The 140,790-nt window shown below is 45.2% G+C and overlaps 7 protein-coding genes across 17 annotated transcripts in view; 5 read left to right on the plus strand and 2 right to left on the minus strand.

The window, feature by feature from the left end:
- The first annotated feature begins 57,196 nt into the window (after positions 1 to 57,196).
- ATOSB (atos homolog B) lies at positions 57,197 to 70,499 on the plus strand. 6 transcript variants are annotated; one of them, XM_080940107.1, is made up of 9 exons: positions 57,197 to 57,296; positions 66,054 to 66,197; positions 66,403 to 67,365; positions 67,936 to 67,994; positions 68,168 to 68,273; positions 68,398 to 68,556; positions 68,775 to 68,843; positions 68,945 to 69,120; positions 69,243 to 70,499. In XM_080940107.1, the coding sequence occupies exons 3-9, from the start codon at positions 66,478 to 66,480 to the stop codon at positions 69,394 to 69,396; spliced, it is 1,611 nt and encodes a 536-aa protein (XP_080796233.1). In that variant the 5' UTR covers positions 57,197 to 57,296; positions 66,054 to 66,197; positions 66,403 to 66,477; the 3' UTR covers positions 69,397 to 70,499. The 6 variants fall into 6 exon arrangements, with proteins under 6 accessions (XP_080796233.1, XP_080796235.1, XP_080796236.1 ...); XM_080940109.1 differs by lacking the exon at positions 57,197 to 57,296 and adding an exon at positions 57,644 to 57,755; XM_080940110.1 differs by lacking the exon at positions 57,197 to 57,296 and adding an exon at positions 62,527 to 62,559.
- Positions 70,500 to 71,516: 1,017 nt separating this feature from the next.
- Positions 71,517 to 74,811, plus strand: STOML2 (stomatin like 2). The gene is made up of 10 exons (XM_080940078.1): positions 71,517 to 71,585; positions 71,813 to 71,950; positions 72,406 to 72,505; positions 72,634 to 72,692; positions 72,780 to 72,881; positions 73,024 to 73,158; positions 73,287 to 73,431; positions 73,557 to 73,636; positions 73,842 to 73,970; positions 74,546 to 74,811. Exons 1-10 carry the CDS (start codon positions 71,541 to 71,543, stop codon positions 74,672 to 74,674), a joined length of 1,062 nt encoding a protein of 353 aa, XP_080796204.1. The 5' UTR covers positions 71,517 to 71,540; the 3' UTR covers positions 74,675 to 74,811.
- A 2,153-nt stretch (positions 74,812 to 76,964) lies between these two features.
- PIGO (phosphatidylinositol glycan anchor biosynthesis class O) lies at positions 76,965 to 84,150 on the plus strand. 3 transcript variants are annotated; one of them, XM_080940251.1, is made up of 11 exons: positions 76,965 to 77,498; positions 77,586 to 78,097; positions 78,960 to 79,103; positions 79,208 to 79,331; positions 79,916 to 80,075; positions 80,200 to 80,379; positions 80,597 to 82,124; positions 82,241 to 82,447; positions 82,660 to 82,877; positions 83,594 to 83,664; positions 83,781 to 84,150. In XM_080940251.1, the coding sequence occupies exons 2-11, from the start codon at positions 77,587 to 77,589 to the stop codon at positions 83,908 to 83,910; spliced, it is 3,273 nt and encodes a 1,090-aa protein (XP_080796377.1). In that variant the 5' UTR covers positions 76,965 to 77,498; position 77,586; the 3' UTR covers positions 83,911 to 84,150. The 3 variants fall into 3 exon arrangements, with proteins under 3 accessions (XP_080796377.1, XP_080796378.1, XP_080796379.1); XM_080940252.1 differs by having other exon boundaries at positions 76,965 to 78,097; XM_080940253.1 differs by lacking the exons at positions 83,594 to 83,664; positions 83,781 to 84,150 and having other exon boundaries at positions 82,656 to 82,847.
- A 7,257-nt stretch (positions 84,151 to 91,407) lies between these two features.
- On the plus strand, positions 91,408 to 98,312 carry FANCG (FA complementation group G). 3 transcript variants are annotated; one of them, XM_080940278.1, is made up of 14 exons: positions 91,408 to 91,902; positions 92,102 to 92,195; positions 92,592 to 92,723; positions 92,869 to 93,071; positions 93,819 to 93,954; positions 94,094 to 94,224; positions 94,313 to 94,459; positions 94,592 to 94,743; positions 95,856 to 95,922; positions 96,085 to 96,374; positions 96,504 to 96,550; positions 96,980 to 97,135; positions 97,556 to 97,673; positions 97,791 to 98,312. In XM_080940278.1, exons 1-14 carry the CDS (start codon positions 91,807 to 91,809, stop codon positions 97,897 to 97,899), a joined length of 1,878 nt encoding a protein of 625 aa, XP_080796404.1. In that variant the 5' UTR covers positions 91,408 to 91,806; the 3' UTR covers positions 97,900 to 98,312. The 3 variants fall into 3 exon arrangements, with proteins under 3 accessions (XP_080796404.1, XP_080796405.1, XP_080796406.1); XM_080940279.1 differs by lacking the exons at positions 91,408 to 91,902; positions 92,102 to 92,195; positions 92,592 to 92,723; ... (2 more) ...; positions 94,094 to 94,224; positions 94,313 to 94,459 and having other exon boundaries at positions 94,608 to 94,743; positions 96,110 to 96,374; XM_080940280.1 differs by lacking the exons at positions 91,408 to 91,902; positions 92,102 to 92,195; positions 92,592 to 92,723; ... (2 more) ...; positions 94,094 to 94,224; positions 94,313 to 94,459 and having other exon boundaries at positions 94,722 to 94,743; positions 95,756 to 95,922.
- Positions 98,313 to 100,206: 1,894 nt separating this feature from the next.
- Positions 100,207 to 118,792, plus strand: VCP (valosin containing protein). The gene is made up of 16 exons (XM_080940201.1): positions 100,207 to 100,490; positions 104,852 to 104,963; positions 105,147 to 105,319; positions 106,575 to 106,717; positions 107,131 to 107,261; positions 109,067 to 109,198; positions 110,824 to 110,926; positions 113,110 to 113,379; positions 114,106 to 114,218; positions 114,675 to 114,839; positions 114,941 to 115,063; positions 115,680 to 115,892; positions 116,068 to 116,376; positions 116,527 to 116,682; positions 117,855 to 118,009; positions 118,140 to 118,792. Exons 1-16 carry the CDS (start codon positions 100,474 to 100,476, stop codon positions 118,243 to 118,245), a joined length of 2,421 nt encoding a protein of 806 aa, XP_080796327.1. The 5' UTR covers positions 100,207 to 100,473; the 3' UTR covers positions 118,246 to 118,792.
- A 5,211-nt stretch (positions 118,793 to 124,003) lies between these two features.
- SPATA31G1 (SPATA31 subfamily G member 1) lies at positions 124,004 to 128,419 on the minus strand (the record flags this gene model as incomplete). Its single annotated transcript, XM_080940353.1, has 3 exons — positions 124,004 to 124,011; positions 127,304 to 127,832; positions 128,291 to 128,419. 3 exons carry the CDS (start codon positions 128,417 to 128,419, stop codon positions 124,004 to 124,006), a joined length of 666 nt encoding a protein of 221 aa, XP_080796479.1.
- Positions 128,420 to 134,704: 6,285 nt separating this feature from the next.
- DNAJB5 (DnaJ heat shock protein family (Hsp40) member B5) overlaps positions 134,705 to 140,790 on the minus strand; it is an 8,264-nt gene continuing 2,178 nt past the window's right edge. For both annotated transcript variants that reach the window (XM_080940016.1, XM_080940017.1), the window contains exons 2-4: positions 139,649 to 139,893; positions 136,250 to 136,851; positions 134,705 to 136,108 (exon numbers count right to left, since the gene is read on the minus strand). In XM_080940016.1, the coding sequence (XP_080796142.1) occupies positions 135,875 to 136,108; positions 136,250 to 136,851; positions 139,649 to 139,859 (1,047 nt within the window). In that variant the 5' untranslated portion in view covers positions 139,860 to 139,893 and the 3' untranslated portion in view covers positions 134,705 to 135,874. The remainder of the gene's footprint in view (positions 136,109 to 136,249; positions 136,852 to 139,648; positions 139,894 to 140,790) is intronic.

A 140,790-nucleotide genomic window follows, 5' to 3' on the forward strand; every position in this document is an offset into this window, starting at 1 on the left:
CAACAACAATAATAATAATAAAAACAACTTCATTATTATAGACTGGGGTGTGTCTCATTGGTAAAGCACAGGTCTAGGACATGTAATGGATTTGACTCTCTTATTCCAGATTTTAATACCTCAGACAATGAACCTTTGGCCTTCTCCCTAGACAATATATAGTGGATCAGAGATTGTCCCCATCTCTCAATATTTCAAATAAAGCAGCTCCTACCTCATTATCATCTGCCAAGGCATTGATTTGCTCCAATTTGTAGGTCCAATATCTGGCTTCCTCCTCTGGGATGTCTACCATAAAAAGAACAAGTGATATTAGCTGGCAATAAATAGTCATCAGCAAACAGCACTTCCTTTAGACAGATGAATACAGTTAGGAAGGTGGGATGACAGGGGAATGTTAGCTGTGATTCACTTGCTGCCATGAACTTTACTGACTTGGTTTTGGAAAGACAATAAACTGCTATTCCTGGTTCCGTGTTTTGAAAATGATGAACTAAAGCTCTGAGAGGATATATGTCTAACTATGGCTGAGTTTCTCCACAGATAAGCCATAATTCAAACTGATATCAATATGACTCCAAAATTATAGTTTATGTAACTACAATTCCACTCAGCAAGGACAAACACTCCAAAGAATGAGAAAAGGATTATATACCTTGGGACATAAGATGCTGAAAACTTATACTTTTGCCTTCAAAAATTTAAAAATACAGCCAAGTGTAGAGGTACATACTTGTAATTTCAATATATAGCAGACTAAGGCAACTAGACTACAAGTTCAGTAGTGAACTGGTACAAACCCAGTCTAGACATATGGAGTTCCAAGCCAACATAGTGAAGCCTTGTCTCAAACAAACAAAAAGATACACACACACACAAACACACACACACACACACACACACACACACACACACACACACTATTCATCATTGAAAAGGACAACTTCCAAGCTGGTTCTTAGCTCAGTGACAAACAAGAACAGGGAAGGGTTAGACGGTTGAGACTGGAAGAGAACAGTGAATACAAAACCATGAGACCAAATGGGTTCCATCCAGGCCAGCCTAACTACAAAGGAGGCCATCTCAAAACACAGAACAAACCTCTAAAACTGTAACTATTTGTGCTTGAAGAATATGAGGACAATATTATAGCACATATCCATAAAACTCACACTTAGAACACTTACATGGGAAAATCACAAGTCTGAGGCCAATTTGTGCTACACGGTTAAGTTCTGGGCCAGCCTGAGCTACATTAGTCAGACCTGTCTTTAAAAAATTAAAAGTAAAATAAAAGAGTTGGATCCAGATGATGGTGGCACACGCCTTTAATCCCAGCACTGAGGAGGCAGAGGGAGGAGGATCTCCAAGTTTGAGGCCAGCCTGGTCTACAGAGTGAGTTCACAAACAAGGAAGTATTAATACAACTGGCTGAAGAAATATACTTTTATGTAGCCTATAAGGAAGTAAAGTGGCTTGGGAGGGGGACTCGGTGGCCAACTTTTCAAAGCACTGTAGAGTTTTACGTGCCACATAACAAAGCAGACAAGAACGGACTACAAAGCTAGGCATGGTGGCACACCCACAATCCCAGTACTTTTGGGGACAAAGGTGGACAGATAATAGTTCTCAGCCTGAGGTACATGAGAGCTGATCTCGAAAAGAAGAAAAGCAGGCTGCATGCTTGCTGTTGGGCCCATAAGATTACCATGGAGTCCCAGAATGCACTTCACCTCGTGTAATGCAATACGGAAAGGGATATAAGTGGACCTCTGTGCTTTAACAAAGCACACCAAGCATAATTATGTACAACAGGTGATGATACAAATAACCATGTTTATATGCTAACAGAACTGCACATCTTATGAATAGAGGAGTACACACATTCAGCCCATCCCACTGTCCCAGCTCCAATGCCAGCAGACATTCCTGGGAACCTGCAGGCCCCTCCAGCCTGGGAAGCAAGAAGGCTAACAGCAAATCTTCTCCTGACCCTCCTTTCATCCAAATCAATTCCCCAGTCTTATTCCCTCCCTCTCTGCCCCCTTCTCCAGTGAGTCGCGTAGATGTCCTCCTCCATACTTCCTTCTCCCAACTCATCCATACCATTATTCCAGCCACTGTCCAGCAGCAACAGGCACTCCCTGGGAACCTGCCGGCCAAGCCAAGGTTGTTAGGCAAGCTTCAGATCTTCATGCTTCCTCCTCTCCTCATAACCAGTCCCCCAGACTACCTGCTGTGGCTTCTCCTCACTCTCTGCCCCCATTCCTAGGGGACTAAGAAGATCCTGTGGGACACTCTGCTTTCCTCCCTCCTGTGGGCCCCTCAGCCACTCCTCCCATCCATCCCCATTCCTAAGTGTTAGCTAACAATACCTAGAAACTCGTATTATCCAAAACCCCCAGTATCTATGACCATGCCAGAAGCATTCCCTACCAGGCAATATATTTTCCTAAGATCCAGAGAGGGCAACAGAAACCAAGGAACAAAACACCCACCCAACAAAGACCAGATATCAACACCTAGAAATGCAGTCATCCCAAACCCAGATGCCTAGACAGCAACGTGAAAACACAACAACAGCCAGAGCGATATGTCCCCACTAGAGCCCAGCAGCCCCGCCACAGTAGGCCCTGAGAAATGCATCATAGCTGAAGCACAAAACAAAGACCTTAGAATGGTCTTTATGAACATGATAGCAGTCCTTAAAAAGGAAATGAATAAATTCCATAAAAAAAAAATCTATAGACACAAACAATGGAAGTAAATGAATAAAACACTTTCAGACCTGCAAGTGGGAACAGAATCAATAAGGAAAACCCAAACTGATGAAAATCTGGAAATGAAAAATTTAGGAACTCACTAAATGAAGTGAGCATAGGAAATGAAAAATACAGGAGCCTCAGAGGCAAAGCCTCACCAACAGAATATAAGAGGTGGAAAAGAGAATCTCAGACATGGAGGGCAGGACAGAAGAAATGAATACCTTAACCAAAGAAATCTAAACCTAAAACACAAAAACAAAAGAAACCTAGCACAAAGACTTCCAGGAAATCTGGAACACCATGAAAAGACCAAATCTAAGAATAGAAATAGAGGAGGAAAAAAATCAAGGTCAAAGGCACAGGAAATATTTTCAACAAAATCATAGAAAAAAAAAAATCCCTAACTTAAAGAAAGAGTTGTCTTTCAAGGTACAAGAAGTATATCAAGCCAGGTATGATGTCTCATGCCTTTAACCCCAGCCCTCAGGAGATAGAAGCTGGTGGATCTTTGTGAGGCTTGGTCTACATAGTGAGTTCCAGGACAGCCAGGGCTACATTGTAAGACACTGGCTCAAAAACAAAAACATTTAAAAAAAAAAAAAAAGAAGAAGAAGAAGAAGAAGAAGAAGAAGAAGAAGGAAGAAGAAGAAAGAAGAAGAAGGAGGAGGGAGGAGGGAGGAGGGAAGAAGGAAGAGGGAGGAGGAGGAGGAGGAGGAGGAGGAGGAGAAGAAGAAGAAGCATACAGAACACCCAAATAGACTGGACCTCACCCCCCTCAAAAAAAAAAAAAAAAAAAACCTTGGCACATGATAATCAAAACACTAAACATACAGAAGAAAGAAAGAATATTAAAAGCTGCAAGGGGAAAATACCAAGGATCAGAAAAGGGCAGGGTTATTAGAATAACACCTGACTCTTAACAGAGACTCTAAAAGCCTGAAAAGTTTAGATAGATGCAGTGTGGCAGACTCCAAGAGATCACAGATGCCATGCCAGACTACTAAGCAAAATTTTCCATTACAATATATGGACAACATAAAGCATCCCATGATAAAAACCAAAGTAAGCAGTATCTACCTACAAATCATCCTCCAACATATAGAGGTTAGCCATACCCTAGAAAGCACAACAATAATTCCAGACCAGAAACCACACACCACCACCACAACACCAACACAGGAATCAGCAAACACTGCTCACTGATATATCTCAACATCAATGGTCTCAGCCCCCCCCCAATAAAAGATACAGACTAACAGAAGAATGTGAAAACAGGACCCATCCTCTGCTGCATCCAAGACACACATCTTAACACCAAGGATAGTGTAGCACAGTTAAAATTAACACCCTAGGTTCCAGAACTGAGTCACCCTTGTCCCTTTCCCTTGCCTTTCCCAAGCCTCACTGTGTCGTCCTCATTAGCCCTGTACTCCTGAGCTCAAGTGATCTCCCACTTTATCCCCCAAGTACTGAGTGGCCTTATGGGCATGACTCTTCATGCCGGGAAAGATCATGCAGAGTGAACTCCTGTTTTTACCACTTCATAGCTATGTAACCTTGGACAAAATCCCTAAATACTCTGTGTCTCACATGCCTTTATTCTGAGATTTAATAATGGCTGGGTGCACTTCAAAGGAGTATGAAGACAGCCAAATGAGCCTGCATACATCATGTTTTTATTATATTGTACATTCATAACATAAAGTAAGCACTGAAAATTTCCTAGCAGAATATTGTATATAGCATTTACAGCCTAACTATGTGAACAGTAGATGTTTTAAACAGTTGTAAACAGTTAAGAAGCAAAAGACTGTTGCATATTTACATTTAAAACACTGAACATTATCAACCTGCAAAAATGAAATATTAGTTGATCAAATTATTAGAAACTTCCCCCACATACATATATTACTTTTTGAGTCAATAAAAAGTGTTTTAAGTTGATAATAATATATAATTGGTGCAGGACTGTAAACTTGAGCTATGTTACAAGACCCTCTCTGGGATTAAAAAAAAAAAAAAGCTAAATAAGTAAACTGAAATTATGAAGAGCCGAAATAATAGAAAATGGGAACACCATTAATGCAAATGACAAGTAAAAAGAAGGTCCAGGCTGCAGCCTGTGTCCCTGAATAGCTATGAACGCAGCCCAACTCATCTGTCGATGGCAATGGTTAAGTCACGCAGAAAGCTGGACATCCCCCAACGTAAACAAATTACAAAGGTTAACAGTTGGGAAGGACAAAATATTGGTAAAGATGTGTGAAGGTGGACATTCCCAGGTGGTGAGAACATAAGCTACGCACCTCCTACCAAATAACTCTCAAAGTCCATGAAAAGTAGTGACCTGCAATCCTACCTTACCCACAAATACACAACATTGTATGAAAAAGAAATCCTACACGCCCATCAATAATAATACAGAATAAATTCACTGAAGGCGAATGTTCTAATATGCAAAACAGAGATTAAAGTTCATCATATAGACACATACCATCAGAGGCTGAGGCAGGAGGGCTGTTGTGAGTTCAAAGTTGGACTAGAATTTGGAGTGGTCTCAAAAAAAAAAATCTAAAAAATTAATTAATTATACTCCATTTTCAGTGTTCTTCTATCTTAAATCAACAAATTGTAGTTTTAATAAAACAAAACACAATAAATGTTAAAGTATTTAAAAGAATAAATCTAACAATTAGAAACTCCAAGTCATTTAGTAAATAGAAACAGAAAATATAACAAATTGCAGAGTATACTTTTTTAGTGTTTAGTGTTTGCTTGCTTGCAGGTAGAATCTCATAGATTCTACCCCTATCTAGAGCTTGCTGTGTAAACTAGACTGGCCTTGCATTTCTGGATCCTCCTGACTCGGCTTCTAACATGATAGGATTGCAGGCATAAGCTGCCACCTTTAACGAACATACTTTACTTCATCTTGGGCAGAGTGGAGGAGCACATACATCTCCAGAGAACATGCCTGAGAAGAAAAGGTAGCCATTGACAAAACACTGAGCTTACAAAGGACTAAGTCAGTCTTTAACGCTTATCAAAACAGACTCACCAAAAGGCAGCTCAAATCTTGTATCAAGCAAGATTTTGTGAGGAGTTGGGTTTTTAGTTCCACAGATCTCATCATCTTTCATTAACGTCTCTGCCTCCAGTGTAGACCACTCCCCAGGCCCTTCCTAGGAGACAAAGATCTAAGATTAAATGCCAAACGTCCTTGGCTCCCTTTGTGGTTCAGGAGCCAGGTGTTGTCCTCTGAATTCCCTTCAAGAGCTCCAGAAGCCCACACACATGCTGATAACAAAGAGGGGGGACCCACGATCACCACTCATTCTGCGGCTCTGTTTACCTCTTTGCTGAGGTAAGGACACTGTGTTCAGCTGTGCAGTCCTGGTAAGAACGACTTTCCAGAGTACCAGACGTTTAGGTAAACATGCATATGGCCCAATACTCAATCTCACCATTCTTAATGACTGTCATGGTGAACAGAACTGAGCAGAGCTACCATGAAAATGAACTGTTCCTCTGCCGAAAGTCAGAGAGACTTAGAACTCAAAATATAGACAATGAAGTCAATGCCCTCTCTTTCCCCACTTCCAGAGACAGTTTCTAGTGCACCATCAATCTGAACAGTAACTGAGTCACTTCTGTGTAAGTTCAAAGCCAATGGAGAAATAGTGATATATAAGTCAAATCTGGGAAGGTGAACTAAGAATTCAACCTGAAAATGAGTAGGCACAATATAAATAAATACCTACCAACCACACAATTGGTAATTCTGTAAATTCCAACAGTGATATACACAGAAGAAATCTAAAATGAGTTTCCTGGGGAGTAGCTTAGAAAAACAGGCCCCAAGATAGTATCCAACCAATTGGCTAAGGAAGTTCAATGGTGTTCTTCCCAGGACAGTGTCTAAGATGAGAATTAGAGACCGTGTACACATTCCTCAGACAAGACTATCTTTCTGATAGGATTAAGAAGTGCTGAGGAACCTCCAAGATCAGTCAGAGGCCACAGGGAAGAGCTTACAGTCAACCCCCTAAGCCTTTGGGGGAGGTGAGAAGTGTGAGGGCACATACCCTCTACTAGAACAGGAAGCAGTGTGCACGGATAAATGTCAGCTGAGGTGGAGCTGAGAGGAGGGAAGGCAGAGGTTGCAGGCACCCTTCCAAACAGGCAGCACACTAACCTCATCCGACTGGCGGACAGTCTTCAGTGCGATCCACACAGCACCCACCATCGTGTCCCATATTAGGCCTTTATTCCACACCTCCACACTCAGGCCCAGGTCCAGACGACTGATCTCACTAATGGGGGGGAAAAAGAGTCCTTTGAGAAGAGCCAGAGAACAGGAAAGAAAACACGGTAATTCCCTGTTTGCTAGCCTTGCTGCAAGTACTCTTTAGATTTCTAAGAACTTACAACACATCTACTTTTATAGCTGGACATGGTGGTATACGCCTGTAATTCCAGAATTTAGGAGGCTGAGACCAAAGGACTACAATTTCAAAGCCAGCTACTCCTACAAAGACTGTGGGAAATAGAGAGGAATGAAGGGAGGGAGAATGAAAGAGGGAGGGAAGGAAAAGGGGAGGGAAGGAAAGAGGAAAGGAAACGATGGTAAGAGAAAATAAGAATAATTTATTTTTATATTTTATTGCTATAGGGTTTCCAAAAATGCATTTATTATATGATTCAAGGAAAGTTCTAGACACTGGCTACACAACATAGCACCTACTGTTAACAAAACGTTACTGTAAATTTGAAATGCTGTTGGGGTTGGCTGCAGGAACAGCTCGGTGGCAGAGTATTTGTCTAGCATGCATAAGGCCCTGAGTTCAGTCCCCGGTGATAAATGAAGAGAACTTTTTAATAGAATAAACTTATCTTAAGTGTGGTTAGCACCAAGGTTGGGGAATGGCACACAAAGAAACTGTTGGTGGTAAAGGAACGTGTATTACCTTGAGTGTGGTAATCAAGTGCACATGTGTGTTCAATCACCCCTGTCTAGTTGTATACACTGGTTACACCTCCATAAAAGTGGAAAAGGAAAGGGAGAGAAAGTGGGGAAGAAGGTTCACAAGAAGAAAGGAGATGTGATCACAGTCAGACCAATGCAGTGGCACAGAAACATGATCAGGCATTATTTTCAGGCTGCCTAGATGTCTAGCCCTGTATACAATCTTATGTTTTATCGCAGCACTACCATGGCCTTGACTTAGATCTGTGGAATACATAAGGAAGAAAAGTCTTGTTTGTGAAATGTATGAGACAGCAGTCAGTAGCAGGAGCCCTGAGTACACGTGACATTAGTGGGGGGCTGGATAATAGAGTACTCGTCTAATGTGTGAGGCCCTGGGTTCCATCTCCAGCAATGAAAAAGCACACATAAAGCCGGCGTCAATGTGGCTGAGCACTGGCTAGAAAGGGCTACCACAAGTGCAACCACAATGTCAGGGTAAAACAAAAAACAACAACAACAAAATCCATATGTTAGTGCTAAGAACACACTCCAGGAAGTTTATGTTGAAACACAAGGTGATTTGAATAGAAAGGCAAGAACGTGAAAAATGGTTGCTATAAATACAAAAAAACATTTCCCAGAAAAATATGAGCTATTACTTCCTCACAGCGAGTGAAAGAAAGTTTGGCCTCTCTGTTGTCCTGTAAGAGAAATGGTCGCCAATGCATTCGGAATGTGGACTTACAGACAGAAATCACGCCAACTATGTGGTCAGTAAATAAGGCAAAGAAAAATATACTTTCCATTCATATTTTCCAAGCACTTATAATACATATATAATTGCTATTTGGGGGCAGACATGTAACATCAGACCAGTTCTCTCCAGAAATTTTCCAAGGTTTCTGGAGACGTGTCCAAAGCCACAGGTGAGGTACTTAACCCAACCAATAACTTAGGCTGTTCATAATGGGGAAACAGCTTTTCATCACATAGTTTGTTCACGTAATGAAGCAGACTTTCATAGTATCTGCAACATCTGCAAAGCTATGTGAAGTGTCTCTCACTTCAATCTAAAAAGGAATTTTTTGTGGGGATGCACATGTGACAGTCCCAATGCAACTCCTAATTTGCATCTGAAGCTACCAGATAAAAGAAGCAGTCCAAACTCTTTAACAGCTTGACATGAACAGAGAAAGCAAAATCTAGTCTTCACAGATTTCTGAGGAGCCTCTCCTCTCACGTAAGTATGCTCAAAATGTAAACCAAAAGGTCAGAACTCTATGCTTATGCGCAGAACCCAGAGGAAATTTCTTTTCCTTCTTAATTAACTCAGTCAAGGCCACATGGGAACATGTGTATACGACATCCTGAGCCAAGAACACTCTTAACAATAAGTGAAATGTCGTCTTTAAATAACACACAATCTAAGGGCTGGAACATATAGCTCAGTGGTGGAGTTCCTGCCTAGCATGCACAAGGCCCTGAGTTTGAGCCTCAAATACTAAAAATGAATAATTTTAAGAACTGGGCAATCTAATGCTGCAAGTACCAAATATAAACTAAATATTAAACATAAACAACATAAGCTTGGTATGGTGAAGTATGCCTATTATTGTAGCTCTTGGGTAACTGAGGCAGGAGGATTTCTGCAACCTAAAGGTCAGTGTCCTAGTATTGAGTTCCAGGTAAGCCTAGGCTATAATGTCTCAAGACACACACACAGCACCACCATCACTACCCCCCCCCCCCCCACCAATCATGAGGCCTTAAAGATTAGAAGTTTCAGATCGTGCCCAGCACATAGTGAACTTGATGCTAGCCCGGGTTACATCAGCCCTTGTTGTGAAAGCAAAGAATGTGGCCTGGCATGTGCCTTGGGTTCAAGACTACTGCTTGCTGTGGATTGTACTGTTTGTTATACGTGCAACCTTTTTCCCTCCTATACAATCATCACGGTTGAACTGTGTCATCCCTCTGCATGGAAACACGGAAGCTTTACCTTTTCACTGCATCCACGCTAAGATGTTTTATCTTGAGGATTGCTGTTTCTGAAGGGTTCATACAAAGTGAACGGGCACATCCACCTCATTTGTACACAGCCTGTTTTCATCCACAAGAATTGTTTAAAAGATAAGATTTTATCTTACTCTAAATTTTTTTCAGTGCTGAGAACTAAACCTAAGGTTTTATCATAAAGAATGAGCTATATCCTTAGTTCAGAAGAAAATACGTTGGGGAGATAGGGTGCTAGAGATGGAACCCAAGGCCTCTAGCATGCTAAGCAAATATTGTATCAACTGAGTTATATCCTAATCCCTAAAATGTTAAACTTATTATTGTAAATGCTTGATTTATATACCTATTTCATATACCTATATACCCAGAGTCAATTAAACATTTTTCAGGATCAAGTATGTCAAGAGTGGAAAAGGTTTTAGAAGCTGTACTCTTAGGAAGTAATTTAGGTATACAGTCTAGAATACACATGACCACATTTTCTTAGAGAAACTCTAAGGACTAAAAACAAAGTTACATTTGATATTAGGCTAAGTGTACTGGATCTGAATCTGACCTGTGAGAAAAATCTGAGCAGGCAGTATTCTTGATTCACTACATTACCTCAGGATTATTCATCTTCATCATTCATATTCAAGAATAAATTATGAATCAATGGTCATCAGGGAAATGCAAATCAAAACAACCCTGAGATTCTACCTCACACCAGTCAGAATGTCTAAGATCTAAAACTCACATGACAGTAAATACTAGCAAGGATGTGGAGAGAGAGGAACCCTCCTCCACTGTTGGTGGGGTTGTAAGCTGATACAACCACTCTGGAAATCAGTCTGGTGGTTCCTAAGAAAATTGGACATAGTACTACCTGAGGACCCAGCTATTCCACTCCTGGGCATATACCCAAAAGAAGCTCCAACATATAACTAGGACACATGCTCCACCATGTTCATAGCAGCCTTATTTATAACAGCCAGAAACTGGAAAGAACCCAGATGTCCTTCAACAGAGGAATGGATACAGAAATTGTGGTACATTTACACAATGGAGTACTACTCAGCTATTAAGAACAATGACTTTATGAAATTCCTGGCAAATGAATGAAACTATCATCCTGAGTGAGGTAACCCAGTCACAAAAGAAGACTCATGGTATGTACTCACTGATAAATGGATACTAGCCCAAAAAGCTCAGAATACCCAAGGATCAATTCACTTATGAAGCTCGAAGAGAAGAAAGGCCAGAAGGTGGATGCCTCAGTCCTTAGAAGGGAGAACAAAACACTCATGGGAGGGAATAAAGAGACAAATAGAGGAGCAGGGATTGGAGAAAAGATCATCCAGAGATGGCCTCACCTGGGGATCCACCCCACATGTAGCCACTAAAACCACACACTACTGCTGATGCCAAGTAGTGCTTCCTGGCAGGAACCTGATATGGATGCCTCCTCAAAGGCTCTGCCAGAGCCATACTGATAGAGAGGAGGATGCTTGCAGCTAACCACGGGACTGAACACGGGGACCCCAATGAAGAAGCTAGAGAAAGGACTGAAGGAGCTGAAAGGGTCTGCAACCCCACGGGAAGAACAAAATGATCAAACAACGAAAGCCACCACAGCTCCCAGGGACTAAAACACCAACCAATGAGTTCTCATGGAGAGACCCACGGCCCCAGGCGCATATGCAGCAGAGGATGACATTTTCTGACATCAGTGGAAAGAGAGGACTTTGGTCCAATGAAGGCTTGTTTTCCTAGTGTAGGGGAATGCCAAGGTGCTGGAGTGGGAGAGGGTCACTGGGAGAGGGAGCACTTTCATGGATGTAAAGGGAGAGAGAGAGGGATGAGACTGGGGGGAAGGGGATGACATATGAAATGTAAATACAGAGAATATCCAATAAAAAAAAATTTAAAAAGAAAAAAACCTGCAACGGACTTCACCTCAAGCCTCGTTAGCTCCGCTAACTTTACAGATTAAGAACACATAGCACCGTTGGCACATTAGTACATCATCGGCACACACGGACTCAGTAACTGAACTGGGTCACTGTACTGACTCGTGACCACAATGGAGAGTGGACAAACATGTCAGCAAACTTCTTACAACATGAAATCTTGCTCCCAGGAAGGCTGGTCACCACGGACTGCTACAGTTGTGCTCTTCACGTTCTGGACTTTCAGGGTCACGTATGTGTTAAATTTATCTATGAAAAAATGCAAAAAAAGAAGTGTTAACAGCATTCAGATTATTGCCCACTTTCACAAAGCCCTTAAAAGTGAGGAATATCAGAGGCTGAAGAGATAGCTCAGTACTCAAGAGCTCTTCAAGAGGAAGAGTTTCATCCAGGGGACCCGACATCCTCTTCTTGCTTCCAAGGGCACCAGGCACACATGTGGTGCTTGGACAGACATACAAGCAAAACAGCCATACACATAAATTTGAAAAAGAGAGGTGGGGGGAGGGAGAATGGTATGGGGGCTTTCGGAGGGAGACACACAGGAGCTACACGGCGAGTTCAAGGCCAGCTTGATTACATGAGATTCTCTCTCACTAAGAAAGACATTGTGTGCATGCGTGCATGAACACAGAATACAGAAAGGGGTAACAGCTGCAGAGCCCTTGATAAGGACACAAATTGAAGGGGAACTTGTCATGAAAGACCTGGATTGCAAGTCTGATCTATAGTTTACATGAAAAGAAACATCTGAACTCCACACGTTTACACGAAACAGACTGACTATGCAGTCCAGACTGTCTTCAAATTCACTGTGCTGACTTTGAACTCAAGCCTCTCCTACTTCTGCCTACTCAGCAGTACAAGTGTGCACAACCACACGTGGCCTGAGGATTTGCTTTTCACATTGAGAAAAACATTCCATAACAGAAAAAAAAGCTATTGTGTTAACTCATGAAAATACCAAATACTGCTTAAAACAATTACCTAGTGTTCGATAATGTATGGGTCCTGCCACATTTGCCCATCATTTCAAAGGTATGTGGTTTTAGCCAGATGAGGAGACTGAGACAGAAAGAGCTCACATTTCAGACCAGCCTCGGCTACAAAGCAAGGCTATCTCAAAAGCAGAAACAAAGAAGCAGGGAGATGGCTCAGTGGTAAAATGCTCACTACAGAAGTATAAGGACCTGAGCTCAGACCCCAGCATCCTCATGAAAGGAGCAGAAAATACCATGTCTATAACCAAGCTCTAGGTCCCACACACGCCAGCCAAGACCTGGAATACCCAGCTATACTTCTGAAGCCTGAAGTACATTTTGAATCATAAGATCTTAAACTTGAGCTGGGGACAGGGCTAAGTGGCAGAGCATCTTCCTAGCATGTGAGGCCCCAAGGTTAAACAAAATGTAATCTTTTTCCAGAATGTGTGATACACACTTGTAATCCTAGCAGTTGAAAGCTAGTATAGGAGGACCCCAGGAGCTCACTAACCATCCAATCTAGTTAACTGGGGAGCTACATGTTCACTGAGAGACCCTGTCTCAAAAAAAAAATGAAGTGGAAAGCAATTTGAGAAAAATATTCAAGGTCACATTTGGCCTCCATGCACACAGGTGTACACACATGGATGCTACTAATAATCCTTCTTTTCTCTGAGAAACAGGGTCTCTATGTAGTTCTGGCTGTCCTGCAACTAGATATAAAGACCATACCAATCTTGATTAGATTCTCCTGCCTCTGACTCTGAGTGGTGGAATTAAATGTATGTGCAACCACACCTGGCCAATTCCTTTTAAAGTTTGTAGAGTTTTTTTTTTTTTTTTAATCTCAGTATAATCTTGTAACATATTCCAGCTAAGGATGGTGGCTCATGTTTATAATTGCAGCATGAGGCTGGGGCAGAATTCTGAGAAAACAAAATCCATCTAGGCCGCACAGCCTCCACTACCAAGTGACACCCTGTTTTATAAATAAGTAAATGAATGAATGAATGAATGAATGAATAAATAAATAAATAAATAAATAAATGGGATTTACAAAGTACTTAACTAGGATGTATAAGCCCTAGGTTTGATGTCCCAGCACCACATACCAAGAATGGTGGTACACACTCATACACCCAGAACTATGGAGGGTAAGACAAGGTGATCTGAAATTCAAATCCAGCCTTAGCTAGAAATTTAAAACTAAAAATGTATTTAAAGATGACTTTGGTAGACAAGGGTGTGTGCCACCAAGACTAGCAACCTCAATCCTAAATTTGATTCCTAGAACCCATAAGGGCAAAGGTCAGAACTAACTTCCAAAAGTCATCCTCTAACCTCCACACACATGCTCTAGCATGAGAATGAATGAGCGCACACACATTCACACAGAAAAGATAACATAAAATTAATAAAAATTGAAAACTTTAAAGTATAGTACAGTATAATTGGGCTGGCAAGAGAGAAAGGATGAACTTTTCACTGATTAATAAAGATACAAATACAGGTCAACAAAGTTAAATGCTTTATAGCAGTGGAGTAATAATTTCATGAACTTTCTTAGCAACTTAAATCAATGCATTTAAGTAGCTAACTAAATGAAATCATTTTCTTCATCTTTCTGTGATAGGGTCTCTTTATGTAGCTCAGGCTGACCTGGACAAGCGATCCTGTTGCACCAGACTCCAAGTACTAGAATTATAAAAATGTATCACCATGCCCAGCTTATAATCAATGTTCTGTTTTAAGGTTGCTTTCAAGGGGCAGTGAGATGGCTCAGCAGGTACAGGTACCTGATAAGAAGCCCATACAACCTGGGTTTGTTCTCTGGAAACTTGTGGTAGAGGAAGAGAGCGGAACCTCCAAGCTGAATATCCTCAGGCCATCAAGCTTGCCTTACAACCACCTGTAATCCCAGTTCCAGAGGATCTGACACCCTCTCCTGGCCTGCTTGGAGTCCTGAACACACATACATTCACACACTCACTCACATACACACATACACTCTCACACACACACACACACATTCACACACACACATACACACACACACAATTTTTTAAAAGACTGTCTTAAATCACAGCAAGCATGAAAGTGGTGAAAGCAAGGAGGGCCAGACTTACCTGGTGAACCCTGGAATTTGGCTCTTTTAACTGCAAGAAAACAAAATAGGTAATATTAGGAACCTGATCTCATACCCAATGGGAAAAAAAAATCTGTCTGCCTCCTGAGAAGGAGTCAGAGAAAGCCAAACAGCAAGCAATCTGTTTTATGTCAGATGTCATTCTGAAGTTTAATCAAAGAGCACACATGGAGGGACCCATGGCTCCAGCCACATATGTAGCAGAGGATGGCACTGTCTGGCATCAATGGGAAGAGAAGCCCTTGGTCCTGTGAAAACTCATCTCCCCAGTGTAGGGGATGCCAGAGTGGTGAGGTGAGCATGGGTGGGTGGGAGTGGGAGCATCGTCATAGGAGCAGGGGAAGAAGTGGGAGGGGGAAGAAGATAACATTTGAAATGTGAATACATAAAATATCCAAAAGAAAAAAAAAAGAAAAATCCCTCCACTTCATTCTGCTAATACAAGAGTATATCAGGGGGAAAAATAGACAATAGGTTTTAAAACAAGAATGGGAAGTGATTTCTAAGACCAAGCAGATATCAAGAGGAGCTCCTGTCCATAATCACACAGAACTGCTTCTAAAGAATAAGCAGGGAGCTGCTTATGAAAGAACCCTACAACCAGAACTACACATGCAGCTTCTGGGGGCAGCCAAGAACTACACATGCACAGGAACTGGACTAGTGCCTCAAGTCTGGAATCCTAGCACTCAGAAGCCTGAGGCAGAAGAGCGGCTGCAAGTTTAAGGTCAGCCTGGGCTACAGAGTAAAAAGGAAGCAAAATTAATCCATAAAGATTAAGGACAAATCCCCCAGGTGTGTTGGTGGGGTGGGTTATACAATGCATAGAAAGCCTGCCTTTCTCCATGTTCTGCATTACAAAGGAAAGCCTCCCTTAGCTGACAGCTACCCAGCTTAACACTTCCACGAGCTAAGTCACTTAGGACTTGCCACAAGGTCATCTCCATTTCAGTCAGTACTTAATACGACTAAAATCTGTTGCTTTTTATTGACCCAAAGTATGTCTTTTGTAGTCCCACATAAAGTCAGATCCTCTTCCCAAATATTCTTTTTCATAAACACGGAGAGAATAAAGCAGGTCATGTGGAACATGCCTTTAATCCCAGCACGTGGGAAGCAGAGGCTAGCGGATAAATTTAAAGCCAACTTGATCTATATAATGAGTTCCAGAGCTACTACATACTGAAACCCTGTTTTTAAAATTAAGAGACAGAGCACATTTCAGCTGTAGTAGAGGCACAGAGAACAGTCCGTTTCAGCCTCAGCTATATAAACGCAAACATAGAGAGGCAGCTAAGTGAATAAAGGTGCTTGTTTCCATGTCTCACCACTTGAGTTGGATTCCCAGGACCCATATGGTAAAAAAAGAAAAACGACTCCCAAAAAGTGTTCCCTAGAGCTGGAAAGATGGCTCAGTGGTTAGAGCACTGACTGTTCTTCCAGAGGTCCTGAGTTCAAATCCTAGCAACCACATGGTGGCTCACAACCATCTGTAATGAGATCTGATGCCCTCTTCTGGTGTGTGTCTGAAATCAGCAACAGTGTACTCATATAAATAAAATAAATAAATAAACAAATCTTAAAAAATAAATAAAAGATTGTTTCTCAAAGAAAGGGAGAGAAGGAGGGGAAAGGAAGGGAATTATAATAATATTACATGGAATGGAAATAATCTTACTATAACTAACAAACAGGTATCATAGATTAATCATTGTGTCTAATAATCCATCCTGAAAACCACTAATATTACAGCTTTAAAGGCAGGGGATAGAGAAGAGAGGGGAAGAGACCCAACAATGTGCACGGTGTAATCCCAGAACTTGGAAGGATAAGATAGGAGGCCCACGATATAAAACCTTAAGTTACATAAGACCTTGTTTCATAAAGTTAAAAAGAAAAACTGCTGAGCACAGTGGAGGCAGAGGCAAGCAGATCTCTGGGTTCTAGGCCAGCCTGCCCTACTTAGGGAGTTCTAGGCCAGCCATGGCTACATAGTGAAGCCACAGTCACTCAGATGTGAGGCTACCACAGCTTAGTTTTGTGGGATTTTCTGAGACAGGGTCTCACTATGTAGCTCTGGCTGTCCTGAAACTTGCTCTGTAGACAAGCCTGGCCTTAAATTCACAGATCTGCCTGCCTCTGCCTCTTGAGTGCTAAAGGTGTGCGCCACTATACCCAGCTCACAGTTTTAGTTAAGTCCCTACATTAGATATGGATGGGGTAGCACATGCTTCAATTCCATCATTTGGGAGGTGGAAGCAGTAAAAACAGAGTTTAAGGACAGTCTTGAGTTAAACAGAGAGTTTTAGGCCAGCCTATGCTATAAGATCCTATTTCAAAAATAAAATCCGTATGCTGTTCATGTCTAAAACTAGGTCCATGAAACTTTCAAAATGAGATTTTTGTCATTTGTCTTGGGGTATTTTGGTTTTACTTGTCTGAATTTTTGTGGGGGGGGGCATTTAAAATAGATCTCACTATGTAGCCCTGGCTGTCCTCGAACTCACTATATAGACCAGGCTGGTCTTGGACTCACAGAGATCCGAAAGCCTACTGGGATAAAGGTATGTACTGACAGACCTGGCTTCAACATGTTTAAAACAACAAATAAACTGGTAAGGTGGTACTTGGCTCTGATCCCAGAAACAATAAGATCATTAGCTCAAGGTCATCCTCAACTATAGAGCAAATGGGAGGTCAGCCTGGGCTAAATGAGATTGTATCTCAAAAACAAACAAACAAGTCCATTAAATGTGTGTGTGTGTGTGTGTGTGTGTGTGTGTGTGTGTGTGTGTATGTGTGTGTGTGTGTGTGTGTGTGTGATATACCAATAATCCCAGAAATTGAGAAGTAGAGGCAGGCGGATCGACAGTTCAAGGGTAGCCTCAGCTACATTGCAAGTTCAAGGCTACCATAAAACCTTGCTTCAAAAATAAATACATATACATAAAAAAAAAAAAACCACTATCTCTCAACCTCAACGTTAAAAACAGCATTATTGAACAACAAACTTACTGACTATGGAGCCAATTTAAAATTAGTTTCAGAATCAAAGCTATTAAAGACTCTAGCACAAAATCCCTCGTTACGAGGTTCAATTAAATCCAGCATGACTCACACCCCAGGTCAATGCAGATGACACATAACTCACACACCAGGTCAATACACATGACAAAAACTTATTGTGATCAAGACACTAGTTGAAGTGGGAACCTAAGGGTTCTTTGGAAAGTCACTGGATTGTGTTTTGCTGAGGCAAACCGTGAAGGAACGTTGCGTTAGAGTGGACACGGGAGTGAGGCGGACTCCAGAAGAAACATTTCGATAAAGCAGACACAGGAGAGAGGACATTCTGTTAAATCAAGCACATGAAAGGACATGTGATGAAGGATTCTTTGCTAACAGCACACATGTGCCGGTCTGCCGTCCATGCTAACAGCACACATGTGCCGGTCTGCCGTCCATGCTAACAGCACACATGTGCCGGTCTGCTGTCCATGCTAACAGCACACATGTGCCGGTCTGCCGTCCATGCTAACAGCACACATGTGCCAGTCTGCCGTCCATGCTAACAGCACACATGTGCCGGTCTGCCGTCCATGCTAACAGCACACATGTGCCGGTCTGCCTTCCATGCTAACAGCACACATGTGCCGGTCTGCCGTCCATGCTAACAGCACATGTGCCGGTCTGCCGTCCATGCTAACAGCACACATGTGCTGGCCTGCCTTCCATGTGTTGTTGAGCTGCATTTCTAAGGACGCCATAGAGAGAAATGCACCAAAATCTTCTGGTGGTGGGCTGCGGTTTCTTGCCACTTCCATGAACTCCAGCTGACTGGCAGAGTGACGTGAGCTGACATGGAGGACGTGTGATGTCTGGAGGGTGTAAATATCGATGGACGGTGACCGAAGGCTGAGCTTGGCTTTGCTTGTGTCTTCGCTGATCCTCACTTCACTGAGAGAGGCACAGCTGAGTAACTTGCAGCATTCTTCCTGGTCCCTCCTGCTGACTTGTGCTGAGGCTGAGGCCTGGCTGTCTCTGCTAGGTCAGGTCACCGTTGTTGCTGTCCTGACTCTACCGAACTGGACGGCTGGTGTAGCCACGAAGTATTGGTGACTGGGTCCAGCTGCCACTGCTGTGAACTGTGAACTGAGCCGCCGATTTCTAGACAACACAGATGGGAGTTGCTCCAAAGAACCTTTCTAAACAGGTCCACGTCCCTGTGTCCTTTCTTTCCCACCACCTCTGTTGGGTGTTGGGCTAAAGGGGAGGCTAAAGCATTTAAGAACCATCATTAAAAATAAGGTTTGAAAAAAAATTAAAGTTACAACTACTGACAGATCAAGGCCATAAAACAAGACTCAGGATCTGAACTACAACAATGAGCCAAAAGCTTGGAAATACTTAACACCTGTGCTAAGTAATTATTACATTTTTCCACCAATCAAGATAGGGGTTGGTTCCTGGGCCTGGAAACATGAACTTAATTTAACCCTGACAGCAAGATGAAGAAGTTGTCCTTGAGACAGATGGATTCAGACAACTGTTTCCTTACAACAAAATCTCCCTTTGGACCTGGGACCTTGAACCTAGTTTCTCCACTATGATTAAATGAAGTCTGAAAATAAAATGGCAGTATTTAGAATGAGTTCTTTTGCTTATTCCAAACATCTTCATCTGCCCCATACGTGCGTGTGTGTGTGTGTGTGTGTGTGTGTGTGTGTGTGCGCGCGCGTGCGTGCGTGTGTGTGTGTGTGTGTGTGTGTGTGTATGTGTGTGTGTGTGTGTGTGTGTGTGTGTGTGTGTGTGTATTCAAGCAGAAAAGATGTATGGGAAAATAACAGTCATTACAGAATACTGAGGTTCCTAAAGACTATGGACAATATGAAAACCTGAAGTAAGCTAAAGAAAAAAGACACAGACAGAGCACTTTAGCCTAGACTTCCAAAAACAAAGGCAAGAATAAAAGAGTATGTGCCTATACCTCAAAAAAAATAAAATAAAACAAAAAAAAAAATGTTAACTTTAGCACCTGTGTTTCTCTAGCCTTACTATAGAAACAAATCTGCTACAGACACTCTTAAGATTATAGGAAATAATCCTATTCACACAGACTCACACGCAGCGACCTGGTTCTCTAAGCACAAGGAATGGCTAACCTGCCTGGTCACACCTGACCTATCATAAGACAATTTCCAAAGCCATATGGTATTGGTTCTCTTGCTTGCTACCCTCCTGCTTCAGAACCTAACATTAAAAAAGTCTATCACTTAAGTGTAGTAACTACCATTTCCTTTTTATTTGAAGGGTAACATCTTTAAAAGTAAGAAACAGAATAATATCAACTAACTGGACCACCCAGAGCTCCCATGGACTAAACTAAACTACCATCTAAAGAGTACACATGGAGGAAGCCAGGACTCCAGATACATATGTAGCAGAGGATGGTTTTATCTGTCATCAATGGGAGGGGAGGGAGGCTTGATGCCCCAGCACAGGAGGATGGTAGAGGGGTGAGGCTGAAGTGGGAGAATCAGTGGAGGAGCACCCTCACAGGGGCAAAGGGAAGGGGGACAAAAAGGGATGGGACTGAAGGGGTTGGTGGAGGGGTAACAAGGAATGGGGTATCATTTGAAATGTAAACATAAAATGATTAATAAACACTTTTTCAAAAATAAAAGTAGGAAATATATGTACTCCTATTTCAAACAGTTATAATTATCAATTTGCGTATTGTTTTACTGAACTTCACGTCTGTCAAATATCTGGATACCAAGATGCACTATGACACCTGCTAGCTGACTGACCACAGGAACTAACCAAACTGTGAAGACTGGTTGGCATAATGACCTTTTTCTCACGCTTCCTCTAGTTTCTTCCAAAACCGAATATTTAGGGCTGAAAGACGTTCAGTCAGGAAGCTGCTTGCCATGTAAGCATGATCATGAGAGTTTGATCCCTAACACACACACACACACACACACACACACACACACACACACACACACACAAGTCTTCTGGAAGGACAGAAAGTGCTCATGGGTACTGAGCCACCCATCTCCTTTTAACAACTGTCTTTTTTATTTTCTCTTTCATCCTTGGGTTTGTAACCAGCCCTGGCTGTCCTGGACTCACCTTGTAGAGAACCTGAATTCAATTCCCACCACCCACAGGGTAGGACACAACAATCTGTAACTCCAGCTCTAGGAGATCAAAAGAGACTCTGACCTCTGAGGGCACCAGGCATGCATCTAGTATGCATACATACATGCAGGCAAAACATTCACATATACAAAATAAAGCAAGTGAATCTAAAAAAGTGTTTAAGTTATACTAAGTCAGGCATTGTGATGTACATCTCTAATTCCGGTGCAGGAGACTCCTACGTTTGAGATCAGCCTGAGCTACACAATAACACCCTGTCTCAAATTGCAAAGGGTTTTTGCCAGGCATGGGACAAACACCTTTAATCGAAGCACTTGGAGGCAGAGGCAGGAAGATCTCTGTGAGTTCAAGACCAGCCTGGTCTCCATAGTGAATTCCAGGACAGCCAAGGCTACACTGAGAAAACCGGTTTCAAAACAAAACAAAATGCCAAGGGCTGGAAACATAGCTTAGCAGTAGAGTTCAGCACACTTGATCTTAGCCAAGAGGCCGAGAAGCGACAGTAGTATTCGAAAGAAGGTTAGGAGACAGGAATTTACCCTCTGCAGAAAATTATCCTATACAAATCTCAGTAGATTCCAACTACATGCAAAACATTAAAAGCCACAACTGATTAGATTAACAGATGGTCACTCACAATATATTTTATTATTATGCTTATTTATTTTGTGTATAGATGCACTCGAGCCACAGCAGATGTGTGGAGGTCAGAGGACAACCTAGAGGAGTTGATTCTCTCCTACCATATGGGTCCCAGGGCACCACTCACCAGCCCTCGTTTTATTAATTCCTGATTACAGTCTGGTAGAAAGTGCTGATCAGATTTTCTTCCAGAAGTATTCCTCTGGTAAGTAATGCTACTGAGTGTGCTGTGGTCTTCTGGTTCTATACATTCACACATTTCCATTTTTTCTTTTCATTTGTATTTTGATGCCTTCTCTCATCAGTTCTCATTACACAAATTTAAATCTTCTAATAAAAATTATGTGTAAAAAAATATTGCTGGCAGGACTGCAAACTGGTACAACCACTCTAGAAATCAATCTGGTGTTTCCTTAGAAAATTGGACATAGTTCTACCTGAAGACCCAGCTATACCACTCCTGGGCATATCCCCAAAAGATGCTACAACATCTAACAAAGACACATGCTCCACCATGTTCATAGCAGCCTTATTTATAATAGCCAGAAGCTGGAAACAATCCAGATGTCCTTCAACAGAAAAATGGATACAGAAAAAGTGGTTCATTTACACAATGAAATACTATTCACCTATTTTTGCAGGCAAATGGATGGAACTAGAAAATATAAAATATCATCCTGAGTGAGGTAACCCAGACTCAAAAAGACATACACGGTATGTAGTCACTGATAAGTGGATATTAGCCAAAATGTTCAGAATACCCATGATACAACACATAGGCCATAAGAAGCTTAACAAGAAAGACCCAAGTATGGATACTTTAAACCCACTTAGAAAAGAGAACAAAACAATCATGAGAGGCAGAGGGAGTGGGGGACCTGGGTGGGAAAGAGGAAGGAGAGGAGAAAAGGGGGCGGGGTCAGGTATGGAGACAAAAGAGAAGCCAGAGGTCCATGAGAATGAATAGAAATATTGAGCAGTGTGGGGCAGAGGCAGGAGAACCTCTAAAATGTTCCAGAGACATAGGATGTGAGAGGCTCCCAGGACTTCCTGTGGATGAGCTTAGCCAAAATGCCCAACAGTGGAGAGATGGAACCTGAAGAGACTACCTCCAGTAGATAGGCAGGGCCCCTAGTTGAGGCATGGAGCAACCCACCCATGTTCAAAATGTTTGACCCAGAATTGTTCCTGTCTAAAGAAAATGCATGTACAAAATGGAGCAGAGACTGAAGGAAAGGTCTTGCAGTGATCAGTCCAGCTTGGGATCCATCCCATGCACAGGCACCAAACCCTGACACTAGTTCTGATGCCATGCTGTGCTTGCAGACAGGAGTTTGGCATGGCTGTCCTCTAAGAGACTACCAACAGCTGACTGAGACAGATGCAGATACTTACAGCTAACAACTGGATTGAGGTCAGGGACCCTTATTATGAGTTAGGGGAAAGACTGAAGGGGATTGCAACCCCATAGAAAGTATCAACTAACCAGGACCCTTCAGAGCTCTGGGAGACTAAGCCACCAACCAAAGAGCATTCCGGGCTGGTTTGTTGGCCCCCAGCACATGTGTAGCAGAGGACTGCCTTGTCTGGCCTCCGTGGGAGAGGAAGCACTTAGTCCTGTAGAAAATTGATGCCCTAGGAAGAGTGATGCTGGGAGGGGGGTGGTGCTAGGTGGGGAAGCACTCTCTAAGAAGCAAAGGGGAAGTCAAATGGGGTGAAGAACTCAGGGAGCGGAGACCATAAAGGGGGGCAACATTTGGAATATAAATAAATAAAATAATTTAATAAAAAATATCACTTCTTTAAAACTGTTGGAGAAGTTCTTCTTTCCTCCACCATTGTACGCTCCATACCTGATTCAACTTCCTACCATGTCTTCTCACAAGACTTTCAGAATTAAGCAATTCCTGGCCAAGACAAAAAAGCAAAATTGTCCTATTCCTCAATGGATTCTGAAAAAACTGGAAACAAAATCAGGTATAACTCTAAAAGAAGACTCTGGGGGAGAACAAAGTTGGGTCTTTACAGATTCACACAATGTCAAGACTGAGGGCTTCTACATGTTTAAACTGAAGACCTGTTCATGTCTAAATTGAGGGTGTTTGCCCAGTAATAAAATGTAGCACCTTTCATATAATGGTGAGGAGGAGAACATAAGTCCATTGATAGAGTACTGCCTAGAATGCATGAAGCGCTGGATTTGATCCTCAGCAAGGAATAAACCAGATGTAGTGGTCCATACCTATAAACACAACACTTAGGAGGTGGACGTAAGAAAGTTAAGGTCGAGGGCTGGAGAGATGGCTCAGTGGTTAAGAGCACGGATTGCTCTTCCAGAGGACCTGAGTTCAAATCCTAACAACCACATGGTGGCTCACAACCATCTCTGATGCCCTCTTCCAGTGTGTCTGAAGACAGCTACAGTGTACTTATAAAATAAATATTTAAAAAAAGAAGAAAATTAAGGTCATCCTTGGCAATGTAGTGAGTTTGAGGACAGACTGGGCTATAAGAAAGAGACTCCATTTCAAAAAAAAAAAAAGAAAAGAAATTGGTAATATAGCCATGTGCAGTGTCACATACCTGTAATCCTAGCTCTTAGGAGACAGGCAATAGGACCTCGGGTTCAAAGTCCGCATGGGCTGCATAGTGAGTTCAAGGTTAACCTGGGCTATATGAGACCTTATCTAAGAGAGACTTCATTTGAAAGAGACAGGGACATTGATGATTCGGCCAAGTGTGGTAAACATGCCTGCAATCTAGCACTCAGACAGCCGAGGCAGGGTCTCTGGGTAAAGACCGGTCTGGACTACATAATTAAGACCCTCTCTCAAAAAAGAAAAAAAAATTTTTTTCAAGATAATGACCATTAGAAAAGTACTAAAAAGGAAACAAAGGCCTTATGAACATTGTCTTGATTGTAAGAATGAAAAAATGTGAAGAATTCCTTTAACAGCTACCAACAAGAAAGAGTTAAGGAAAGTTGGGCAGGACTGAAGAACATCTTGCTGATACAACCCTTGTTGGGTACAAATCTGAAAACAACTATCCTAGAAGGTCTAGGGCCTGTGGGACGGTGGCACAGTGTCAAGTCACATTCACATGAGCTACAGTGACTGCCCTACTCTCTGGTAAAAACAGGACGATTCTAGCACAGAGCAGCAGCAGCCACACCAGATCTGAACCACACAGAGAAGCGTCCCTGAAAATCACAGTTTGCACCTAGACTTCTTTCTCACTGTCCTGCTCAACTGTTAACTAGCAATCAAGGACCTTCACTAAAACCTAGGTGGAAATTTTAACCTGAGTCAATAGCAAACAACAGCTGAGACCCCCTAAGAAATGTTCTTCCATCCCGTGGAAGGTGAGGGAACACCTACCCGAGGCTCAGTCTAACCTCATTTTTCTCTTCTCTTCTCTTCTTGTCTGTCTGTCTGTTCTGAGTCAGGGTCTTACCATGTATGTATTCTTAGTTGGCCTGGAGCATGATACGCCACCAAGCTGGCCTTGACCTCACAGAGATGCCACCACGTCTGGCTTTACCTCATTTTTCATTAAGAAGATGTGCGCTGTTCTGAAGATGACAAAATGATCCTAAAGTGATATGAGAAGTGCATGACACTCAACATCAAAGCAGCACTTGAGTAATTGATATACGGGGCTCTGTTACGAGTCCCTGACGGGTGAGGTACTTGCTGTGTCACAGAGACCCAACCGCCTCTGCCTCCCAAGTGTTCCCCAGGTACCACCATGCCCCGACTTTTTTTTAAAAGTCAAACTGTACTGTACAGCTACTGACGTGTCTTTACACAGCTCCAGCCCAGGATCTCTTAAACCCATACACTCATGGTGGCACAGGCATGACCACTCCCCTCAAATAAAACAAAACTACAATATAACTGCTACAGCAGAAATAACCATCACGTTCCTGAGTAATAAGAACATCTTTTTTCTTTTTCTTCTGTCAGCTATGACTCCAGACAGGATTCAAAGTAAAAGTATCTTTCTGGCAGCCATCTTTGTTAGCTCTGTGGTGAGTGGGACTGGAAAATCTCTTCAATCCCACCAGCATGCTAGAGTATTTTCTTAAGAAACCAAAGGAGAGACTGAAAAGGCACACAACTCTGACGTGAGTATTCTAGCGAACCTCAGTTGTTGTCCAGGCCTTTCCAATGCTGGGATTACCCAACCTGTACGAGCCCTGGAAATAGACTCCCAAATCCTAGCATTTGTCCTTGGAAGCCTTTCTGCCTGGTATTAATGAGTCTTTCCAGGTATATTTCTGTGTGTTTTGATTGTGGACAAGAGAGGAGTAGAAATACTTTTTAATAGACTGCATCAATGTCAGAATGTCCGCTCTTTTAATTCAAGAACGGAACTGATTCTAAAATCTAGAGATGAAACTAAGCATGTAGCACATGACTCAGTAGACAGAAAGATCACAGGTTCAAAGCCAGTCTGAGCTACATAGCAAACACTGTCTCACAAGGCTAGTAAAAGGGGCAAGAGAGATGGCTCAGCAGTTAATGGCATTTGTTGCTCTTTCTGTCCCCAGCACCTATGTTAGGCAGCTTAATACCATAACTCCAGGAGATCTAATGCCTGTGGCATCCATAGGAACCTGCATTCACATATACAAACACACACCTAGATATACACACACCTACACAAAATTAAGATTAGCAAAAACATTGTTAAGAGCCAATAATAGAAGTTTGATAAATGGTGGTGCATACCTTTAATCCCTCGCGCAGGATTAAGAGAGGCAGAGGCAGGTAGATCTCTGTGAGTTGAAGACCAGCCTGGACAGCCTAAACAGCCTGTCTCCAAACAAACAAACAAAAGTCAATAACAGCAACGACAAATAAAAAGAAGAGATACTAGGAAGCCACTAGATCTGACTTGAACCTTTAGAAGACACCTCTACTTGTCTACTGCTTTGAAAATGAACTTAAGAGAGAACAAATTATTTTTTCCAAAAGCATACACTGAGACAAGAAATGATGGTAGCTTCTATCAATATGATAAAAGTAGAGATGATTTTTAAAAAGGATATAGGAAAATAAAGCATGTAAATGATTAAAAATAAATTTATGAATCCCAGCACTAGGGAAGCAAGACAAGCAAGTCTCTAAGTTTCAAGGCCAGCCTCTCTAAAGAGATGGCTCAGTGGTTAGAGCACTGGCTGCTCTTCCAGAGGTCCTGAGTTCAATTCCCAGCAACCACATGGTGGCTCTCAACCATCTGTAATGGGATCTGATGCCCTCTTCTAGTGTGTCTGAAGACAACTACAGTGGACTCATAAATAAATCAAGGCCAGCTTCATCTACATAGCAAGTTCTAGGACAACAGCTAGAGACTGTGACTCAAAAGAAAAGAAAGAGAAAAGAAAAAGAATAAACAAAACATTAGCTAATGAAGCCAAGACGGAGCTGTTGAATATTAGTCTCTAATACAAAGATGCCTCCCTGCAATCTAATTATGCTTCTTGATGTCTAAAGAAACTGAAGGAACCGTGAATTGTGAGATCTAAAAATGGGAATTCATCTCCATATTCTTATTTTTTTCATTCTTTTGTTTGCCTATGTTGTTGTTTGTTTGCCGTAGTCCTGGCTGACCTGGAACTCACAGATCCACTTGCCTTTGCTTCCTGAGTGATGGACTAAAGGCATGCACACCACAGCCAGATGTGTATGTGTGTGTATGTGTGTGTGTGTGTCACTGTCACTGCTGTGGTTTTGTTTGAAACAAGTGGTCTGTAACTGTGTAGTCTGTGCCAGCCTCAGACTCCTAAGTGTTAAAATTACAGGTGTGTGCTACCACACTTAGCTTCTCTGTATTCTTTCAATATAGAACCAATAATGATTTTTACTTAGAACCCCCTGTGATCTAATGAAAAAAGTATACACAGCTAGTTAGGCCTGGACTTAACTCTAAAGTTGAAAGATGAAACAAGGGCTTAAGCCAGGAATGATGGCAATACTGTGATCTCAGCACTTGGGGAGCACAGGCGAAAGGAGGAGAGTCATCTTCATCTGCAAAGGAAGTTTGAAGCCAGGCTGAGTTACCTGAGGCCCTGTCTTCAAAGGGGAGTAGGGTTACATATTTCTCCAGCTCTCTACTCTGATCTCTAGACAGGCAGATAAAGATCAGACCAGAGGCCTTATCTTAGAATAAGGAGTGGATATTAACCTGAATAAACTACTGAATGCATCACCACCCAAGCACAGATAAAGGTATCCAGAAGTGTTCGAGGCAACGGACTAAAAGGGAAAGGGCAAGATAGGAAAAACTTAAAATAGTCTCACGTAGGACTGGGGAGATGGCCCAGTGGTTAAGGGCACTGGCTGCTCTTCCAGAGGATTTGGGTGTGAGTCCCATCACCAGTTCAGTCCCAGGGGATCCCACACCCTCTTCTGGCCTCTGAGGACACTGCATGGATGGGGTGTATAGGCTTAGAGAGTTCCAGGACAGCCAGAGCTACACAAAGAAACCCTACCCTGTCTTGAAAAGCCAATATATAAATTAATTAATTACTCGGTCTTATTCTCAGACCCAACCTTATTACCAATGCCATCCTCACTTTGCATGGTCTTCCATATCATATCCCTTTTTGAATATATCAAAATTCAGGTTGAACTAGTCCTGTGGGTGGCTGGGTTACAGGAAGGAACTGTACCATACCTGCCTTTAAGTGTTGTCCAGTTGAACAAAACACATGTGCCAATCAGTCTTAGTTGCTGCTCTATTGCTGTAAAGAGACACCATGAGAGTAGCAACTCTTATAAAGAAAGCACACAGGAAAGTAATGTCCTGGGGCTGAGAGCTTTACATCCTGATCCACAGGCAGAAGACAGAGACAGAAGAAATGGAGAGAACAGGAGAAAGGAAGAGAAAACCCCACTTACAACATACAATTTCCTCTTTAAAGATTAATTAAAACATAGTCAATGGTCCAAGGCCTCAGACTTAATTAAACAGTATACTCTGAAATTCAAGCCCAGATTTGAAAGCCTACACTTTGGGCAGCCCACAGTTTTCTGCTCTGCAGCACTAATATCAGATCCACATCAACTGAAAGAGCTAATGCTATAATTTATGCCAACATAAACCAAGTCGAAGAAAAACAGAATTAATTTTGTAAAAATATGGTAGTGTGGCCAGCTATACCAAGTGCTAAGGAGACTGAGGCTGGATCTAGAATCCTAAGGATTTGAAAGACGGTTCAGTCAATAAGGTATTTGCTATATAAGCTTGAGGGCCTGAGTTCGTATCCCAAGCACTTATAAAAAAAAAAAAAATAAAGAACAGCCAAGTGGTGTAATGGCTTACTCCTTTAGTCCCAGAACTGGGGAGGCAGAGGTAGGTGTATCTCTGTGAGTTCGAGGCCAGCCAAGTCTACACAAAGAAACCCTGTCTCAAACGGATTTAAAAAATAAAAATAAAAAAACAGGAGTAAGTAGGTGGGGAGGGGGTTGAATGGGGGTAGGGGTTTGGAGGAGAAACCAGGAAGGGGCATAACAGTTACAATGTAAATAAACAAAATAACCAATTTAAAAAATCGCAGCAATGAGTGTGTAATTCCAGTACTGGAGAGGATAGTGATCAGACACAGGTGATCTCTGGATCCAGCTCACAGCCAGCTGGCCTACCTAAATCACTGAGCTCAAAGAAACCCTAACCCAGTAAGGCAGAGAGCAACTGAAGGCATTTGACATTGTTTGACCTCTGGCTTCTATCTGCACACAGGAAAATGCCTACATACACATACACATACACACACACACACACACACACACACACACACACACACACACACACACACACACACACACACACCATGGAAGAGAGTACTCTCCTGATCAGCCTATAACATTGTCTTAGTCAGGGTTTCTGTTCCTGCACAAAGCATCGTGACCAAGAAGCAAGTTGGGGAGGAAAGAGTTCATTCAGCTTACAGTTTCACATTGCTGATGCAGAGGCCATGTTACTTACTGGCTTGCTTCCCCTGGCTTGCTCAGCCTGCTTTCTTACAGAACCCAGGCCTACCAGCCCAGGGATGGCTCCACCCACAATGGGCTGGGCCCTCCCCCCTTGATCACTAGTTGAGAAAATGCCTTATAGCTGGATCTCATGGAGGCATTTCCTCAGCTGAGGCTCCTTTCTCTGTGATAACTCTAGCTTGTTGAGTTGACACAGAACCAGCCAGTGCAAATATATAACTTTTCTAGTCTAGTCTGTGCTAAACAATAAGACTATCTCAAAAAAGGCAAGGGGACAGTGTGAGGGCACAGTGAGTGAGTAAATAATGCACCTGCCATGCAAGCCTGGTAGCCTGAGCTCAGCCCCTGAATCCCATCGAAGAGTGGAAGGTGGCCCGGATGGTGTTAACAGAACTAGGTATCTATATGATTCCTTGCATTCCTGCAGAGTTGTTCAAGCTATTTTTCTTTTACACACTACTACAGGTTGAACTCAGGGCCACTCTCCACCGCTGAGTTACGGTGCAGCCCATCTGAGACGTCTTAAATATGCAGTCTACTACACTGCACAGATTTTTATCATAACTTGAAGAGACTATGGATGAATATAAGCAGCCCCCGGCTGCTGTATTATTTTTCATTAGCTTGTTTGTTTGCCTTGTACTTTAAAAAACACAATTTATCCAAGAGCTAGAAATTTACCAACGCCAAGGTCCTTCCTCAAACCAAAGGACAAATAAGTACTTACGTCAAACCCCAACTAACAAAGCCAATGACTAATTGTAAAGTAAACACAATCCAGTTTAAAACTGAGCACATACAAGTGTTCACATATCTGTCAAAATGTTTTTTAAATAAGCAAGCCTCCGTTGTGTTTACATTAATACACTATCAGATTTCTCTAGTTACTATTTATCAGAAACAACTCAAGTTTGGTTACATACAAGACAAGGCGACTTCAGCCATCTACTGAATTACTTTCTAAACCAGGTGATTATAACAATTACTGTGATATTTTTTTAAAATTCCTGTATTTTAAAATTCAATCTTAATAGTTTACACTTAACAGCTAACACTGTTATATTAAGAAATCTTACAAAGCTAGGTGTGGCGTGGTGGTGCACACCTGTGATCCAGCGCTCAGGAGGTAGAGGCAGGAGAACTCTGTGAACTTGAGACCAGCCTAGTCTACACAGTAAGTTCCAGGTCACTACACAATGAGACCCTATTACAAAAAAAAAAAAAAAAAAAAAAACATAAAAAACTCTTACAAGGCTTAGTAGTGCATACCTATAATTTCAGCTACTTGGGAAACTGAGACAAGAAGATTCCAAGTTCAAGGGACCAGCCTTGGTTAACTTAGTAAGGCCCTGCCTCAAAAAAAAAAAAAAAAAAAAGGCTGAGAGGTAATGAAAGAGTGGAGTGCTTAAAAGAGAGTATGTGGTATGTGCTTATCCAGCATTCACTAAAGCCCGTGCCAAAAGAGTCTCTTAGCTAGCAAATAAATTTTAACAATTGGTATTTTATTATTTTGTAGATAGATTTCACTACATTGCCAAAACTCGACCCAAACTTCTGCCTTAGTAGCTGTATACCTCTGAAGCGCACCCATTTTCTGGTATTTATTAAAATTCACTAAATAGGGCTGAGACTGTAGTTCAGTTGGTATAGCGCTGTCCTTGCATGAGTGACATACTAGACCCCCATAAATTGTGTAGGGTGGCTCAAGCATCTATCTCAGCATGCAGGAGCTGAAGGCAGGGGATCAAGTTCAAGGTCATCCTTTCCTGCATAAAGTTAGAAGCCAATCTATCCATGGCCCTATTAAAGAACCCGAGCTATTTTATCTTGGAAGTTAAACAGGGTCAAACCTGGCTAATACTTGAATGGGGGAGTCCAGTCTATGGTACATGAGACACTGAAAACACCAAATAAATAGTCAGGTGTAGTGGCACAAGAGGCAGGCAGATCCCTGTAAGTTCAAGACCAGGCTGGGCTTAGTGAGACTCTATCTGAAAAACAAATAAACAAACCACCAAATATATTATGTAATTTAGTTCATTAAATATTCTCCAGGAAAGTCAAAGCTTATTAAGTTACTAACATATACACACTTTGAAGCAAATCAAACATTTGTTTAGGGTATCTATTATGTGAGACTGAGAGTTTACAATGTAAAGCTACAAGAATTCAAGTCATCAGGGTGTATGTGTTCACTGGAATGTTAACAGCTTTCCTTACCTCTTCTCTCTAGTTAGAACAGGTCATAGAACTAGATCTCAGGGAAATTAGAAAGGAAGAGTAGATGTCATTGAAACCAAGAAATACCTGCCATCATCCTGAATAAGGAGCAGAGAGTTACGACCTCCTGATTGGTTTCTACTAGAAATAGCTGGACTGTTCTAATAAGCAAGCAATACTGACACCACAAAAACATGCTGCCAGACCAATGTCCTTAAATGTCAAGTAGTGGCACCTTAATTGTTTATTTCAGTAATTTATTGTGATTTCATTGGTGTGCTCTTTTAACAGTCAGCAGATTAGAACTGCTGATTCAGGGGCTAGCAAGATGGCTCAGTAAATAGGAGCACTTTCTCTCGGGGGTGGGGGTCCTAGCACTCAGAAGACAGAGGCATGTGAACTCTGAGTTTGAGGCTAGCCTGGGGTACCCTGTCTCAGGGGGAGAAAAAGAGTACTTTCTATACAAGGTTGAGAACCTGAATTTAAATTCCAGAACCCACATAAAACCTGGACCCAGCAGCTTGTGTCTCTAATCCAGGTGATGGGAACAGAGACCAGAAAGTCCTCCAGACCGTGAACAACAAAAAGGCTCAGACTCAATATGGGAGATGAGGACAACACCCATGTCTTTACTTTCATATTTGTGCCTACACAGAGATGTACTCACATACATCACACACACAGACACATAACACACCCACATATATACATAAAAGAAGAAAAATTAGGAGACCGAAGAGACAGCTCAGTAGTCAAGAGCACCGGCTGCTCTTCCAAAGAACCCAGCACTCATATGGTGGCTCCCAATTGCCTGTAACTCCAGTTCCAGAGATCCACCTGCCTCTGCCTCCCAAGTGCTGGGATTAAAGGCATGAATCACCATGCCCACCCATGTTTTTGTACTTTGAGACAAGAGCTTTATAAGCTAGACTCTGGATTTTTGTTTCTGTTGAGACAAGATTTCTTTGTGTAGCCCTTGCAATTCTGGGACTTGCTCTACAGATCATTCTAGCCTGGAACTTAGACACAGATATACCTTTCTCAGCCTCCTGAGTGCTGGCATTAAAGGCCTGTGCCACCATACCAGGCTAGCTTCTCTTTCTTTAAACAAATATTATTTCTTCTTGCCTATAGGATTATTTTTTTTCTCTCACTTGATAAGGCCTCCTCTTCTTCAAGATCCTAGCTTTATTAGGAAAGGTTTCATTGATCTGAGTGGACAGATTTCTCTACCATTTGTACTCATAATAACATGTAAACTAAATCATATACAGTTCCTAGTTGTGATGTTATCGAGTTGTAGTTGTTGTTGTTGTTGTTATTGTTACTTTTTTGAGAGCGGGCATGCCAGGCACCCATGCAGAGGTCAGAGGACAACTTGAGTCAGTTATCCACATCCACATGGGCTCCAGAAACCAACACCCTTACTGCTAAGCCATCTCACCAGTCCACAGCTATACTTGTATATTAATTTGTGAAACATTTGTTTGCCTAATGTCTACCATTTAATTGGTCTTTAGCATAACTCTTAAGAAGGAAAGATATTTTTCTAACTTCTGCCCCAAGTGCCTATAGCACAACACATGCTGGGGTAAAAACACAAATAGACGGAACTTCTTTTCTCAAGTTCTCTGAGTCACTCCATCACAATCTTCTGTCCCCCTTGACACAGAATCATCACTCCTTGCTCCCACCTCATGAGCCTTTGGCCTTTGTGTGAAGACACTGAGGATCAACCCCCACTGCCGTGTGTATGCTAAGCAAGTTCTCTACCAGTGAACTAAGTCTTCTCTTCTTCAGGCTCCAAACACTAAAAGCTTAAGACTACTCTGAACCATTCTTTTCGTTGCAAACTTCTGACTATCCTACACTAGCTCATTCTATGTCTTAATTTCCCAAATTCTCAAATACTCAAATACAGCACTGCCCTAACATTAATGAAACTGCTCTACTCCTAAAGCCCAATGATTTCTCTATTTTTTTTTAATATTCAATCACTATGATTCATCTCTACCCTCTGACCACTTCTTAAAATTCCCTGTTCTATAGGTTATCTGATAGTATTTTGGGTCCCCCCCCCCTTTTTTTTACTGATTTTTTTTTTAACTTAGGATTTATTCCGAGTTGTATACAAGTATTCCCTTCCTGGTGTCCAAATGCCAGCCCCCTTTGGTTGCTGAGCACATCTTTTTCACTTACTGCCCTCTAACCTCTTTCTTCTCAGCACCATTTACATGGCAATATCACATACATCAAAAAGCAGCTGCAAAAGAAAATAACCTAACAATTCACAGGTGTATATGTCTTGATCAAAATAACAAGTGAGCCCTTAATGTACAGAAATAGAAGTAGCAATAGGGAGAAAATGGTTCTTTTCTTTAATCAAGACAATCCCTCAACTGAGACTCTCTCAGATAACCCCGGGGCTCTGTCAACTTGACAGCTGAAGGTAAACCTATTTCTCCCTATTTCTATGATTTTTCCCTATTCTTTGGAAGAAAATCGTTTTTATAAATATACTCTAACACAAACTATTGAGTTTTTACCAAGCTTCTTTTATAATCGATGTGGAACTCACCAACACAAAACCAGAAACCCTTATGTGTCCTTTTCCTTTGATCATGGACATGTCCTACAGTGGATAGCTGCTATTCAAGTTAGATTGTCTGCTGCTGTGACAATTCACTTGGACTAAAAGCAACTTGGGGAGGGGGTTATTCCCTCGTAAGTGTCTAGGTCACAGTGCAGCTTTTGAGAAAAATTGGGAAAAGCTGAAGCAGAGACCACAGAGGTAGACTACTTAATAGTATCTCTAGTATCTGCTCAGCTAGCTCTCTTAGACAGCCCAGAGTCCCTACCTATGGACAGCACCATCCTCAGTGGGCTGTGCCCTTCTGCATCAGTTAACAATCAAGAAAATGTACCACAGACTTGCACACAGGCTCCTTTGATCAAGGCGATCCCTCAATAGAGACTCTCAGATAACCCTGGGCTGTGTCAAGTTGACAGCGGAAGCTAACTAGGAGACTTGAGGAAGAATATTGATTTTTCAATAAAGAATAAATTAAAAGTTGTTATTAAGTTCAGCATAAATTTAACTTGAGGTCTAAATACCCATTGTTAAGGTACTTACCCAGAATGCATGCAGCTTGGGGTTCAATCCTGAATGCTGCATAACCAGCATGGTGGCTGGTACATGCCTGTAATAACAGCACTTAGGAGATCAGAAGTTCAAGGTCGGGGGAACTGCTGGCATAGAGAATGCACATGGAAAGTTTGGGGAAGCTGGCAAAGATTTTTGAGCCTTTCACTGGTGAGATTTCTTGAATCTAGTTATGCGGCTTTCAGCCCTGCTGGCCTTGGCATCCAAAGCCACTCTCTTCCCCCACTACCGATACGGAACGAGCCGTCCAGGTTCCATGTCAGACAAAAGGAAGAACCCTCCATGGAGCAGGTGGCAGAGCCCATCTCTGATGAAGACTGGCACCTATTCTGTGGAGACTGAATATGTGGAAATCTTAGAAAGCAAGGATGCTGGGAAGCAGGGCAAAGTAGTCCAAGTCATTCGGCAGCAGAACTGGGTTGTCCTGGAGGGGCTGAACACGCATTTCTGCTACATTTGCAGAACCAAGGATTACCGAGGGACCTTGATCCCTAGTGAAGCCCCCTTACTTTATCACCTGGTCAAGCTAGTGAAACATGGGCCTCAGTCCATGTTTCAGGGACAATGCCATCTGCTCTAGGAAATTCAGGTTTGGGGATAATTCTCACAGATCTTGCAGAGACAGGAACACGCTCTTCTGCCTCAGTAAATCTCCACTGGATCTCACTTTAAAAATACATAAACAGGGCTGGAGCGATATCTCAGTGGTTATAGAGCACTGACGCTCTTCCAGAAGTCCTGAGTTCAATTCCCAGCAGCCACATGGAGGCTCACAATATAACTATAGTCCCATGAGATGAAATGCCCTCTTCTGTGTGCAGACACACATACAGACAAAACATCCTTATAAACAAATCATTTTTTCTTTAATTTTCTTTAATGCAGCCCTATAGGAGGAGGCAGAAAAATCAGTTGTGCAGGATCATTCTTAGCTATCAGCTAAATTCAAGGCCAATCTGGATAACATAAGACTAAGTGGGAGGAAGGAAATGAAGGTGACCAATTCCACAGCTTCTCCATGGTAGTTCAAACCTCTTCAAGAGCCTGACCTGGATTAACAACAGGGCTGTAATCTAGGGACTCAAGAGACTGAGGCAGGAAGCGCAGGAGTTCCAGGCCCAAACAGTGAGACCTTGTTTCAAATAAATAAATAAATCCCAATTATGTAAGAAGCAGGAGGCCCCAGAAGGTGGCCAACAACCTAAACAATTTAACAAGACCCAGTCCAAAAAAATAAGTGGGGAGGAGGAGATTTTTTTAAGTTAAAAAAGGGCCTGTTAAATTAAATTGCCTTCTGAATAACTATGCATATTCCTATATATTCATGAAACTGTCAGCTTTGGCCATACAATCTTCTTTCTGCAGAAGTTACCAGGGATTGAAGAAATGCACAAGCGGTCAAAGTACAAATGACCTGAATCCATAAACAGGATATCCTTGAAGGCTCCGGGAACATCACAGAAGAAGGGGCATAAGAGGCTGTAAAGCAGGGTGGAACACTGACTTCCATGTTACCTCATTCTTCACCTTACAGCAGCTGGGATTATCTACACTTGAACTGCCTGTCAACATCCTGTTAGAGAAGGAGGAGGGGCTCATGGAACCCGACCCCTCCCTTGCTTCTAAATGTATCCGTTTAGGGGGTGGGGCACTCTCTTCAACAGTATAGTCACTGGTATCTGGCCTCCTGTAGATAACCCTAATGAGTAACAACCGCAAAAAACATGAAAGTAGAAAGAAGGCTATGGGGATTAGCAGGAGAGGAGGACAGGAGAGCACAATGGGGCTGGATTTGTTAGAAACAACCCAGGATCCCCTGATGGAAGGAGGGAGCCAATGACCTACACACACACACACACACACACACACACACACACACACACACACACACACACACACCATGACAAGCATCTGCATACTCACACACATAAATCACCTTTTTTTTAATTAAGTTTAGAAAGGGTTGGGGTGTAGATAGAGCATGCAGCTGCACTGAGTGAGTCTCTGGGTTCAATGTGCAGCACTGTAAAAATAAATAAATAGATAAGTCAATGAGTGAGTATTCTGATGGCCAACTGTAATTCCAGCACTTGTGAGGCTGGCACAGACAACTGAAAATCCTGGATGATACTGGGCAACACAGTGAGAGAAGGGAAAACGTTACTGTCAACCTAAATTACTCCTGTTATACCTTTCTACCTTCAGTCACTTGCACACTTCATCCAATCTACACTGTCACCAGGCTAATAAATACATCCAAAAAAACATGGTATGGCAACACAATTATATGCACTAAGTGGAAGCATCTGGCTAATGCCTCCCAAACTTTAGAATCTTGCTTTAGTCAGGAGGGGTTGTGTATATGTATAATCTAGAAGAAAGAGGGTTGAAGATACAGCTTAATGATAGAGCAGTTGCCTAGCAAGTATAGGGACCTGGTTTCAACTTTCACCTCTGAAAACAAGACAAGCTTCTGAAAGACAGTACAGTTATTTCCGTACTACACAAACATGTATGTTGTTTTACTTATTCTAGTTCAGATTGAACAGTCCTAACTGTAGTTTTTCAATTTATATGAAGACAACTTCATCTTTTTTTTTAATGTTTACTTTACTTTTGTTTTATTTATCATTGGTGTGTGTGTGTGTGTGTGTGTGTGTGTGTGTGTGTGTGTGTGTGCGCGCGCAAAAGGGGACGACTTTTGGGACTCAGTTCTCTCTGAGGTTCCAGACAGGGATCATGGTCATCAAGTGCTTGTATGACACCCACTTTTGCCCTCTGAGCCATTTGGAAGGTCCTAGTTTTTGTTCTGAGATTGGATCTTGCTGTGTCCTTGGTTTTCCTGCCTTTTTGTCTCTTGGCATTAACTACCACACTCAGCTAGGGACACAGTTGTAAAGCCCAGGTAGAATCTATGGCCTCTTATCTAATATAAATTCATATCACACATAAGCACTGAGATGGTAAACAAATATTTACAAATGATTCACAGCCCAAACTTTAAACAAACTCATAGCAAAGTCCTAAACACACAGCACAGATAAATAGGATTTAAGAATTCAATAAGTATAAGATTTGGAAGACATCTTATACACAGTTTTAGTATAATTGCCTAAAGAACCAAAATCTTAGTCAAGCCACACTTTTAGAAACAAAGAAATTAATCAAAGTTGTGACACACACCTAGAATCCCAATATTTAGAAACTGGAGGCAGGAAGATCAGGACTTTTGGACTAGCCTCAAGAACATGAGACTATCACAAAACAAGCAAACAAACCAACCTAAGAAATTAGAGTTTATGACACACACCATATTAGAGGAAGTTGGTCCTTTCCTCCTTCACTGCTGCCTGGTGCCTGGAAAGAATGAGACACAACCAACTTCCTGGTGCCTCAGTTAAGTAAAAGGAATCTAGTAACAACTTTGTGTGCAAGAACTGGGATTACCAGAATCCCAGTGTGATAGAAATATACACGAAATTAGATAATGTAGATAACCATAATATATAGGGAAAATAAGAGAAATTTGTCAATCTATCCTTAGGCCTAGAAACATTAAAATCATTTATACTAGCCAGAGTGGCTGGAAACCAAAAATATATCTTCGGGCCTATAAATATTTGAGCCATCAAAGTTAACCCTCTACAAGTAGATCCTTTAGGTTAACTAGATGACTAATTAGTGACAATAAATTATAAGCTATTTAAGGGGACGTTGCAACACAAATCAATTTTATGTGCATTTAACATTACTAAAAACAATGCTTTGTTTTTCTTTAAAAATGGAAGTAGTACATGTACAATACAGGAAGAAATGTGCTTCAAAGATGACACCCAGGAACTTTCAAAAACAAGCAGGAACTTTGTCAAGGAGTTACAACCAACCCCAACGTTTTAAAAGCATTTATCCGTCTATTGTGTGTTTGAGACAGAGGTAATAGGGATGAGCCATTGAGTACACATTGCCCATTTTTAAATTTTATATGCATATAATATATATAATTATATAATATAATGTAATATATAATGTAATATACACATGTATGTGTGCATATGTGCATGTGTATGTGTATATATATATATTTATTTATTTATTTAAGGAAACAGAGACTGAAGTGCGTGTGTATACATTTGTTTATTTATTTATTTATTTATTTATTTATTTAAAGAAACAGAGACTGAAGAGATGACTCAGTGGTGCTTACTGCAAAGGATGGGGATTTAATTCCCAGCACTACACTGTGGCTCACAATGACCTGTAAACCAGTTCCAGGGGTCTGATATGCTCACCTGGTCTCCTTGAGCTCCTGCACACAAATGATGTCATAATCTCATTTAGGCACATAGACATGCACATAAAAATAATAAGTCTTTTTAAATCAGAAAGTATATGTAAAATAAGTCAAAGTTAGAAGGGTAACTTTATTTTTATATTCGTCTTCATGGGATGGCGCAGTAGACACGCCACAGTGCATGTGTGGAGGCTGGAGTTCAGCTTGCAGGAGTCCATTCTCTCCGTCCATCATGCCTGTGGATGGCATGTTCTTTTGTTCACTGACCAAACCATCTTGCCAGTCCTCTCTGGCGCTTTTGGTAAGCATAAAGTATTACCTGTCATGAGAGACTTGCCTCTAGTAGAAGATGCTCATCTAAAACACACTGAGCCATTTCATTTCCTATCGGATCCACTTGAGTATAATTATTACGCCAAGAAAGCCAGCAACCAGGAAACTACAAAGGAGATTTGTGTAAAAGTCTGACTGTAGAGCTATATAGCCTAACAACAATGCCACAAGCTGTAACGCTATGATAAATTTTAAAATCCTAAATATCCCCCAATATTTAAAGTGTTTAAAGTAAGAACATGTACAGTGAAATGCTGTCAGGATACTTAGAAGAATCAGGTAAGCTGGATGTGGCAGCACATGCCTATGAGTCTTCCTATCAAAAGGATCCCTACAAAGTCAAGGCCAACCCTGTCTACATAGGAGCGTTCCAGGCCAGCAAGGACTACATACTGACCTGTATCAAAAAATATTTATATTCATGACTCACATAGGCTAAAAAGAAAACAACTTTTAAAAAGAAATTAACTTTTAAAAGATGAGAGATAATACTGGCTGGAGATGTGCTTTGTGGTAAAGAACTTACCTTGCATGCATGAGGCCCTAGGTTAAAATGTGGAATACTGTATACGTTAAATTATATATAACCTATATATTCATATGGAGCTGACATAATAACACCACTTGAGACAGAAGTGGGAGGATCAGGAGTTCAAGATCACTCTTAAGATACAAAGTAAGTTTGAAGTAACTGGGTTATATAATACCACTATATATGCCTGTATGTGAAACAAATTCACATTATGAAAATTATAGACAATACACAAAGCAGTAAACAGTAATTACTACTAAGAAGTGAAAATAAAGAATGACAAGAAAATACTTTCCTTTCACTTCGCTTTCAGCTGTTGGGATTTTTTTACCATGCATACCACTTATAAAAACAAATCGAAGTTTCAGGTGTAGCTCAGTGGTATAGCACATGCTTAACAGGCGCTGAGCCTTGGGTTCAGATCTCAACACAAACACAAAGGCAATGAATTAGAAGTAAAATGACTTTCAGTGGTAATGGAAAAAACATAAAGAATTTATTCTCCTTCTTACACTTTTCTGCATCATCTCAAAATGTGATAATTACTAACATATTAGCATTTATTACTTCCTTACTTCCAAGGACTGTTTTCTGGCTGTGGTGCTGGGGACTGAATCCAGGGTCTCCTAATAGTTACACACACAATGAATATATTACTTTTTAAATTGTCAAGACTTTTAAAGGGTCTCCGTGTAGTGCGGGCTACCCTTGAATTCATGGTGATCCTCCAGCATACTGGGATTACAGGCATGTGCCCCAACTAACTGTAGTTCACACTGGCCCTGAAGTACTCCTACTCCCCTCCCCCCCAAATCTAGGACTATAGCTGTGTGCCAGTACAGCCTCCGCCAAGTGAAAAGGTGGCCATTTAAGGACCAAGTTGGGATTCTGATCCATAGCTCAGTTATTTAAATGCTGTTAATCAACCATGAAAATTACAAAGAAATATAAAAAGCCCAATTCTCAAAATGCTTCTAACATAGAGGAAGTTATTCATGACCAAGACAATGAAAGGCAGAAAGTCCTGATTTGGTTTCCTGTGGCTGCTCTTATACAGATCTGACAATGCAAACAGAATAGTGTAACCATCTTGAGTGAACTTCTACCAAGGCATATTAAAGAAATGCAGAATTGGTTTGGTTTGTTTTTAAGACAGGGTCAGAGCCCTGGAACTCACAATGTGAACCAGGCTGGCTTTGAACTCAGAGATCTTCTTGCCCTCTGCCTCCCAAGTGCTGAAATTAAAAGCAAGATATGGACCATCACTGCCTAACTAGACTTCGATTTTAAAGAAACCATCATGTTGCCTGGTGGTAACTGCCTTGCCTGATCCTTCTGTCTCTTCTTCTCAAGTGCTAGAATTACAGAAATGAGCCATCATATAAAATCCTATCATTTAAACCATTTATTCCAATTCTATCCTTTTATTGAAAAAGTGTAGAAAAACTTTTAAACATGTTTATCTATTATGACCTTTCCCGTTAAATCTACTCAGAATTAAACCTCCCATGTTCTCCAAATGGCTTCTATACTGTCTAGTAGTCTAACCAATCTCCTCTTCAATAATAACAATAATTCCCTCAATCTACTTTTTCTTTTTTGAAGATTTGTTTTTATTTTATGTGTACCAGTGTTTGCCTTCATGTATGTCTGTACATCACATGAATACCCACAGAGCCCAAAGAGGCCAAGAAAGGGCACTAGAGACCCTGGAACTGGAGTTACAGATAGTTGTAAGCTGCTATGTGGGTGCTGAAAATTGAACCCAGGTCCTTTACAAGAGCACTTGATTCTCTTAACCACTGAGCCGTCTCTCCAGCTCTTCAATCTGATTTTTCAATGTGACTCTTACAAACGACTATTCCAATTCAAGACAAATCTAGTTTGATGTGATCATTGTCTCCTCTGTCCAGGTCACCTTCCGTGTAGCAGTGCAAGACCACGGGCAGTGTATATGACTCACTGCCAAATCAGGGCTGCTGTCCAGACAAGTTAGCTAAGGTTTGAGAGAGAAGTTTTCAACAACACGGGTAGAATTTAAACTGTGAAAAGAAGGATATATTTTAGATAAATAGAAAATGTAAGTCCTGCAGAGGATACAAGCACAGAGCAAAGCAGATCCAAGAATGGACAAAGTTGGAGTTAAAGAGTAAAGTACTGGGAAATGTGTCATCTCCCAGAGACAGTAGGGCAGTTGGCAGCACACACTATAGTGCTCTCAGAGAACCTGAGACCCAGGGTGTCTCACACTCCAGGACGCCTGTCATGTTTGGACTCTGGGAGCACATGTGTTTACAGGTGAACATACTCACACAGAGATACGCACATATACACATAACTGAAAATAAATCTTTGTGTCTAGACAGTAGTTATGCATGCTGCCTTGCCTTTAATCCCAGACAGGCAGACAGATCTCTTAGCTAGAGGCCAGCCAGGTCTATGGAGTGAGTTCCAGAACAACCAGGGCTACACAGAGAAGCCCCATCTCTAAAACACAAACAAATCCTTAATAAGTCATAAATAAATAAATAAATAAATAAATCCTTAGAGTATATATGTATATATGTATGTATCAAAAAGGAGAGCTGGGGCCAGCCAGATGGCTTAGTATATGCAAAGGCACTTGCTGCCAAGCATAAGAACCAGACTTCCATCTCCATAACCCATGGGGTAAAGTAAAGAACTGACACCAGCTAGTTGTCATCTGACCTCTACAAAGGGTATGAGCCTAGACACATGAACACGCTAAATAAATAATTTTAGGGACTGAGAAGATAGCTCATCAGTTAAGAGCACTGGCTACTCGTCCAAAGGACCAGGGTCTGATTCCCAGTACCCACATAGTGATTTACAGCCATCTATAACTGCAGTTTTGGGAAATCCTGGGCCTCTTCTGGTCTCCGAGGGTATCCAGCACACACGTGGTACACAAACCTACAGGCAGGCAAAGCATCCATAGGCATACAAACAGGATAAAATGTTAGAAGGAAGCATCTGAGTAAGCACACTGGAGTCAGTGAGGAATGACTGATGGGTTAGAGCACAGAAATAAACTCTAGAAGAGTTGAGGATTCGTAAAACCAATTTGGCCAGCACTTAGGAGTTAAAGGCTGGAGCATCAAGGGTATGTGAGACTGCCTCAGATAGAGAGATGGATGGATGGATGGACGGACAAAGTTAAAGGCAAAACAAAAAAAGTTAACACAGCTTACCAATTTATATATCAAGTTAACTACTGTTTGAACTCAGCTTCATGGAAAAGGTTTTTCTTTCTTTCTTTTTCATTTCTTTTTTCTGTGTAGCCTTGGCTGCCCTGAAACTTGCTAAGTAGACCAGGGTGTCCTCAAACTGAGATCTTATTATTACCTGGGCCTTCCAAGTGCTGGCATTAAAGACACCATACCAGACGGAAAAGGTTTCTAATCCAACTGCACTCCAAGATGTACTGAAGTTGAGTTATTAAGCAGTATCACTAAACAGTCTGCTTTCAGGCTATGAATAGCATCCCTAATCCCAGCTGGGGGTGGGGGTGGCACACATCTGTAATTCCAGCACTTACTTGTGGAGCTGTTTTGGTCTTGTTTGCTTATGTCTCGATATGTACCAATGACTGGCTTGGAACTCATTATGTTGACCAGGCAGTCCTGAAATTCAGAGACCTGCCTGCATCTGCCTTCGCCTCTGCCTCCCAAACTCTGGAATTAAATGTGTGTACAATCAGGTACAGCAAATCCCAGTCTTTAGAAGACTAAGGTAGGACAATCACCACCAGTTCAAGACCAGCCTGAGCTACATAATGAGTTTATAGGCTATTATGGACTGCAAAAGAGACATTATCTCAAACAAACAAAACAAAACAAAAAACAGAACATAAAACAAACTCCAGCCGTCAAAATATAATACAATGCCACTGCAGAAGATTTAGTTTTTGCCAGGTGTAATATCTCACACGGACAATCCACTCACTCAGATGGCCAAGCGGGCCATGTCACCTGGGCCACAAAGTGGGACTCTGCCTATCGCCCAGCAAAAAAGTAGAGGAGCTAAGGGGTCAGTAGTTAAGCACATACTGAATGCCAGGGGCACTGAGTCCAAACCCCAGAATTTGGGAGGTAGGAGAACCAACTCTAGATTGAGGTTGAGGAGAGACAGAGACAGCAACAGTTTAAGCAGAATTTCAGGATGATGACAGTTGACTGATACTAAAGCAAGTAAGAACAGCATCACCTCCTTTTCTAGTTAAATACAGATAAATAACTTCTGATTTACAAGTGCTCCTGCCTAAAGAGTCTTTCAGTAAGGTCTAGCTGTCTGGTGTGGTAACAGAGAATTAATAAACTACCCAAGAGGAATTTCCAATCCCAACCTCTCTCAAATCCTGCTAGTTGGCAGCAGAGATCTAAAGGAATAAATAGACTCCCAGCTGTTGAGAGAAAATGCTTCCCTAAAACCAAAGCAAAATTCTCATTAATGAAAAAAAAAAATCAACCACTAAAAAAGAAAAACTGTATCTCTCATAATCCCCGGAAATAACCAAATCCTATTTGGGGTTAGTGCAGATTTAATGACACAGTAGACTAGAACAACCCAAAGCAGTTCCTTTTGCCAGCAGCTGGGGGAAACACTGCAATCAGGGAGATCACAAGCAACAATGCTTCTAATCTGTACAGCCAAGAGAAACATGAACTCTTAGCTATCCAGTAAAAAGTGACAGGAAAAGGCTCTGGGAAAGCTCTAGTGGATAAATACGCTAGCAAACCACGTTATCTCATTTTATTCAAGAGATATGAAATGGCTTGTAATTTGAATTTCCCAAGATCAAATTCAATCAGCAATCCAAACCCTACTTTTTCTGACAAGTTAATCTCTCTAAAATCACAGTTCTTACATTCATTCAAAATTTCTACGGAGTCTGGCACTCAGAATACTATGCTAAAAAAAAAAAAAAAAAAAAAAAAAAAAGCAACACATAGTTTCTACTCGCTTAGAGCTAAATTCAGGGCACTGTACCTCATATGACTTAAACTCCAAAGCTCTAGTTTTATAAAAAGCTTCTGTAATCCCAGTATCAGGAGGTGAGATGGTTAGATTAGGGCTTCCAAGCCAGCTTGAGCCACACAATGAGTTCCAAACCAGCCTAGCCTACATAACAAGACTGTTGTTACCAAAAAAACAACCACACACAAACACATCCCTTCCTGGATGGCCCAAGTGTCCTCAGGGAAAGGGACAGAAGCTAAAATAAACCATATCTCCCAAAGAAGAGAAGCCAACACCTCCTTCTTCAAAGTGGTACGTGAAAAATAATTTTAGCCTAGACTCAGGCTGAGGTTCATTCAGGAAAGGAGCCAGGGACGAGACAGACAAGAGTAAGATGCGAATCAAGAAGTAAACTAGAAGGGACGTGACAGCTGTACCACTAACACGGTCAGAGAAATAACAAGCTGCTGCTACTCCGGTCAGCGCGGGGAGAATACCAGGCTACAGCCGGGGCGCTCGGACCCTTTTCACTGTTTAATAGCGTCCGGCGAGCCCGACAACACTGGCCCACTGCAGAGAGGGGTGAAGAGCGAGCGGGGGAAGCTCGCCCACTGTTTAGAAGTGACTACGAACCTATTCGCCCCCAGGGCAAGCTCGGGGAGCGAAGTTCGGGAGAAGCGCCGCCCGGGCACTACCACAAGTGTCGGGACAGGCGCGGGAGCCGTGGGTCCCGCCGGCCGCGCACTCACCACGCACGCAGAGCAGCGACATGGCCGAGGCGCGGACGGAGCTCCGCCGCACCTCAGCCGCGCGCGGAGCCGGGCCGCTCCCTCTTTTCTCTCAGCAGGTGCCGCGCCGCCCTCCGCTGTCCGCCTCGCGGGGCCGGCCGCTCCTCATGGTCCCCGTCGCCCGCCGCGTTCCCGGCTCCACGGGAGCCGCCCTGGTTCTCAGGGGCCGAGTGAGCAGCGGGAAGAGCTGGGGCTCCGCCGGCAAACTGGGGACTGGGCGCGGCCCCGGGACGCCATGGCTGCAAAGCGTGAACGACCAGAACTCCCTCCCCTCACTCCGCCTGGGAGCGGTGCGAGAGCCTGGGCGGGACCAATCTCCAGGGCTACGCCTCCCGGCCAATCCTCTCGCGCCCAGTCTGCCGACCCCGCCCCTCAGGAGCACGTAGACTTAGAGGTCCCCCTTCATTTTTTTTCTAAGAGCCGAGATTGAAGGCAGCTCCGCCCACTGAAAGGGCTTCGCAGCGAGGATGGGCGGGGCTCGCCCTCACCTGTGCGAGGCGAGAGTTGAAACCTTTTGCTCCTCCCACGTGTGTGGAGTTTCCACACAAAAAACAGATTCTTTCATTGAAGACCTCGCTCGCAGTTGATTTCCTTAATGAGACGAGGCCTTACAACCGAAGAGGTACTTGCCATAGTAATTACACAAGGTTGCGTTCGGGCTATAGCGGCAAAATTCCAATTTTGCCCCGAGATAGAGGCTAGGGAATCGGGAATCAGGATTTCAAAGCCATCATCCTTGGCTACATGGTAAATCTAAGACCAGCCTATGCTACATGAAGCCTTCTCTCTCTCTCTCTCTCTCTCTCTCTCTCTCTCTCTCTCTCTGTCTCTCTCTCTCTCTCTCTCTCAGTCTTTCAAAATGTTAAATGTTATAACTACAAATCTGAAAAAGAGAAAAAAGACTGAACCCTGGGAAGATTTGGAACGCCGTAGTCAAGTGATCTTAAGGATAGCGGGCATTTGGGGGCTGCCGGTGATTGGCATACTTAACTATTTATCGCCGTTTTTCTAGAGCGAGCAAGGAACTGAAAAGGAGTTGAACTTCTAAATTCAAGTACTGAGTTTAGAAAGAACAAACAACTGTTATTAAATCAATGATCCTTCTAGAGAGAATGCAGAGACCAGCCAACGAGAGAATGGCCACCACTTTGCACCTGGTAGATAATATAAAGCAGAGGGAAAGAATCTAATAAAATTGTAAGGTGCCCGCATTTTAAACCTTGTTAGATTCAGCCAGGGTATTTTCTCTTGGCACGAACTAAATAGCCCCGGAACTTAGTAACTTAAAATAACACTGGTTATCTCAAACTTTCTGCAGGTCAAGAATCTAGGCACAACTTAGTTGAGTCCTCCAGTTGAGGGTTTCTCAGAAACGCACAAGTGCCTGCTTGACTAGAATATCTCAGTTCCAACCTCCCTTCTGTGATTGTTGGCAGAACCCAGTTCCTCCAGGGCTTGGAATAATAGCCTCAGCTCTTTATAACTATGGGCGAGCTTCAGTTCCTTGTCACGTGGGCCTGGCCAACATAGCTGCTTGTGCATAGTCTGAGGCCAAGCGTAAAATCAGATGCCTGTAATCTCTGCACTTGGGAAGTGCAGACAGCAGGGTTAGCAGTTCAAGGCTATCCTTGACTACAGTGTGACTTCAGTGGAATCCTGAACTACATCAGACCCTCTCTTTAAAACAAATAGAAAAAGAACAAGGAACTGGAGAAGTGGCTCTGCGGTTGAAAGCATTTGCTGCTCTTGCAGAGGACCCAGCTTTGGTTCTCAGCGTCCACATGGCAGTTCACAACTGACTATAACTCCAGTTACAGAGGATCTGGTTTTTCCTTCCTTCCTTCTTCCTTCCTTCCTTCCTTCCTTTCTTCTTTTTTTTTTTTTTTTTTTTTTTTTGCCTTCACCTGTGTCAGGTATACACATAGTACACAAGCATACATGCAGGCAAGCATTCATACACATGAAATGAAAATAATCTTTTTAGGGGGTTGGGGTTTGAAACAGGGTTTTACCGTGTAGCCCTGGCTGTCCTGGAACTCACTCTGTCAGCCAGGCTGGCCTCAGCCTCCTGAGTGCTGGCCTTAAAGGTGTGCACCACCACTGCCCTGAAAAATAAAAGTAATCTTTTTTTTTTTTTTTTTTTTTTTTTTTTAAGAAATGGAAGATGAAGCATGAAGCTAAGAAGCAAGACAGTTTCCCTAAAAGAATAGAAGTCGTCATCTTCGCCGTCCGGATTATAAGGGTAACGTCAGCTCACTTTTCAAAGATTTATCTCATTTCTAGTTATGTGTATGTGTGTTTGTATCTGTGTGCAAGTGCCCTCAGAAGCCAGAGGAATCAGTGCCCCTAGAGCTGGAGTCACAGACAGTTGCAGGGAGCCAGACTTGAGTCCTCCGCTAGAGCAGTACAGGCTCTTGACTGTTGAATCATCCATTCCTCCAACCACCTTCCCACCTTCCCACCCTTCTTTTTAACATTTATCAAAAGTGAGTCATAGGTCTTACAAGATGGCTCAGTGGTAAAGGTACTTGCTGCCAATACTAATGACCTGTTTGATCCCTGGGACCCACAGGCAGAATGGGAGAACTCCCACTGACCCCCACTTTCATGCACGAATGCGTGCGCACACACCACTAATGATAAAACGTTGCCAGGTGGTGGTGACAGCACACACCTTTAACCCCAGCCCTTGGGAGGCAGAGACAAATGGATCTCTGTGAGCCTGAGGCCAGCCTGGTCTACAGTGAGTTCCAGGACATCCAGGGCTACACAGAGAGCCTTGTCTCATAAAGAGAAAAAGAAAGGTAAAGTAAAAGAAAGTACACAAATGGATGAATGCTGCCAGGAGACCTGGTCATCAGAGGAGCAGTTTCGATATCTGCTTAAAATGCTGGGCGTGGTGGCTGGTATATGCCAGTGACCCAACATTCGGGAAACCAAAACAAGAGGATCAAAATTTGAGGCCCCTGAACTGTATGCATATCAAGGGGGAGGGGAGAGAAAGGGGAAGATAAAGGGGGAGGAGGGAGAGGGAGGCAAAGAAGGCGATGTTGAGATTCCATGCCCTGCACTCACTTGAGATGGTTTATTATTATACATGCATTTCCCTTGGCCACAACGTAACATCACTCAGGAGAAAAGACTGACAGGAACTATTTGGGTTAGGAGCACGAGGCGGCCTGGGTGATCAGACAATGGTGCAGAACAGTAGCATGCAGCCCAACAACTTGTACCATTCCATGGACACAAGCTAGCCTACTTGGACTTTTGCTGTGTTTTTCTCCTTCTATGCTTTCTTGCGCCGTTCCTACATGGAACATGGCTCTAGAGCCAAACTCTAAACCTTTTGGTTATAAGGAAACCCTTTCTTAAGTTTCTGTCAACTCCCTGCAGAAGACCAAACTCATTGTAACATCCCTACCGGAGAAAGACAATTAGAAGCATCTCTCATAGTCTACCTGGACCTGCCTGGACCTCAATATGTTAACATGGTATCAGCACTGGGCGGTAAACAGGCGGAAAAAACAACAGGTGACTTGAGTTATATTACAGTTCCTTCTGCAGGCCTGAGGTGCTAGGACTCTTAGTCTTGAAGTGACAGATGTTACCACTCCACTGCAAGCCTGGGGTATAAGGGACCATAACAAAATTGTTACAGTGCTTCTGTTGTCCTGGTCAGAATGACCCAGCTTGTGCTGGCATAGCAGCTTCCTGGCCTAGGGCACTGGGGAGTCTCTGGTACCTAACAGCTGCTTGTGGTTAGGGTCTGGAGATTTGTCTGCTCATGACAGCACTGGACGGTACAGGCTCCCAAGCTGGGTGTCTAAGGCCCTGTCTCAAGTTGCTGTTTCTACCACTGTTATTGCTATTGTGCTGATTGCTGCCACTTGAGCGACCATTGCTTCATCACTGTCACTTCTCTGGTGGCTCTGCCTCTGCCACTGGAAAGTTCCTCAGCTCTGGAGCCAACCTTATGGCACCACTGTGTCTATGGAAGTCAAAAATGGCTGCTCTGCCATCATCTCTGCCACTCTGTTGTAGCAGCTTGTATGTGCGTGTATGTGGCACATGTGTGTCAGGATGTGAGTGCATGTGAATGTGTCTTTGTGTATCTGCATGCAGGTTGAGCGAGCATGTATGTGTGTGTACATGCATGTCTGTGTATGTGTGTGTATGCCGACCTGTGTATGTAAGGCCCTGTATTTGTGTGTGCATATGTGCATATCTGTGTGTATGTGCATGCCCATGTGTGTTTGTGTATATGTGAGCACACATGCATGTGTACATAAATATGTATGTGGTTTTTCCATGCATGTGTGTGTGCCTATATATGTGTATGTGTGTGCAAGTGTCTGTGTGTGCATGAGTGAGTTTGTGTTTGTAAATATGTGAGCATGCATGTGTGGCATGTGTGTGTACCTATGTATGTGCACACACGTTTGTGTGTGTGTGTGTGTGTGTGTGTGTGTGTGTGTTTGTAACCCTAACTCACTATGTAGACCAGGCAAGTCTGGAACACTGAGAGATCAGCTTGCCTCTGCCTCCCAGTTCCTGAGAATTAAGGCATACAGCACCATGATCAGCTTTATTTGACAGCTTCTTTCTTCATATTACCTGCTCCTTAAAGTAGGAGAGGGGAAGGCAGAAGGAAAGAGAACATCTGAGGGTCTTATGTTACAATATCAAGAAGGAAGTATCAGAAGGTATCACCCAGTGGCTTACTTCCATATCTAGCCAATAAATAAAAACAAAAACAAGAGTTAGGGCTAGTGAGATAGCTCAGCCCTTAAACTTGCTTGCTGACAAGCTTAATGACCTGAGTGTGATCTCTAGAATCACACAGATGGAGAGTGGTTGGAGAGACCAGCACACACACACACACACACACACACACACACACACTTTATTTGCCTGAGTGGAAACTTGTTGGATCCTTAAGATTTATAACAAAAAGTCTGATACAAACAGTTTGACAAAGTCATGGCTGGGGTATATCCCAGGAGCCAGATAAGTAGCCATCAGTCTTTTGTAGGTTTCTGTGGGGTGAATAAGATGATAGGGGTTAACATAGGGTTAGTCTGTTAGGGACAGAGACCGGAGAGTCACTGGGTCTTGCAGACAAACTGAAAAATGGTGAGTTTCTGGTTCAGTAAGAAACCTCATCTCGGGGGATCAAGGATGACAGAGCAGCACCCCTGATGCCTTAGTTAGGATTGTTTTATATCACAGTTCCAAGTTACAGTCCGTCATGGCAGGGAAGCCACAGTGCAGAAGCTTGAGGGAGCTGCAGACGTTCATAACCTAGAACAGAAAACAAAAAAATGCATGTGTGGGAAGATGCAGCTCACTTTCCGCTTTCCTATAGCCCAGGACCCCAAGCCCAAGGAATAGTGTCACCTACATTTAAGATGGGCAGGTGAGATGCTCACTGGGTAAAATGGCTTGCTGCTAATCCTGATGGCCTGAGTTCAAACCTGGAAACCAGTTAAGAGAAGAGGGCCAAGTCCTACCAAGGTGTCTTCCTGTAATAATAGAATCTTCTTCTAGGGAGGGGTGTGCTTTTGTCTCCTTATTTAATGGATGGTGAGTATACTGTTTTCAGTTTCTGTAATGGTTGTGAACCATCATGTGGTTGGTGGGAACTCAGAACCTCTGGAAGAGCAGTCAGTGCTCTTAACCGCTGAGCCATCTCTCCAGCCCTCCTCACCGCCCCCTCATGCTTTTTTAAAAAAGTTCTCCTCTAGGTGGAGCTGCCTGCCACTCCATGGTTTACCTCCTTGCTCATCCTCTTCGCCCTTTTCTTGCAAGAGATGCTATAATCTTTTCAGTTTGCCTGTTAGGTATCAGCCCTAGACTGGGCTGACCTGGATGCCAGGCTATCCCTGCATCCCTCAGTCCCTACCTATTACAGCGCCATCCTGGCTATCACACCCTGCCCCCACCTTAAACACTCCAGCCCAGGGCCTGTGCTGCTGTTCGGTTACCAGCTCTGGCTCTTTGGATTTTTGGGTCTCCTCTCTCCCCTCTCTGTTCCCCTCCCCCCCCACATGGCACAGTTCAGTCTGGTCATGACCACCCTGGACTCTCCCAGATGTCTCTGCCTCCGAGTACGCTCTCTCACATGTCCACAGTCAACCTCCACCATAGGTAAGAACAGTCATATCTTTTTTTTTCTCTTTATTCCTTTCTTTTCATTCACGTACCCTGGGATTTTCTTCTTAAACGCTAATAAACTGTACTTGAGCTTCTGTTTGAGTCCATTTTTAATTATTGTATTAATGGAACCCCAAGAGAGAACCCCAGTTTTCTGATGTTGTAAAATGGCCCCCAGACAACATCACAGGCTCTCACCTCTGTACAAACACTGGGATTATAGGCATTCGCCACTGTTCCTGGCTGTTCTCTGATCTTTAAGCGCTAGCCTTTTCTTTAATATAAAAATTAATGGTGATATCTGCTATATATCTTGCAGTGTCCAGAGCCAGAAGAGGGCACTGGATGACTTGGAACTGGAGTTACATTTTTGAGCTGCCATGTAGGTGCTGACAATTGAACCCAGGTCAGTGTTTGGAAGAACAGCCAGTGCTCTGAACTGATGAGCCATCGCTCCAGCCCCCATCTGTCCCTCTCATAGAATGTCCCCTGTAAAGTGTTTTCTTCTCTCAAGTACATAGACACTGGTTTATCTAAAAACAAAACAAAAACACACACAGATGCTGCCCTAGGAAGTTAGGGTGCAGACCAGCTTTAAGAAGGAGAGGGGTGGGAATATGCTGCCTTTCCAGGACTCAAGTTTAGTTTACAGCACACCGCTTCCTGTAGCTCAGTTCCAGCTTCAGCTCTAGGGGATCTGAAACTCTCATCTACACTCTTCTGGGGTTGTCTTATGGACTGAAACTGCTACAATTTCTTCAAGAAACTATACTGGATGGGAGCAGGGCAGTTAAGATGGCTGCTCTTCCAAAGGACCCAGGTTCAATTCCAGCACCCACACAACTATTAACAATAACAAAATGTTTTTATTATTTATTTTAGGTTTTCTTGAGACAGGGTCTCACTATATACCTGGTTGGCCAGGAACTCACTATATAGACCATGCCACCCTTGAATTCATAGAGATCTGCTTGGGATTAAAATGCTGGGATTAAAGGCATGCACCACCATACTCTTCCCCCTCAAATTTTTAAAAAGAATGCATGTTGTCAGTATTTACAGAGACTGTACACACATGCTCTGTGACTCAACTATTCTGCCCCAAGGTATATGTCCAAAAGAAGTACATGTGTATCAGGAATGTGAGCTGAATAGATGATGATGATGATGATGATGATGATGATGATGATGATGATGATGATAAAACGACAATTTCCAAAGACTACAAACAGTGAGAATTATTTGTTTTCATGACAGAGTTCTCTGTGTAGTTCTCTGGCAGTCCTAGAACTCGATCTGTAAAACAGAAAGGCCTCAAACTCACAGAGATCCTCCTTCAGATAAGTTACTTTCCACTGGTGAAATGAGCCAATTCAAGCCAAATTAAAGTATTTAAAGGTAGATTTATTGGAGGAAGCTGAAGCTGATTTGGGACAGGTTCGCTGGTACCAAGGAATGAGGTCAGGGGAGTCGCCATGGGAAGAAAAAATAGAAGAGGGGAGAAAAAGAAACAATGGTGTGCATGCAGGGAGAGAAAATGCAGAGAGAAGGAGGGGGAGACCAAAATGTCTGGATTATATAGGGAGGAGCTTCTGGGGAAAGGGAAGCCCAGCCCCTGGGCTGGAAAGTTCAGGGAAGACAGCAGGTATGCTGTTCATGCCCTGTAACAGGTAAGGACTGAGGAATGCTGGGAAATCCTGAAGACCAGGTCCACTTGGAATATAAAATATTCTCCTCAGCCCTGTGTTCCGGGACTGAGTCCCCAACACCTACTTCTGCCTCTCGGGGTTAATGGGATGCTGGGATCAAGGTCATGTACCACCACCTAACCAACAGTCAGGATTCTTAAAAATAATTTTTCCAGTTTTCCTGCATAGCAGGTACCTGAAGCTTTTACATTGTCATATCAGTTCCCGCTGCTTAAGTGTGTGAGAGGCTAAGTTAGTCTCCTGTGGCTGCTGTAACAAGGTACCCGTGAGGCAGCTCAGCAGGTATAAGTGCCTGCCACCTAGCCTGATGACCTGGATCCAATCCTTGTGAACCACATGGTTGAAGGAGAAAAACCAAATTCTACAGTTGGTCCTCTGCCATCTCCTGACGAGCTATGGCATGTGCCCGCACACGTAAACACACACACAGTAAATAAAATAAGTGTGATTTTTTTTTTTTAAAGCTAGAACTTCGTGCCTAAAAAACCACATATCTATCATTTCATATGTGTTTTCCATCAGAAAACTGAAAGTGGGTCTTTCAGGGAAAATGAATGTGTTGGCAAAGCGATCACACATGCCTGGCATTTGTGTAAGTGCTATCAATCTAAATGCTGGGCCTCATATTTACACAGCACACACTTAACCCACTAAGCCTCTCCCCAGGTGCTAACTTTTTTCCCCCTTTGGGACAGGGTCTCATAACCCAGGTTTGTCTCAACAGGTTTAAGTAGCAGAGGCTGGCCTTGAACTCGTCTGTCCTGAATCTATTTCCATAGTACTGGGATTACAGGTTTCTAGGACATTTTGCTCCAACTAAAGGAGAATTTTAAATCCCAGTGGTAGTGGTTGTATCCAGTTCCTGTTCTCAGGAGTCTGAGATTGAGATTCCGTTGCGGTTTGAATGCTGTCAAGAGTCAAACTGTCAAGCTAAGGGAGCCTAAAGAGACTTCAGATAATGTACAAGCCAGGAAGGAATCCTGACACAGGGCAGAAAAGGCAACTAAGAATCTCTATAAAACATTGATACTCACCATGATATTGTATCAATATCATTGTACCTTTAATCATAACAAATCATACCCATAGGTTGTATGATATTAATAATAAGCGAGACTTGATAATAGATTGCTTGCCTCAGATATACAGTGCCCTCAGTTTAATCTCCAGCAGTGTAATAATAATAATAAATAGTAATAGTAATGGAAACTGGGTTTGTCATATGAATGGAAACTATCCTATTTTTACAAGATTTTTGTAAATCTAAAAAGGGAGTTGTTCCAGGGCTGATGACATGGCTCACTGGGAAAAGCGCCTTTGCTTCCAAGCCTGAAAACTTGAGTTAGGTCCCTAGGCCCCACAAAGTAGAAGAGAGCTGACTACTGACTCCAGGTAATTTATCCTCTGATATTAACGTTTTCTACAGTACGAGCACACACACACACACACACACACACACACACACACACACTAAAAGCTCAGTCTGTTGGCAATCCTTTAAAAAAAAAAAAAACAAACAAAGTCTCTTTGTTTAACCCTTGCTATTCTGCTATATAACCAGACTGGCCTCAAACTCAGATCTGCCTGTCCCTATCTCCCAGATGCTGGGATTAAAGGCTTATGTCACCATGCCCAACTTTGGCATAAACCTTTAACCATACGCTCGAAAATAATGGGCCAGAAGCTAATCTGAAATTCATAGGGAGGTCCTATCTACTAACAAAATGTAGTTTATCTAAATCTATAGTTAGTAAAAAGAAAAAAAAAAAAAAACAACTAAAATTCAGAAGGTAACCTGAGTATCTTCAAGCCTGTGCTTTATTTTTTCACCCCATAAAACCTTTCCAACTTTAACTGTACAGGTATTTATATAATTGTCTCAGTATATTTTTAAGATGTATTTTAACTATGCAGATGCCCCTGCAGGTACTAGCAAAAGCCAAAAACCAGCGCTGGAGAGATGGCTCAGTGGTTAAGAGCACTGGCTGCTCTTCCAGAGGTCCTGAGTTCAATTCCCAGAAACCACATGGTGGCTCACAACCATCTGTAATGGGATTTAATGCCTTCTTCTGATGTGTAGGCATACATGCAGGCAGAACACTTTATACATAGTAAACAAATCTTTAAAAGAAAGAAAGAAAAGCTAAACCTACTATTAAGTCTCTTAAAGCTGGAGTTACAGTTGTGAACTCTAGTCTATACAAAGCAGGTAAAAATGTGAAGACAGAGAATTCTTTCTTTTTTCTTTTGTTTACTGCTATGTAGTATACCTTTGGTGTTGAGTTCATCAGTTTCATTTACTCGGTGTCCTTCAACACCCCAGCCCCGCCCACAAACAACTGAGACAAAGACAAAAGGTAACTAAAGCTAAAGTTACAGATCCTAAAGAATCAGAGCCTCCATGAACTTCTTTGTCAGAACCAACCCTATCTATCAAAGCATCAGGGAGGCCCGAGACTGGGTCTTTGGGTTCCCTCATTTCATTTCTGCAAGAGTCCTGTACTGCCATCTGCTGGTATGTGGGGTGCATCTTTCTGCCCTCCGTGTTTCCTGTGGAGGACTCAAGACCTAATTAAATTGAAAAGCATTGACTTCGCAGAATTTCTTTACAATGCAAAATACTTTTCTCCATCAATGTTAAGCCTCTGTAGCCCCATGTCAATATTTTTATATTTTAAGTAACAGTGATATTTATTTTCAGTTGTGTTTTTTTTCTATTTGTAGGGAGTTCTTTGTATATTTTTGGTAGTCTTCTTTTGCTAGAGAAATCTATTGCAGATATTTTTCCTCACTCTGCATCTTGCCTCCCACTTTCGAAACAAGGTCACACATTTCCCTGAGCCACCTCAACAGAAATAGATGTGACTTCTGCCCATTACTGAATCCAGACCCGGCCACATAGTTTAACAAACCTGACGCCCCACTGTTCAAATTCTCCCACTTTTTACAGACCCCGAGATTCCTTTACATTATGTTGCTAACCTCACTGATTTTTCTTTAGGGCAAATACACATTACTAACTCAGTAGTCCTTACAGAGGCTCCAGTTTCTCAAGTAGCTTGTTCACACCAGCCAGACAACCTCAGGAACCCCCGCATGTTGAAAGAAGGGGAAGAAGAAGGAGGAGGAGGAGGAAGAGAGGAAGAAGAGAAGAAGAACAACAACTACGGAAGAGAGGCCAGTTTACAGTAGAAAGAGACCCTTAGAGAAAAAGAGAGAAGAAAGGGAAAGGGAAAAGGAACAGGGCTTAGGGGGCGAGTTTTTGCTCAGAGGTCTGGCTTGCCACCAGCCGCCAGATCTGGTCAGTTTGGGGTGGCTGGTCAGCCAAAGCCCCGCCCTACTAGACCTGTCATCACAGAAGCCGCACGTGGCCGGGGTGGGACCTCAGACGACCTGCAGCCATCACTTTGTCTCCTCCGTCATCTGTTGGGGCCGCCGGCGCCAATCACAGCCAGCCGACCCGGGCCAAGGAGCGTGTGCGCCCTGGTGAGGCAGGCGGGAGAAGGGGCGGGGGGATAAAAGTCACCGCATTTGAGGGGACAGTGTTCCTGTGAAAGAAACCTGGACCGGGTTCCAGCGGGCTGGAATCTGAGGGGGTGGTTCCCGGGGAAAGGCGGAGAGACCAAACGGGGGCAGGAATCAGGGGTTGGGTCTCAGGAAAGCAGAGGATCCTGGGGTAATGCAAAGAAGACGAAAGGGGCGGAGTCTCTGAGGGGCGTGGTCTTGGCTTCAGAGGCGGAGTCTGAGGGATTAAAGAACCGGGGCAAGGGGACCAGCCCCGGGAAGGTGGGAACTCGGACAAGGGAGAGGGTGGGCCGGGGTGTTGCGGGGGCGGGGCTCTGACCCAAGGGGAGAGGTTTGCAGGCCCAGGCTGCTAGGAGGGCTGCTCAGCCACTGTCCCAATCCACTACCTTCTCAAGTGCAACAGGACCCACGGAACTACAGGTGTGGGGCGGGGTGCGTGTGGAAAAAAAGACAAAGCCGAAGGTGGGCTTGGGCAGACCTGAAGTAGGGAAGCCCCTTCTTCACCGCTAGCGAAGAGAAGAATTTGGAGATTGGTGCTCTGGAGTGGGTGAGGAGGGATTGGTGGAGCAGTTGGGGGCTCAGTGTGTGAGCAAGATGTACTCTTGGGGTTGTTGTGGGGGAAGGGCGAGAGTGCTTTGTGAAAGTGGGAGGTACACTGTTAGGGAAAAGGTTCTCTGTCTAATGTGAAGGATTACAGGTGATACTTGAGCGATTTGGAGGAACTTCGGGAGAACGGGGTGGAGATGGGCTGGCGGGCTGGCATTCCAGCGTATGGGAGAGTAGATGGGGTTGTGTAGAGAAAGGGGATGGGTTGTGGGGTACTGTATGAAAGGCAGGAGCTGTAACCCCTCCTGCTGGGGAGAATCTCAGTACTACTAGAAAGTAACGTTTTGCATTGTAGGGACTCCGGGAAGACATCTGTGGTCTATGGTCTAGGAGTGAGGCTGCTGGATTTAGCAGCACAAGCAGTCAGTCTGGTGTTACTGGCTGCTGAGCTCCTGACCCCACCTTCTGGCATGGGTACACAGAAAGCAGGCAGGCCCTGCTGGCCACCAGGGTTTGTGTGACTTGTCTTTATCCTACCTTGAATCTGTAGCTAGTCCAGGCTAGGGTTCCTTCCCAGAAGTGTCTCTGGGGACCCTTCTGTCACTGGGTTCCTGTCAATCCCCAACCTAGTTCCTGTTCCTACAGAAACCAGCCTGCTTTGGTCTCTGCCCACCCCACCCCACCCCCTGCCCTGCCCTTATGTTCTGGGTGTGCTCATTTCCCACTTCCTTCCTCACACTGGGGCCTGGCCTGGTTCTTGCCAGTCTAGGATCTATGACCTCCTCCTGACTCTGTACTTAATGGCCAGACACCTTGTAACCAGCACAGAGGCTCAGATTCTACCCCCACTACCACCACCACTACCTCAGCCAGTAAATCCCAAGTGACTGGCAGCCACATTTTACCTCTTGCCAGAAACTGATTTTTCTCTACCTTTGTCCTTCCCTGGGTAAGGTCCTCAGCAATTCTGGGGGTTCTCTAGGAGAAATGCTGAGAAGTACCGAAAGTCTTTGCTCATGATTTGAGAGGTGGGGCTCTATAAGAAACCTGACCTGAGAAGGCTCTAAGGCTCTAGCCCAGCTAGGGGATGAAGAGAGAATGGCTCCCCACAGTCCAAGCTGAGAACAGACAGTGGGGTCCAGGGACTTTGTACGGCCACTGCTCTGTTTGCCCCTAGGTTAGCTTGGAGGGGGTGGGGAAAGACTGCCTTCCACACCGTGTCTGAATGAGTGTGACAGTGTTGCTGAGGGGGCCCCAAGCCAGCCTTCTCATACCGTTGCTCAGTCTGGCTGAGAAAGGGAGGGGTGCTCAGGACAGACAAAGCCTTGGGGTAGGGTTGGGTAAAGAAGGGCAAGCTGAAGCCTTTTGAGGAGGCACTGATTTCTATGGAAACACTGTTTCCCAGACGCTCTCTATCAGAGAGGGGGCGGGCCTAGGGCAGAGGCATTCAGGCTTCCTCTGGGCTGGGGCATTTCGTGTGAGTGGGCGGGGCATAAAGAGAAAAGGCAGCAGTTTGCTATGCTGAGTATAAAGTCTTTCTGCTAGGTGCCAGCAGCAGGGAACTTGGTCGCTTAAGCCCATCCTCTGTGATGAAAGAGAGTGTGCCATTGCAGCCGTTGGGATTATAAAGCCAGGGCAGTAGATGTCCTCAATGGCCATTGTTTAAGGAATCCTCGTTTGTTTGTTTATTTTGCATTTGAGACAGGATATATATATTTTAGTGACCCAGGCTGGCCACAGACTCACTATGTAACAGATGATGACTTTGAACTCCTGATCTTTCTATGTTCATCGTCCAGATGTTGAGATTATACATGTGCACCACCGAAACCAGCCCAGAACCTCTCAGTTTACAAATTTGCACACTTGTGGCAAACATATACAAAGAAACAAAACTGGTTGCTAAAGCTGCACAGTGAGACAACAGGAGGTAAGACCCGAATTTTAATGGTGCTGGTCACGGTCCAACCTACCGTGTGCATCACTGAAGTTTACTGAGTGCCTTTTATACGCCAGTCTCAGAGAACGTTAGCAGAAAAAACAGTTGCTGTTCTTCTGGAACTTCTAATAAGAGAAGAAAAGGAAAAAGAAGAAGAGGAGGAAACTGTGTATGTTTGTGAGAAGCCTATAATCACAATAATCGGGGGCAGGGGCAAGTGCGTCTCTGATTTGAGACCAGCCTGACCTGTAGGGTCAATTCCAGGACAGCCAGGGTTATACAGAGAAACCCTGTTTCAGAAAACAAACCAACAAGTAGCTGCTATGTATTTAAAGGGGACGCGGGCAGTAAGGAGGATCTGGCATAAAAGCACCTACATGCCTGATCTGACTTTAATCCTTGACCCCATAGTGACCAAATTCCCCAGGTTGTCCTCTGACCAACTAGTACACACACAGTGATGATGAAGAAGAAAATGCTTGTTTCTTTTTAAGTGAGGGTCTATGTATGTCGCCTTGGCTCGCCTGGAGCTGCATATGTAGACCACAATGGCCTCAAACTCAGAGATCAGCCTGCCTTTGCCTCCTTTGTGCAGTCATTCCCAGCAGTAATTTTCCCCTTGCTTTTAGTTTGAGACAGTGTATATTTGTGTAGCCATGGATGTCCTGGAACTTACTCTGTAGAGCAGGCTGCCCTCAAAATCAGGTATGCCTGCCTCTAGGATTAAAGGCATGAGGCATCTACCATGCACAGCTCTAAAGATATTTTTTAACCTAATTTAGCATTTGGGAGGTGACAACAGAAAGATCAAGAGTCCAGGATCATCCTATAACATATAGTGTGTTTGAGGCCTAAATTACATGAGACCTTGTCTTTAAAAAAAAAAAAAAAATTAAGTCTGACTATGTCCAGTGGGATACACCAGCAATCTCAGCACTGTAGAGGCAGAAGCAAGAGAAAGCTGGAGTTATTCAGTCTGAGCTTCTAGAAACTCTGTCTCAAAGAAACAAAGCAAAAACAACAAACCCCCCAGTAACCTGTAATCCCCACACACTGGAGGCAAGGCTGGAGGGATCATGAGTTCAAGGTCAGTCTAGGTTATATAGCAAGACCTTGGCTCTAAAAACAAAACAAAAAAAATGCAAGCTAAGAGTTTAGAGCAACTGGGTATGACCTCATGCATGACTGAACCATGCTCCTTTCCTCAGGGCATACTGAGGCCCGGAACATTTTTTTATCCTGACTCCTTTAGTATTCCCCCTCTGATCTTTGTAGAAAACTAAAGCCTGACATTATAGTTAGAATAAAGGAGGGCTGCTAAGAATTTTCCTAAGATGGTCCGTCTTTCTGTCTTCCTAGTGAGCTTTGCTAAGGGAAATAAATTCTCATATTCATTCTTCACTTGTGTTTAGGGCTTTCAGACTTTAAAATTCTGCTCCTTTGTCACAGGGAATTCGATTTTAGGGAGCTGGGGTCTTTCTTAAGGGTTTCCTACTCATTAGAAGGAGAAAGAATCCTGGAGGACTGTTGTTTGCTTGTGTTAATTGTAGAACCCAGAGAGGAAGTAAGGATGGGGGAGGGGAGGGCTCTTTTTACAGTGCAGTAATAAACTAATGGTCCTGGGGGCTCATAGCCTAGGCAAAGCATACGTTTTACTTCTTACATTTCTGCCATTGAGTTGGTGACAACCTGTCTGACCTGCTGATAAGTTCAGAGGACAAGGTAGATAAGGCTATCCATTTTCTCAGGTAATCTCCAGAGCAGTCCCTCTAAAAAGTGTCTGTGAATGCCCAGTCCTTGCAAAAATTCCACCCTGGTTGTTTACAGAGCTAAGGACAAAGGTTAAGGATGCTGATTCTGCTCCTGCTTAATTTGGCTGGCTCTGGGCTGGGCCTGGGGCCCAGTGACTCAAGGGGAGTTTGGTGAGTTTCGAGGGAGCTGTGAGTCACGAAGATGAACTTAGTCTCAGGACTGACTCAGGGCAAAAGGCCTTTTAACTCAGTAGGATGCTCTGTTTCCTTGAAGCAGAGGCCTGTCAGCAAAGAGTGCTCCAAAGCCTGAACTATGAAGAGTTCTGAGCTATAAAGAATAAGGCCCAAGTCCCTGAAATTTAAATGTATTTTTATCTCAGGAACCTCCTGTGGTCTCTAACAAAGGCAAAAAAGGGGGCGGGAGGATGCCATTTTTCAGTATGGATGAAGATAAGGTACGAGTTTAGGTCTTTCCCCCCTGCTTTTGTAGGAAGCTTACTAGACAGCAACAACCCTCTTACTTGGAGCTCTGTTCCGAGATGGGGCTGCGGTGAATGGGTTAGGTTTGTTATGAATTGGAGATTGTTGAGCTGTATCTGTGAAAACCCTGGAGCTTCCTATCATTTACTTTAGAACAGGAAGTGTGGAGAAGAAAGGTTTGCTGAGCCCTGAGAGGATGAAGACTGAATGGGGTTAAATGACAGGGCAGAGAATTGCTTAGGACTTGGACAGAAAAAGGGTTAAGGAGGTGGGCGGGGCGACATTGAGTAGGCCTGCCCTTATGCGGACCAATAGGCGTGCGCCCCTTGTAGAGGGCGTGACTTACCCTTGAGGTTGCTGAGAGGCTGGCCTCCACGGGACCAATGAACATAGGTGTTGCCCATGGAGGGTGTGGTCTGAGGGGGGCGTGGCAGCCGTGGTCGCAGTGCTGGGGGTGGCTGGGCGCTGGGCGGGGCGGGCGGCCCCATCAGCTGGTAGGAAATGGCCTGTGAGTCAGAGGGGCAGCTGAGTCTGCGGCGCGGAGCCGGGGCGGCCCCGGGGAGGGACCGTCGCAGGGAGGGGTGCAACAGCAGCTAGAGGGGCTGCGGACGCCAGAGCTCGCTAGTGCTGCACACGAAGCTGATCAGAGAAGAGCCAAGCAAAGCAAGGCTCTCAGCCTAAGCCACCCTTTGTCTGGGTTGGGGGCCCTTAGTAGGGGGGACTGGTTATCCGAGGGGAGGGACCGGGACGGGGACGGGACGGAAGGGCCCGGAGCAGCGGCCACCGCGGCGGAGCCAATTTGGGAGCGGGGTGAGTGTGTACTAGGTGGAAGGATCAGATCTCCAAAACCTCTGCAGGGTATGGGGCCTGTCCCAGGCTGTGAAGAAGGGATGAGAACCGACCTGGGAGGCTAAGCAGGGGGTGGGGGAATCGTCCAGAACAAGGAGTCCAGGAGCCAAGGTGAGTCTCCCCGTCTGAGTTTGGAGGGGTTCCTGAGGTCTGCTCCCTCTCTATTAAGGGTGAAGGGTTCTAGGCCAGGAGTCAGGGAGAGTGGGAAGCAGATTGACCTTTCTACTCACAGCAGTGGTCTTGGGAACAGTCATCCTAGCATGTGTAGACATGTACGAGGACAAAATGTACAGCAGTGAGAAGCGGGACTCTGCCTAGGATAAGAATGGAAACACATGGATAGGAATTCTTCCCCTTACCCTCCTTAGGGTAAAAATGGGTGTCTTGAGACTGAAGGGAGGGATAGAAAGAACCTAGGTGTTTTCTTCCTGTACCACAACCTCTCCCACCTCCCAGGTCTAACAAGTATCTGAGGGTACAGACCTCATGGTATTCTGGGACTTGTTGTTTTTGCTGGCCTTGCTCTCTGCATGTTGGGAGCTGTAGTCCTTGGCAGCCACCGTCTGGCACAGCTGTTTAATGCCAGCTGCTGCCCATCCCCAGTGTGGAGGGTGAGGTTTGGCTTATACTGGCCTGTCCCCTCTCCCTGCAGTCCTACCCCATGAGTCAGCTCGGAGCTGGGTGGCAGAGGAGCAAGTCTTAGAGCGTCTCTGGACAGGGAGGGAAGTAATAGAGCTCTGGATTAATGAGCAGATACCAGGCATGCTGGGGTCAAGTAGGGTATCATGTCATCACCTGGCTTCCTCAAGGCAAGGGCTCAGGAGGGCAACTGAGATGACCTGGAAATTGGGGTGCTCAGGAAAACGCCCTTCTTGAACTTTGAAGCCTGGGTGGAGAATAGGGGAAAGAAATGAGAGCGGGTTGTGTTCTCAGTGACACCTCCACTCTGACAGCCTCCGCTTTCTAGCCATCTCAGCCCACAGGAAGGACCAGAATATTCTTAGGATCTCACTCGAAAGAGGTCTGGAGAAATGGCAAAGTATGGCCTGAAAGGAAGGCAATGGCTGATGTAGCAGAGCTTCTCAGTCCCTAAGTGTACATGTTACCTTTCTCTCTCCTACCACCACATGAGCTGCTGCGGTTCCCGTTCAATCAATCTCTCCACCCTTCACCCGTACAGTGTTTCTCTACACTGTCAGGACCAGGTCACTGGTGCTAGTTAGTATTTAGGCTTTTTAAAAATTTTTTGATGTTTCTCCTAAGCGTGAAACTGGGCTGGGTAAGAAGCACAGACCCGTCCTCAGGTCTCACATAATCAGAAGTGAACAAAAGTATCACGGGGTCACAGAAATTAGTTAGCGACGCTGTCTTGTGGAAGTCTTAGATGAGGGATCTTTTAGAGAGGAGTGACTTTGAGATATCCATGAATGAGACATGGAAAAAGTATTTTGTTTTATTTGTTGTGTTTGGTTTGGTTTGGTTTTTCCCCCAGACTAGATTGGGTTTCACCAGGCTGGCCCTGCCTCAGAGGTAATGGGAATATAGATGTGTGCCTCCACCCTCAGCTTGTTCGCTGGCTTTGTGTTTTGTCTGAGATAGTATGTCTTACAGCCCCATCTGACCTTAACTGTGGGGTGTAGGGGGGAGGCTGGCTGTAACCTGGTTTTTTGTTTGTTTCTTTTTGTGATTTGTGTTTGTTTTATTGTAACAGAGGACCTCTCAAAATGTAGCCAGACTAGTCTAGATCCTCCTGCCTCAGCCTCTAGCATTATGGTTGGTAGTACTCATAGACTGCTGACCAAATAAGGACAACAGTGGGGACAGCTGGCCTTCACCTTGACAGTCTAGTCACTGAAATACTGGTTAATGGTCTGTGAAGACCATTTTTGTGCCCTAGCAACAAAAAATGCTTTAGGGTTTTTTTTTTTTTTTTTTTTTTTTTGAGTACTGGTTGTGCCCTGGTGGGGAGGGGCATGGAGATACTCCAGCTGTTTCCAGCTGTTTCCAGCTGACTGCTAGCTGCTTCCTTATCTCTGGTTTGCAGGGCCTGGGGGAGGGGTGGGAGCTAGAAAGTACCTTCTGATGCTTCTCTCCTTCCACCACTTGGTTTTGGTTAGATTTCTTTTCTGTTTTTAGCTTTTTTGGGGGGGAGGATTAGGGTGAGGGGATAACAGGGTTTCTCTGTGTAGCCCTGGCTGTCCTGGAACTCTCTGTAGACCAGGCTGGCCTTGAACTAAAGAGATCTGCCTGCCTCTGCCTCCCAGGTCCTGGGATTTAAAGTGAGAAAGTACCACCAATCCCAGCACCACCACTGCCCCGCTTTGGATTTCTTTTCTCTGTTAAAAAGACAGATTTCTGGGGGAAGTTAGGATTTTAAACGTGAAGGGCTGGCTTGGCGCTGACTTGAGGTTTGTAGTTGTGTGATGGGGTGTGCCTGTCTGCATGACCTCTGCTCTCCGAACTCTGGAGTTGCGCTTGCCCCCTTTGGATGGACATATGGAAATGAGTTGTGTAACTGGGTGGCCTTGAGTAAGAGAAGTGCATTGTTACCCTATCCACCTACTAGCCGACATGGAATCTCTCTGATCTTTAAGGCATGTTATCCCCATTATTCAGGGCTACTTCCCAAGGTGGAGACCCTGACAGTGGTTCATCTTCCTTCTCCTCATTCCTCACATCTCTAATACAGTCAGTCAAGACTTGCTTCTCTGTTGAGTCCTCGGGTAGCCCAATTCTTCTGCGTGTGCCCTAGGTCTCCAGCCTGCCCCTTCTGTTTCTGAAGATCTTGTTCCAAAGCAGGGAGATGTCTTGGTATATGTGCTGATATAGTAGCCCATATTAGTGTGTGTGTCTGTCTGTGTGTATGTATGTCTGTGTATGTGTATGTCTGTGTGTGTGTGTGTGTGTATGTCTCTGTGTGTGTGTATGTGTGTGTGTGTATGTCTGTGTGTATGTATGTGTGTGTATGTGTATGTCTGTGTGTGTGTGTGTGTATGTCTGTGTGTGTATGTCTGTGTGTGTGTGTGTGTGTGTATGTCTCTGTGTGTGTGTGTGTGTATGTGAGTGTGTGTATATCTGTGTATGTGTGTGTGTAGGGGCACACTTTACCATTGGCTGCAGGGATCCTGGCTTATATTTTCTCTTTTCCCTCAGGGTCCAGCTGAGCCCAGGAGCTGCACGGAATGGTGGCAGTCACCTTGCCGGTGCAGCGGGCATGGACCAGACTGCCAGCTAGAGGGATAAGACATCACACAGGAAGAGAGGACACACATCCAGGCTTGAGGCTTCTTCATCGGGGTAACTTCCGGGAAAAGAGGGGGTGGATTGCAAGTCCAGTAAGACAGTGATTTCTGTCTTTCATTGGTCTGTCCAGGGATTTGGACAACTTTACCTCCACAAACTGTTCAAGGTCTTCTGTTAAGGATAGAGGGAAGATCTGAAACTCAGCTGGGAGAAAGATGACTCCTTGATTTTCCTGACCTTCTGTTTTTCTTTTCTACAGATGTCCCCAGGCCCCCCAGCCCAGGCCCAGCATAAAGGCCGTGTGGGGGGGCCCCCCTGACCCAAGGGGGGCTTCATGCGCCACGTGCAGGCGGAGCTGTCTCCATCCTCAGAGCCAGAGGCTGGCCCTTCACAGCCTCCAGTCAGACAGGGGACCCTCCAGGGTGGCCTGCTCATGGGCTACAGCCCAGCAGGGGGGGCAACATCCCCTGGGGTCTACCAGGTATCCATCTTTTCCCCTTCAGCTAGTGCGTCAGAGCCTCCTAGGGCTCTGAAGCGGCCGGCCCCTCCCACTGAGGGTCCCCGGGAGCTGAAGAGAGGCCCTGGGCTGGGGGCCAGAGAGGGACTACCCCCTGAAGAACCATCTACTGTGGGACTCTTGAGCCCAGAGGGACTGGGACTGGGTGTGGCTAGCCAGCATTTCTCTCACCATGGCCTCTGTGTTGTGGAACAAGGAGGTAGTGCCACCTCACCTTGGACTTCAGGGACCCAGAGTACCCCCTGGCCCTCATCAAATGCTTCCTACAATACTTTGCACACCAGAGATTGGGCTTTCCCAGATCAAGGGGAACAGGGGTGCCTGGGGGATTCTCCAGGGCCAGCCCCTTCAGGCCAACTGCACACACTTGACACTGATTTGCACAATCTTGCACAAATAGGGGGTAAGAGCCCAGTGGCTAGGGTGGGCAACGGGAGCAACTCCTGGCCTAGGGAGTCCCATGGAACTGTCAATGGGCACAGTCCCGAGCACACACCCCCTGGCCCTGGACCTCCAGGCCCCTGCCCCACCAAGCGAAGGCTGCTGCCTGCTGGAGAAGCCCTTGATGTCAGCTCTGAGGATGAGGGGCCAGCCCCTCGGAGGCGCCGGGGAACCCTGGGCTGCCCTCTTGCTGCCAATAGTTCTGATGCCAAAGCCACACCCTTCTGGAGCCACCTGCTGCCTGGGCCCAAGGAGCCTGTTTTGGTAAGCCAGTGAACAAGTTTGTCTATTTTTTTTCTTTCTTTGGACACATAAACTCCAAACCTAGGATTGCCAAAGATGACTTGGAACTACTTCTCCACCTTCCAGGTGCAGTGTTGGAATCAAAAAAGGCAGGCGCCAGCACAGCTGGTGTATGTGCTGCTGTAGATTGAATGTAGATTGAGTCCAGGGCTGTGTGCCTCTTAAAACTGAGCTAAATCTACTCACATGGATTTGTTTTCTGAGACAAAGTGTCAAATCGCCTAGAGTGACTTCAAACTCCCTATGTAGCCAAGGATGAGTTCCTCCTATTGCCTCTACCTCCTAAGTGACACCTTATATGTCACCACACTAGCCTACTCTCATCTACTTCTAAGTAGACATTGTGTAGGTGATGGTAGAGACTTATAGAGTTGTTCTTCTGGGGTGGGGGATGGAATAACATTTGAAATGTAAATACAGAAAATATCCAATAAAAAAAGGGGAAAGATGTTCTTCTGAGAACTCATAAGTCCTTGTCCCAAAATATGTCTGTTTTTCATGAAGTCTCTGTTCCCAATATTTTCTCCATAGGACCCAACAGACTGCAGTCCCATTGGGCGGAAGCTGAAAGGTGCCCGTCGCCTGAAGCTGTAAGCGATCAGATTCTCCCTCTGCCTGTGAAGTGGAGGCAGAGGTCTAGTTTTTTTCCCAACACTATATGTAGTAGGGAGCCCTGGGGAATAGAAAAGAGTGTCTCCCAAGGACTGGAAACAGGAATACTCAGAACAACTCAAGCCAACCATTGTATCCCTTCTCTTACCAGAAGCTCCCTTCGAACTCTCCGGAAGGGGCCAGGCCTGCTGAGCCCTCCCAGTGCCTCCCCCTTACCCACCCCTGCTGTCAGCCGTACCCTGCTGGGCAACTTTGAGGTAGGGCCTTTGGGGTTTGTGATTAAGGGTTCCTGGGGGGAATTCGATGGTGGAATGTGCCTCAACCGAACAGAAGAAAGAATTGGCACCGATCTTAGATGTGTCCACTCCACCCTAATCCCAGGAATCATTGCTTCGAGGACGCTTCATACCATCTGGCCACATTGAGGGCTTTACTGCAGAGATTGGAGCCAGTGGGTCTTACTGTCCCCAGCATGTCACACTGCCTGTTACTGTCACCTTTTTTGATGTTTCTGAGCAAAATGCACCGGCCCCCTTCCTGGTATGATATAAAACTGACCCCAAAGATACGTCAGAGGGCTTGGGCAGCAAAAGGGATTTCTTCCATGTTCTTCCAGGAGTGAGTCAGGGCAAAATGGGAAGAATTCTAGTATAGGGTGAAGCCAAGTGGTGGGGGGAGGGGTTATAGAGCTGTCAGGGTTTAGTGCTCATGACTGACTTCTACTTCCTACTCTGGCTAATGGTTCATGGTCTTCCTAGGGAGTCGTGGACCTGAATCCTCTGGGGAGGAAGGGTTACAGTGTGCCCAAAGTGGGCACCATCCAAGTGGTGAGTGAGTGAGGGAATGCTGGGCGCCTTGAGGGAGTTGGTGTGGGAAAAGAGTAGAATTAGTCAGTTGGCCCTACCAACCTGGACTATCCTGTCCCCAGACCTTATTTAACCCCAACCAGACTGTGGTGAAGATGTTCCTTGTGACCTTTGACTTCTCGGACATGCCTGCTGCCCACATGACCTTCCTGCGCCATCGCCTCTTCTTGGTGCCTGTAGGTGAGGAGGGAAATGCTAGCCCCACCCACCGCCTCCTCTGCTACTTGCTGCACCTCAGGTAAGCACGGGACCCTGGGAGAGCTGGGGAAGCTCAGGTATCTCTCCGTCCCCTACTCTCAGAGAAGATCTCCCCTTTCGTCTCCGTCATCTGGACACTTGGATCGCACTGTCTTCCCGCAGGTTCCGGAGCTCTCGGTCAGGACGCTTGAGCCTGCATGGAGACATCCGCTTGCTTTTTTCCCGCCGGAGCCTGGAGCTGGACACAGGGCTCCCCTATGAACTACAGGCTGTGACTGAGGCCCCCCATAATCCACGTTATTCACCTTTGCCCTGATTGCAAGCATTCTGAACCTAGGTGGGCCCAAAACCTGCCTATCCTGCTCCATCCCGGACAGGGTAAACTGTGGAGAAATGTCGAGAGCCCCCTCAGGCTTGAATTAAAGTCCTCATCACGCTCACACCCAAATCTATTATTTGGGTGTTTAAAGCTTCGGTCCTTCCATACCCTGTCTGCTCTGGGTACTCCATGTGCCTGTCCCCTCCCTTGGGTTTCCCAGGCAAGCTTAGGTCGTAGGGAGGAACCAGAGCTACCCTGAGATTGTCCCAAGTTCCCAGGCAAATAATGCCAGCGTTGCCTCCCTGTCCTGGGCAGGGCCAGTTATTATTTTATTTATTTTTAATTTATAACTTATTCAAATTGGATTGCCTTGGTGACCTCCCAAACCTGATAATTGGCATCACCCCACTCTCAATCACCCCACTCTCAGATATTGCTCCAGCCTCAGGACTTGAAGCTGACGCTGGAGCAAGGGGGAGCTGCTCTCCTCTGGCTAAAGACAGAGACTTTATTCCAGAGGAACTGAGTCACTTAGCCAAAGACTCAGCTTCCCTTGTTTTTCCCTATTTTTTTCCTTCCCTGCCCTTTAACCCATCTTCGAAAATCAGTGTGTGTGTGTGTGTGTGTGTGTGTGTGTATACAACTGTGTGCATGCATACAAACTTGGGTTTGTGTAGGGTGTGTGTGTGTGTGAGAGAGAGAGAGAGAGAGTGAGAGAGAGAGAGAGAATGTGTATGTGTGTGTGTAACACAGGGGTTTAACCACCTCTTACCTAGGGCTCAGACTCAGTTGTCCCTCTCCTCCTGCCTGTGTCTCCTTGCTTTGGTGTCCTGACTGAGGAAGGTGTTCAGGGACAGAGTCAGGCCTAAGGACTGGGAACCTCCTCTCACCTTACCAGACTCTGATCCACCTACCTCATCTGGGATGAGGGTGTCCCTCATTCAGTCATATGCTTCCCAGTTACTCCACTCTCCACTTAAGACTCTGACCCAGCCTCAACCTTTAACTCTTGGGGCTTGGCTGAGGGGAACAAGCATTTGCTGAAACTTGAAAAAACAAAACAAACAAACAAAAAAACAGGAAAAATTGTACCTGGTACATTTTTTAAGGAAAAAAAAAAATAAAGAATGAATTCTTGTTTGGAAACTTGAACTAACCTCTACTTTTTTATGTGCTCAAGAGGATGGAGATGTCCATCCTAAAGCTGGATTTCTGGCAACAGGTTCAAACCCATGAGATCTTAGGCTAGAATAAACTGAATCTTGGACCATAGTCTTTTTCCTGTTCAGTATAAGATGCTGGGAGCTGGGTGGGTAAAGTGAAGCTATAGAAGCTAAACTCTGAGGATCTAGATGTTCACAGATTCTGTAGTTTAACCCCTCAGAACCTCAGTGTCTGTACAACGATGATGAGGATGATACAGGCCTCTTAAAGCTTGTATTTGACAGAGACCAGAGCAAGGTAACTGTTCCAAACAAAACAACGAAAGGTTGAGGCTCTTTGTTGTCCTCTGTATGTAAGGGGATCAAGCCTGACCGTTTCTGGCTCAGGGAATATCAGAGCTGCTGATGCCTTGGGAAAAAAGGGAAAGGAGAAATCTCCGCCCAGTCGTAAGGCAAAGTTAGGCCTCCTAGTTACTATGACAACGGGAATGGGGTCAGTCCCCAGTGGGAGAGCTGGGCACAACAGCTTGACGGCCCAAGAATGTCACTATGGCAACCACGGGCAACTACTGAGCGCCAATCCATTGTCGTTGTAGTGACAGATAAGGGCAGTTAAACACGAGCTGGAGGGTAAACTGAGTCACAGCTGTGGGTCCAATTGGGTGGGCGGTGTTTCTGTACCACTTGCAGACAGAATATTGCCTTAATTTCTACCACAATGCCCAGGAGCTTCTTAGTTTTTGAGAACCAGAACAAACTTGCAGTCTCGGGCTCACTCTTCAAAAGTCTACGTTTCCCAGGGAATAATTTGATCTGCAACGACGAGTAGAAGGGGGGCCCGGGAGGGGTGTGGAATAAGACGCCGGAAGTACGTCGGGCGGAGTGGAACTGCCGAAGGAAGGGCTCGGGTTTAGGCTCCAGGAGAGGCCGCTCTGCTCCACCTCTCGTTGGTTCCGGAGGTCGCTGAGGCTGTAGGAAATGCTGGCGCGCGCGGCGCGGGGCACTGGAGCCCTTTTGCTGAGGGTGAGAAGGAGTCGAGCTTCTTCAGAGGCTCGGGACAGGAATCACCTGGGTCTTCAGCTGGGAAAGAGTGGGGTTCTAACTTTGGGGGAAGACTGGGGTCACGGGTCATGGTCCCCACGTGAGTCATTCTCTGGGGATCCTTGGGGGTCGAGATTTAGGGAGATGCCTTCCGGAGAGGGGTTTAGAGTTCCGCGTCGTGTCCCCAGCCTACTCTCGTCTTTCTTTAGGGCTCCGTGCAGGCTTCTGGCCGCGTTCCGTGCCGTGCCTCCTCTGGACTGCCCCGAAACACCGTGATACTGTTTGTGCCTCAACAGGAGGCCTGGGTGGTGGAGCGAATGGGCCGATTCCACCGGATCCTGGAACCAGTGAGAACCTCTCTTGCCCGCCTTCAGCCAGCCAAATTGTCCTGTGGGAGTGGGACTTGCTTGGGGCCTGTCTGTACTTTTAACTACAGAAACCGATCCTGGCAGGGACCAGTATTACTACAGCCCACTCTCCCGACCATCACATTCATGTTTCCCTGCCTTCCTATTACCTTCGTAACCCACGGGCTTCATTCCTGGAGCTACCATACTCTTAGCCCTACCTGTCTGCCCAAAGGTAGCAGTTCTTGCTGGCTTCCATTCTATTGACATTCAGAGTCTTCCATTCTTGTACTCTTAGGTTTCCCTACCAGTGACGGCTCAGCCCTTGAGTAGACGTCTTGGTAGGAGGGATTGCCCTTCCATGTTCTATACATGACTTATTACATACTCCAGGCTTAGCTTAGATTCCAGGTTTATTACTCTCACTCTTCTGAGAATATGACTCCTCTTCCCAGGGCTTGAACGTCCTCATCCCCGTCTTAGACCGAATCCGGTATGTGCAGAGTCTGAAGGAAATTGTTATCAACGTGCCTGAGCAGTCAGCTGTCACTCTTGGTGAGAGCTGTGGGGTGACAGGGATGTGCTCAGTGAATTAGGATGTGGTTGCTATAGGTCCAGGGCTTGGGAGCAAGAGCTGGTTGGAACTTAGAGGCCTGACAGCCCTCCTTTGTTTGCTCCTGCAGACAATGTAACTCTACAGATAGATGGAGTCCTTTATCTACGCATTATGGATCCTTACAAGGTACCTCCCCTGGCTTTATCTAGCCTTCTGAATGCCTCCCCTTAAACTCCTGCATTTTCAGCTCTTATCCTATACCTGCCCATTCAGGCAAGTTATGGTGTGGAAGACCCTGAGTATGCTGTCACCCAGTTAGCTCAGACAACTATGAGATCAGAGCTTGGCAAACTCTCTCTGGACAAAGTTTTTCGGGTAAGCAGAACTGGGCCTGAGTAAGGGCTCAAGGGCACATACTGTCACATCTTTTCTGGAGAACAAGATTAGCCAGGGACCTTCCCAGTTAGGCTCTTGATAGATACACTGACTCATGGTGCTCACACTTCTCTTCCTCTAGGAGCGCGAGTCCCTGAATGCCAACATTGTGGATGCCATCAACCAGGCTGCAGACTGCTGGGGTATCCGATGCCTGCGTTATGAGATCAAAGATATCCATGTGCCTCCCCGAGTAAAGGAATCTATGCAGATGCAGGTGGGGAGAAGGATTTGGTTACTCCAGTTCCATTGGGACCAGAATCCCCTATTGTGGTAGATGGAGTTGTAAGTCCTGGTTAGAGTTTCCCCTGGCTTCTTCTTGATGGGGGTCATTGGGGCTTCCAGGTAGAGGCTGAGCGGCGGAAACGGGCCACAGTTCTCGAGTCTGAAGGGACACGAGAGTCAGCTATCAATGTAGCAGAGGGGAAGAAACAGGCCCAGATTCTGGCCTCCGAAGCAGAAAAGGCTGAACAGATAAATCAGGCGGCAGGTGAGCAGCGGGTAGTGTGGAGGCAGAGGGAGGAGCAGGGCTCGGAAGATAGGGGCTGGGTCAGAAGCTTTGGGCTTCTCTGATTTCATGGCTCAAACTGCTGGTTTTGTTTTGTTTTGTTTTAGGGGAAGCCAGTGCAGTTCTGGCCAAGGCCAAGGCTAAAGCTGAAGCGATTCGAATTCTGGCCGGGGCTCTGACTCAACATGTGAGAGGCTGGTGGGGATGGGGGTGGGGAATAGGTAGTATATGGGCTTCTCTCTTCTATCCTGGTGGGGAGTTCCTGACATTGTGGCTCCTCTGTTATGCCGTGAGCTTTGTGTTAGGATTTGCAAAGCCCCTTTCCAGGAACATCGCCTTTGTCTTGTCTCCCTAACTCTCTGACCTCTGATGTTTGCCCACTGCGGCTACAGAACGGAGACGCAGCAGCTTCGCTGACCGTGGCTGAGCAGTACGTCAGCGCATTCTCCAAACTGGCCAAGGATTCCAACACAGTCCTACTGCCCTCCAACCCCAGCGATGTCACGGGCATGGTGGCTCAGGTTAGAGCTCTTTGAAGATAAGCATACAATGGCCATGTCAGGAGCTAAGCATGAAATGTTCCCACCAACTCCTGCAGATGCCTCTGTCAATGTTGTGAGTCACCTGCTTTGATGGTTTGATGGAAGATTCTTAGGATTGTTTGCAAGGCCTTAGAAAACTGAGGCTTGGAAAGCCAAGGGGCTGGGTGTGATGGTGCACTGGTGCACGCCTGCCTCTAGCGCTCAGGAGGAGATGTAGGAAGTTGACAAGGTAGAGGTCAGCGAGGCTACACAATGCTACTTGGTCTCAAAAAAGAAAGAAAGAGGAGAAGAAGGATGGTAAAGAAAAAAAGGAAAAACTAAAGCCAGGTGTTGATGACACATACTTTAATCCAGGAAGCACAGGCAAGCAGAGTCTTGTGAGTTCGAAGCCGCCCTGGTCTACAGAGTGGATTCCAGGACGGTTAGCACTACACAGAGAAACCCTGTCTCAAAAAAGGAGGGAAGGGAAAAAAGAAAAGAAAACAATAGCCCCTTCCGTGGTTTGGGATTAAGCTGCAGTATTCTTACGGCTCTTTCTCTCTTGTCCTCCTCAGGCCTTGGGCGTCTATGGGGCTCTCACCAAAGCCCCAGTGCCCGGAGCCCAGAACTCCAGTGGGAACACGAGAGATGTCCAGGCTACAGACACAAGTATCGAAGAACTGGGTAGAGTCAAGCTCAGTTAGTACAGAGGACTTGGCCAGGGAGTCTAGGGACCAGGAACAGTACTCTCGGGTTCTGTCTCCAGCCTCCCAGCCAAATTTTAGTTTTTATTTTTTTATTTGAACTTAATAATCATGTAATAAACTCGCCAGTTGCAAATCAGAAACTGTCCTCTTTGATTGGGGGGGTGAAGTGAGGAAAATCACTCGGGTTTTCTTTGGATGTCCACTCCCACTCTTCGGTCCAGGTAGGTCTGAGGAGTTGATTCTCTATGATAAGGATTAACTTCATGTGAGGATTGAAGACTGTGTCTGCTGAGTTTTGTGTCTGCTGAGTTGCCAGCGAGACCTCGCTGTGTGGGATTAAGCATGTGTTTGCTGAAATGCCAGCTGCTGAGTGTTGTCCCCTCCTGCTAAGCGGTGCGGGTGTTTGGGAACACTTGGCATTATGGTCCTTTGGCTGACTTAAAGGGCCGAGGGTGTAGAATATTAAGATATTTACTAGGGTTTACAAGAGCAGGTTAGAGGTGGCCCTGGTGATGCATACCTAGCAGAATTATGAGTTCAAGACCAACCTGAAGTACTTAGACTTCAAAGGGGCAGCAACAAAATTGAACCCCAGAGGTGTCAGGTTGGGAATACAGTGAAGCAGAGAGATAAACGGAGCTGCTGAGGTGGCTCCGTGGGTAAAGTCTCTTGCTGTTCAAGCCAAATGACCTGAGTCGGACCCATTATCGTAAGTCATACTCTGATTCGGGGACCTATATACGTCGAGAGCTCCAGGAAACCTTGCTGAACATTATACTTGAGCTCGGAGATGGAGGAGAGGAGAGAGACCTATTTGGTGATTTAGAAATGGAGGTGTCCCAAGTTTACAAATGCCCAGAGGCAGATCACATCTAGTTTATAAACACAAGAGCAGAGAAACTGCTGTGTCTGGCACAGTTACCAGAAGCAAAGAAACAGCAGTTAGATGTACTTAAAGGGGAAAGAAGACCTAAGTGTGAATTTGTAGGACCCCTATAGGTAGCTGTCCCACATTTACTAAGAAAAGTTGTTTTTCCTACTGAGATTCAACTCTCATATCATACAGATATCCATTTTATTGTTTTCTAGAGTTAGGTTCACATTGTGTGGCCCAGGCTGTATTCATGTGACATAATCTGCCTTCACCTCCCAAGGGCCACCGTACTTGGCCAGCTCACCCAGTTTATGTTTGGGGCTTTGTGGTTATTTTCTGGGTTTTTGTTTGGTTGTTTGGTTTGCTTCAGTTTTTCAAGACAGGGTTCTCAGTGTAGTCTTGGCTAGAACTTGCTCTGTTGACCAGGCTGGCCTGGAACTCAGAGATCTGCCTGCCTCTGCCTCCAGAGTGCTGGCATCAAAGGCGCGTGCCACCACTGATGTGTTTAGTTACTTGCTGGTTTTGAGACAGTGTCTCTCCTGTATCCCAGGCTGGCCCCAGACTAGCTATGAAGTTTAGGATGATCTCGAGTGTTCTTCCAGCCACCGCTTCCCTAGTGCTGTCTCCAGATGGGTGCTAGGTTAGCCCAGGTGTTTTCATATGCTGACGCCCATTAACCCTGTCAATTAGGACTAAAGGAGTTTGCTGCCACCACCTGTCATGTATAGGCTTTTATTCAGATGTATTTTAAAGACACGTCTTAATTTATCTTGGTGTCTTAGTTTGTCTTTTTTGTTACTATGATAAAATGCTCTAGACAAAGACATCTAAAGGAGAAAGTTAGCAAACAGTTTCAGGTTACAAGCCATCAAGGTAGGGAAGCTTGGTGCTGGAAAGATGACTCAGTGATTAAGAGCACGTACTGATCTTGCTGAAGGCCAAAGTTTAGTTCCTAGCACCCAGACCTTGTGCTAAAAAACAAAACTGGATAGTGAATCTGGAGAGACGGCTTAGTGGTTAAAGGCAATTGGAGCACTAAGTGCATTTGGTACAAACATACACTATAAATAAATGCATATTTTAAAAGTATGGACAGTGGTCCCTGAGCTTCTTGTCTTTCATGTTTCTGTACACACCCAGTCTTCCCCTCTCAGACTTGCCCCCATGTGAATTACTAAATCGCCCACCAAACTTTTCAGCCCAAGTTCCTTGCCGAACCTCCCCGCTGGTGCCAGCAGGTGGCGACAAACCTTCTGGTAGGGCGCTCTGTCAGGCATGCACACCTCTGTGGTGCCAGACTGCAAGCCCTGCCGCTGCACTTCCGGGCGCGGATCCAGGTGAGCCAAGGTCTCCCGAGAATCCTCTGTCACCGTCACCCCTAGTACGGGTACCTCAGCTTGCTGCCGGGGTGCCCAGCATCAGAGTGAGCATACGCAGGTGTTGGCCGGGTTCCCACCGGAGGAGACAGAACTGCCGGGACTTCTGGATCCCAGCATAGCTCAATGGGCTTTATACCAGGGTTCCTGGGGACGTCGTTCCTCCGGTTTTTTGTTGAGCGTCGCCGCCCGGAAGTGGAACAAGACTCCTCCCCGTCGTTTCCTCGGTCCCCACCAGGCGGCGCCGTTTACCCAATCCAGTTTATCTGTGGTTGCTGTCTATTGCCACCCTGGGAATGTTGAGATAGTCCGAAGAGAGTCATTGAGAGGGACTGTCAGAGAACAATCTACCTACCATTTGGAATAGTCTTCCTCCTAGATTATGGTTTGACAGCATTAGGTCTCCTAGTCGGATGTACACGAGTTCCTGTGCTCGCCCACAGAGCCCGAATCGGTAGGTGTAGCGTGGGCTCCAGGTTGAGATCCACAGTCTCAGCCTCTCTCACGCAGACTGGTAGAAACAGCTGGAATGAATTAGCTATGATTTGTTCACGTCCTGAAGTTTATAGCAGTAAGTGATTGTTGTTGGGCATTGTTTGGAGGGCCAAAATGTCCATTCTTTCGTGGCACCACCAGTGAACATTCTCTTCTCTCCCAGGATGCAGAAGATCTCTGTGCTCCTCTTCTTAGCCTGGGTCTGTTTTCTTTTCTACGCCGGCATTGCACTTTTCACCAGTGGCTTCCTTCTCACCCGTTTGGAGCTCACCAATCAAAGCAGCTGCCAAGAGCCCCCAGGCCCTGGTTCCCTGCCATGGGGAAGTCAAGGAAAGCCTGGGGCCTGCTGGATGCCTTCCCGGTTCTCCAGGGTTGTTTTGGTGCTGATCGATGCTCTGCGATTTGACTTTGCCCAGCCTCAGCGCTCACATGTGCCTGGGGAACCTCCTGTCTCCGTGCCTTTTCTGGGAAAATTAGGTTCCTTGCAGAGGATCCTAGAGGTTCAACCCTACCATGCCCGGCTGTACCGATCACAGGTGGACCCCCCCACAACCACCATGCAGCGTCTAAAGGCTCTCACCACCGGCTCGCTGCCTACTTTTATTGATGCTGGCAGTAACTTTGCCAGCAGTGCTATAGTGGAAGATAATCTCATCAAGCAGTTCACCAGTGCAGGTCAGTATGGGCGCCTTTGGAGCTAGGTACACCTGAGCCTTTAGAAGTTAGGGATCCAGGACTTCAGGTACCCAGCTGTGTATTTGGCTATGGTGTAGGGAAACTGGGATTAGAAATAGATGGGACCTTGCTTGTGAAGAATTTTTTTTGTCCTTGATGAAGCTTCTAATTTGCACAAAATATTTGTTTTAACTCTTCGGATCATCCATCTAAGGAAGAAATAAGGACAGGAACTTGCAAGCATGGAGAAAGAGTAGAGGTAGCCAAGTTGTGACCATTTACTGCTTATGAAGAGGACAGGCCAAGGGCAGCGCATGGCACATCCGTCTTTATTCCCAGCACTCAAAGGGCAGAGCCGAGGATCTCTGAGTTCCAAACTAGCCTGGTCTGTATAGTGAGGCCTGTCTCAGAACAGAGTGTCAGCGGATACTCCAGGGAGGGAGCAGTCGCATATCACTTTGTAGGTGTAGGATTAACAGGGGGAATCTGATTATCAGAGAAAGCTTCTTGGTGGGAAATGTAGGTGATGCTGAATGAAATCTTGTGCTTTGGGATGTGTGGTTGAGATTCCTGTTGGATATGTGCACACACTCGCGCACACACACAGGTTATGGGTGTGAGCGAGTGCACATGACATGGTGCACTGTGGAGGAAAGAAGACAGTTTTGAAAGTTGAGTTTTCTCCTTCCACCCTGTGGGTTCTGAGTATTGAACTGAAGTTGTCAGACTTGGTGGCACAGTCTTTTACCCACTGAGCTGTCTCACCTACCCTTTGTTTTGTTTTTTCTCTCAAGAGTCTTCTCTCCCTGTTACGGCTCTCACATGAGCAGGATGTGCTCTCATTCCCCTCATGTCTCCACAGGAAGGCGTGTAGTCTTCATGGGAGATGACACGTGGAAAGACCTCTTCCCTGGAGCGTTTTCCCAAGCTTTCTTTTTCTCATCCTTCAATGTCCGAGACCTACACACAGTGGATGATGGCATCTTAGAACACCTCTATCCCACCCGTGAGTGAGAAAGGCCACTCAGTTCCTCACTGGGCATTGAGGGGTGTGGAGCGTGGCGGGGGTGCGACGCGGGCGTCACTGCCCTGGTGCTCTCCCCTCCACAGTGGACAGTGGTGCTTGGGATGTGCTGATCGCTCACTTCCTGGGTGTGGATCATTGTGGCCACAAGCACGGCCCTCACCACCCTGAAATGGCCAAGAAACTTAGCCAGATGGACCAGGTGATACAGTGAGTGTGGGGTGCGGGCTGGGGGAGTGGTTTGTATTTGAGAATCTCAGGACACAGGGTTCCGTGAGGGAAAAAACCTGTATGTGTTTTGATACAGGATTTCATTATGTAGCTTTGGTTGATCTGGAACTTTTTATATAAACCAGACCAGGCTGGACTCAAACTCTCAGAGACCTTTGCTTTCCAATGTTGGGATTAAAGGCATTCACTATTCTTGACTCTGATTCCAAACTCCCCCCCCCCCCCCCCCCCCCGTTTTCTGAGACAGGGTTTCTCTGTGTAGCTCTGGCTTTGTAGACCAGGCTGGCCTCGAACTCAGAGAGTCACCTGCCTCTGACTCCCGAGTGCTGGGATTAAAGGCTTGTGCCTCCACTGTCTGCCACTGACCAGCAGCTCTGAACCTAGGGACACCATCCATTTTGAATAACTTGGTGTGTAGCTCTGGGCTGTAGGGTTATAGCTGAAGAGGTGGCTTTTTGACAGAAATTTATACCCTGGTAATGGAAATCAATGGTAGGGGTGAATAGGTCCCTGAGAAGAATCTTTATTTTTCCCTGCCCTCTGACACATTTCTTGACCCCCAGGGGACTTATAGAACGATTGGAGAATGACACACTGCTGGTGGTAGCTGGTGACCATGGGATGACCATGAATGGGGACCATGGAGGGGACAGTGAGCTGGAGGTGTCAGCTGCACTTTTCCTGTACAGCCCCACAGCCCTCTTCTCTAGTGTCCCACCTGAGGTAAGGCCTCTTCTGGTCTCCCTACATTGTGATCCCCTTATTGTAAGCTCCCCAAACCGTGATCTGGCCCCACTCGTGTGTGTGTGTGTGTGTGTGGCTATTAACACTTGACCTTTGCTTCTAGGAGCCAGAGGTTATTCCTCAGGTCAGCCTGGTGCCCACTCTGGCACTGCTGCTTGGCCTGCCCATCCCATTTGGGAACATCGGGGAAGTGATGCCCGAGGTGTTCTCGGGTGGCAGTGACGCCCGGCCTTACTCCTCTGCTCTAGCTCAAGTCTCTGCTCTCCACATCAATGCCCAGCAGGTATGTGGGAAGAGATTAGACTTCTGGGTAACACCCTTAAGGACAAGCCACCCATTGCCTTTGTTCTCGTCCATTTCATGTATCCAAAGTCATTTCTTCCATTAGCCCTCCCTTCCCCCATCTTGGATAGAGTTTGAGCCCCACGTTTCCAGATACCTCTTGTGTAACGCCTGTCCTTACCCCCGCCCGGGTTTGTATCTCTGGCTTTCTCTGCCAGGTGTCCCGGTTTCTTCATACCTACTCAGCTGCGACTCAGGATCTCCAAGTTCAGGAGCTTCATCGGCTGCAGAAGCTCTTCTCCAAGGCCTCTGCGCGTTACCAGCACCTTCTGCAGCATCCCCAAGAGGCCGAGGCAGCGCTGAGCGCGTTGACTGCTGAGCTCCAGCAGTTCCTGCGGGGAGCTCGGGCCGTATGCATCGAGTCTTGGGCCCGCTTCTCTCTGGTCCGAATGGCAGGGGGTGCTGCTCTCTTGGCTGCTGCCTGCCTCCTCTGCCTGCTTGCATCCCAGTTGGCTGTGGCCCCGGGCTTTCTCTTCCGCCCACTACTACTAATGCCTGTAGCCTGGGGCCTAACTTGGACCGTACTGTATGCTGGAGTCTCAGTAACTACAGGGTCAAAGCTAGACTCAGTGGTTCTAGGGGCTGTGGCTGCCGCCGGTTCACTCCTCCCCTTTCTGTGGAAAGCTTGGGTTATCTGGGGGTCCAGGAGGCCTCCGGCTCCCCTACTTCCTGTCCCTAGACCTGTCCTAGCTCTGTTGCTCATCCGCTTGGCCACCTTCTTCTCTGATAGCTTTGTCGTCGCTGAGGCCAGGGCTACCCCGTTCCTTCTGGGCTCTCTCATTCTCTTCCTGGTTGCTCAGCTTCACTGGGAGGGTCAGCTACTGCCACCCAAACTCCTCACGATATCCCGCCTTGGCTCTTCTGCCCCAACAGCCCCCCCACGGCACTGCGGCACGCATGCCCTGTGGCTTGGAATTGGGTTGCTTTTATTTACAAGGCTAGCCGGGCTTTTTCACCGCTGTCCCGAAGAGACACCTGTTTGTCGCTCCTCTCCCTGGCTGAGTCCTCTGGCATCCATGGTGGGAGGTCGAGCCAAAAATTTGTGGTACGGAGCTTGTGTGGGGGCACTGGTGGCCCTGTTAGTCGTTGTGCGCCTGTGGCTTCGCCGCTATGGTAATCTCAAGAGTCCTGAGCCCCCTGTGCTCTTTGTGCGCTGGGGATTGCCTCTCATGGTACTGGGCACAGCTGCCTACTGGGCATTGGCATCAGGAGCAGAGGAAGCGCCGCCGCGCCTCCGGGCCCTGGTTGCTGGGGCGTCAGCTGTGCTGCCTCGGGCTGTGATGGGGCTGGCTGCCTCGGGGCTCATGCTGCTGCTGTGGAGGCCTGTGACAGTGCTGGTGAAGGCTAGGGCTGCTACTTCAAGGACCAGGACTATCCTCACTCCCTTCTCAGGTCCCCCTACTTCTCAGGCTGACCTAGATTATGTGGTCCCACAAATCTACCGCCACATGCAGGAGGAGTTCCAGGGCCGGCTCCAGAGGACTAAAGCTCAGGGTCCCATAACCGTGGCTGCATACCAGTTGGGAAGTGTCTACTCAGCTGCTATGGTCACAGCCCTCATCCTCTTGGCCTTCCCACTCCTGCTGTTGCATGTAGAGCGTGTCAGCCTGGTGTTCCTGCTCCTGTTTCTGCAGAGCTTCCTTCTCCTGCATCTGCTGGCTGCTGGGACACCAGTCGCCACCCCTGGTAAATACAGGCCTCCATGAGGCGTCCGGTCAAGAACGGCATGGATGGCCCCGGCACGGTAGGCTGTGGGCTGGGGAATGGGATGGAACTGTAAAGGTGCCTGTCTTCTCTCCTAGGTCCTTTTACTGTGCTGTGGCAGGCAGTCTCGGCTTGGGTCCTTTTGGCTACCCAGACCTTCTACTCCACGGGCCACCAGCCTGTCTTTTCAGCCATTCATTGGCACGCAGCCTTCGTGGGCTTCCCAGACGGCCATGGCTCTTCTACCTGGTTGCCTGCCTTACTAGTGGGGGCGAACACTTTTGCCTCCCACCTCCTCTTTGCAGGTACCTCTCTGCTTTCCCTCCCTGACTTCTGTTCACTCCTGCATTGTGGGAAGAAGGGAAAATGTTGGCTCTGGAGGGGAAGTTCTGTTGGCTCTTTGCAGCCCCGTGGTCCTAAGCTCTTTACAGCCTAAGCTACCTAGAGTGGTTGGGGACCAGGGTGGACTGGCCCCAAGATCCTCCCTTGATGTCAACCCTGTTCTCCCCGGAGGCAGTCGGTTGTCCGCTGCTCCTGCTCTGGCCCTTCCTGTGTGAGCGTCAAGGGCCAAAGAAGAGGCAGCCACTCCCAGGAGGCGAGTCTGAGGCCAGCGTCAGGCCCGAGGAGGAACTAGAGGAGCCACTGATGGAGATGCGCCTCCGGGATGCTCCGCATCACTTCAATGCAGCCCTGTTGCAGCTGGGCCTCAAGTACCTCTTTGTCCTTGGAGCGCAGGTGGGTGCCGGGGAGAGACGGTAGAGCTCATGACCTTTCCCTAGCGTGTGGCATACACTTTTTCTTAGTTTCCAATGCTTTGGGAAAAATCCTTGGTGGAGGTTCAGAAAAATGAAGTGATTGCTCAAACTGAGACTTCAAATGACATCTGAGACCTGGACTGGGTTTTCTCATTCCAATCCTGGATTGTTTCTATTTTTCAGTGTAGCTCTGGGCCCTGTTAGTTAATTACAGATCCTGGAAAAGCTGAGGTTATTACGGTTGGGATTCTTTTCTAAACTGTGGTCCAGAGACAGAAGGTGTGTTGCCCATGTCTTCCTGTGCTAGAGGGTAGAGTCTGAATGTCATTACAGATGGGTAGTGAGTGACCCTACCCACCTTCAGGAGTCAAGGCTTGGACCTGACTCCTACGACAGGTGTTTCAGTGACATACATTGCTCTCCTCTTCCTCCTCCTCCTCCTCCTCCTCTTCTTCCTCCTCTTCTTCCTCTTCCTCCTCCTCCTCCTCCTCTTCCTCCTCCTCCTCCTCTTCTTCCTCCTCCTCCTCCTCTTCCTCCTCCTCCTCCTCTTCTTCCTCCTCCTCCTCCTCTTCCTCCTCCTCCTCCTTCTCTTCCTCCTCCTCCTCCTCTTCCTCCTCCTCCTCCTCTCTCTCACCAAGCTCTATAGCAATTTCTCCTCGCTTCTTCCAAAGTAACTGCCAGCCTCTCTCCTCTCAGATTCTAGCCTGTGCCTTGGCAGCTTCCATCCTCCGCAGACATCTCATGGTCTGGAAAGTGTTTGCTCCCAAGTAAGTGGGTTCACCTGGGAGAAAACCATGGATGTCCTAGGTCAACAATGTGCCTCTTTAGAGAAAGGCATCAGACCTGTTGTCTGTGTCTTTAAGTATTCTGCCCTTCTCCACAGGTTCATTTTTGAAGCCGTGGGTTTCGTTGTGAGTAGTGTGGGGCTTCTCCTGGGCATAGCATTGGTTATGCGAGTGGACAGCGCTGTAAGTTCCTGGTTCAAAAAACTGGTTCTGGCACAGCAGAGGTAGCCCAGGCTGGCCATGTTGGCACCTGGCCATGGAGCGAGCTGGGGACGAATCCGGCCTAATCCGGCCTGACCTATGACCTATTCTGGTGCTGGATATTCTGCAGAGACTCAGACACACTTCTTAAACCACCTTGTAACCAGAGACTGCTCACCTCTGGGATTTTATTATTTTATAACTGAGAATCACCTGGAGCCTGAGCCCTAGCTCCTGAGTTGGATGCATCTGACGGACAACAGGGGCGGTCACCAAAGTGGAATAAAAGAACAATGTGAATGTTTGTGTGTAAGATCTGTGGGTCCGTCTTTCCTCTCAGCAAGCATGAGTAGATCTCTGTGCCAGAGAACCCGTTGGCAAGAGGTTGTCTGAATTCACTGACCTCTTCCCAAATTGTTCGAGTTATCCTGTTTTTCCCGCCCTCTGCCTTGTTTGTTTTTGGTCATTCTAATCTTTAACTGATAGCAGAGAAGACAAGCCCAGCACCATGAAGCACACAGACATGTTTGCACACACACAGAACATATCTCTAATGTACAGTTTGAAGCACTGTGTTTCTTCCCCTGGCACCCTTTCTATTCCCAGCTGCAGAAGCCCCTCTCTAGGTTTTCAGCCTATGCCAACTCATTGCTTCTTTTTGCCTATCGATTAGTCCCAAGTTAAAGCCAAAATGGAATGGAATGCTTCTCCTTTTTTAAAAACGATCTCACTATGTAAGTGCTAGCTGGCTTGGAACTCAGTATGTAGACTAAGCCAGCCTTGAACTCACAGAGATCCACCTGTCTGCCTCCCAGTATTGAGAATAAAGGTGTGTGTCACCACACCTGGCTAGTGATTTTCTTATATGTCCGTTCTGTGATGCTCTAACTGAACACTCACATGTCAAGTTCAAAGCGTGAGAATGTCTGAAAATGTGCATCAGCAGAGTTGGGAGGAGGCCCTGGAGAGAAAGGCTGGGACTGTTTGAGGTTTGACTGTGTCCTAATTAGGAGGAGATGGGACTTGTGGGTAGCAGATAAATGTTAGAACTGACCAACAGGCACGGTAGCACACACCTGGGTCCTAGTACTTAGAAGGTGTGTAGGCAAGAGATTTAGACCTCAAGGATATCCCTTGACTACATATTTAGTTGAAAGCCAGTCTGGGCTACATGAGACCCTGTCTTAGAAAATGAAAAGTTCAACAATGGAAGCTGGAGAGATAGATGTCTTAGTAGTGAGAACAATTGCTGTTCTTACAGAAAACATGGGTTTTATTCCCAATCTCCACATGCCTGCTCACAAACACATGAAACTCCATCTCCAGGAGAACCAGCACCGTCTTTTGACTCCCAGAGGCTCCTGCATGCACAGTGTACATGTGCGCGCACACACACACACACACACACACACACACACACACACACACACAACAGTTTAAAGAAGGTTCAAGTTCCTAATAGCCATCAAACCCTAATTTAGATGAAAAATGTGTATTATTTGGTTGCACTGACAAAAGCAGGTTTGATAATGCAAAGGGCAGAGGTTGGTCCCCAGCTACCATATAAGAAAAAAATTTAAAAGGGAACAAAAACCTGGCGTGATGGGAAAGGCCTATGACTCCAGCAGTTGGGAGACAGTGACAAGATCTGGAGAGGTTCCTGACCACCTGGTCCATGCAGTCTGGTTCAGGCCGGCCATGTTGAGGCACAGTTTTAAAAGAAAACCCATTGGAAGTATATATCAATGGTTTTATGTGTTCACAAAGTTGTGTAATTATTCTTATGTGATAATTTGTATATGCGTGGCTCAGGGAGTGGCACTATTAGGAATTGTGGCCTGTTGGAGTAGATGTGTCACTGTGGGTGTGGGCTATAAGACCCTCATCCTAGCTGCTTAGAAGTGAGTCTTGCACTAGCAGCCTTCAGATGAAGATGTGGAACTCTCAGCTCCTCTTGCACCATGCCTGCCTGGATGCTGCCATGTTCCTGCCTTTTGGTAATGGACGGAACCTCTGAACCTGTAAGCCAGCCTCAATTAAATGTTGTCCTTTATAAGAGTTGCCTTGGTCATGGTGTCTGTTCACAGCAGTAAAACCCTAACTAAGACACCCTACAATCTCAACTCAGAAGAAATTGTGCCTTGTAGCTTCTGGAGATTATCATAGTCTCCTTGTTTGAGAAAAGGCCCTGCATAGCTAAAGCTGGCTTTGAACTCTGGATCCTCCTGTCTCTCCATCCTAAGGTGTTGGAATTGCAGTCATGTGCCCATACCCCCTCCCCCATTAACCTGTTTCCTGTCTGTATTTGCCTGCTATGGGCATTTGAGATCCTCTAACAAGCACCTTTTCTTGACTAAAGCCTTTTATGTCAATCTTTTTAAAAGGTAAAGTCAGGCCAGGTGTGATAACACAAACCTTTAATCCTAGCACCAAGAAAACAGAGACAGGCTTACATTAACTGTAAGATAGACTCCAGGATAGCCTGGTCTGTAAGGTGAATTCCAGGCCAACCAGGGCTACATAGGAAGACCCTGTCACCAAACAAACTTAAGATAGCTTTTGTTATTTTATAGTAGTTTCATTATATAACTCGGAATACCTTGGAACTCCTGGTTGTCCCGCCTTACTATCCTGAGTGCTAGATTATAGGTATGTACTATCATGACTGTTGGGATTCTGTAAACCCCACCCCTCAGTTACTTAGCAACAGCCAGGTATACCCCACCTCTCAATTACCCAGCAGTGGCCAGGTATGCTCCGCCCCAGTGACCTGACACTATAAAGGAGCTGCTTGACCCCTCCTCTCTCTCTTGGCCTCTCCTGCTCTTGCGGCCTTGCTCTTCCCTTCCCTTCCCCCCTCTCTCCCACATGCTCATGGCCGGCCTCTACTCCTCTACTTCTCTCTCTCTCTCTGCCTCTACCACCCTCTTAACTCTCCCATGACCTGAATAAACTCTATTCCGTACTATACTGTTGTGTGGCTGGTCCCTCAGGGAAGGGATTCCCAACATGGACCCCTCAGAGGCATCTCCCTTGCCCCCAGGCCGCACCTCCATGGGCCATATGCCCCCCACTCTCTTCATCCTTCCCCTAACATTGGTGCCGTGTCTCGGATCATTATCCTTTCACAACATTGGTGCCCTGTGACTCTTCCTTTCAGTGACTTTTCCTTTCATTGGTGCTCCGTCATCTTTTCCTTACATTGGTGCCCCGTCATCTTTTCCTTACAATGACTACAAAAATCACTGTTTAGAAGTAAATATTTTTTAAAGAGGTCAGGGGTGGCTGCAGAGATAACTCAAAAGTTAAAAGCATTAGCTGTTCTTTCAGAGGTCCTAAGTTCAATTCCCAGCCACCACAATCATTTCACAACTATTTCTATCCTGGGATCTAATGCCCTCTTCTGGCATGTAGACAGAAGACAAATGATACATAAATAAATACATCAAATAAATCTTTTAAAATAAGTATAATTTCAGCAGACAATAGGCAGGAACAAGAGCTGCCACACAGGAAAAGTCACTGGGTCTTCATAGCAAGTTCTAGGTCACCTGGGACTACAGAGTGAGACAAAGTGATCACAAAGACCAAAAAAAAAAAAAAGAATGTGTAGATTTAATTGTCATAAGTGTGTATAACATGCAAAGATCAGAACTACCAATTCTGGAATAGTTCACTCCCTCAGAGAGATTCTGTCTGATAAGCACTCTCCTCTTACAGCAGTCTAGCCAAAAACAGCCAGGCTCTGGATCAGTTAGACTGTCCAAGGCAGTAGGTCTCAATCTCCCTAACGCTACAACCCTTTAATTCAGTTCCTCACGCTGTGGTGACCCCCCCCCCCCCGAATCATAAAGTTATTTTTGTTGTTTGTTGTTACTTCATAACTGTAATCTTGCTTCTGTTATGAATCATAATTTAAATATCTGTGCTTCTGATGGTCTCAGGGAAACCCCTGTAAAAGACTCATTTGGGGGCTGGGGAGACGGTTCAGCAGTTAAGAGCACTGACTGCTCTTCTAGAGGCCGAGTTCAAATCCCAGCAACCATAAAGTGGCTCACAACCATCTGTAATGAGATCTGATGCCCTCTTCTGATGTGTCTGAAAACAGCAACAGTGTGCTTATATATAATAAATAAATAAATCTTTTTTAAAAAGTCATTTGATCTACCAGAAGGATCACAACCCACAGGTTGAGGACCACTGCTCTAAAGGATAAAAGCAGAGTAATAGGTTCCCTTCTCAGGCTTCCAAATAGGTGCATGTGATCATGCATGCACACACACACACACACACACACTAGTGAACTAACTCTTAAAGATAAGCCTGCCTCTGTCTATGGAATATTGGGGACAAAGGTGTGCATCACCGTGCTTGGCCCAAGTTGGGGGGGGGGTAGTCTTAAAGAAGACTGAAACCTGCAGACATGTCTAACCTTTTGAAATTGCAGTGAATTCATGCTTCAGAACTATATAATCAAGTTATAAAAATGCAAAAGCAACCTTATAGTGTCTTAAGTAAGTTTATTGTCCTATGTGGGGTCACACACATAGCTGCACTGGAGCACAAGTGACCCTCAGTCCAACTCACTTAGAGAAACAAAGGGAAGGACGAGAAGGGAGTGAGAAAGGGGAGATGTTGCAATATCCTCTTCAACCCAAATAAACCCATTCAATGAAAACACAACTTCGTTCGTAATTAGGAACACAAGATGCGCTTCTATATTGGGCAGATTTACCACTACACTCTCAATTTCCCTCCTAGGAGATCCCTTAACCGGCCTCCTGTTCCGGTTCCTTTCTCTCCTTTCCTCCTCTGACTCCTCCTCTTCCGGTTTGCTTCCTGACTCCTCCGCTTCCGTTTCCTCTCCTTTTTCCCACCTCCTCTCCCAGTCCAATCATGACTTAACATAAATCTACAGGGAGAGAGTAGGGTAGTATGCTCAAAGCATCTTCTGTCCTCGCATGGAAACCAGTGCCATGCACAGGAAATGAAACCAATGAAAACTTTAAGGATGTACATATTTATTTAAAGCAAGAACTTAAAAAGGTTGCCATACAAGCTGGGCACAGCGTCGATCACTGCACGGGAGGTGGAGGTGGTTCACCGTGAGCTCATGGAGACCTGTCTCAAAAGCAAAGCATACATCAAAGACCGGCTAGCTCATCTTGTCGTCCCCAGCTCTCCATGCTTTTATTTCTGTTGTCCCTTTGTTGACACAGCACCTCCTGTATCCCAGGTTGGCCTCCACCTGGTTTAATAGCCAAAAAATGGCCTTGAACTCTTATACTTGGTTCTGCTCTTGAGTGTTGAGATTACAGACCTACACCATGAAACTGACGAACATTTCCTGACCCTAAGGGCTCTCAGCCACATCTCCAGATGTGGGTTTTGTTTCTCTGCATCTGTGTAACATCTGTTATCGTTTGTCTCTATTACAGTCATCCTAGTGGGTGTGAAATGCTTTAGTTTTACATTTTCCTGAGGACTTGTAGAAAATTTGTCCTGTGCTTATTAAAGAAGTGTCCATTTAGAGCTGATGCTGGTTTTTTTCTTTTGCCACTGCCCGGAATGATGAACGCCTTACACTGTAGCTCTTGGGAGGCAGAGGCAGGAGGATCTCTGTGTGTTTAAGGCCAGCCTGGTCTACCTAGAGAGTTCCAGGACAGCCAAGGGGGTACACAATGAGACCTTGTTTCAAAAAAAAAAAAAAAAAAAAATCAAAAGAAAAAGAAAACAAAGGACAAACACCCAAGAGCTCTACCACTGAACTGTGTGTGCACGCGTACATACATACACACACACACACACATTTGATTTTTCTTATAAACAGATATCTTTCTCTTTGGAGAAAGAGTTTTTTTTTTTTTTTTTTTAAAGATTTATTTATTTTATTTATATGACTACACTGTAGCTGTCCTCAGACACACCAGAAGAGGGCATCAGATCTCATTACAGGTGGTTGTGAGCCATCATGTGGTTGCTGGGAATTGAACTCAGGACCTCTGGAACAGCAGTCAAGTGCTTTTAACCATTGAACCATCTCTCTAGCCCCAAGAGATTTAGTCATTATTGGTTTTGTTTGGTTTGTGGTTTCAGGGTCTCATGTGGTCAAGGCTGGCTTGGATTGTTGATCAATCCTATCAATCCTACTCCTCCTATCCTCTGCAGTTAGAGGTGTGCACCACCCCTCCTGTCCTCTGCAGTTAGAAGTGTGCACCACCACTTCCAGTTTAAAGAAGAGGGCCTCGAATCAAATCTCCTAGTATTGAAGTTATCAATAGTAGTAAATCAACATGTGGGTTTTTGGGAATTAAATCCATATCCTTCACAACAGCAAAACACACTCTTACCTGCTGAGTCATCTCTCCAGCCATTAAATAAATTAATTCCCATGAACAACAAATAAGAATGAAAATGAGGGGCTGGAGAGATGGTTCAGTGGTTAGAGCACTGGCTGCTCTTCCAGAGGTCCTGGGTTCAATTCCCAGCCACCACATGGTGGATCACAACCATCTGTAATGGGATCCGATGCTCTCTTCTGGTACATCTGAAGACAGCGACGGTGTACTTATATACATTAAAAAATAGATAATTTTTAAAAATTAATAAATGAACAAAAATGAACTTTGCTGGGTATTGTCAAGAAAGTGCACACCTTTAATCCCAGCACTCGGGAGGCAGAGGTGGGCTGATCTCTGTGAGTTTGAGGTCAGCTTGGTGTACAGAGGGAGTTCCAGGATATCAGGGCCACACAGAGAAACCCTCTCTGGAAAAGCAAAAGCAAAAACAATAACAATAAAAACAACCCCTCACCCCACTCCTCCCAAGAAGAAGAAAATAAAAACCAAACAACAAAACCCTCATTGCCTGCTGGATAAGACGGTGCACACCTGTAATTCTAGCACTTGAGAAGCTGAGGCAGAAGGACTACCACCACCAGGTGGAGGTTGCAAAGCCACTACTAGGCCAGTCAGGATTACAAGTGAAACTCTCAAAAATAACATCCGGCTGTAAGTACATAGTGCTCCTGCAGGCCAGGCATGTGTTCAAGTTCGGTTCCCAGTACCCATGTCGGGCGGCTTAGGACTGAAATTTAAGTCTAGGGCATTGGGCATCTCTAACCTCAGGGAGCTGCAGTCACTCACGTGTACCTACCCACAGACAAACGCATACACATAATTAAAAAACAAAACAAGCCTCCAAAAAATGATAACAAAACAAAAGCAAATCTTGTTAAACCCGTGGAAGTACTTTTTTTTTCTTCTTCCTTTCTACGTAGGAATGTCCAATTACCTGTTTTTTTTTTTTTTTTTTTTCTCAAAGAAAAAGGATGAACTTGCCAAGGGCTTCAGTCTCCCGCCCTTAGCTTTCGGGAGACATTTTCTTCCGAGGTTGGGGGGTTGGGTGCGGGTGGTGATGGGAGGCGGGGAGATGAAGAATCTTCCTTGGGCGGTCTCTACAGTACTACAACTCCCAGCAGACACCGCGCGGCGCGTTTTCCGCCACGGCGGGGGAAACCTGGGCTGCCGTTGGTTCTAAGGCGGTGCGCAGGCAGAGACTTGGGCCGAGACCCACTCCTCCTAAACTAACCGCTACGCTCTGGCCCCCGCGGAGGCCCCGCAAACCCAACAGTTCGTCCCTGGCATGTGGCTGGCCTCACTTCGTTGTTCCGGGCTTCTTTTCAGTTTCCCGCGGAACCGTCTCCTGAAGACAACCAACCGCGACCGAGAGTGTGGCAGCCTGGCCAACCACAGGCGCAGTGGGCGGTGGCGGGGACCGAGTGCTCGGCTTCTGGCCAGGCAGAGCCAGACCCGAGGGGCGTCTGGCTTGTTGCAGACGTAAGTGGCTTTTTGCGGTTAGGGTGAAGACACCGGTGGGACCAGCCTCCACCCCTTCGGGTAACGGTGATTTACCTCAGCGACAATGTCCAGCCAGACCGTTCCAGCCCTCCCCAAAACATTTTCCAGTAGCCTGGACCTGTGGAGGGAAAAGAACGACCAGCTCGTTAGACAGGCTAAGGTAATATGGTTGCTGGTACTCTCACCTTGAATCCTTAAGATCCCAGAAAGGTTTTGAAACGATCTCACCCTAGTCTAGGGGAAGGAGCAGAGCTTGACCGCCGTCCTTAGAACCAGAAGAGACTGGATTGTGTGTCCCTCCCTTGTCTCTGCTCCTTGGGAGAAGGACTGATCCTTAATTCCTCCCTACCTAATTTCAGCAGCTGACTAGGGATTCTCGTCCGTCTCTGAGGCGACAGCAATCAGCCCAAGACACACTGGAAGGGTTTAGGGAGCTCCTCCTCACTCTGCAAGGTAAGAAAGACCTTCCAGGAGGTGATCAGTCCCCCTCGTTTTCCTCTTTAGTATCCAAAGATCAGCTTCTCTTATGCCGTTCTGGGATTGAGGTGATTATTCTGGGGGTTAGGGAGTCTCATGTAAAGCACAGAAGAGACTGGGTGGGATTGTTTTTCAATAGCTTAATTCCTTCTTGTCTTACACACACACACACACACACACACACACACACACACACCCCACACGCACACGCGGAACATTTGAAGAGGTGATTTTCAGGAGATTAGAGAACTCCCTGCTCTTTCCAAAGCTGTCTGAGCAAAATATGAATTCCTTATTGAAGCCTTGGTTGGAGTGGGGTTGATCTCTGGGTTTCATGGGATGGCCTGTGAGACCAGCATCCTGTTGCTTCAGGACTCCCTGCTGCTGTTCCTGCTCTCCCCTTGGAGCTGACTGTCATCTGTAATTATATAATCCTGAGGGCTAGCCTAGCCCAGGGTTTCACTGAAGACCTTACCCAAGATGTTCAAAGGGGCCTAGAAAGAGGTAAGGTCTCCTTTGCTCCTGGTAGTTTCCGTTTGTATTTAGGGACGAGGCTGGGGGTGAGAGGAACATCTGTCCACAGACTAGGCAGGTGTATTGTTGTAGTGTGTGGGGAGAGGAGAGGTGGATGTGTGTTTGTGCTCTACAGTGCTGGAAGGCCAGCATCAGCTGGAGCCTAAGTCACCGCAGGAACTCAAGGAGCTGTGGCATTCTGTCCTCTCTGCTTCCTCCCCTCTCCCGGAGCTGCTGCCTGCCTTACACTGTCTGGCCAGCCTTCAAGCTGTTCTCTGGATGAGTGCTGACCGCCTGGGGGACCTGACCTTGCTGTTGCAAACCCTAAATGTCAGCCAGGTAACTGGGGAAGTGAAGGTAAATGTAACCCCACCCCCAAATCTCATGCTAAGCAAGCACCCTACTTCTTCCACGTTCCCTCCCTGCCCACCTTCCTGTTTTGTAATGTAATTTTATGTGTTTGAATGTTTGGCTTGAATATATTTGTGTGTGCCTGGTACCCATGGAAGTCAGAAGAGGGGGTTGGATATGGTGATATTGTGAGCCATTGTGTAGATGCTAGGAACTAAACTTGAGTCCTCTGTAAGAATAAATACTCTTAACTGCTGAGCCATTTCTCTTGTCTACCCCGACTCCACAATACACACACACACCAAACCCCTAATAACAGTAACAAAAACCCCAACCAACCGACAAATCGACCAACCAAAAAAGCCTGACAGGCTTTCTGAGTGACCTTGCTCTGGTTAGCTCTTCATTTGGGGTTTTTTAGGGGCAATGTTTCCATTAGCTTAAAGAATCCACATAAGAATAAAGCTTTTGGGACTGTGCTAACGCTATCTCCCAGCTTCTGTTATCTCATCGGAACCCAGATATGTTCCTTGTCCCATGTCCCCCAGGGCATGAGTGACAGGGAGCTCCAGTTAGCACCTTTGAGTGGCTTTCTTCCTGCCCACGTCACTGCCCCACAGTCATCTTTCTCTTACGATTAGGGAACAGTGATCAGAAGGACTCTGGGTGGAATAGACGGGCATGAAAGGGGATGTTTACAGGGTTAGAGCCTCCTGACTGTCCTTCTCTCTCCAGACTGAGACCTCTGAGGACCTGCTACTATTGCTAAAATCCTGGAGTCCTCCAGCTGAGAAGTCACCCACTCCACTGATTCTGCAGGATGCTGAGAGTCTGAAGGATGTCCTTCTGACAGCATTTGCTTGCCAACAAGGTCTAGCAACCCGAATCATCCCTTCTTTTTCTAAGGGGTCCTCTGCTCTCTGTACCTCCATGGAGATTCTCTGTCTTGTTTCCCATCATGCTTCCTGCCTTATGAGTTTTTCCTAAACCTGTGCTATGATTGCCCCCAGGCTTCCAGGAGCTAATCGCAGGGAACCTACCCCATGCACAGAGCAGCCTGCATGAAGCAGCCTCAGGTCTGTGTCCACCATCTGTGTTAGTCCAGGTGTACACAGCGCTGGGGATGTGTCTTCGTAAGATGGTAAAGATAAATCCCTAAGAATTGGGGGAAGCCATGGGCATCATGCTTTGTGAGCGTAGCTGAGGCTTGTATCTTTCTGTTCGAATAGGGAAATCCACAGAGAGCACTATTGTGCTTGACTGAAGCCTTGAAAGTGGGAACAACCTGTGCCCTTCCACTCCTGGAGGCTTCCAGAGTATATAGGCAACTAGGGGACGCAGCAGCAGAGCTGGAGAGCCTGGAGCTGTTGGTTGAGGTGAGGAGCGTTCAGGTGGAGACACCTTGTGCAAGACTGCTGAGGTGCTTGTATTGTGGTGACTCATCAACACAGGAGTGCACAGATGCATGTGGTTCACAAAGATTTAATTTGTTTTTCTGTTCTTTTTAGGCCTTGAGTGCCACCCATAGTTTTGAAACATTCAAAGGTCTCATTGAAGTAGAATTGCTACTTCCACAACCTGACCCAGCCTCTCCTCTTCACTGTGGCACGTGGAGCCAGGCCAAGCACCATCTAGCAAGTCGATGTCTACAGACGGGGAGGTAAGATCAACCCTCTGCTCACGTGAGTTCCTCTTCGCATTTCTGATACTTTGAATGGACATGTGATCTCTCTAAAATTTTACTTATTTTTGCCGTATGTGGTGTGTGTGGGCGGGGCAGGAGGAACCTCCCACTCTGCTATTTTGGGGTGTGTAAATGCTAGAGATCAACATTAGGTGTCTTTCTCTACTGTATCTTCTGAGACAGGGTCTTACAGTGAACCTGGAACACAATAGTTGGCTAGACTGGCTGGCCATTGAAACCTTGTGATTTGCCTGTCTCTGACTCCTCCCTTATCCCAAATGTTGTGTTTAAAATGTGTATTGCTCAGGGGCTGGAGAGATGGCTTAGAAGTTAAGTTGCTCTTCCAGAGGTCCTGAGTTCAATTCCCAGCAGCCACATGGTGGCTCACAACCATCTGTAATGGGATCTGACGCCCTCTTCCGGTGTGTCTGAAGACAGCTACAGTGTACTCATAAATTCAATAAGCAAATTAAAAACAATGTGTATTGCTGCCCAGCAGTGGTGGTGCCAGCGCCACCTTTAATCCCAGTGCTTGGAAGACAGAGGCAGACTGATCTCTGAGTTAGATGGCAGCCTGGTCTACAGAGCAAGTTCAGGACAGCCAAGGTTACACAAAGAAACTCTGTCCTGAAAACCAAAAGGCAACCAGCCAAACAAGCAAAAAAGACTTTTTACAAAGATACTGGAGCTCTAAACTCAGGTCACCATGGTTACATAACAAGCAGTTCTTGCAGCTAATCATGTTCCCCAGCCCCTACTTTTCTCTAGTATGATTGGTTATTCCTGTGAATAAAGCCTTGGCAAGATATGGGTCCTCACTGTTAGCCTCCTGCCTTACCGTGGGACCTGAAGTGGAGCTGTCACTCAGACAGTAGCCTCTTTTCTTTGAAATGTAGAAGTGTCCTCCCCTATCCATCCAAAAATGGGATAGATCTATACTGAGCCAAGGTTGGAGCTCCCAGACCTTGCTTTTCACTTTTTACCTCAGAGCTCAGGCCTCCCTCCATTAGCCAAGAGATGATTCTCATTGGAACCGTTTTGGGGAGCCAGGGGCCTTGGCGAAGCTCACAGGCTGACTGACTCTCCAGGGCAGAAGATGCTGGGGAACATTACTTGGACCTGCTGGCAATGTTGCTGGATGGCTCAGAGCCAAGGGTAGGTGTGTGTCTAAGGCTCTGTGCCCTTAGGTGGGAGGGTAGGGATCACCCCTGCCCCCTTATTTGGTCTCGATGGGGAATCGGTACTGGGGCCATGGGTAAAGAACTCAGGGAGGGTAACTCATGCCACTTCAGACACTGTACCCTCCTCCCACCCCAGTTCTCTCCACCCACCTCCTCTCTAGAACCCTGCATGCCGGAGTTGTGTCTGGAGGCAGCAGCAGCGCTGATCCAGGCAGGCCGAGCATCAGACGCTTTGACTGTGTGTGAGGAGCTGCTCAGCCGCACCTCATCTCTGCTTCCCAGGATGTCTTCCTTGTGGGAAAATGCCAGAAAAAGAACCAAAGAACTGCCATATTGCCCAATCTGGGTCTCTGCCACCCACTTGCTTCAGGGCCAGGCCTGGTCACAACTAAAGGCTCAAAAAGAGGCACTTAGTGAATTTAGCCAGTGAGTCCAGGAAAAGAGGGTCTGGGAGGTGTGGAAGGTGAAGTGTGTCTGGGTTGGTTTGCTTTATTCTTAGAGGCTACCTTAGCATCCGAGCTTGGTCCTTCACTCCTGTGCTCACACCCTCTTTAGGTGCCTGGAGCTGCTCTTTCGGGCCCAGCCTGGGGACAGAGAACAAGGTGATTTCATTTTTTGTTTTGTCTTTTTTTTTTTTTTTAAAACTGGGTCTTGTATAGACAAGGATGGCCTCAAGGTTATTGTTTTAGTGGAAGATGACCTTGGATTCCTGCCTTCCTCCTCCTCCCCAAGTGCTGGCAATAGAAATGTTAACCATGTGCCTGCCTCTAACTTAAATGGTCAGTTTTTTTAACTCCTGAAAAGTGTTGCTTATGGGCTCCCTTTCCATTGCACCCCAATCCATCAGACTGGGAGACTTAAGTGGACATGCTGGGTATGTTAGCACATACCTTTAAATCCAGTACTCACAGTAGGGGGATCATCCTCATTTACAGAGTGAATTCCAAGGGGAGGCCATGAGGAGAATGGGACTTGGGAGTTTGGTGACGGTGTCTGGGAAGATGCTTGCTGACTTGGGTGGTGGTCTCTAGGGGCAGGCTCCAACTGTGAGCAGAAATGTAGCCCTGACGTGGCACTGAAACAGCTTCGAGTGGCTGCTCTGATTAGTCGTGGACTGGAATGGGTAGCTAGTGGCCAGGATACCAAAGCCTTAAGTGACTTCCTCCTCAGCGTGCAGATATGCCCAGGTATGTACACTTGTGTGACATTGGCTATGTTCTTGGACAGAAGTGTAAAGATGGTATTCCCAGATAGGAAGAAAATGGTTGTGCTGTATATATCTAGGAGGTACCATGTGCGCATGTACAAAAAGTATGAATGCAAAGCTCCTGAGAGCCTCCTGGTATCCCTACTGTCCTCAGGCACAAACATCTGGGATATGTGGGGATGGATTTTGTAGGAACAGGGCCAGTTGAACACTTTGTACGGGGCAGGCAATGCATCTGGGAGAGGCTGGTTATAAATAATCAAGTTCTGGTTCCGTGTGTGTGTGTGTGTGTGTGTGTGTGTGTGTGTGTGTGTGTGTGTGTGTGTGTGTGTGTGTAGAGAAGATGCTTCTTCTCGCCCTATCAGGTTCTAAGTCTTTGTACCTTGGGGTGGGGCCATAGGCAATAGAGATGGTTCCTTTTACCTGCTTCAAACTCTGAAAAGATTGGATCGGAAGAATGAGGCCACTGCTTTCTGGCGGGAGGCCCAAAGTGAACTACCACAGGAAGAAGCTGCCGGGTGAGCTGAGTGTTGCTGGCTTGGGGCTGAGGGGGAACTGGAGTCTGTGGCTCTGAGACCTAATGAGGGTGCTGAGGAGCATGTCCATCTTCACTCTCAGTCACTCTTGTTTTTCAGGTCTCTTCCACTGTATTTAGAAACCTGTTTGAGCTGGATCCATCCCCCTAACCGTGAAGCCTTCCTTGAGGACTTTGGGACATCGGTGTTGGAGTCTTGTGACCTTTAGCTTCCTTGTTTCCAGGACTTTGAACTTTGGCCTCTGGACTCTCTTTGGGGAGGATTTTTTTTTGTTTTTGTTTTGTTTTCTGCCTTATCCTTTTTGGAGAATGGCTGGAACTGATGGTTTCTAAGTAATTCCTTCACTTATGAGTCTGGTCCTGTGAACCTTGATCTACTTACTACCAGTCTACTTCCATGAACAAATCACTGTCTACTTTGGCACTTTTCCCTCCCTCTCTTGAGTGTTGAGTGAAATGTTATATTTATGTTATCTGCTCACTTCATATAGAGGAACGGGAAGGAAGGCTCACAGTGAACTAGGTGGGTGTTGGCTATTTATGATGCTCTATTTCCAACATCCATTTTCTGTCCGCCTTCCCTCCCACTTTCTTTTTGGTAGGTTGGATTCTGGGGACTAAACTGCAGTTCCTCACAGAAACCCCCACTCCCTGCCCTTTACCCACCCCACCATCTATCATAAGAGCTTGAGGTATGAATCTGAAGAAAAGGTTACATTAATCCTTCTGGGGAAGCAGTGGGTTAGTCCTTTTTAAGTTATTAAAATTTTGAATTGCTTATTTAAGTTGTATGTGTGTGTGCCTTTGAAGGCCAGAGGTATTAGGGCTATAGTTACACACGGTTGGGAACCACCCAAATGGGTGCTGGGAATCTGTGTTGTCTGGAAGAGCAAGCTCATGTTCTTAACCTGAGTCATCTCTAGCTCTGTTATCTAAAAGCACAAACACCCAGGAATCTGTGCTAGGTGACAGAACCAAGTTAGGTCTGGAGAGCGATCTTGACAAGCCTCTTAAGGAAGAGTACTTGGTACTTAAGAAGGTGGGGACATGGGGTGCACAGCTTTAATCTCAGCACTCTGAAGGCAGAGGCAGGTACTCTACAGAGTAAGTTCTAGGACAAGCCTGGTCTACATAATACATTCCAGAACAGCCAGGGGTATATATTACATTCTGTCTCAAAGAAATTAAAACGAAAGTGGCGGTGGAGATGTTTCTCAGAGTAACTCCCATCTCTAGAAACAAACTGTCTCAGGTCAGTCTGTGTGGGTAGGAGGTGAAGGGTGAATTGAGTCAGGATGCCACCCAGAGCCAACAGACTTTGACTATAATGAAAGCCAGTTAATTGTCTTTTGGGACACAAGGACCTTAAGTCTCAGCACATGGTTGGTTTTCTTGCTCCTGGGCACTACTGCATTTGCTGCGAGTTCTACAGCTGTCCTTGACTTCATTGACTCTCAGTCCCTTCCCTCCCAGATAATATTTATTCTCTATGGTAAGGAGTATACACTCCCAAACTCTGAGCAGTTGCAAAACCTGCATGATTAGAAGAGAGTGCATTAAGAGCTGGGGTGCTGAGTCAGAACTAGGGTTCAGAGAGGAGGGGTGGGGTGGTCTCTGTCTCCTTTTTGTAGACTGGAGTCTAGGCATGTAGCATTAGCTGGCTTCAAACTTTTAATCTTCTGTCTTTAACCTCTGGAGTACTGGGATCTAGGATGAACACCACCATACCCAGTTGTTTTTGCTTGTTTTAAAATTTCATTTACTGTTTTGAGACAGCGTCTCACTATGTAGCCCTGGCTGGCTGGAACTTAAAACTCACAGAGAGCCACCTGCCTCCGAAGTACCGACATTAAAAGCATGTACCACCACACTGCTTCTAAAATTCATTGAGATACTGTTTAAGACTAGCATTATAGATATGTACCATTACGGTTTTGTTTTTTTAGAAAAGGTGTTGTATCCTGGGTTGATCTCCAATAGTCGTCCTCCCTCAGCTTCCTAACTGCTAAAAGTACAGACCTATCCCATCCACCACGCCCTTCGTGGGAGCTAATGTTTTAAAGGCGCACGAAGGATTTTAGTGTGGTGGAGTAAAACGATCCCTAGGATTGGCGAGAAATGAACTATGTGGGTTATTACAACCTAACTAAACTAATAAGGGTGCAAGCCTTTGTGCGAGGTTCTCCCAGCTGCTCATAAACTGAGGAGCCAATCAATTGGAGCCAAGTAGGAGAGGCCTCCTCCGAGGGATAAAGACTCTCCTTTCACCAGGGGATTTGGCCTATTGCTTTTGTCGATTGGTCAAGAGTCCCTATCCGTGGAGAAAGCGTAGTGCTGCGGCCAATTGACGTGGCGTTACTAGGCGTGTTGCAGCCTTGAGGCGGGGCTAGGCCACAAACGAATTTTCTGATTGGTTCTGGTCTGCGGGTTGCTGGGGAGAGGCACGGAGAGGCGGGCACGAGTCCCAAGGCAGGCGCTGATTGGTTGAGGTTGGAGCAGCTTTCCTTCCGATGATTCGGCTTTTCTCGGTTCAGTCTCCGTGAAGCGTTTGCAGCCGTCGTTTGATTAGTCGCTGCCCCGCTCGCGGATTAGGAGCTAGCGTCTCCCGCCCGCCTGCCGCCCCGGTGCCGCTGGGAGGAAGCGAGAGGGAGGCTGCCTGAGGGTTTGCCACTGCTGTTGCTCCTCCGCCTGAGTGGGTCACCCCGGGCCTAGTCGGTCGCCTGCCATTCTCGTAGCCGTTACCCTCAGGCCGCCACAGCCGCCGACCGGGAGAGGCGCGCGCCATGGCCTCTGGAGCCGAGTAAGTGTATGCGCGCGCCCGTCCGCCCGCTGCGGGGGCGCGCACCGTGGGACCTGCGGTGCTGGGTAGGCCCGGTCGGGCCGCGTCTCAAAGTCTAGGCCGGGAAGGAGAGACGGAAGGAGAGGCAAGGGGCGAGAGAGGGCCTCGGGCCGGGCTGTGCACCCGCGCGCCCCCTAGGTCGGGCCCGCGCTGGGCCTGGGTCGGAGCCTGGACAAGATGGTGCTGTGTCATGCAGGCCCCGACGGCCTGAGTAGCTCTCTCGGCAGCGCGGCTCCGGCCTACTTAGGCCTTAGGGTCCACACTCCCCTCGTGGAGCCCTTGGGCGCTGAGACGCTGGTCGCCATTTCGTCGACCACACTCGGAAGACCCTGAGCCCGAGAAGGGAAAACACTGCGAGCCCGAGGCTCGCACTGGGCCCAGTGGGCGTGGACTTTGGGCCACGTGAAGGCCTCAGGAGCCCTGAGACTCAAGGGAAGGCTGGGCCGGGAGACCTGGAGGAAGCCCAGGCCGGTCTTGGTGGATCTGGGACCGTGTTGCCCGAAGTTGACTTGTTTTGAACTACATGTAGTGAGGGGGCTGTTAGGGAGAGGGCAGGTCATTCCTTTCTTAAATGGCAGTTTTCACTATGTTAGACCTGTTGTAAACACCAGGAAGTTTTAACTAGGTTTTTTTTTTGTTGTTGTTGTTGTTTTGCTTTGTGTATTTTTGTTTTTGCTATGATCGGAAGGGGCTAGAAAGGAGGTGCTTTTATTTTAAGGTGCTGAAGTTGGAATTTGAGTTTTGTTTTTTGTATCTTGGCTTTGAGAGCTTGCAGGTTAGAGTTGGCTTAACTCCCAAATAAGCATCTCTGTTGACTCTGGACTTTGTGGCCCCACCTTCATCTTTCAGAAAGCATCAAATAAAACCTAGCCATCTCAGCTCATTTAGATATAAACTAGAGCTCCCCATACAAAAATAAAGCAAACCAAAAAAACTAGCAAGTGTAGGAAACTAGAAATCCCGCTGGTTTTGAGTGTTTTAGGTTTCATTTCCTTGGGAGGAAGTGTTCACTCAGTTGTTGGGTTAAAAGGACTATTAATATTTTAAATAGTTAGGGTGGGTGGTATTGTATACATCTTTAATCCCAGCACTTGAAAGAAAGGCAGAATTCTGCACGTTACTAGGCTAGCTACACTGGGAATCTACATATTGAGTCCTTGTCTCAAAAAATAAATAAAAAAAAACCAAAATATACTTTTAAAATAGTCTTTCAATTTTTTCTTTAAATTTTTGTTTTTTGAGACAGGGTTTCTCTGTGTAGCCCTGGTTCTAGAATTCACTCTGTAGACCAGCCTGGCCTCAAACTCGGGTTTTTCTGCCTCTGCCTCCCAAGTGTTGGGACTAAAGGTGTGAGCCACCACTGCCTTGTGTTTTGTTTTTTGAGATCAGGGACTCATGTAGACCAAAATTGACCTCAAACTCAGCCTTGTAATCAAGGCTGTGTTTGAACTCCTGTTCTTGCTGCCACCCCCTCCCATATTATAGGGTTACAGGAATATCACAGTATTTCCCACTTGTATCTAGATTTTAATTTATTTACTTTTAGTTAGAATTCCTGAAATCTGGTATCATAGGCAGTTTCTATCTTTAGGTCATCTTGGTGGTTTTTACCTGAATTTCCAAGTTCCTTTTGTGGCCTCTGAGTTCTGGAAAGAACCTGAGTCATGCAAATGATAGATTTCCCTAAAGAACATATCGAGCTGTAGATGCCCTCAGCTCTTTTGGGGTTAACTACTGACTAATCTCCATGGGTAGTTGGAGAATTAAAGGACTGTAAGGTCCTACTACTCATCTCTAGGGCCAGGGTCTGAACTGGCAGGCAGATTGGAAGTTATCCTGAAAAGCACTTCTGAGAATAAAATACAAAGTGATAACTTGAGGTACTTCTGTAGTCAAACAAGATGAACAGCCTCTGGGGGAAGATAATTTCATAGACATGGGGCAGTAGAAAATTTGGTGGATTTACACACATTTATTTTTGGAATCAACAGCATTGTGGCTAAAGTGACACACCCTTTGAAGGAGAGCTAAGGGAACTTCCATTACTCTAATGGTTAGAGATGCTGAGTATGGAGATGCATGTCTGAGTCAATAGAGACTGACTGGAGGATCACTGCAAGTTCATTGATCAAGTTTACCTAACCAGGCAGAGCTATATATATATAAATATATAGCAAGACCCTTTTAAATAACAAAATAAGTAAGGGTAAGAGATTTCCTGTGGCAGGGCTTTTTGTTTGATTTTGCTGTCTCATTTCAGCTCCTAGAAGAGTGCTTTGTAGGCATCCATTTATGATTACTACTGTTCTTGAAAGAGTCTTGATATGCTGCTTAGGCTGGTTTGGAGCCTTTTGCCAATTACTGAGATAACAGGCATGGACCACATTGTGCCTGGATTTCATTTATTTGTTGAAGAAATAGTTTCTCCCCTTCATTTGCTTTTTCCATTGTTTGATCTCTGTTTCAGTTAATATTCATGTTTCTTAAACCTTGAAAAGCATTTTTTGCTTGCTTGGTTGGTTTGTTTCTTTTTAGTGAGCCAGGGTCTCTTACTATATCCCTGGCCTGGACGTCTATAGACCATTCTGGCTTCAAACTCATAGATAATTGCTTGCCTCTGCCTCCCAAGTGCTAGGGTTAAAAAGGTTTGTGTCACTGTGCCTGGCCAGTGGTAACTTTTCAAAAGCAGAGTCCACTGAGTCTAGTAAGTGAAGGCTAGAAATGAGCCAGTTATGACATTGGTGCCAAGGGCATGACTTAGTAGGTAAAAAGGCTGCTAGACCTGACAACCTAAGTTCAACCCATTGAATCCACATAGTGGAGGGAGAGAGCAACTACTATACATATAGTCAGACAGACAGACAGACAGACATAAATAAATGTAGAAAGGAAATTAGTTACTTGAGGGAAGCTCACAAGGTCCTACCAATCCCTCAGGAGTTAACTGGCAGCTAATGGTTTCTTGGGTAGAGAGACATATTTCCTAAAGTAGTATAGCCACAGGTTAAGTTATTCCTGTAAATAACCCTTTGTCACATAAGCTCTTAAACTAATTGGATCACATACAGAAAATAAGGAATCATGAAAGAAGGGCCATTGCTAGGAAGAAGGGGAATCTGAGAGGACAAAGGAGAGCAATGAGATTAATATAAAAATATATTCATATAATGTCAATGAAACCCATCATGTATAACTAATACGTGGAAATAAACTTTAAAAAGCAACTTAGTCACTTAAGTGAGAATTTGAATTTTTCCATTTTTTCAAAATTTGTTGATTTTTGTTTATGAATTATTAACAACAATCATGTGCTTTTGCTGAAATGCTAGGAATCCCCTTTTGAGTTGGATTTTTTTCCTGAAGGTTCTAGATTTGTTTTTATCCTCTTGTGTATTGCTTCTTGTTGTATGTTCTTTGTTTTGTGCTGGTGTTCTTGTGATACTAGGGAATGCTCTAGGTTCATAGGGTTTATTTTTTGAAGTGGATAGTGCTAGAAATTGCATTTTGTTGTTCTGAGGCTTGCTTGGTGAAACATGGCCTCTGAGCCTTGTCTGGCTCATTCCCTTGGAAAACAGGCAACAAGAGAACTTCTTCAAAGCTCTAGAATTAATTGTGATGACCATGTACGAGACATTATTAAACCACTTAACATTTTTTATCTCAAAATGTAAAAATGAGGGCTGGAGGGATGGCTCAACGGCTAAGACTGCTCTTCCAGAGGTCCTGGTTCAAATCCCAGCTACCACATGGTGGCTCACAGCCATTTGCAATAGGATCTGATGCCCTTATCTGATGTGTGTGAAGACAGTAGCTACAGTGTATTCATATACCTACAATAAGTAAATCTTTAAAAAACTGTAAGAATGAATATTGACAGGTTTTAGAGTTTCCATTTCACAAATGAGGAAACAAAGTCCAGCCAGGTTGACTAACTTGAGTGAGATCACAATTATGCATTGCCAGAGCTGGAGTTTAGACCTAAGAGGTTTTGCTGTACAGGCCTGTTCTGTAGAGTCTATTGTCTGTAAGACTAATTTTTTCTTGTTTGTTTTTGAGCCTTTGCTTTTGTTGTATCTTTTAATATTCTTTGGCCAGTTGCCCTACATTGGCATAGGATCCCTTGGGGCCTCATGGATTGCAATAGCAGCACTCCAAATACTGAGATACGGAATGGGACTGAACTAAATGCTGGCTATGTTCATCACAAGCTTATCTGGATTTCCTTTAGCTGCACTTTTAAGCGTCTCTATCCATTCTTAGTAAATTTTAGAGATTGGTGGTGTTCAGTAGCTATTAGGTCTAACTTCATTTTTTCCTTCTAGTTCAAAAGGTGATGATTTATCAACTGCCATTCTCAAACAGAAGAACCGTCCCAATCGGTTAATAGTTGATGAAGCCATCAATGAAGATAACAGTGTGGTGTCCTTGTCCCAGGTAAGTTGGGTGTACAGTCTGGCCTTTACTGCACTTTACTAGGGAGATTTCCCAGCTTTCTTCTGTCATTTTTCATTTCATAGATAAAGTGGGGTTTATATGGAATTCTAGCTTAGAAGACTTCTTCCAGCTATCTAAAGGTTAGTGACCCAAAGTCCTCTTAACCTTTTTTTTCTTTCTTAGCCCAAGATGGATGAACTGCAGTTGTTCCGAGGTGACACGGTGTTGCTAAAAGGAAAGAAGAGACGGGAAGCTGTATGCATTGTTCTTTCTGATGACACATGTTCTGATGAGAAGATTAGAATGAATAGAGTTGTTCGGAATAACCTCCGAGTTCGCCTAGGAGATGTCATCAGGTTTGTATGAAGGTGGGGGATAGATTCTTGACCTCTTCGGAATGAAACCAGCTATAGTCTGCATTACAGACACCATCTCTCCCTGCATTACAACCAGGATGGAACCCTAGGCAGCTGCAGATGTAGACTGTTTCCAGGGCTGTGTGTAGGTTGCACTGCCTTGCTAGACTTGAGAATCCCCCTTTGCATGGTCCTTAAGACAAATGGCTTTCTTTCTTTTCTTTCTTTCTTTTTTTTTTAAACATATAAACAGTTTTATTTTTATCTTATCAAGCTTGATAGAAGAGATATTTTTTTCCAATTTCATTCCAGGCAAGTGGCTTTCTTGACACCTTTTTAAATTTTTTTTTCCAACTGGGGAGTGTAGTTCCTCATAACTGGGCTGGAGACGTTGTATGAGGATATGTAATTACTAATGATACACAGATATATCTGCAGTATGTCTACTGCTCATAATGCTGTGACTGCTTAATGCTTTGTAATGATGCTGAAATAAAGTGCCTTTAATCCTAACACTTGGCTGACAGAGAAGATGGGCCTGTGAGTTCAGGCTAACATGGTTAGTGAGAGCCTGTCTCCGGAAAGCAGTGAAGATAATAGTCTGTAGAGAGGAGCATAGTATTTAACTAGACTGGGATATGAGTGATTTTTGATTACTGTGTGTTACCTGGCCAGGATCATTCAGTTTCTGGAATTTTTTTAATGAAGTTTTACTGTTTTAAGTACTTTCTTCTTTAGACTGCTTAGTCACTTTCTCATGGTGTTTTGATATTGTAGTTGAGATTATTATTTTTTGATTTAGTTGTAAAACATTGTTCTTCTGTCCCACATAATACTAGGATGTTGATATTAGCTAGAAGACTAGACATGGCAGCACATACCTATATCACCAGTAATCTCAGTTCTTCAGAGAGACAGGAGGTGATTGACACTAGCTAGAAAAGGTTGTTATTGAATATCCTGTATCGGAGACTATGGTGGTAGGCTGTGCATATGTGGGGCTTCTAAATATTCTTAATGTTGGCTTAGTGATGGGTGGACTTCTGTTACCTCATCGTGAATGTGACCTATCTTAGTTCTGCTTGGCTGTTCCTTTGTCTTCTCTCCACCCTGCTTTCCTTCTCCTCTTCACCTAAGGCCATCCCTGCCTTTTCTCTTTCGCTTGCCATCAGCCGTCTGTGCCAGGCCCTTTCGGACACCCAGTGCTTGGGGCTGCAGTGTGGTTGGTAATGTGGAGTCTGCTTGTCATCCTCAGCATCCAGCCCTGCCCTGATGTAAAGTATGGCAAACGCATCCACGTGCTACCCATCGATGACACGGTGGAAGGCATTACTGGCAATCTCTTTGAGGTATACCTTAAGCCCTACTTCCTGGAAGCTTATCGGCCCATCCGTAAAGGTGAGAGAAACTGAGTTTAAGAACAGTTGTTACTTGAGTAAACTTGGTAACATATTCATGTGTATTCATATGTATAGATATAACCCACACACATATTTAGTTGTCTGCTCTCTTACCTCCGTTTTGTGCTCTAGTATACTAAGCAGTTCTCTTGTATCTCTGATGATAATGTGGTTTTGCTTGCTGTCAGGTTGAAAGTGTACAGCTCTACTGTTGTTGGTTGTAGTGAAAGCTTAGGCTGTCTATAGTTAAAGGGGCTTCTGCCATATTACAGGAATGTAATACACAGTGCCTGGTGTAGGGAAGTAATAGCTACTGAGCTTTGTATTTTAGATCATTTGGTCTAGTGAAGAAGTTTCACCTGGTCTTGTACTTGACACCGCTAATTGCACTTGTATTGCTTTGTATTATAGGAGATATTTTCCTTGTCCGGGGTGGGATGCGTGCTGTGGAGTTTAAAGTAGTAGAGACAGATCCCAGCCCTTACTGTATTGTTGCTCCAGACACAGTGATCCACTGTGAGGGGGAGCCAATCAAGCGAGAGGTGAGTTACTCCCTAATCCCAGTTCACAGTTTTAATTTTGCTTTTTGTTTGCGGTGCTGGGAATTGAATCCAGGGCCTTGTGCATGTTAGGTAAGTACTCTGCCACCGAAAAACATCCTCATAGGATGGAATATTGATGGAAATTTGAGTCCAGCATGATGGTCTATGAAGTGAGCTCCTATCTCAAAAATGTAAATGAGCTGTGGCTTGGTGGTTAAGAGCACTGACTGTACTTCAAGGGGACCTGCATTCAATTCCCAGCACCCACATGGCTATATTTGATCATGTTCCTATTAAACACCCCCCCCCCCCCCCGTTCTTTTTTGAGATAGTGTCTCACTGTGTTGTTCTGTCTGGCCTGTAACTCATGATGGTCTGCCTGCCTCTACCTCCTAAGACGGAATTAAAGGCATTTGCCACTGTGTGTCCCTCAAAAGTCTTCCTACTCTCATAACTTTTAAAAAGAAATCTTTATCTTCCTGAAGGGTAGTGTGCCTTGTATGTCTTTATGCCGTATCCCTGTTGGCTCCCCTAAGATGTGAATTACAGACAGTTGTGAGCTGCCACGTGGGTCCTGGGAATTGAATCCACATCTTCTGGAAATGCATCCAGTGCTCTCAACCCATAAGCCATCTCTCCAGTGTTCCACCCCCACTCCCTTAGATGGTCCACTGAATTTATTTAGAATTGATCATGTATGGAGCTATAGCTTACCAGTGGCTATACCACCACTAAGGAATATTCTGTCTTCCAGCTCCTCATTGCCAGGCTGCTTGTCTGGCACACCACTCAGGGGAGGCAGAACTCAAGTTTGTAGTGGGGTCCCCAGTCTTTGGTTTTTCCTGGATGGGAAATAGTGGAGTTTGCGACTGTTGCTGTGGTTTCTGGTCACCTGTGTACCCAGGCACCGCTGCTTGCCAGGCAGGAAGGAAAAGGCAGAGCCTGAGGTGGATGGAAGCCAGTTTGATTCTGAATGAGTGCTGAGAGTACTGAGGGGCTGGAAGAGAGAAGTCCTGGACTTGTAGGGTTTGCTATGAGGACTCCCAAACCCCTGCAGCAATCCTTGATTGAAGAGAAGGTCCTTGATTGTCCAAACTGCTTTATTTCATGGCAAATGTGAATACAGTATCTTATTCAGGGTGAGCTAGAGATCAAATACCTTTCGTGGGAAACAATGCCCCAGAAGGGACACTCTGGCTGAATTGCATGCCAAAGACCTGTTTAGATAACTCATTAGCATAGTGAACTTTATGCTGTGTGACTGATTGCCTGGGTCTTCCATGGGCTTCCAGAACAAGTTTAGGCAGAGAGTTGCCGCTGATCCTACTGTTCTCAATTCTGAGTTTCATGGGTTTGGGCTCATTCAACCTGACTGGTTCTTCTACTTGGTGGGCACTGTCACACCACCTCCAAGGTGGTATGTTGATGAGCCCAATCCTGTGTAGGTCACTTTAGGAATCCCTTTTCAGTAAAACTAAGGACTGCTCATAAGAGAACAGGGTTTGGGTGTTTTTACTTTGTTTTGTTTGGGTATTGCTGTATAACCTGTCTGGAACTCACTTTGTGACCTAAGCTGGCCTCACATTCAGTCTTTCTGCCTCTGCCTTCCAAGTACAAAATTTAGGCGAATTTAGGCATGTGCCTGGCTTAAGACAAGATCCCTTTAGAAGAGAATCTTCTCACACAGCATATTTTTCCATACCAGATAGTGCAAGAAATTGTATTTTTGTTGAAAATACTATTCTTGTTTCGTGCTTTTATTTTTACGTTTTTATTTTATTTTATTTTTACTCTTGTCTATTCAGGACGAGGAGGAGTCCTTGAATGAAGTAGGCTATGATGACATCGGTGGTTGCAGGAAGCAGCTAGCTCAGATAAAGGAGATGGTGGAGCTGCCACTGAGACATCCTGCACTCTTTAAGGCAATTGGTGTGAAAGTGAGTATCCTAAGGTCTGGGTGCTTACAGTGCCTAATCAGTGGTGTGACTGATGCCGTAAATGGCTTAAAGAAGCAGTAATAATCTTGGGCATGTAAAAGGCTCTAAATTCATTAGAGCTATAGATTGTCTTATATGTATGTACACATATACACACAAAATATGCTTAAATAATAGTTCTTACCTCATAGATCCTATTAAAATTTTAACCATAATTTTGCCAATATTTGTAGACCATTACTCAATAAAAGAAGGAAATATTCGGATCTTGAGTTAAACATTTGAGAAGCACCTGTCTAGGATATAGTTTTTTGACCTTTTCTATGTAATAGAACAGAGTAAAGATGAAATGACCACTTTGCCTAATAAGCGTGTCTTCATTGAGGACAGTTTTAATGTCTTGTGTATAAGGCTGCAGACAACTTCCAAGAGTAGAAGCTGTGGTTGGTTGTTTTAGAAAAAAGGCATGCCTTCATTCACAGCACGATAATGCAGAGGTAGGTGCATCTATGAATTTGAGGCTTGCCAGCCATATCTACAGAGAGAATTCTAGGACAGCAGTGTTACAAAGAGAAGTCCTGTTTGTTATTTTAGGGGAGAAATCTTGTTTTGAAAAGACATTCTAGGGCTGGAGAGATGGCTCAGCTGTTACGAGCACTGACTGCTCTTTCAGAGGTCCTGAGTTCTGTTCTTAGGAACTACTGGAAACACCACTCTGTAGCAAAATTGGAGTTATGAAGTAGCAACAAAAATTTATGGTTGGGGGAATCCTAAGACATCAGAAATGGGTGTTTTCAGTGATCGTGACCCACAGATTTAGACCCCTGTCCTAGGTTGTGAACACAGAGTGAAGAGCTCTAACTCTGAGGAGCAGACCTTGCTTTAGTAAATGCCGTGCTGCATCCTGCTTTGTCAGAAATTGAGACCTTGGCAAAATGTTGCTCACTATCCTTCCAGGTTGTTAAAGTCCCCAGGTGTGACTCTTTAAAAGTTGTTCAGTATTAGTTTCCTTTCAAGTTGCATTTATAAATGTTAGTGTTTATTTCTGCAGAGAGAGAAAGGGAGAGATGGAGGGAGGGGGGAGAGGGAGATTGTTTTGGGCAGCAGAGGGGTTGGGGAGGTTCAGACAAGGCTTCTCTATATATTCCTAACTAACCTGGAACTCACTATATAGACCAGGTTAGCCTCATTCAGAGATCTGCCTGCCTCTGCCTTGAGTGCTGGGATTAAAGATGCAGACCACATCTGGTTCTTTGTGTTTCTCTTTGGTCTCCCAATGTAAATCAGTCTGACCTCAAGTATGCAATCCTTTCTACTTTCCTCAGCTGGGTTTATAAATGTGTCTCAAAAGCTTGTTCTTTTTTATTATTACTATTTTATATGTCTGGCTATTAGTTCTGTTAATGTATATGTATGCACCACAGGCTTTCAGTATCTACAGAGACCAGCAGAAGACATCAGATAGATCTCCTGGAACTGATCGAAGAGTAGCTGAGTCACCCCTCTAGATCCCAAAGGCTTTTTCTGATTCTCACACCTCAGTAGAGCTCTAGTTAAGCTAGTTTAGGATGAGTGAGTTGGGGGAAGGTAAACTACTGACCCTAACTAAAGTTTGTTGTCCTCAGCCTCCTCGAGGAATCTTGCTGTATGGCCCTCCTGGGACAGGGAAGACCTTGATTGCCCGAGCTGTGGCAAATGAGACTGGAGCCTTCTTCTTTCTGATCAATGGTAAGAAACTTGGTCCATCTTATGTCTGACTAAACACATTTCTGAGTTGGGTAACTTAGGGAACCAACCATTTGCACCCGTGTCCTTCACATTAAAAAAAAAAAAATTATAACTTAAGGTTATTGGTGTTTTTGCTGCATGTCTGTGTATTATGTATGTGCAGTGCCTGAGGAGGCCAGAAGGGGGTACAGATCCCCTAGAACTTGAATTATAGATTATCATGAACCACTGTGTAGGTGCTGAGGATTGAACCCTGGGCCAAAATAGTATGTATATGTTTGTTACTATATGGCGGTATGCATGCACATGTGTGGAGTTCAGAGGATAATCTCATCAGGTACAGTCTACCTTTTTAGAGATGGGGTCCCATTGACCTGGAACTGTTCAAGCATTAGCTAACCAGACAGCGGCAGGAATCTGCCTATCTCTCCGGTGCTGGATTTACAAGTGTGTGCCACCATGCCTGTTTTGTTTTGCTTTATTTTAACATAGATTTTAGGGATCTATTTGGGTATTTATGCGTCTAAGGCAGACTCTTTCAGTCCTTCGCTATCTCTACAGCTTCACTTAAGCATTTTCTGATGGGTGGGTGTAATATGGGTAGATAAGCAGCAAAGGGAAGGCCATTTTGGGGGTGGGGTGGAAAGGGATAAGAATTGAGATACAGTCTCACTGTGTGGTATTGTGGTAATTTTAAACTGGTGGTATTTCTCTATCCCTGGCTAGCTCACAAATAATTGGAACTGAATCTAAGATTTTTTTAATTAAGCTTTGCCACACAGTACCTGGGCAGTCATTGATCTATTGTGATCCTCTAAGCTCATGGATACCTTCCAGCCAGGATCTCTGAAATAACTTGATTTTACTATTGGTTTGGTTCTCTGGGACCCCTTCCTAGCTATAGTTTTCCTCTCTTCCCCCATCCCCAAACTGGTGGAAGTCCTGCCCTATTTTCTCTTCTGCCCAGCCATTGCCTGGTCAGCTTTTATTGACAAGTCAGAATAAACGAGGAGCAATGTTTATAGAAACTTGTGATAAGCATTACAATGCCATGTCAGGATTACAAAGATATGGGGGCAGAAAAATCAGCATTTGAAAAATGCAAGGTTAATTCTTTTATTTTTTTTTAAAGAGTTATTTATTTAATGTATGTGAGTACACTGTAGCTATCTTCAGACACACCAGAAGAAGGCATCAGATCCATTACATATGGTTGTGAGCCATCATGTGGCTTCTGGGAATTGAACTCAGGACCTCTGGAAGAGCAGTTAGTGTCCTTAACTGCTGAGCCATCTCTCCAGCCCCAGAAGGATAATCTTTACACAGTACACAAATATTTATGTGACCTACTGTGTGGTCCTGGCAAACTTTTGTAGGCCAGGTCTGTCCTTTCTCAGGCTGGTCTCTTGAACTCACAGAGATCACCTGCTTCTGCCTGCCAAGCACTGAGATTAAAGGCATGCACTACCATGCCTGGCTAAAAAAGGTTTATTATCTGAGAATATTTGGGAAATATGAGCTGAGGGACCATTGTTTGTCTTTAGAATGATACTGAGGTATTAGGAGTCCGTTAGTAATTTACCAAATCATCTTTGTCATCCTAACAGTTGGAAGTGTGCTATCGGAAGTATGCAGAGGCCATTGTCTTTGGTCTGGCCTGGTTGCTCTTATTTGGTAATGGGTGGAAGAGGCAATTAGAGACAGAAATTATTGCATTCTTACTTGGGACCTGTATTTGGGCTAGGGGCAAAAAGTTTCTTTAGGGATTCTGGGAGGATAGATTTTTGTCATTGTTTTTTTAAAAATAACTTGTATTAATTTACTGGGTGCTCAGGCTGGAGAGAGGTTAAGAGCACTGACTTCTCTTCCAGAGGTCCTGAGTTCAATTCCCAGCAACCACATAGTGGCTCACAACCATCTGTAATGATCTATGCCTTCTTCTGGTGTGTCTGAAGACAACTGCTACATTGTACACATTTATATAAATAAATATTAAAAGTTTGTTTTTAACTTGTGTGCTCATGCACATGTGAAAGTCAGAGGCCAATTTGAAGAAATTAGTTTCTTGTTTATACTGTGTTGGGTTCAGGATTAAACTCAGATCATCAGGCTTGGCAACAAGTGCCTTGACCTGAAGCCATCTCAGTGACCCTGTTCTTGTCGGTTACTTTGTATTTCTTCAGGTCCTGAAATCATGAGCAAATTGGCTGGTGAGTCTGAGAGCAACCTTCGTAAGGCCTTTGAGGAAGCTGAGAAGAACGCTCCTGCTATCATCTTCATCGATGAGCTTGATGCCATTGCGCCCAAAAGAGAGAAAACTCACGGGGAAGTGGAACGCCGCATCGTGTCTCAGTTGTTGACGCTCATGGACGGCCTAAAGCAGAGAGCACACGTGATAGTTATGGCAGCAACCAATAGACCCAACAGCATTGACCCGGCCCTGCGGCGATTTGGTAAAGGCCTTAAATTCTTTTCAACTTTTTTTTTTCAGGGAGGGGGGGCGTGGGGAGTTCAAGACAGGGTTTCTCTGTGTAGCTCTGACTGTCCTGAAACTATGAATACCAGGCTAACCTCAAACTCAAGATTGACCTGCCTCTGCCTCCTGAGTGCTTGGGATTAAAGGTGTGCAATCCAACCTGTTCTTACTTGTTGGTATATTATAGTTCTACCGGGCTTGATTTCCTTATTTCTCCTCCGTCTTTTATCTGCATTACTTAATTCTCAGAATTTAAGTTCTTTGCCATAACGGGACCTAAGTTTTTTGTTGTTGTTGTTTGTTTGTTTGTTTGTTTTCCATTTTATGTTCCCTCTAGGGAACTCCCTCAACTTTCCTAGTACTGCAAGTCTTTAATATAGTTTCTCAGGTTGTGGTGACCTTCAGTCATGAAGTTGTTGCTACTTCATAGCTGTAACTTTGCTACTATTACGAATCCTACTGTAAAATATGTGTCATACAGGGTATTTGATGTGTGACCCCCTGTGTAATGGTTGTTCTGTCCCAAAGGGGTTGAGATCCAGAGGTTGAGAACCCCACTGCTCTAGAGTAACCACCTATATTGTTTTGCCTAAGTCTGGGAGATTTCCAGGTTGTGAGGCATTAATGCTAACTCTTAAGAGAGTTCTGGAGTGACTTCTGGGGACCAGAAACTATCCTCTAACATTCTTGTATTGTCCCATAGGTCGCTTTGACAGAGAAGTAGATATTGGAATCCCTGATGCTACAGGGCGTTTGGAAATTCTTCAGATCCATACCAAGAACATGAAACTGGCAGACGATGTGGACTTGGAACAGGTGGGATGGTGACAATGATGGCTGGCCAGAATTTAGGATATTTAGGATATCTGTTTTAGGAGGTTGCAAGAGACTACAAACATAGCCTAAGAAAAAAGACTTTATACCAGTAATCTAGATCTTGGGGAGCATTGACAGGAGCCTCAGTTGGAGGTCTGTTGGTACTACACAGCATGATCCTATTTTCCATTTTTTTTTTTAAGAGTTGAATGGACATTGTTTTGATTTCAGAACAGGAAATATGTTTCTTACTGTTGCTGTTATTAGAGTAAGTATGAATTGTTGGAGCAGCTTTATTTCCAGCTCCCCAATCCAGCTTGAATATTAACACCTCTGCTGGTAAAAAGTCTGTAGTATATCTCTTCGAGGAAATAGGAGGAATCAGATAATGAAGCATAGGATGGAGTCAGGATTCTGTTTCTGACTTGATAAGGCAGTTGGATCTTCTCTTTGCAGGTAGCCAATGAGACTCATGGTCATGTGGGTGCTGATTTGGCAGCCCTGTGTTCAGAGGCTGCTCTGCAGGCCATTCGGAAAAAAATGGACCTCATTGACCTAGAGGATGAGACGATTGATGCTGAGGTTATGAATTCCCTGGCAGTTACTATGGATGACTTCCGGGTAAGGACCATATTATCCACAAATTAGGAATATGTATGTGTGTTTTATTGTGTGCCCCCTCCCCCAAGTCTCATTCCCACTTTTTCACACTCACTTTTTAGTGGGCCTTGAGTCAAAGCAACCCATCAGCACTTCGGGAAACTGTGGTAGAGGTGCCACAAGTCACCTGGGAAGACATTGGAGGCCTGGAGGATGTCAAACGTGAGCTTCAGGAGTTGGTTCAGGTAGGCTAGTTTGCTCTAGTATGGTGGGTCATTCCTTTAGTGTGTAGTAATCAACCTTTTAGGTCTCAGACTCGTTTACTAAGAATTGTATGTATAACTCTGCTGTGAAGTTTTAGATAGTAAGGAGCTGTCTTACGCTACTACTGCTTCGGTGAAACACCATGTTATCAAGTTAGGGAGGAAGAGGTTCCACGTTGCTCTTTGCCATAGAAGGAAATTAAAACAGAAACTCAGAACAGGGTAGGAGCTGATGCAAAGGCTATGGAGGAGTGTTATTTAAGGCCTTGTTTTCCAAACCTGTTTTCTCACAGAACCCAGAGCCATCAGCCCAGGGATGGAACCACTCACAATGGTTGGGGCCTTTCCCTATCAAAAACTAATTAAGAAAATGCCTTATAGCCAGATTTTATGGAAGCATTTTCTCAAGGTTCCCTTTTTTCAGATAACTCAAGTTGTGTGTCAAGTTGATAGAAGACAAGCTAGCATGGAAGCCTGTATATAAAAACCTCAGATGTTAGAAGACAGTTTGTACCGTAAAAGATGCTGTGCTTTTGATTAATACGATTTTATTTAAAATACGGGGGTTGCCCTTAAATTATCTTTGCTTTTCTTCTAGTATCCTGTGGAACATCCAGACAAATTCCTCAAATTTGGCATGACTCCTTCCAAAGGTGTTCTTTTCTATGGACCTCCTGGCTGTGGGAAAACCTTACTGGCCAAAGCCATTGCTAATGAATGCCAGGCTAACTTCATCTCTATCAAGGGTCCTGAGCTGCTTACTATGTGGTTTGGGGAATCTGAGGCCAATGTCAGGGAAATATTTGACAAGGTGAGCTATGTTCATATGTGGTGGTGCAAAGTGGAATACGAGGCTATTTTTCTAGAGTCAAAAACATTTTATTACTGGCAGCTCAGTTGGGGCATTATTGATTACTCTGTTTTCTTTCTGAAGTCTGAGAAATCTAGTTGTATTAACATTTGAGATGGTCTCTTCTTTCTCATAGGCACGACAAGCTGCCCCCTGTGTACTCTTCTTTGATGAGTTAGATTCAATTGCCAAGGCTCGTGGTGGTAATATTGGAGATGGTGGTGGAGCTGCTGACCGAGTCATCAATCAGATCCTGACAGAAATGGATGGCATGTCCACAAAAAAGAATGTGTTTATCATTGGAGCTACCAACCGGCCTGACATCATTGATCCTGCTATCCTAAGACCTGGCCGTCTTGATCAGCTCATTTATATTCCACTTCCTGATGAGAAGTCCCGTGTTGCCATCCTAAAAGCTAATCTGAGAAAGTCCCCAGTTGCCAAGGCAGGTGCAATGTTGTCAGCTATAGGGACTTTTTTTCTTAAAGCTGATGTGGAAGAGCAGAAACGGATGTATTTAGAGTGGATGGCCCAAAGATCTGTGTACTCTGTGGGAGGAAGGCGCAATGCTAATGTACTCTTTTGCTTCCTTTAGGATGTGGATTTGGAATTCCTGGCTAAGATGACTAATGGCTTTTCTGGGGCTGATCTGACAGAAATTTGCCAACGTGCTTGTAAACTGGCCATTCGTGAGTCTATTGAGAGTGAGATTAGGCGAGAACGAGAGAGGCAGACAAATCCATCAGCTATGGTGAGTCAGTACTCTGTCCAAATGTGCCAGTCGAGAGGCCCTTTGCCATGATCTGGAGTGAGAGTGGAGGGTATTAGGACGATCCCTGGTGCTAAACCAGGGTGGGTATCCAAGAAAATGAACATTATGCAGCTAAGGATGTGATGCATGCCTGTTCTACCTCTCAGTGGTGGAGATGACCATATACAAAGAGATGGGTTGACTATATGCTCAGTTTAGCATGACTGTGAAACAAACAGATGGAACAGCGTTTCATTTTTATTTTAATTTTCTGTGTACTGGTGTTTGCCTATGTGTATGTCTGTGTGAAGGTGTTAAATTCCCTAGAGCTGGAATTAAAGGCAATTGTGAGCTGCCATGTGGGTGCTGGGAATTGAATCTGGATTCTCTGGAAGAACAGTCAGTGCTCTTAACTGCTGAGCCATCTATCTTGCCCCCTGAACAGAACTTTTAAAACTTAAAGAGTCTAGACCTTTTCTTCCTGGTGAGAAAGGGAATTCATGGGTTCCCCCAAATAGAAAATGTCTGTATAAGAGTGTAAAAACTACAAAATTTATAATCTAACTTGTTTTCTACTGTTTGTAGGTTAGTGAATGAATAAGAACTGAGCAAGTGGCTTTCTTTATTTTTTAAAGGGAAATTGTGACATTACTCTTTCCTCTAAGAAGCTCCTTAGAACAATTGATGCTAAGAGTTAGTCTCATAAATCATAGCAGAGTAACTTTGAATATTTTAAATTACACAGAGTTTTGAATAAAGGAATAAGAGGCCAAGTAACTTTTAGTAGGGTTATAAGATTAATTAAGATATGGTAGTCTTAGACCCTTTTAAGTACCGATTTCCATGTTTCTTATAGATCTGTCTAAATGCAACAACAGTTTATAAAAATGCTCCCTTAGACCACTTCAATCAGCATCTTTTTTCCTTTCCTAAGCCCCTGGCGATCACTGATAGGAATTCTGTCTGTATTGTTTTCCCATTTGAAGAATGAACTGGCACATTTATTTCAGATAGAGCAGTGGTCTACTTTTAGGGAGTTTGGCTTGGCACCTGATTTAGTGAATGGGAGAATCGTAGATCAGTAGACTCCTGTAATAATGGAGGGTAGGAGGCAGGGTAGAGTGCCGACTGGACCTGACTAGTGCCGTGCTGTGTGCTTACCAACTTTATAGGAAGTAGAAGAGGATGATCCAGTGCCCGAGATCCGCAGAGATCACTTTGAGGAAGCCATGCGTTTTGCCCGACGTTCTGTCAGTGATAATGACATTCGGAAGTATGAAATGTTTGCCCAGACACTGCAGCAAAGTCGAGGTTTTGGCAGCTTCAGGTAATTTTGGGGCAATGGGTAGTCGCTTGGGGGACTTTTAGAAACAGTGGTGGGAGTCATAAGGAATTGTAAAAAGACTTGTACAGGCCCTATCCATATCTTTTTTTTTTTTTTTGTCTTGTGTATACAGATTCCCTTCAGGGAACCAGGGTGGAGCTGGCCCCAGCCAGGGCAGTGGAGGTGGCACAGGTGGCAGTGTGTACACAGAAGACAATGATGATGACCTGTATGGCTAAGTGATGTGCCAGCATGCATCGAGCTGGCCTGGCTGGACCTTGTTCCCTGGGGGTGGGGGCAGTTGCCCAATAGGGACCAGGGGTGTGCCCGTGGCCTGTTCCATTCCTCAGTCTGAACAGTTCAGCCCCAGTCAGACTCTGGATAGGGGTTTTCTGTTAAAAAAAAAAAAATTACAAAAGCGATAAAATAAAAGTGATTTTCATTTGGGAGGTGAAGAGTGAATTACCAACAAGGAATTGGGCCTTGGGCCCACACCATTTCTGTTGTAGTTCGGGGTGGTGCAGGCAACCTGTGTAGTGTGAGCCAGGGCACTGGCCCCACCATCACAACAGTAAAGTATCTATACTCAATGCTGTCCAAGCCCTCTCTTACCTCTAGCCAACCTGGGTAGGTGGATGAGGGGCCTCAGTTTGCTGGGTGTTTATATAGAAAGTAGGTTGATTTTTATTTTACATGCTTTTGAGTTACTGTTGGAAGACTAATCATAAGCAATTTCTAAACCAAAAAAAAGTTGTAAAAGGACAATAAATGTTGGGTCAAAATGGAGCCTGCTATCTGGCCACTGTGCCTCTTCTTTCCTGGAAGCTTGCATCATCCTACTGACATTTCAGCCACCACCTCCCCCAAAAAAATTCATACTTTTTTTTTTTGTAATTTAGCAATCAGATTTGTATCAGTGAATTCTCAGTTCATAAAACATCTACACAATAAACTCAGAGCCAATTGATGTACAAACTGCCCACTAGATAAGACAAATTGTCCTGTAATTACCCATCCCTTATAAGATATTCATAGCTACCTCTGGCTATTAGAAGCCACATGGGGGTGGGCCATCCTTCTCCATATTCTCTTCTCATATCCTTTTCTTTTTAAAGTCTGCTTTCCTGTAATGTGATTGCACAAAAGGCTCGAGGACAGTGTTGAGTGTCAGTCTTCACCTTCCATCTTGTGTTAGACTGGGTGTCTGTGCTGTTGCTTACACCTTGTTTGGGAAGTTTGGGGAGATTTTTTTTTTTTAAAGATAGAGTTTCTCTGTAGTCCTGGCTGTCCTGGATCTGCCTGCCTCTGCCTCTGAGTACTGCCCAGCAGAAATGATATAATCTCAAAATAAATGGTATAAATCACTATCGAGGGGCTAGAGAGATGGTTCAGTGGTTAGAGCACTGACTGCTCTTTCAAAGGTCCTGAGTTCAAATCCTAGCAACCACATGGTGGCTCACAATCATCTGTAATAGGATCTGATGCCCTCTTCTGGTGTGTCTGGAGACAGCTGCAGTGTACTCATAGACGTAAAATAAATAAATCTTTTTAAAAAATTATTGAAAGCCAACATAACAAACACTTGAGGTAGAGTAAATAACATTCTTGAAACCTGTTTAACTTTCAGAATTTACCTTAAAAATTTCCAAGGGGACATACAGTGCCAAAAACTTGTCATGTCAGGTAAAAATTTTGAGGAAGGATGTCGCTATAGTGCTGTGTCAGTGGCCTGTGCCACCTCTCCTAGCTGATGACCGATTTGGTTGTGGTAGTGGTAACTGGAAATTGAACCCAGTTTTGTGATTCCTGGAAGTTCTGGGAACTGAGCTTCCTCTGGAGGAGCTCTTAACCACCAAGCTGTCTTTCAGCCCTGGAAACCATACTAGAATAAGAACCTCAGCGAGCTGTAGAGGTAATGATAGGTAGTGAAGGCACACAGCATCCTTGAGCAGTGTAACCTTAGGCACGAGAAGGAACGCCTGAGTTAATCTGGAGAACTTGGGAACCACCTAAAACAGTTCAGATCCCAAAAGTGCATTTTATGCTTAAAAAAAAAATTGTGGGAAATTGTAGTGTGGATGTTAAATTAACTCACTTTTGAGCATGGGGGTATAGATTCTGTGTGACCTAGATAGCCTTAGGTTCCATCTTTAGTATCACACAAATTTACTTTTTCCTTTTTTCCTTTAGTTATCTTGCTTTCTAAATTCATTTTTAAAAATTACTTGTGTGGCAGCCAGAGAGATGGCTCAACAGGTAAAGAAAGACACATGCTGTAAAGCTTTATAGCCAAGCCCTACATAGTTGAGAGAACTGGTTCCAAGTTTCCCTCTTAACAACTTTTGACCCGACACACACTAATAAATAGTTAAAAATTACTTGTGATTGGGTGTTTTGTCTTTATGTATGTCTGTGGTATATTCTTTGGAACTAGAGCAACGAGATGGTTATAAACTGCCTTGTGGATGTGTATTAAGCATAGGCCCGAAAGAACTAACTTTTGCTGACATCACAGAGTGTTTCCGGGGTTAGCCTTCAAATCAAAGTGACCTACATAGCTTCCAGAATGTTGAGATTATAGGTATATACCAACATGCCTGCCCTCCTACTGCTTTACACTTTTTTACGTGTGTGTGTGTGTGTGTGTGTGTGTGTGTGTGTGTGTGTGTGTGTGTATTCATTTATTTATCTTATGGGCATCTCTGGGTTTTGAGTATAGAGGCCAGAAGATAGTTTGCAGGAGTTGCTTCTCCAGCTGTGTTGGTTTAGGGGATTGGATATAGGCTGTCAGGTCTGGTAGCGAGTGCCATAGCTCAATCGATGGCCATAACTTTTTTAAAAATGTATTTACTTAAGGTTTTTTTTAAACAGTGTTCTGTCTGCATGTATACCTACAGGCCAGAAGAGGGCATCAGACCCCATAGAGATGGTTGTGAGCTAACTCCATGTGGTTGCTGGGATTGCACTCAGGACCTCTGCACGAGCAGCCAGTGTTCTTAATTAACTTCTGAGCCATCTCACCAGCCCAATGGATATAACCCTTTAAAAAAAAAAAAACTTCTAGGGGGTCAAGAACCACTTTGAAAGCCATCCCATATTCAGACTTTTCTCTAGTGAGCCAAATGTCATAACTTGTGACCAGACTAGTACCACAAATTATATCTGTATGTCTCTCTGTTCAAATGTTTGGTTTTGTTCTGTTTTTTATTATTTTTGAGACAAGTTTTTTTCTTTGTAGTCTGGAATAAATTCTCTCTGTAGACCAGGCTGGCCTGGAACTCTGAGAATTCTGCTTCCCAATTGCTGGGATTAAAGGTGCCACCTGGCTTTGTATTTAGGACCTTCTGTTTGTTTGTTTTTTGAGTCAGATTATTACTCTTGGAACTCACTATGGAGAGAGTCCAGGCTGGCTTCACCTCAAACTCTTGGTGATCTTCATAGCTGTACTTCAGCTCCTGGGAATATAGTTGTAAGCCACTATGCATGCATATCAAAGCCCACTCCCAAGGCCTTCCTTGGAGACACATCAAGATCTGTGTCTCCAACCCTTGTCACACAAAAAGACGGGTTTTGTTGTGGAGGAAGACTCACTTACTTTACCTTTGCAGTGCTGGGGATTGGATTCAGGGACCTGTGCATGCTAGTTGAACACTGGGGTAGCTGCATACCCAATTCCTTTTACTCAAAAATTTATGATACACATTTTAATATATTCATTAACTTCTACTGCAGTAGAAAATAGATTGAAAGGACTAGGGGAACCAGTTGAGTGAGAAATAAGGACTCTGAATGTGATAGTGGAGATGGGTCTGAAACAGGTTTTATAGGTATTTTAGGTCTCAATGAGATTAAGAATGATAGCGTGAACTATACATTTTGCCTGGCAGTGATGGCGCACCTCTTTAATCCCAACAGAAGCAGGAGCAATCAGGGATCTCTGTTCAAGGCCAGTCTTACCTGTAGTTTAGACAACCAGGACTGACACAGAAACCCTATCTCAAAAACCACAACAAGGAAAGGGCTTAGGTATTTGAGTGCTTTTTTTTTTTTTTTTTCTTTTTTCCCCACAGTAATGTGTTAAAAGAATCAGTTGAAGGGAAATCTTTTTCAAAAAGGGGACAAAATGTCTTATGAATCTAGATTGGTTCTTGAGATGCTTGAAAAAGCTCCATGTTTTTCACTGTGGCCTCTTAGTAGAGTGGACTCTGGTATTGGTGAAATTGAACATTTTGGGGGGAGTTAAAATCACTTAATCCTATACTAAAATGTTTGCTTACCACCCTACATATACAGATTATACATGTTTTAGAAATTACTTTAGAAGTCATAGTTGTAAAGTGTCAAAAGTGGTAGTGTATGCCTTTCAGCCTAGGGTAGCAAGTTGTGGCCAGCTATTATGCATGAGCTTCCGCCTCAAAAAGTGGAAAGAAAAGCTATAAAGAACATTGCAAGACTTAAGGCTACATAAAAATGATAAAAGTTTGTAAGCAAAACTAGAAGGAAATGTTTGCAGTTATGAGGTTTATGTATGTGAGTACACTGTTGCGCTCTTCAGACACCAGAAGAGGGCATCAGATCCCATTACAGATGGTTTTGAGTCCCCCTATGGTTGCTTGGATTTGAACTCAGGACCTCTGGGAGAGCAGACAGTGCTCTTAACTGCTGAACCATCTTTTTAGTCCCTTTTAAGTTTTTAAAAAAGTTAACGTACAAAATTGTTTCATTATGGAATTTGGTTTATTTTATAGATAGGAAAATGGCTTTCTAAGCTGTCTACTCTTTTTTAGAGAGGTTCTCAGTATGTATCCTTAATTTAATTGGTTTGGAACTCACAAGGATCTACCAGCTACTGCCTCTAAAACACTGATTAAAGTGCAGCATTATGCCAGGCAAAATATTTGCATCCTTAATCCTTATAACTTGTGGATGTGTTACCGTACATGCAAAGGAGAATTAAGGATGAAGGAGGAAATAAGGTCATCTGTCGTGTGTGTGTGTGTCTGTGTGTGTGTGTGTCTGTGTGCCTCCTGAGATGTTTTTAGAATGAAGCCTGGGCCCATAACTTAGATTGCTCACCCATCATGGACAAAGCTCTGGGTCTGACAATCTAGGCAGTGAGTAGGATTGTATGGGTAGGTTCATGTAATTCCAAGGATCCTTAAAAGTGGGAAAGATGGGACTAGAGATATAGCTCAGTGCTAAAGCATCCTTGAATGTTCAAGACCCTGTCTGGGTTCAGTCCTTACTCCCTATCTCAAAAAAGAAAGACTTGTTTTACCTTTTGATAGCTTTGGAAATAAGAGGAGGAGTTAGATTCCAAAGTTCATGGGCATCCTCCAGAAGCTGGGAAAAGACAAAATTGAGTCTTATCTAAAGCTACAGAAAGGAGTTGTATCTCTGCCAACCCCTTGATTTTTGTTGTATGAGATATGTTGGGATTTTTAGCAAATGTGTGTTTTGTCTGAATTGTTACATAAACAAGAGAAAGCTAGCACTGTACCCAACTAACAGTGTACCAGGAAAATGGGTACTGATTGTAAATTACTGAATATGTGAAAATGGATTGGGATTTAGTCTAGTGATGGAGCACTTGCCAAACAGTAAATAAAAAGTCTCAGTAAGGGCCCAGCATGTGTAAAGATACTTGTTTAGTTGCCTTGGGGGCAAATAAGCTAATGTGTTGAAAGAGAAGAGAGGGCTGAGAAGAAATGGCTAGAAAGATACAGAAGCAGAGTACAGTGGCACACATGGAGTCCCCAAACATGGGAAATAGAGGAGGAGGAGGAGGATAAACAGCAAGACCCTGTTTGAAAACAACAGAACTTAGGAGTCAGCGGATGAAGAGAACTCAGTATAAGCAACGGCTGCTCATTTCGTTGGTACTTATGTGAGTGGAGGCATTTTTCTTTCATTTCCTATCAAGTGTTTGTCTTGAGCAGCACTGGACTGTTCCTCTCACTTTGCAGCTTTACCCTAGAGAGTAGATACATGGACTCCTTACACGTCTGAAAAAGGAAGCAAAATTGGCAGAATGTTTCCTCTTTCCTCTAGTGGCAGCATTAGGAAGCCTAAGAACAGAGGTGCTGTTTCTTAATGCTGCAGACCTTTAATTCAGTTCTTCATGATGTGATCTCAACCATAAAATTTGTTATTTCATCACTAATTTTGCCACTGTGAATGACAGTGTAAATACAAGTTTCCCGATGGTCTTAGTCAACCCCAGTGAAAAGGTTGTTGGATCCCCCAAGTGGGTTGCGACCTACAGGTTGAAAACTGCTCTAGAACTATATGGGGATATGGTGCTAGCAGAATAGGGAACTGACATTTTCGTAACCCGGATTTTAAAGAAGACATAAATGGGATTTGTCTAGTTGAACTACTTTATTAGGATTTTCTCTATCTCTTATTTTCCTACCTGTAACTAGTTTGGTTCAAGTTATGGGATACTGGGTGACAGTATTACCACACTTTACTGACTGTTTTTAGTTGGCAGGGGTTTATGGACCTCAAGAAACTTACCTAATAACTTTTGAAAACCTCTGGTAGGGGGAACCTTGGGTCTGGAGAATGGGAGCTGCTTCTCCATTGGGATCCGAGGACAGTGCTTACAAGGGCAAGGATTCTGGGCATCACCGGCTACCAGGCCAGTCCTTTGTCGATCCTGGGGACCAGCAGCATTTGGGAGAAGCTGCTGAGCAAGAGCAGTGTGTGGAGAACTCTGAACTTTATACTGAGACTTTTTAGAAAACCTCGGTATAAAGGCCTCTGCTGGTCTGCAGGCCTGGGTAGGGTTGTTTTTCCTTGTCACAGTGGATGATCCTAATCTTGCAGTTCTTCCACATTTCTCTGCTTTGGATTTTCTGGAACTCCCACTTTTTTGGGTTGAAAGCAGTACTAAAGTCTTGTCTTGTCTCTTACCAGAGACCAGAACCCTTGTATTTGAGGGCTGTCCCGTTCCTGAGCAGTTTTTATCGGCGTTCATATAACCATGCCCTGGGGATGGCATTTGGACCATTGCCTTCCATTTCATCCTTTTATTTTTCTGAGACTCTTGCTCTGCTCTGCCAAAAGTTTGTAACTGAGGCTGAGAAGAGGAGTCAGAGCAATGAGGAGCCTGAACAGGCAGGGGTTCTGTCCTTTGAACTTTTGGGGGATAACAACTTGGAGAGCAGGGGTGCAGACTGAGAGCATGAGTCTGTTGGGGATAAGAGGGAAGTCCCCAAGATTCTGGAGTTAGGTTAAGAACTGGGGAGCTGCAAAATGAACCAGGGGATTTGAAAGTGGGGCCTTGCTGTAGTTTGTTCAGTCTGAGCTTTAGTTCTCTACTCCATTGCCAGGCATGGGTCACAGGATGGTCAGGCACCTCTGAGATGGCCTCACCCTGGGAGGACAAAACCTCTGCCTTGGCTTCTGAGAACATCTCTTCCTTCTGGAGGCCAGGCTGGATAGGCCAGGAAGTTGGTTGCAGAGGATTCACTACTGGAGGATTGGGACCTGGAGAGGCTTCTCTTTCTAGTACATTTCTGCATACAAAATCAGTTTCAGAATGTAGCTCTTGTGACAGAGCCGAGAAAAGGCTGGGAGCTGGTAGTTCATTGGCCCAGGAATCCTTTGTCTGCTCTACTGCCTCCACAGACTTACAGTTGCACTGGTCTCTAGAAGGCTCGCTTATGTGAAACTTAAAAACAGAGTTTGGGGGTGGACTGGATTCCCAAACTGGGGATACGGAAACACAATGGTTTTCATCCTGCTTCATGAATCCTCCAGCAGGTTCAAAGTTAGATAGTACTCCTGTGGGGCTGGATTCAAGTGAGTGTTGGGATAATCTTGGAGGTGAAAACTTAGAGGCCAAGAAGTTATTATTTCTTTGAATGTCCCTACTCCAAGCTTTAGATATAAGTGGGTTCTCTGTGGGGCTAATTATAAGGGGTTGCTGTACAAGAGCTAGGGATGGGTTGAGATTCAGAAATAGAGGCTCAGATGACAAACATTTTCTTCTATTCTCAGTACTAGTCCCTGTAGCTTCTGATCTAGGGAAGTCATCCACAGTATTGATGCTTTGTGGTTCTATAAAGGGGTCTAGAGGTATATGGGAACAGGGGGAGTCAGATACCCACAGATGGTTTTGCTCCTTTGTCTCCCATAAAGCTTTAGACTCTAATAATATTCTTTGGGAGCCCATTATTGTAAGGTCTGGAAGAGAGGCAGAGGGAAGGCTGGGAGATGAAACTAGGTCTGCATAGACACAAAGGCTTTCTGTACTAGGTGTGCCCTTCAATTGAGTCTCAGACACCAGTGGGACACATGTAGGGGTAGTTTCATAGAACCCCATGTTGAAGTCCAAGGTTGGAGATTCAAAGTCCCAGGGACTGCCTGAGTTTTCTCTACATTGCCATTGAGGCTTAAATGCAGACAAATCCTCTAGGGAGCTGTCTTTCTGGTGTCCTGACAGGGTATCTAGAAGGTAGTCTTCTGACACTGAAGACTTAGAAACGAGTAGGTTCTCTCTGCATCCCATGTTTTCCCTAAAGTCTTCAGGTGCAGAAAGACTTTCTTTGGGGCTAACATTTCTCACTTCTGACAGAGAACCTGATGGTTGACAGGAAGCTGACATTAGGGAATCCAAAGCTTGGGGAATGTCTTTATGTATTATGATTCCCCATTGAGCTTCATATCCAGGGGGAGTTCCTGGAGGGTCAGTTTCTACAGTCATGGGTATTATGAGTTGGCAAGGGGCAGAGATTGGAAGCTCATAGATCTGAGGGGTCTCTTTTTGCACTGTGCTTTCTCTGAGGATTTTTGATTGAGACAGGTCTCCAGGGTTGACTATCTGGCATTCTATCAGGGAAGCTGGGAGGGGGCTTGCAGTTGGTGTTGCAGTTTCAGAGGCTTTGGGGTGTTCATTTGGTTCCATCGTTACCCATGGCATCTCAGACCTATCTAGGACTTCCTGGGGATTAGAAGGACACAGCAGAGAGGCAGAAGGTGGTTCTGGATCGCGTTGATGGAGGTTAGGGTCCTCTGGCATCTCCCTCCAGGCCTCAGATGAATATAAGAATGTGGAGGATCTGATTTTGTGGAGTTCAGGCTGAGGGTACAGGGCTTGATTCTCAGAGACACAAGGAGCCTCTCTGTTGTGTGTAAGCCACTGTGTGTGTGCCTCACTATCAGATATGATTCTCTTGCAGCCCTTAAGCAAAGGCTTTAGATTGGAGGGTATCGGTGAGATAGCAGGGGAAGGTGGAGATTGAGCTAGGTGAGAAGCGGGTGCTCTTTCTTTCAGATCTTGCAAAGCACGAGCTTCAGGGGTCGGAGAGTAAGCTGAGGAGTGACAGTAGGGAAGCAACAGGTTGTACACAGGCAGGAAGGGAACCTTGTTGAAGAAGGCAGAAGGACAAATAGACAACTTTAGTGGAGAGGGGCCATCTGAGCTCAGGAAAATAGTCTCCAAGGACTCACTGTGTAGAGAGGGAAGACCCCAGAAGAGCTGGCTTTTTTTCTGCTGCAGGGAGTTCCTTGAAGTTATCTTGTTTCTCACAGGTAGGTTGGTCAGGATCTGGAAGGTAGGGAAGGATCTGGAAGGGCATGGGGCTTGTGTTCTCGTTTCTTGTACTTGTTTCTCTGTGGACCCGGGGAGGCCCTCAGAACTACAGGATGGCTGTGGTGGGGTTGTAGTGAATCCAACAGGAGCATCTTTGGAAGGATAATGTGGTTTTAGTGGGTCCAGTGATAAAGATTCTTCCTTCTTTCCCTCGTGTTCCTCTTCCTCTGATTTCTGCTTCCACAGGCAATCAAGGAAGGCCAAATGGTGCAGAAGTTGTAGGCCCTAGGGAATAGAGCATGCTCTTAGGTATGACGGCTTCTTAGAGACATGTGATATGTTGTACAGTTATTACTTCTGTTCCACATGTAGACTCACCTGCTCCACAGCTCTGCCAGTTTTCACCGCTCTGCTCTTCATAATGTCAGCCCTTAAGCACTGTATAATGTCAGAATCCAGTTCTCATTTAGAGACCAGCATTTCCTCATGCAAGCTATGGTCAGTAATTACTTGCTTTCAAATCTCATGTCATTGTGGCTTACAGACACATCCATACAGTGACCCCCTATTTGACCATACATATCATTTCAGTAGCTGTGCATCCAGATCCATGTTAAAGGTCAGTGGTCACCTACCTGGCCTTGCATCATTTTATCTCCAGAGCACCAGGGCTGAAGCTGTTGCCATCCCACAACCTGCCACCATCTTCGGATCTGCCAAACCATGAACAAGAATAGTATCACCAGATTCCCTGGGCTTTGGAGGCAGATGCTGCTGCTGCAATGTCTGCAGGACAGAGTGTGGGTCAGCTGGCTTTGGAGAAGTCCCATATCTCCGTTAGCTCTAAGCAGCTCTTCTAACAGCCATTCCATTTTCTTCAGCCTAGTGGCAGTTTCTTGAGGTCATCACTACATCATAGAACACAGAATTCCCAACTCCCACATGGATCCAATAGCCTTCTGGAGCTTAGGGCCAACATATTGTCTCCGTCAGACAACTCATCCCATATGGTGAAATCTCAGTGCTCCTTTTTTGTCTTGATTGCCAAGACCAGAGCTATGTATGCTTTACAACATGCATGTTTTATTGATATTCTCTGTATTTATACTTCAAATGTTATCCCCTTCCCCACCTTAGCACCTTGGCATTCCCCTACACTGGGAAAACACCTTCACTGGCCCAAAGGCCTCTTCTTCCATTGATACCATGGGTCTCTCCATGTGTGCTCATTGGTTGGTGTTTTATTCCCTGGGAGCTCTGGAGGGTTTGGTTGGTTGATACTGTTCTTCCCATGGGGTTGCAAACCCCTTCAGTCCTTTCTCTAGCCCCTTCATTGTGGTCCCTGATGACATGAATTTTTAACATTGAACTATGATTTCCAAACTAGTTTTCACTTCATGTTCATGAAACTTCAATCAAACAACATAGAACCTCAGGTTATGTTTGATGTTTGATTTTTTTTCTCTGTAGTCCTACCTGCCCTGGAACTCACTCACTAGACTACATTGGCCTTGAACTCACGGAAATTGGCCTGCTTTTGTTGGAATTAAAGGTGTGCACCACCACTCCCAGCTCATTGCTTCAGTTTTTAGGATTAAATGCATATAAGTACTTAGAGCAATATCTGGTAGGTAGTATATGGTGTGTGTGTGTGTGTGTTAATTTCATTTCTAGACTATTGTTTTTCATAGCATTTTCATAATACTAACTTTGTCTCTCTCCGTGCTGTGTGCTTTACCCCTGCACTCCTGCCCCACACGCCACTTTCCACTTTAGCACCACATGCTCCGTTACCTTTCTTCACTGAAGCCTCCTTTTCCTTCTCATGGCTCCTTTATACTTCCCTGATCAATTCTTACACTCAGCCTTACATAAGTACTGATAAAAATGAGAAGCTAGGCTCTGCATGCAAGAGAGACCGACAAACAGAACAAAGAAGACTGTGATACTTGTCACTCAGCCCTTTTTTTTTTTTTTTTTGTGATGAAGAACTATGGCTAAAAGAAACCTGGGGAGGAAAGGGTTTGTATCAGCTTACGCTTTGACTTCATAGTCAGGGTGGAAACAGAAGGCAGAACCTGGAATCAGCAGCTGACACAGAAGCAATGGAGGAGTGCTACTTCCTGGCTTGCTCCTTATGTTTTGTTTGCTCAGCCTGATTTCTTACAGCACTTGGGATCACCAGCTCAGAGGCAGCACCACACACAATGGCTTGGACCCTCTAATATCATCAGTTAAAAAAGATACACTTCAGTCTTAAGCACAGGCCAGTCTGGTGGGATCATTTTCCTAACTGAGGTTCCTTCCTGGATGACTTTGGCTTGTGCTGGCTTGGACTACCTCACTTCCTATATTTTCCAGTTCCATCCATTTTCCAGAATTTTTAAATTTTATTTGTATGTGCATGCATATCTGTGTGTACAAGTGCACAGCTGCCATTTTCTTTATGAACAAATAAAATTCTATTGTGTATATGTGTCATGGTCAGGGTTTCTAGTCTTGTGATGAAATGCCATAACCAAAAAGCAAGTTGGGTAGGAAAGGGTTTATATGGCTTATTCTTCCAGATCATAATCTATAATTGGAGGAAGTAGGGTTGGAACCTGGGGGCAGAAGTTGGTGCAGAAGCCATGGGGGGGTGCTGCTTACTGGCTTGCTTTACATGACTTGTTCAGCCTGCTTTCTTATAGACCCAGGACCTCCAGCCCAGGTGTGGCAGCATCATCACTATTAGACAATGCCCTACAGCTGCATCTCAGGGAGGTATTTTAGCAACGGAGGCTCCTTCCTCCCTGATGACTCCAGCTTGTGTCAGCTTGACACACAGAACCAGCCAGTGCAGTGTGTACACCATTTTCATTATTCATCTTTCTGCTGGTGAATACGTAGGCTGGTTTTATGTCCTTGCTACTGTGACTAGAGCAACAAAAACCATGGATGTGCAGATATCTCTGAGGTAGGGTATAGAGCCATTTGTGTATATGCCCAGGAGTGATACTGCTGAGAAAGTAGACTGCCTCCCCTCTTCACCCTCCCCTACATTCAACTTATATCCACAGGGTTTCCTTTGTAGTGGTAGCTATTCTGGAACTTACTGCATATCCCAGGTTGGTCTCAAACTCCTGGCAGTCTTCTGCCTCAGTCTCTTGAGTGCTGGGATTATGGGACTGAGACATCATTCCTAGCTTTTTATTTTTTAGATTTTTTTTTTTCTAAGACAGGATCTCATGTAGTCCATAGAACTTGCTGTGTAAATCAGGCTGGCCTAGAAGCTGTAGAGATTGGTCTGCTTCTGCCTCTTGGGGCTGGGTTAAAGGTGTGTGTATATGTGTTGTGTGGGTTACCCTCACACTGTTGAGCTAAAGTAGTTGTCTTTCAGCCTCTTGAGTAGCTCTGACTTATCGGCTCAAGGATAAATGTGTAGAAGTTCAACATCTTCAAACTTTGAATTGAAGAGAAAAGCCACAAATGCATTAATTAGAAAACCACATTACTCCTACATAGTGAGTGTCTATAGTTTAATTAAGCAGAAGAAAATGAAAATTGATTCCAAACTTTTCTTTCATTTCTTTTTATGTAGCCATAAAGTTTAACTATTATTCTGAAAAAAAAAAGATGGGTAGTTTTCTCTGGAAAACTATTGGTTTTGTGCAAAGTAAGGTTATTTGGAATCGATAAGACTGGTAAGCTGTCACTCTATATTATGAAAATAGTCCGATTGTAAAGATACGTGTGTGTTCAACTGGAAGACAAGAAGTACAAAACAAAAAGTTATAAATCGAAGGGCATGCAAAGGTGTCAGAAGGAATAAGATCTCAGACGTGCCCAGAATGGCAACAAGGGATGATTGACTGGAATCTGAAGGTCTGGCCACCTTTGTCCTTTGCTCCATGTGTAAAGATGTGTATGAACTCAGTAGTTGGGTTTCCCCATTTAGTCAGTGTGTGCTTCTGTGTGCCACTGGTGTAGTTTGCTCATGTTTGCCATCAGCTCAGGCCAGCCTTCTGAATGCTGACGGTTGTACGTTTATATGTATGATGCTTTGCCTGCGTGTATGCCTGTGCACATATGTGTCCAAGGAGCTCGGAAGGGTCTTGGGTTCCCTGGAACTGGAGTTACAGATAAGGATGCAGGGACTGATCCTGGGTCTTCTGGAAGAGCGGCCATTACTGTTAACTGTGGAGCCATCTCTCTGGCTCCCACCAATCACTTTATCAAGCTAAAGCATCTGTGATGCCATTTTTAGGATCTGTGTGTGCCATTTAACTTTTTAACAAACACCCTGAGAGTACCGGGGCCATTTCGTTATCCATCACAGCCTCCAAATGTTCATCCGCTGGGTTTTCTCCCAGTGAGGCCAGAGTTGCATGTGAATCTTGTCAATGAAACCATGTGTTGGCCTTTTTTCGGCTCCTGGATCTGTAACTGTTCACATGTAGCAGACACGGGATGTTGCCTCCTGAGGGGCTCAGCGATCTTGGTCTCGGCCCTTTTGATTGATGTGGGGGTTTCATCCCAGCACAGTTGTGAGAGTGAGCACACCTTGGTGAAACCCTTGTTGTCATGATTCTTCTCCTTTCTTGTCCTTCAGCATCAGTGCAAAGGAAAGAATGCACGGCAAATGTACATTTATTGCTAAGGGTCTACCTGCTCAGCTCAGAGTTCCCAAGGGTTAACTTAATTCACTATTTTCAGGGCTCACAGTCTTTAAGAATGTTTATTGCTAGAACTGATTTCTGTCAGCAAAACACATCTCAATGAGGAAATTAAAGAAATCAGCAACCACAATACCAGCTTTCTGGTTCTGCTTATCCCTGAAAATGAAGAACTACAGAGCTGAGGAATTTCCACCAGGGGGAAGTGTAACATGCAAGAGAACAAACATTCCAAGACTGGCTTTCTGAATCTTGATTTTGGACAAATTTAACCTCCCTGAGGCTCAGATTCCTCCCTTGAGATACTCTTGGCCTGTGTCCCTTACAGCATGTTTACAAAGGGCATATGGGATAATGGACAAGAAAATACTTTGAAATATACAATATTATTGTATAACTGAGCTCATTAGTTATTAATGGCCAATCCAGTCCCCCCAGTGCTTCCCACAAAAGACTGTTTCAGTCAGCTTCTGTACTTTTGCTTGCTCCATCCCCATCACATGTGACTGAGCTTTGGAAAGAGCTTACCAGAGAACAACTCATGAAATTAAGGACTGGCTTGCTCTTGGGACCAGGTGGAGATGGAGGTTGGTACTCCTGAGTGTTTTCTGTACCCTTCTTCCTAGCATGTCCCATGCCAGCGAAGAGCCCTAGTGCAGATGGGATTGAGGTGAGGGGTGGAGGTGAGTGTCTCAGAGAATTTATGAAAGAATATTGTTACTGTGAGTTAGTGATGGGAGAACGTGAGGCCTGTGAGTTCTGCCTGTCCCTATTCTGCCTGTCTGCAGCAGGTATTTTCTGCTGCTTTGCAGCCATCTGGGAAAGATTCTTGGTGAAGGCAGCTTGTCACAAGTTACCTGCCGGGAGGATCTGATGAAAGGGGGTAGATGCTGCCCCATTGTTTGGGGAGTTAGGAAAGAAGCTGCTTCTGCAATGTTTCCAGGCTCCCACATTCCTCTGCTTCTGCAGTGTCCCACAGGCTCTCACAGTTCCACCACCTGACTTCTTTGTGTGAACCTGTTCAACACTAGCCAGATACACACAATAGAAACCATATAAATGTACCAGCTCTGGAGGTCTGGGGATCCCAGACCCCGCTTCCCATGCTAGGTCTACCTCTGCCTTCAGTTAGTGGCTTCCCTACTCCTCTTTCCTCAGTGTGAGAACCTACCTCTGTCACAAAGTAACAGGGTCTTCAACAGCAGCTTATCTTGCCTCAGCCTGGTTTCTAGGATCTCAGGGACCCATGGGCCTAGAAGAGTATGTTCAGTGCAGACATGAAGACAGGACAGTTTCCTAGGTCCTGCATGTCCACAGAGGCCAGAAGAGAGCTCTGGTCCAGGACACCCAGATCCTGAGGCTTTAGGTCTCAGGAAGACACAAGATAATATTTAACCCCAAATGAGTGATACCACTCTAGAATTCCCAATGCAGAAGATGAAGGGGTAGGATTATGTAGGGTGGGACTCACCCATAGCAGACATCTTTGTGAACCAGATTCCCTGGTTTGAGAGTAGAAGGAAGAGCCTCTCACAGGAAATGCATTAGGTCACAGGGCAGGATGAAGAGTGTTTGGTCCTGAGAAGCCCAGGGTCAACCTGTGTGGAGCCAGGCCCAGCAGAGGGCAGACATCCTTGTGTCCTCAAGGCTGTCTGGGGACTCTCTTCAGCAGTGTGGCTGGCATACTCGAAGGTGGCCAGTTTTTTAACCCAGGGTTCCTTTCTACTCAGACCCAAGAGGAAAAGGCAGGCACCTTGTACAATATTAGAATTGTCTAGCAGGGACAGGCAGGTGAGATACCAGGACCGACAACCCCAGAAAATGGTGTGGATCAAGGAACATGAACTGTATTTAGTGCCTATCAGGAAGCCCAGGTCCCCAGCCAGGCCCTGTCAGCATGCTCTAGCTACATTCTTTGTGCCCAAACTTTAAACATTTTTTTAATATATATTTTTTTATTATTTGTGTGTGTATGAGTGCAGATTCTTAGGGAGGCTGGACTTGTTGGATTCACTTGAGCAGTTGTGAGCTGCCTGATGTGTGTCCTGGGAACTGAACTCGGCTTCTCTGTAAGAACAGGAAGTGCTCTTAACTGCTGAGTGATTTCTCCAGCCCACTTGGTGGCCAAGCTTTGTTTTTGGGAGTGTGCCTATTCTCACCAGGCAGAAAGTCTTCTATCTCCTCCAAGGAATAAAGTGTTTCTGATTCAGAGAGACACTTGGACAATGTTAGATCTTGTGCTGACAGCTTCTGAAGAGCCCAGCTCTCCCCGAAATCAAGGGTATCTTCTTCACAAACACCTGGGCTGTGGCTTCTAGCTTTGTTGTTTGGGGTATATGTTCTGGAATTCTAAGAAGTCAGAGATTACAGGAAGAAGGGGTGAGCATCAGCATATACTGAGGTTGCTTGACTTTCCTGTGGTGATCAGGGCCCTGGAAGGAGGCTGACGGTGCTACTGTATTCCTGCCTGCACCCAGGGTTACTGCTTCTGCTCAGAGGCCGTATTTTTAAAATACTTTATTTTTTTTCATAATACTGTCATTACAAAAAATACAAAAAACTACTATAAAAACATTCAGGGGCTTGTCAAAGTGAGAAAACCTAAAGACCCCACCCCAGGACCAACTGAAGCAGTTTCCTCCCAGCTCCTTCAATATTCAACTTTCATACAAATGTGGGAGTGGGGTGGGGTGGGGGTCACACAGGCAGAGAGAGGCGGGAAATTTCCGACATAGCCTCCAAGAGAAGTAAGAAATAAGTAGCTTCACATATCACAAAAGTGGGGCTTGGAAGTTTGGGGTGGCTAGGCCCTGAGTTCAGAGATATGGGGAGAAACCTGTGATCCTGAATCTCTTGGTGGGGAACAGCTGCCACCAATCCCAAAGCCCTTTTCCTTCCTGATGGTGCTGGGAAATGGGCCCTGCCCCACCTCTTAGCTGTGATGGTTCAGCCCCTCTTTTCTTCTTTCCACCCTTGAACACTCCTCAGAGCAGCTGAGGGGGACAGATCCTCCAACTCTGTGGGGTGTAGGCAGGGCAGCTGTTGGGGAGACTCCTAAGCGTTGGCTTACCTCCCTGCCTCAAATGAAAAGTGTCTCGTGCTCAAATGACAGCCTTGTTCACAGGTAACTGAGCATCCCTTCCTATTTCCTGTCCTTTCTTGTCTCCCAGAGAGACACAGACCATTTTGGAGAGTGCTTCATGTACATGAACACTTGTGCAATAGCTTCGGGCACTACAGACATGGGGGTGGGAGTGGGGAGCGGTGTCCTTTCTATCCTCTTTCTCCAGAAACAGGAGGAAGCCAAAGGGAAGGGAGAGGAAAGGGGTTAGCAAGGCTGAGGGAGGAGGACATGCTATGTACAGGCAGGACAAGGGATCTACAGCTCCGAGTAGCTCTCAAGTCACTCCAGCCCCTGCAGTGGAAACTGGATTCAAAGCACGTGACAGAAAATTGACCCCTGGTCTGGGCTAGCTCTCCCCACCGCCCTCCCATTCCCCCAAAGCAGCCCAGCTCTGAAAGGGGTTGTTGGGAACAGGAACATTTCCCGAAAATCAGTGGCTTCTTTGCATTTTAGAAAAGTGCCAATGTCCGGTGGACATCCTGCCGGGTCCACACGAGACTGAGTGTGGGGTATTGCTGTGGTAGGCTCCAGACTGGCCAGGGCGGAGCCTAGGAGCAGGGTAGGTGCTGCTTAAGGATCTGCCGTGTCTGCGGTGTTAATCTGTCTGGGAATCGAACTTTGAACTCAACAATGAGGTCTCCCCGCTGAGTGGGCACCTTGGGGAAGGGAAGTCCTTCCCCTCGGAGTCTTTTCACGGTGCCTGGCTTAATAACATCATTGCAGGGTAAAGGGATCACTCGGCCATCAATGGTGGGAATGTTCACGGTGCAGCCACACAGCGCCTGGAAAAAGTAAGGCAGAGTGAGAAAAACGGAGGCAAATGATTCACATGGGAAAAGAACATGGCCGGCAGGAAGGAAATACTTCCTATCACCCTCCAACAGACAGACAGACATGAACACAAGCACATACATACACCCCACCTCCTTGAGGCTGATGAGTGCACTGTAGAGCACGTTGGTGCCATCTCGGCGGAAGTGTGCATGAGGCTTGTCTTTTAGCACGAAGACAATGTCGGCTGGGATGTTGTCAGGTGTGGCATCACCCTCTTTGGGGAAGGTAATCTTGGTACCTTCCTTCCAGCCGCGTTTGATAACAATGTGCAGGATTTTGTCCTCGGTGCGCACAGTTCGCCCGTCAGGGTTAAGGCGCCGCCTTGTGATCTTCATGCGCTTGGTGGAGCCATGGTAGATCTCCTCCAGGGACACCCGCAGCTCATGCACCACTGGGGGGTCCTGTACCTTGCGCCGGGGGTACAGTGGTTCTGGGGCTCGCCTTGGACCCCTACTCAGCCCATTGAAGCCAAAGCGGCCAAAGGCACCAAATGGGTCCTCATCTTCATCCACATCCATGTCATCTGGGTCAAAGCCACTGAAGGGCCGAGTGGAGCGGCTGCTGGCAAAGAAGATATCGAAGGGGTTGGAGCCACCAAAGAAGGAAGCAAAGGTGGCATGAGGGTCCCCATGAAAGGTGTAGTGAAAGGAGCCACTGGAGCCACCTGATGTCCCACCGCCGGTCTTGAGGCCTAAAGGGGAGGAGAAGTTAGGGGCAATGTCGCTCATCCTCACCCCATCCCAGTCTTTTCCCTCTGCCTGCTAAACTGTTGGTTCATGGGCCCAGAGAAAGAAGCAATCTTTAACCCCCACAGAGAGGAAGGCTTTGAACAAGATTAATTTCTACTCCATTGAATGTGTACGTGGCGTGGTGTTACATGTCTGTAATCTCAATACTGTGAAGTCTGGGTGGGAGGGCTGTACCTGAGACCTTGTCTGGAATTCAAACCAAAACAAGCTGCATCTTGAGAGTCCATCAAGCCGAGTTAACCAATAAATGTGAAGGCCAGGACCAGGAGACTTAGAAGATGAGACTTAGATTATGTAATTCTTTCCACTAACAGTCCAAAGATAGCTCATAAAGGTTAGGTTGTTGGCCTCATATTACATGACAGGCCACTGCTGACTCCCAAATCTCTACTTTCCAAGACACATAGGGCTGGAGACAGACAGAGTTTGACCACAGAGGAAGGTAGTCAGTGCGCTGTCTTGAATTAAGTGTGGACACAGGTTAGAAGGAAGCCCCACTTTGACTCTGCTTCAGCTTTCCCCACATCCTGCTCAAACTGGAAATCGAGAGTTCTCAAAAAAAAAAAAAAAAAAAAAAAAAAAAAAAAAAAAAAAAGAAAAAAAGAAAAAGGAAAAACAAGAAAACTCATTGGCATGGAAATGAGGATTTTTTTTTCATATTGTACAGCTTCAGGGACCGTCATTCATATATTGTACAGACAGACTAATAATGGACCAGCTCCCAGAGTAGCCCACACCAGCCCTGCACCCCACATTCAATGTGAAGCAAGCATTAGTCAATGGCACCATGCAAGGGCTGACCCCAGCTGCTCCCTGGATGGCACTGTCACGGTGGGTGTTTGATGGAGTGGTAGGAAGTGTGTAGACGGGATTAACACAGGCTGATGAGAATATATAGATCCAGGGGTGGGGCACTGAGGCTCGTTAGTTATTTAGTGCTGCTGGGGTGGGGCCTAGGGTACGGTGACTCTCTAGACAAGTACTCTGGTACTAGGCTACATGCTTAGCCTTCTCTGAGGTCTTTTATCTAAAATTTCACTTGGCCTTGGGAACCTGGGCTTAAATGACTTTCTTATTTCATGGGACCACAAGGACAGATTTAGGTTTCCTTAGAGAGGCCATGTAAATGGTAGGCACTCAGGGACTTGTGGCAGCTGCCTCTTAAACCTCTCCTAAGATTTAGGGGTTCCATTTTTTTCTCCCTGTTGAAGGGCAGCCATAAAGCAAGTATAAGAAGCTAGGCAGAGCTTGGTGAGAGAGAGCAGGAGGCTGGATTGGTGACAACGGCTAATTCTCACTGTAGGGATTCCTGCTCCACCACCCACCCCACTTCAAGCAGGGGACAACTTGTCCCAAGCCAAGCCAGTGCTGCACAGACTCTGTGTACAATGATTCTGGCTGGCTGTTGAAGAGGCAGAGTGGCTAGCAATATGAAGGTTGCTTTTCTCTCCTCCAGCCCCAGAGGTTTTCCGTGGGCCACAGTGCACTTGCTCTACACCAGAACTCAGAGTCTAGGCCTAGGGTCCAAGTCTGAGTGTTGCCTTCACTTGGGGTTGGTATCGATTGAGGTGGGGGAGGGGAAGTTTTTGGGCTAGGGGAAGGGGTGAATGCAGTTCTGAGACCAGCCACATGGAGGTGTGGTGCTTGAGCTGTCCCTTCTTTCCCACTCCCAATTAAGCTGGAATGCCTGGGATTTGAGCGGGTTCCTGGTCTCTCTGAGAATTGACAAGTGTGGGAATAGTCAGGAAAATGAGATGAGCTCGCAGCATGGAGACTAAAGGGGGTGGGGGCTGGGAAGATGAGACACAGGGAGGAGAGGGGCAGAGATGAACAGGACACAAAGAGGGAGCACAAAGGACATTCTCTTGAGCCCCTGCACTTGTTCAGGTATTCCGACAGTAGGCTGGGGGAAATGAGGGGACAATGTGAAAGAGCGGAGGATGTCGTTAGGAGGAAGGACAGTCCCAGGAAGGAGAGTCCTCAGCTGTGACAATGTCTCTTAATATAGCCTGACAGGTGCCTATGGCTGGCGGGCGGTGGCAGGCGCCCCGAGGGGCAGGCCCAGATTTAGCAGCTACATCATGCCTGTGGGATGTGCTGGGAGGAGCCACCCTCTTAGAGGCTTTATTTGGGTCTTTCCTGCTGCCCGCCCTGTGCATGGCCACCAGCTGCCCTAGGGAAAGGGTAAGATGCCAGCGACATCTCCCCTTCCACTCCTGGATCCTTGCCACTTCCTCTGGGAGGCAAATCTCTGTTCTGCTGGCCTAAGTGGGATTGGGGGATGGAGGCAGCACCATTTCCACTCAGAATTCGAGTAGTTAATTCGCTGGCTATTCAAGGGCCAGACTTTTATGCTGATGAATGTAAATGTTGTCCTCAGAGAGTCACAGGCTCTCTCTCTCTCTCTCTCTCTCTCTCTCTCTCTCTCTCTCTCTCTCTCTCTCTCCAACCTTTCTGATCAGCCAATGAAGCAGCAGGGACTTCAGGCAGGACTAATAAGGCTGGGAAGGGAAGAAGGTGGGAGGAAGGGGAGGGGAAGGCCTTTGGCAAGGTCTCCAGGCCTCTCTAGGGCCAGAAGGGAACAAGGGAGGGAGAAGAGAGTAGTGGGGAGGAGAGCGAGTTGGGGCCAGGTAGTGAGGAAGCTGCTCTAAGGAAACTTGCCTCCTTAGCCCTGCTATGAGAACTGATTTGCCCAGGACTCCAGATGAGCACAGCAGTCTGGCTGTTCTGTCACCTTACCTTCCTCCCCATACTGGTCATACAGGCTCCGTTTCTTAGGGTCACTCAGCACATCATAGGCCTCAGCAATCTCCTTAAACTTCTCCTCAGCGTTGGGTTCTTTGTTCTTGTCTGGGTGGTACTTCAAGGCCATCTTCCGATAGGCTTTCTTGATCTCATCCTCGTTGGCCCCAGACGGGATTCCAAGAATCTTGTAATAATCTTTTCCCATCACAGCCACTGGACCGGTGCTGGGCTCCTTGTTTCTGAAAGAACCCAGGGCCAGTCTTTGATGCTCTGTTCTCTACAGCCCAGCCCCACTCCTGATGATCCTGCAATCCTTAAATGATTCTCTGTATGACCTTCAGTAGGTCATGCCTATTCGCTGGGCCTCTGTCTCCCCATCTGTAAAATGAAAGTTTTGGGCTAGATGGTGTGACATGGACCATTCCATGATTCCTTTCTCAGCTTCTGGCAGAAGATGGTGGCTTCTTCAGCCACTTCTTGGGGCTAGGCAGAGGCCCAGGCCCTCGGGCCAGCCTGAGGACCCCTGAAGGCCCTTCTGAGTAAATGGCACTGTGGACTGACACACAGAGAAGCTGGCGAAGGTCACTGCACTGAGTGAGGTCACCTGAGCTTCATAGTCTCTCCTACGCCACACCTCAGGCATGATGCCCAGGCTGAGGACAGCTGGGGCAGTAGCCCAGGAGGGGGAACAGGCTCCAGACTCCAGCCAGCCGAATTGGCATATGAGAGTTTGGAGTCTTTTCTGCCATGGGGACCCCAGATCCCTCTGCCCTTGCCCCTCAGACTATGCCAAGCTTCACATGTGACACAGAATGACTCACAGCCTTTGGAAACTGCTGCTTTTAACACCCTCATTAGCAGGGGACACTGTCTTCCCCCAGCCAGGCTAACAGTTGCCTTTACTCATTCCTCAGTATTTGAACACTGAAGTGTGACTGCTTGTCTGTGCTGCCTAAGCACCAAAGGCAGTGAATAAAAGCATCAGAGAAAAGGCCTTCTTACGCCTAGGTGCCAGGAGACAGATGGACACTAACCTCATGTCCCAAATACCTTTGCTGCAAGCCCCTCCTCAACCTACCCTTACATTTTAGGATCTGACTCCATGCTAGGCTTATACTCCCAAGTGGGGTTCAAGA

Source organism: Micromys minutus (assembly GCF_963924665.1).
Source record: "Micromys minutus genome assembly, chromosome: 28".
NCBI lineage: Eukaryota > Metazoa > Chordata > Mammalia > Rodentia > Muridae > Micromys > Micromys minutus.

Excerpts from the sequence above, each read along its gene's own strand:
- ATOSB (XM_080940107.1), top strand. The coding sequence starts at position 66,478 with ATGCGCCACGTGCAGGCGGAGCTGTCTCCATCCTCAGAGCCAGAGGCT. Across the intron at positions 68,274-68,397 it reads CCCTGCTGGGCAACTTTGAG|GAATCATTGCTTCGAGGACG; the intron begins GTAGGGCCTTTG and ends CCCTAATCCCAG. Across the intron at positions 69,121-69,242 it reads TGCTACTTGCTGCACCTCAG|GTTCCGGAGCTCTCGGTCAG; the intron begins GTAAGCACGGGA and ends GTCTTCCCGCAG.
- VCP (XM_080940201.1), top strand. Across the intron at positions 104,964-105,146 it reads GTGTGGTGTCCTTGTCCCAG|CCCAAGATGGATGAACTGCA; the intron begins GTAAGTTGGGTG and ends TTTCTTTCTTAG. Across the intron at positions 114,840-114,940 it reads TTACTATGGATGACTTCCGG|TGGGCCTTGAGTCAAAGCAA; the intron begins GTAAGGACCATA and ends CTCACTTTTTAG.
- STOML2 (XM_080940078.1), top strand. The coding sequence starts at position 71,541 with ATGCTGGCGCGCGCGGCGCGGGGCACTGGAGCCCTTTTGCTGAGG. Across the intron at positions 72,882-73,023 it reads CTCTGGACAAAGTTTTTCGG|GAGCGCGAGTCCCTGAATGC; the intron begins GTAAGCAGAACT and ends CTCTTCCTCTAG. Across the intron at positions 73,159-73,286 it reads AGGAATCTATGCAGATGCAG|GTAGAGGCTGAGCGGCGGAA; the intron begins GTGGGGAGAAGG and ends TGGGGCTTCCAG.
- PIGO (XM_080940252.1), top strand. The coding sequence starts at position 77,587 with ATGCAGAAGATCTCTGTGCTCCTCTTCTTAGCCTGGGTCTGTTTTCTT. Across the intron at positions 78,098-78,959 it reads CAAGCAGTTCACCAGTGCAG|GAAGGCGTGTAGTCTTCATG; the intron begins GTCAGTATGGGC and ends ATGTCTCCACAG. Across the intron at positions 82,878-83,593 it reads TCTTTGTCCTTGGAGCGCAG|ATTCTAGCCTGTGCCTTGGC; the intron begins GTGGGTGCCGGG and ends CTCTCCTCTCAG.
- FANCG (XM_080940278.1), top strand. The coding sequence starts at position 91,807 with ATGTCCAGCCAGACCGTTCCAGCCCTCCCCAAAACATTTTCCAGTAGC. Across the intron at positions 93,955-94,093 it reads AGCATTTGCTTGCCAACAAG|GCTTCCAGGAGCTAATCGCA; the intron begins GTCTAGCAACCC and ends GATTGCCCCCAG. Across the intron at positions 96,375-96,503 it reads GCACTTAGTGAATTTAGCCA|GTGCCTGGAGCTGCTCTTTC; the intron begins GTGAGTCCAGGA and ends CACCCTCTTTAG.